The following is a 142334-nucleotide window of genomic DNA, read 5'->3' on the forward strand; positions in this document are numbered from 1 at the left end:
AAGTGTAGAGACCCGTCTGCTCCCCACTCTGCTTCCATCCCCCTGTCCCCGAGGCGGCACTTCTTTGCTGTCCTCTCCACCACGGCTTCTGCTGCTCCTCAGCTTCTTCAGCCACCGGCAGCCGCTTCCCTCCTTGTCTCCTGGTTATCCTGAGGTCAGACCTGCTGCTGCTGTCACCTCTGGGGATGTCAATGGCCAGAGGAGGGAGAGAGGAGGAGGAACCGCATTGATTGAAAGACTAGAGAGAGCAAACGGGATTCCTAGATCCGGGCCACCAGGAAGCACTGCTGTAAAGAGCACTCGTGCAAAGTGGGAGGACCGAGAGAAGACTAGCTGAGAGCATCAGGTCAAAGGGAAGACAGCAAACTTTGGTTTGAAAGGCGCCTCAAAGGGGGCATGGTCGCTACACATCTTTACCTCAAATGGTTCAAAACCAAACAGTGGTTTTGAAGGTGATAAATGACATTTTGCCAAAGTCTAAAGACGTATTTGAGAGAGAGAAAGGTCAAGTGATGGAGAACATGGGGGTGATGACGATCCGTACCTGGATATGTTCCCCTATGCGTGTGTATTGCCCAGTCCACCTGCCAGCCTGTGGACCAGCACATGGACCTGCAACAGTCCATCTGTCAGCTGGACATCAGGGTTCTGGAGGCCCACACCCTGACACACAGTTCCCATAGTCTATTTATACTCTTCTTTTGAGCACCATTAGTATTTGGGGGGATCCACGGCCTCTTGAGTGACCTTTGCTTAAGGAACTACACCGTTCTAGCTTCAGAGGGGCCCAGTGATGAGCACCATGGAGCTCCGTCTTGTCTCCTTGCTAGACAGCCTGGAGATACTGATAGTGATGGTGGCGGCGAGGGGGGGGGGGTTCTAGGTGCTCAAGGCCCCTGGACTGGTGTGGCCTTCCCAGGACCCTGTCAGAGAAGACTCCCACGGTGCCAGTGTTCAGGAGCCCATTTTCCTTCTACCGTGGCAGTGAGAGATTGCGTGTGTCTGTCCCCGGAGCCCTTGAGCTCTATGTCTTTAGAGGACAACAGAGGATGGAACACAGAGCCTGTATTCTCAGGTGAGGGTGGGTAAGACGTGAATGACAGCCTCTTTCTTTGGAACAGAGCCTCCCCCTACCAGGGCCCTGGACTACCAAAGGGATGATGAACAGCTGACTGTGAGTCCAATGTCATGTAAGTGGCGAAGTGCTGTGCATGGATGTGTGTTAGGTCTGTCTCCATCACCTTCATCCCAAGAGAAGACCTAGGAGGAGAGGGACCCACCACGCTCCACAGGTAATGAGGACAAAGACGAAGGTGGGTGTGCTCTACCGCCCGCCCCTCCAGAGAGATCCATGCTGTACCCATTAAACAGAGGGGGCCTGGCCTTAGGAAGGACTAGCCAGTGGAGCATCTCAGAAGTGACTAGGATTCTAGTTACATAGGCTGCTATCTTTTGTGTCCTGAGGCCTATGGACAGCTGACTGGATCAGGGCAATGCACATCCCCAAGGCAAGCCAGTCTGTAGGATGCCGAGCAACCCATACAAGTGGGGCCAAGTGGATCCTCTTGCCCAAGAACAGACTGCTCGGTGGCATCGTGCTGTGGGAGTAGGAGAGGGGACAGTGGGACTGAGGGCCAGTGTGGTGGCCGTCGAGTCCTCAAACTGTTCTTACATAATCATAATCCACAAAGCAGGTGCTAGTCTGCGATTAGTTGCAGATGAGAAAACAGGTACAGAGGTTCAGCAATTTGCCCAAGGCCTCCCACCCAGGGGGGACAGAGAGAGGTTCCAGCTCAGCTGGTAATCACAGTTGTCACCGGTCTGCCTTATCAGGGTAGGATGAAGGTCATGGCTGCTTTCGTACCAGGTCTGTTTCCAAGTACCTGACCTAGGGCTCCTGGGGGGGCAACTCTAGACTGTTGTAGTACCTTTAAGGGAACCTGTCTTCTTTACATCTGAAAGCACTTGGTGACAGTTCCAGAGGATCCAGGACAGGGCACAGCAGGAATTCTCCGGGTACCTTCCTTGACCCCCAAGATCCCCAGCTCAGCACTCTGGGGCTGGCCTCAAGGCCACTCAGGGAAAGGAAGAGTCCGCAGGTGGGGTGGGCAAATGGGAGGCTTGTTTCCCAAGGCCAAGAAATATTTGCATGGTGATATTTGAATCCCCAGTCAGGGTGCTTATACAACAAAGCACTTTGGTACCCAAAAAGAGTTGGAGTGGGGACATCTGAAATTCCATTCATATTCGGGTCCACAGATTAACACTGTTAATTGAGACACCCACAAGTGTGTGTGTGTGTGTGTGTGTGTGTGTGTGTGTGTGTGTGTGTGTGTGTGTGTGTGTGTGTGTGTCTCGGGGTGGGGGTAAGCCTTAGAAAGTGGAAGGTGGGTTAGAGGGTCAGAGTGAAGGAGCACAGGGCAGCCTCAAGTCTTGTCCCCAGATTTAAGCCCTGACGTGGGTACAGCGGGTTTATATAGGAAGCTGGCTTTCTTGTTCTCTCATGAGGGCTTGGGAGCACAGGGTCTGTGGACAGGAATCGGGGTAGGGATGGCATGGGGGTGGGGGTCAGGAAATGCCCAGATTCAGTGAGTCTCCAATGTGTGACCCTCCAACATTTGACTAGTTCTAGGTCAGCATGGCAACACTTTCTCAGACAGAAGGCTCAGCCTCCGCCCTTCCCTCTAGGCCCCTCTCCTAAACTGGCAGACACCACCGCTGTGTCTAAGACAGTCTTAAAAGGCAGAACATTGAGGGCTCAGGCATGTAACAAGCAATATGACATCATCTGTCAGTCACTAAAGGCTGTGCGCTGCCCGAAGAAGGGGTGAGAGCTGAGGAATCTGGTCCCCAGAGCTGGGCACCATGGTGCGTGCCTGTAATCCTAACACTTGGGAGAGACAAGAGGATCCAGAATTCAAGGTCATCTTGGCTACATCCTGATTTCAGGCCTTGGAAAGAAGGTGGGGAGGGGCCTAGGGAGGTAGCTCAGTGGTAAGAGGCACATACATGTTTGCCATTCTTAAGGCCCTGGGTTCAATGTGCAATACCACCATTATTGAATGGGGGGTAAACCCCCAAACAGCTGGGCTCCCCAAAAAGCCCTTCCTCCTTAGGCTACCAATGTCATGTGACACGGGCAAGGGTAGTGATGGAGGCTGGCTGCAGTGGGAACCTGGGGCAGCAGAGGCCTCTAGGGTGGGGGGAGTCACATAATGACCGTCCTCAAAGTATGAGGGGTGGTGAAGGCTGCCGTTCTGGGGGTGCAAGTTCCCTGGGAACTTACATCATCCTTTGAAGATATTTGGTATATGTTTTATAATAGCTTATATTTGCATATAATTTTGTATATTTACAATTTTTGTACAATTACACAGTTACTGAGATGCATTGTTATGGGCTTCTCAGCAGACAGGTCTACTTGGATGTGGCCCAATCACCCCCAATCCTAGAGGTTCCCTAGTGGGTAGGCTTGTTTGAAGGACAGGCCACAGGCCAGGACCAGCCCTTGCTTAGCTCCCTTGGCCTCCTCCTAGCACTCCCAGGCATTGGCCCTGACCCCAGTCTCTCTGCTCACGGGACAAGGCTTTCTTTCCTCTTGGAGCTCCAGACCTTCTCGGAGGCTGGCCCTTTTTTCCTCCTCCTCACCCTCCTCTCCATCACCTTCCCTGTCCAACGCCAGCCGTCAGGGTGTCTCCTCTCCATTGTGTGCATACCAGATAAATGAACACACTGCTTCAGACAGTCCTGTTTCCCCGTCAAGGGTCTTTTATTCAATTTCCAAGGTCGCTGTCAGGTACTGGGCCCTGTCCCCCATGGCCTCCAAAGAGGGAACTCTTAGTCAGAATGCATTTGGTGTCTCTCCCACTGCCAAGACTGACCATCATCTCTTCAAGATATGTCAACAGTATCTGCTTAGTTTTCCTTCTCTTTCTAACAGAATTCCATAAAAATATAGATCTCTAGCATATCTATCTATCTATATTTATATATACACACACATAGAGACCCTTCAACCAAGAAACCAAGGACTGAATGTCCTCCCTCTGGCCTGGGGCTGTGGCTAAGGCAGTACAGCATGGAGCCAGGCTCCAATGCAATGGTCTTCTCCAGCCAAGGAAGCTGTGGCCGGCCGTGGTAAACCGGGCAGTTCTTGACCCCTCTCTATACATTTTAAAATGAGAGCAAGGTGAACCCGAGGGAGATACAGAGAGTGGGGCAGACAGAAAGGAACACTCTGCTAGGCCGTGGGGGGTGGTCTCCTAAGGGAACATTCCAGAAGCAGAGTGGCAGGTTGACAAGCCAGCCAGGGACATCTGCCCAGCGGCCTGGACCCTGGCAAGCAAAGCACGTGGGCAGAGCAGGGGGAGCAGGCCAGGTTCCTCCTCCACCCACCCAAGCATGGCTTCTGTGGGGATCTGGGCAGGGGAGCCTAAAGGGCCAAGCTGGGGCTTTGGGTCACTCAACAAAGCCTAAGGTGAAGAAGACTGGGCTGTGGGTGATGATGTGTATTGGGGGGGGGGGTCCTATAAATCGTCACTTTGATATCGCTCACTTGGGAGAGCCTTGAAGGAATGTGTACTCAAGGTAGTAGAAATGGCCAGGTCAGAACTCTGTTTTATATCCCAAGGCCCATCCTAGAGGCCACTGGTGTAAGGAAGGTCCATGGAGCCTACTGGCTGGGGCATGTTTCCAGGGAGACGGGAGAGGGTGAAAATGGAAGACTTAGGGGCCGTGTTTAGGAGGCCTGGCCTGTCATGAGCCCCAAAGGCACTTAATGGCACAGAGAAAGCTCTCAGAAAACCTCCCCATGGAGGCAACACTGGGCATCAACAGTGCTAATTCAGTCTGATAGGAACCTCCTGTGCCTGAGACCTCACGCTGTGGCTGTTCTCCGCAAGGCACAAGAACAGTTTCAAGTTTGCACTGCCCTGAGACTGGGAGGTTCTCCAGCCCACCACAGCTCTGTAAAGTCACTTAGATTCAAGCTGGTTTGTCTCCCAAGGCACCAAGAAAGGCCAGGAAAAGCCTGGCCCAGCCAGAGCGCAGCTGGCAGGTTCATCTCTACGGTACACCAACTCAAGAGTGGTTCATCCCACACCAGGAAATCAGGGCAGCTGAGGGTGGGGCTTGGGTCCAAACACACCTTTTATCTAAAGGGGCCCCCCTGCTCAGCAGCACCACAATGCCAGCCTCCAGGGAGCAAGGCATTTGCTTTGGATGCAAATCTCGTCCACCCAGCTTCAGAAGGGATCTCAGGCCTGTGGAAATGTTCACTAGTCATCTATTCCCTGAGGCCCCACACCTGAGTGCAGCCGGTCCTTTCCCCTGTTTGTGTCAGCTGCGTGCACTGGACAGCCCGCAGCTGCTGCAGAGGCTCAGAGCTCTCTGGGGATGATGGAGAAGGGGAGCACAGGGCTGCTGGCCTCCAGCTCCAGGGCAGTGAGAAAGCAGTCGACGGCAGCCTCGTTCTGGCCTTGGTCCTGCAGCACCTCACCCAGGCCCCGCCATGCTTCATGGCAGGTGCTCTGCCTCTCCACAGCATCCCGCAGCACCTTCTGGGCCAGGCTCTTGTGGCCCAATTGACTCAGCATCAGACCCTAGAAATGAAGCACAGTGCAGGGTTAACTAGACCTGGGCAGGGGGAGCCTAGCAACCAGGGTGAGCGCAGCAGAGGCTTGCTCCTGGCCACCAGCCAGAGAGGCCCTAGGTCTGGCTTGGCCACAGACAAATGATCATGCCCTTTATTCATGCAAAACCTATCTGTCCTCGACCAAGCCCTGCTTCAGCTCTGTAGGAACGAGGTTCCTTTTATCTTCAAAGGACAGGCCTTCGAGTCTAGCTAGACCTGATTTTGAGTGGCTCCATGGGGGGAGTTCTGGGCCCTCAGCTCACTCTTCAACAAACGGGGGGAAAGTTAATGAAAAATATCACAGCATGGCTGTTAAGGATGACGTGGCTGACATAAGCCGGCGGCTACAAAGCTGTCCAAGAAATCCAGCATGCTGCCTGCAGCATGGAGTGGTCCCTCACCCCAGGAGCACTGACAGCACAAGGCACATCTAGTCTGTGACAAAGAGGGGAAGCACCTCTGCTTTGCATCAGCATCCTGGGGACGACTGGGTCCTGAGAGCTGAGCACCCAGCAGAGTCCATGCTGGCAAGTGAGGGGCAGGGGGAGGAGAGGGTCAGGGTCAAAGTTAGCCGGGGCTCCGGGATGAAAGACCCTGGGTGTCCAGGTCAGGAGGAGGGAAGCATGGTCCTGCCATTTAGCTCCAGTGACTATTACCAGAGAACCAGAGGGCGTGCCAGCAGGAACAGTCACAAAGCAGGTGGGAAGTGGAGCTGGCAGCCTTGAACATGCTCCCCCTGCCCCTCAACACACACACTGGGGACAAGGGACATGGTGGGGGGGCAGGGAAGGCCTCGGGTTCCAGAAAGGCTGCTATGGACGACTCCCCTGATCCCTTTGTCAGGCTTTGAAGGCATCCCAAGATGCTGAGAAGTGGGCCCTTTTCTTGGGTAAGCCTCCAACTCTGACTTCCTGGGTAGGCAGGAGACCGGGGTGGGTGCGGGGGAACTGTCTTTGTGCTTGAAGCCCCCTCTCTGCAGCCCGCCCACTGATGGCCATGTACATTTTTAGCTGGATTATTTTCCTCCTCCCTAAGCTCCCTAGAGTTAGGCCTTTGGTTTCTATGGAGACGCACCAGGAAAGATGTACATGGCTGACTTCATAAAGTCCTAAGAGAGCTTGGAACATGACCAATTAGGCAAGAAAGATGGTACTCAGGAAGACCAGGAAAAGCTGTCTCCAGAGGTGCGGGTTGCAGGTCCCGGGGCCAGAAAGTAGGGAGGCAGAACTGACTTCCGGGATGGCACCCTCCCTGTGACCCTAAGCGGAGACACACCCAAGGAACTACTCAGCTCAGTAATCTCAAGGGAGGCTGTAGAAGGGTGGGTGGGGGCAGGGCATAACCTCAGAAGGGCTCTGGAGCTGACCAGACACGCACAGCATGCTGACTCAGGGTTGCCGGAACCAGGGGCAGTGTCTGTCTGGCCAACCGTGCCCCAGGCCATACTGTTCTGCCCACATGGCCCAGGGCAGGACCTTGAGTAGCTCACAATGGGACAGGGCCCATAAGGTAGAGGAAAGGAAGGTTCTAGCTGATAGCTGCCAGACACCAAAATGAAGTCCCTGAAAATGGGAGTTCTGAAGCCTGTGAATGCTGACCGCAGGGACTGACAGAGGTGCCCGGAGGTGGCCAGCAGGGCCTATCAGAGAGGGCGCTGAGCTTGCTTTCTGGCACTTTCTTCTACAGCAAGTTTTACTGGCAAAAAGAGTCCCACTGCAGAGGAATTGGAAATCCCATGGATCTCTAGTGAGCCTGGTGGTGCAAGCCTGTCATCCCAGCTACTTGGGAGGCTGGGGCAGGAGAATACCAAGTTCAGGGCCTGCCTGGGCAGCAGAGTTCTAGGCTGGCCTGGGGAACTTAGTGAGGTCATATCAAAATAGAAAACTGGGGGTGTAGCTGAGTGGTATACCACTTGCCCAGTATGTGGGAGGCCTTAAATTCAATCCCAGGATGACAAAGAAAGAAAGAAAGAAAGAAAGAAAGAAAGAAAAAAAGAAAGAAAGAAAGAAAGAAAGAAAGAAAGAAAGAGAGAAAAGAAAAGGAATGCGTGTTTGAGAAGGAGCCAGATGTGTCTGCAGGCTGAATACTTGTGTCTCAGTAGAGGACAAAGCCTGGGGCTCAGCAGCCAGAAGGCCTGGCTGGGTTGAATCCCAGCTCTGCCACTGACGTGTACTGTGACCCCCAGCAAACAGACATCAACCTTTTCCCTGTCTGTACACTGGAGATGGGACAGTCCTTCCTCACAGGGCCATTGAGATTCCGGAAGGATGGATTTGGAGAATCCAGACACACAGTAGGCAGCTAGCACGTGACAGTCTCTCTAGAAGGAGCACAGGGGTGTGGGTCAGGGAGAGGCCAGCACTGCCCATGTCTGGGAGCCGGCAGGATCCTCTGTTAGGGAGGGCTGTGCAGTGGATCTGGCTCATGGCCCCCTGCCCCAACATGCTGACCTTAGAGCCTGAAAGAAGACACCAGGCCAGGCCGGGGTCAGGCTAAGGCCTGGAGGCCCAGGGCCTGTAACAGGATCTGTGGCCACCTGCCCCTGACACCAGCAGCATTTGTGTTTGGTAGCAACTCAGCATTGTTTGCTGCCTGACAACTGGGTGGGACCCAGCCACAGGAAGATGCAAGGTCTCACCTGCTGTCCCCAGCCTGGCGCTACCCCAGCGGCCATCAGCACCCTCCCAGCACTTCCCGGGCTGCGAGAACAGGTCTCCAGGGAGATGGTGGCGTCTCAGTTCCATCTGCATGTTCCCATTAAGTCCCCTCTCCCTCCCTGCCTGTCCCTCATGGCTAAGAGAGATCTAGTCCTGTGAAGAGGCCCTTAGCTGCTGACCCTTCACTGGGGTGCCATGACTGGGCTGCCGAGTCACAGGGATTGGGTAGCCATGTACAAGTCATCTGTGACCATGGAATACTATAGCTGTAAGGCATCCTTGGGCTAGAAACAGCCACCACCGGGGGACAGGCCTGTGTTCAAAGCCTCCAGAAGTTCCTGTCTCCAGGCTCTCTTTCCCCAGTTCTCAGGGTGGGTACCTGCCCATATCCACGTTTCAGGGCTCTGCTCTCCCAGGAAGCCTTTCCTGAGGAGAGCAAGCCTCAAGAGACACCACCTCCCAATCACATTAGGTTACTGTGGGGCTCTCATGTGTCTTCCCTGGCTTGTACTCCAGGAGGAGAGGAAAGGTGCCATTTGCCTGCCAGCCTCTCTGCTCTAGGCAGGGCAGCAGCTCAACAGAAGCCAGGTGGGAGGAACCTGGACACAGAGCCAAGGACACCTGGCTCTGCCTTAAGGGCTTCCTGGGCTGGACTTCAGGCCTCCAGGAGCCCCCAAAGCTGGCAATCTGAGGGGCCTGCACCTTGCTGAGGTCTGCTCAAGTCAGTCTGGAGACCGAGGGCCATGGGGGCATTTCCGTGTTAGGAGCCAGGTTTGCGTGGAGCTACAGGTTAGAATTGAGGCTACAGTTTTGTGTAGAGAGGGTCTTGCTAGCCTTTTCCTGTGCTCTGCCACTCAACGCTATCTCTGTCTCACCCCACTGATCCAGTGCCCGTGATGTTTCCTAGAGTTGAGGCACGGCAGGAAGGCCAGGCAGGGTTGGGTGCGGCTTTGTCTTTTAAGGAGCCTACCCTGGGAAGCAGTCCTTAGTTCTAGGCCAGCTGTGGCCAAGCTGAGTGTTCCTCCCCACCCTTGCCCTAAAGTATTTATAGAAGCTATTTTGGGAATTTTCTTTCTGAGCTTCAGGCACATTCCTGGGATTCTGTAACAGCCTTTCCAGCTGGGAAGCTGGGAATCAGCTGGGAGGCTGCAGGAGACAGCAGGTCCCCGGAGGCCCTGTAAGCCAGTGCACAGGAAGTCTCTTCTTCGGGCACATGTGGGGAGGCTGCATGTTTCCAGGCCAGTGCTCCAGGTCTGCTCAGGTGTGTCACCTTCAACCTGTCCAGCCAGACTGGGGACATAACCTTCAAGCCCCACATCCCTTCCAGAACATGGTCGCTGGAGTCACTGGCCAGTTCTACTTCCCTGTTGGAAGCAAAGGAGGCAACTCTTTCCAGATCCACCCCAGTGGATATGCTAACCCCAGGTCTCTTGAAGAGGCCCTTGCTGAGAAGGTACCCAGATTCACTGGGAGCCCAGCCTAGGAGGAGTCGTCTAGGGTGGTTAGCGGCTGCTGACCTTGTGTTACCAAACTCATGCCCTTTCCTTTCTCTTGTGGGTCTCCCGGGTGCGGTGTAATGGTCTAGAGACCCAGCTGGCTTCTCTGACTGGCTGGGGCTATCTGTCCTCAAAGAGGCCTCTGGGCTAAGATGTCAAAAGCACTGCCCAGAGGCAGGTCACATCTTGTGATGCTGTGGCTTACAGAGGACCAGGAAGGCTGGCCTTGACTCATCCTCTTAAATCCTCAGGGGTCGAGTAGGAGGCTGAGCTTTGGTGGAGTGTGACCAACAGCCATTTGAGGAAAGGACAAGGGGGCTAGTTAGGGGTTGCATCCTGTGGCAACCTCCAGACCGTCTTCCCCATTCCTTTGTTGATAAAATGGATTCTGGAGCTAAATCAAGTCAACTGTGACCAACTGTCAGGATGATCTGAACCTGTGCCCAGCCAGGCAAGCCGGGCCAGGCAGGGTGGGGGTGGAGAGAAGATTCTAAACCCTGGCCTATCTGATGCTGGGATGGTAGTGCCCTGCACTACCACCTAGGGAACACCCAGAACTCTTCCCCACCCCCACTTCTGTTTGCCACCAGGAGCATGCCTCCAGGGAGAAGCAGAGAGGAACTCACAATGAAATCACCTCAGCTGGGGGGTGGATGGCCAAGATGGTCCTACCAAATGAACTTGCCTGCCAGAGGGCAGTGGATGAGTCAATCGATGGCTCCCCCACCCCCATTCTCCACAAACAACAGATTTCTGGCCTTCCCACTCACTGAGTCGCCTGCGCTTCTCAAGCCATGCACTGCAGCTCAGCTCCGGAGCCAGCAGCACACCTCTTTGGCCCCAGCGACCCATGGCGCATGCAGCAGAGGCAGATGGGTCTGCGGGCCCTGAGGTCTGGCTGCTCTGGGTGCCAATGCTCTGTCCGTCACTGGAGAACCCCCCGAAATGGCAGGGCAACAAGCTTTACTTCTCAGCTTCTCAGGACACTCTTCCTCTGGAACGCCAGCAAACAGATGGTGAACCAGCCTGGCAGGGTGACAGCCCAGAGCGCAGGGCCAGCAGAACCAGCAGAGAGCCTCACCAAAGCCAGTCAACTACAGCATCTCTTCAACTACCTCAGATCAGCCAACTGAAGAGGCTGCAAGACGAAGTCACAAATCCCCCCCTCTTCCCTCCGCTTGGATCCTCTGGGAGGCAGCCACTCCTGGCCTTAGCTAAGGTCAGTGTGGCCTTGCACTGTATTCATTCGGTCCCATCCACGACACACATGGGGCCTGTGTCCTGAACACCCGTGCCTTGGTCACCTTTCTCCGGGGGACTTGGTGCAACACGTCTCCGAGCTTGGCTTAACCAGGAGCAGTTGACACACGGCCCAGGAGCTCCACTTCATAGTGACAGAGGTACAGATGACCTCAGCCACTAGCCCATGGCCTTACACAATTAGTTAAGGTCATTCTGACAGCAGCCCTGTGCACTAGGCACAACCATGCCCATTGTACAGACAGGAACACCGAACCTCTGAAAAGGTGAAGGAACCTTGGCCAAGGTGAAACAGTGAGCCAGGCAAAGTGGACCTCAAAGTGGACCTGAGGTCAGGTGGACTTGAAAGCCATGTTCAACCTCGGGCCAGCTGTCCCCGAGCCAGCTCCTAAACTGCGGTCTTAAAACGTATTCCAGCTAACCAGTGCCAGAAGCAGTCCAAAGGGAGTTCTGACCTCTCTGTCTCTCTGCCTCCTCAGCTCCCAGCTGATCATCGATTTTCCCTGGAACTATAAAGCAATCTGTACCGAAGACCCTTACCCCACATTGATATGATATGGTCCAACAGAGGTCCACATAAAGGTATGGCTAGAGCTCAGGCTGCTTGCCACTGTGGCACCCATGCCAACTCCGCACAGCTTCCAGCTCATCTGAGCCCAAAAACATGCTTTGAAGTCACCAGGGCCCAGATCATTATTCCCCGTGACACAAGGAAGAAAAAAAAAATCGAGCCCAGCAAGCGACATAATGCCTAAGCTCTCTCATAAGCTGTGGGTGGCAAGGCTGGCCATTTCTGGTTTGTTACCACTAGAATCTAGTACCACTCCTCCAGGACTGGGGTGGCTGGGTGGGGATGCCACACAGGCCTTTATAACCAGAGTCTACCTCTCTGGCCTCAGAAACCAGTCCTCAGTGCCGTAGATGGGAGGCGTCAAGAGTTGTGGGAGATGTGCAAAGATGTCTCTGGGGTCACGGCCACTTCTGATCCCCTAGTGTGGCTGCTGTGCGCTGTAAGGGTGGATCAGTGAGGGAGAATAGTTAAAGTCACTCTGCTGTCAAGGAGGAGAGAGCTGGCAACAGGACATGTGGACGGAGAGATGGCTGCAGAAACTGCATCCCTGGGCATTGGATCTGAGCCAAAGCCGGTACAGAAGAGTTTCCCACCGTGACTGTGGTGCCCAAGGTGGAGAGGTTCTGGGAGACCCTGCAGCTAATCCCCACTAAGTGAGCAGGAAGCTGTGTCTCTGGGGTCCATCCCCGGGAAAGCAAGGCAGGTGCTACCCACAGAGACCTTGTGTGCCCATGAACACCCCCTCAGGGCTGAGGGCCTCGAGCTGTCCTGGGAGCAGAGAAGCACCTTGAACTCCTTGGGCAAGCCAAGGGTGGAGGGAGTGGGCCCACCGGAGGCTAGATCTCGAGTCTAGGACTGCAGAATGTACTATGCCTACATAGACCACCTTGGCAAAAAGGCTATTTTGAGCTAACGGCAACTAAAAAGGAGCAGACATGGGAAAAACTCTGCCTTCTGCCCATTTGCCCACAAGCAAAGACATTTACAAAGTCTGCTTTCATCTCTATCAGAAGGAGAAAGGTTGGTTACAGAAGTCACCATCAGGTCCTTACGGGCTCAGAATGGCGCCATAGAACGCACACAGCCGAGCTCACTCACAGGCCTCTGTCCACCATTAACTTCCCATTTGTCTTCCCCAAACCTGCTATCCCCAGAGATTCGAGGCCCTACTCCTTTGTCAGGCCACCCCTCTAAAACCTCGAGAACGACCGATGACCCTGCCCGTTAAGGTGTCAACATAGGAGCACCCTCCTGGGAGGGCCCTCACTGACATGGCCAGTGCGTTGGCCACCGTCCATGCTCCTGTGTTCCATTTTTGTTGGAGGTGTCCAGTGCTGCTAAGTTCTATGACAGAGAATGTAGGGCGAGAGCCCGGGGTCCCTTCCTGCCCTCCCTGAAGATCAATCCTCCTCTGAGGACACTGGCAAAGGCCCTGAGTCTCTACTCATGCTCTGTGGGGCAGGCAATGTCAGGCTTCTCAACTAGATCTCTCCACCAACACACCCAAGTAACTCCAGCTGAGGGGGCTTCCGGTGGGGGAGGAAGGTGGAGACTACCTAGCAGACACTCCTACGACCTTCTCCTGTGGTCTGACTTCCATTCGGGAACCCCTGAATGCGGCATGGGTAACAGTGGATCACTGCTCTGGACTCTGCTGTGGGCACAGTAGAGTGTTTCTGGTTTTTTTTTTCTTTCTTCTCACACAGAACTGCCAAGGAGGGCAAGGCCTTCTTGCCTGGTCTGGTGCAGAATCCTAACTTGTGTGGAGGGTGAAGTTAGGACCAGGGCTCCAGAACATCTTAGCTTTGCAGGCTTCTGCCCTCAGTGAGCATTCCTCTCCTGGTGCTTGCCAGCCCCACCCTGTGACAGTAGGGGCAAACCTGGCCCCTACACAGTACCCTAGGAATATCCCCACCTCCTTCTTTTCAGACCCCAGGGATGGGGGACTTCCCCATGACTTCAGAGGAATTTTCCAGCCCAGGCTTGTATGTGGCTGAAATACCACAGGGAAAGGCAGTCCTACCTGCATCTTCTATGGGCTGAGTTTATGTAAAGGTTCGGTGGTGTTGGAATAGCTAGCCTGTCTTCCCTAGGAACCTGCCTCGGCAATGGCTTCATGGTGGGGAACCAGTACCTACCCCTCCATGTTCTTTTCTTTGGATAATTCTCTAAGGCTGTATCTATCCCAGAATACCCAAAACGATGCCTCTTTCATTCTCTACGGATACTTTCACAAGGAATTCTCGGTAGAAATAGCAAGCTGACTTAACCCACTAGAACTGTTTTCCATTGGGTTATATCACATTTAAAAAGAGCCCAGGCACCACTGATGCTCAGTGGAAAGCAGTGATATGATTGATTACTAATGTCTGCTGGTGGAGGGGGCTGGAGAAGAGTGGTCTGTATGCTGTCTTTCTTCCTTTCCTATTTAACTGTAGACTTCCATGGGCATGATCTCACTTGATTAGAAAACTAATAGTCTGGGGACAATTATTATCCATTTACAAAAGGGGGCATCGGGAACATGGAAGTTAAGTCTCTTCTTAAGTCACCCAAGTGAACCAAGGCCAGAGCCAGGATGAGCGCCCGCCCAGATGTCCTGAGTCCAGGCCAGCATAAGGAAGGCATTTGGATGAGGGGAACACTCGAGATCAACATGCTAAAAGCATTCACACGTCTTTAGGAAAATATGCTTAGTAAATCTTCTCCAGGCTCGCAGTTTGCTATTCTTTATGCATATGTGTGGGAGGGCTGGCAGGAACAAAGCCTGTGGAAAGGGGATGGGCTGCCCACGCAGGAGCCGACTGCCCCTCTGCTCGCTGGTAACTGAGAGTGGGCGACCTGGCTCCAACTTGCTCCAATTTCATTAAATCAGCAAGGCACCCCAGGAAGAGAAAAAAGGGACCATTTCAGTAACATCTGCAGGGAGCGAGGCTGGACAGCTATTCGGTTACCATGGAGACCCACGGTTGGCAACCGCTTCCATTTCAAGAAAATAGCTACAAACAATAATAAGCATAAATGAAAAATGGTATGCTGTTACTTCAAAACTGTACTTGTTACTGGATGTTGTTGGGATTTGGGGCTGAGACTGCAGGCTGGCATTCGTAAATCATGCCAGCCCAGCCCTCCTCAATAATCAGGTTTTCTGGACATGACCCCCTAGTGAGGCATTACCCAGCAAAGCTGATGTCTGAAATGCAGGAGGAAGGGGGATGTGCCTTGTAAGAAAACAAACGCTAGCTAGCTGGGCTGACCATGGGACTGGAGGGGGCTATGGGAGGACAGGGCTGTGTGATGTTGTGGCCTGCGATTTCTTTATCTGGGGCTCAAAATGCAAACAGCCGAAGGAGAAACATGGCAGCGGGAATGAGGGCTGAGCAGGGAAGCTTTGCTTGGCTGTGTTTTCAAGGACTACTGTGGTTAGAAAGGATATAAAGATGCTTTGGTCCAGCCTTTCCCCCAGTCTCTCCAGCGATTTCTGAGTATACACCCAAACTCTTTAAACCCAGATTGAAAACCAACACCTATGGCTTCTTGTCGGGGCTAAGTTCCCTTCTGGCAATGGAAACCCTCTGACCACATGGAACTATTGCCATCCTTATGATCTCCATGTGCCAGATATCAGGGATACTGCAATAGCCATCCTCAAGGAGAGGGGGCGTCCAATTGGAATCTAGACCTCCACAGGACCTCACTCACTGTGGGCTCTGAAATGGTCCTCTGAAATTCATGCCTCAGCAGGTGGGCTTACTTCATGTCACTCCATCTGTCCTGATCTCTGTTCTCTAGAAGCAGCTACAGAGAACAGGGGCAAAGGTCATCTGCAGAGTCTTACTCTACCAGAGTAAGAAACACAGTGATGTTCCCTGGACCACAGACCCTTCACTGGATGGATAAGCAAAATTACAGTTCAGAGGTGGTGTCTCACCTACCCATGATCACCCAAGGTAGAAGGTAGCTGGAACAGGATAAGCACTTCTCAGCTACAGAACCCCTCCACCCATGGGTGTAGATGTATCACTGTGCCCTTGGTGCCCAAGGCCTGAATCCATGTTCTAGAACTAACATCTGGTGGACTTTTACAACCCCGGGGCCTTTCTCGATGTCCACTCATGCCAGACCTGACATGGCTCACCCTTGAGAACCCTGAGTCCTCCAAGGACACAGAGCTCCCCTGGAATGAATGGAAGAGGCAGCCCAATGTCTGGGGAAGAGTCTGAGGACCCTCATACAAGGTATTTTGGGAAATGCCTAAAGTCTAGGGTAGCTCCCAGGATAGGGCTCTAACAAGTGGCCATGGAATCTTGGGGTATAGCTCACACATAGAATCTCACAGCAATATGGAAGCCATAAAACAATGCCAACCAACGCTTCTGGATTTTTTCTTCATCCATGTAGACTCTGGTGGGTGGGAAACAGCAGCAGCAAGGTGCTGAAGTGAAGGGTGAAGAGATGGGAAAGGAGGTGGTGGTGGGGGGCTCACCAGGCTGTGCATGATGCATACGCTGTCCGGGTTCACGGTGAGCGCTTCCTTGTACAGCTGCTCAGCCTCTTCTAAGTTGCCCTTCACCTCAGCCAGCCGGCCTCGCATGTAGAGCACTGAGTGAGAGGTGGGGAAGAGGCCAGCAGCCTCCTGGATGCAGAAACCTGCTTCCTTGAGGTGTCTCTGCTCCATGAACAGCTCAGCTGTGAAAACAGAGGGGCCCAGGGAGGTGTGAGGGGTGGTTAAGTCAAAGGCAGCGCGGCCCCAGCCCACATCCCTGAGCCAAGAAAGTCATAGCACAAGGCTACCTTGCTGGGAGGTATAAGGAAGACACTGAGTGGTTCTAAGGGCCTACTCTGTCAGTGACCATGCTGGGTACCAACTGCCTCAGCCAATGCCACACAGACCCTGGAGAAAGCACTTTCACCACCCCACTTTAGAAACCCAGAACGGCATAGAGAGAGAAAGTGACAGAGTCAGGGTTTGGGCCAGGCTGTCTGACTTGAGACCCACCGGGCAGCGGGGGATAGCGTGGCCCAGGGTTGAATGCCTGCTTGCGTGTCTTTGACACGCTTCAGTGTCTGTCCACTGCCTTTGTCCGTTGCTTCTGTGGGCGGATGACAGGATGGGGACAGAGCTGGTGACCCTCCTGGAGGCCTCTCAGTCCAAGCAGATTAGCCGAGGGACTTACTAGGCCCTGGCATGCTCAGGATGAGGTGGGAGTGTGCTTGGAGGCCTGGAGGGAACCAAGTCCTGTGAAGGATGGGGGCAGCGAGAGCTGGGACCTCTGATGAGGCACAAAGGGTCAAACCACGTGGCACAGTGACATGGCTACCACCCGTATTTAAGGAGGCCATCTGGGGGCAAGCCCCAACTTCCCTTAGAGGTAGTCTTGGAGGGAGGCATGCACTATAAACAGTTAAGCTGAGGTGGTGCAGCTCCTCTTAGAAGGCCAACTGCTGGACTGGCCTCCCCTCCCCCGACAGCCTGTTTTCTCTAACTCTGTCACACACACACACACACACACACACACACACACACACACACACACTCACACACACACACACCCCTTGCGGCCAGCAGGCAGCATCAGCTCCTCAAGCAGATCTAGGGGAAGAGGTGCAGTTTCTCCCATCTCCATGCAGCCCACAGAACTGCGCATTTCTGCCTCACACTGCACAGGCATTCGCCCACCACCGACGACGCTTTTAGCAACGCTGCTCGCTGGCCCACTCTGCCTTTCTTTCCAAGCAGCTCCCCGGGCTCGGGCTCGGGCTCGGCTGCCCCTCCCGGAGCTGGTGCCCATACGGAAGTCACAGAAGGAGGGCAGCGCAGATGGGGAGCGCGGGAGGCCAGCAGAGTCTGGCTGGCAGCTCTGCCAAGAGCTTTTCCTAGCACGGGGCTGAATGCTGAGGAGGTCACACCAGTTCAGAGCACGTCTGGGGTGGGGAAGGTAACAGACGTTCCCAATGGAAACTCCCAGAGAGAGGTGGACAGACCTGACTCAGGCATCCCTTCTGCCCATCAGGAAGACAGTCTAAGAACTGTAGTATACAGCAGTAGGGGTTCCTAGGCAGGAAGGCCACCTAAAGTTCACTGTATAATCCAGTCAGCTTGCCTCATCCCAAAATATTACAGAGAGCGTTTGGAACACTTTTTTTTCTAATGTGGTAAGAAGCTGGGATAAGGGCTGGGGATTTAGCTCAGTGGTAGAGCGTTTGCCTAGCAAGTGCAAGGCACTGGGTTCGATCCGCAGCTCAAAAAGAAGCTGGGATAAGCAGAGGAACAAAACTCTCATGCTAGGTTACAGGGACAGGTAGACATCCAAGGTGCCTCTCCTTAGAGGCAGAGTGACATCAGGAGATGGGGGCTTTGAGCCAGGACCTCACAGGGCGGGACTGGCCATCGGTCAGGGATCTGGCTGTCTTCCTATGGGCTCCCCTTTTCTGCTCTCCTGCTGAGCTGTTCCTGGGGCCTTTGTACAGGCTGTATTCCTAACTGAGTGTAGACTACGCAAGTATATTGAACACTGACTACGTGTCCAGTCCACGCATAAGGAAAGACGTGGTAGTGGCAACCGAGCCACTAAAACACTTGAGAGGTCCAGGACAGTGATGACAGGAACCATTTCGGGTGTTACAGGTACAGAAGGGCCAGGTCAGTGCCACTGAGGTGTGGCCAGGGAGGTTTTTCTAGAGGAGTTCACATCTGAGCAGGCAGAGAGAAGGGAAAGGCCAACCTGCAGGCAGGCTCCACTGTGGCAGAGCCCCCAGGGGACAGTGGAGAGATGGGTGCCGGGTGAGGCCTGGTGCAGGGTGGGGGCTGGTACAGGGTGGATGCCTCCCCCCCACCCACACACACCAGCACCTGTGGGGTAGTTCTCTGTGGATAGGAGCTCTGAGGATCCAGGGTCACACTCTTAACACCCAGATCTCACTCAGCAGCCCCAGCCAGGCTGGGCCCACTTGGCTCCTTCATGGCTCATTAAGCTGTTTACAACTTGCTGCCCTGTGCCTCCAAGCCCCCAGGAGATTGTCCCTAGTCCCAGCCTTGTGTACTCCTCAGTGTGTTCATATCAACAGATTTCAATTAGTGCTGAGGGCCCTGGGGCATTCTGAGGCCCTGGACCCAGGTGAGAAGCCACACATCAAGGACCACTCCCTGAGAAGTAAGTGGGCTACCCTGCTCTCTGATGGGCCTCTTTATCACTTAGGCAGGGAGCCCGGTGACAGAGTCAGAGAGGCAGGTCTCCTGAGGGCTCTGGCCATGTTGTGAACAGCCCCTCACACACTGGTCCAGGCACACAGGTTCTGGGGGCTTCAATGTCCCATGTCTTCCTACGCTCCCTCCTCTGAGCAGGTGCCCTCAGCAACTGCTTGCTGTTTTACCAAACATGGTGCTCTTAGCCAGCCAGCTGGCCAGCCAGCCGAGACTGCAGCGGGAGCTTGGTGGCATGGTGCCCACCACTGCCTGGATCCTCTTCCTCCTGGCTGTCAGGCTCGCCATGCCCACACCCATGTGCTCCCCTGGCCAGCGCTGGGCTAGCACTCATTGCTCCTAGCTTAGCCTTATCTAGGGCAGCCAGTAAACCTTTGTTCTTCCCTGAGTGCCAGAGCACATCCCTCCCCTAGCTCCTTTTCTCTCCTCTCTTGTTTTCGCTGGTCTCATTACCCTCCCTGCCGCAGGCTCTGCCTCCTCTTCAGTCTGGTTCTGGTTCTCTTCCTCTTGGCTCCCGGGTTCCCTTGCTACCCTCCACGGGGTACAAATGGAAAACATCTGCTCCCTGGAGCTTTGCAAGCGGCCCTTTTATTGTTCTCCTCGGAGACATCCTGGTCTAACCCTGCACCCGGGGCTGGTTCCCGTAGCCCTGCCCCTCCTGCCAAAACCTGGGCTCTAGGCCCCAGGCTGGGGGCTAAGTCCGCTCTCTAAGGCCCATTTCCACACTCTTGTGCAACAAGGGGAGGGTCTTGTCCTCAGGCTGGCCCTACGCTGAGAAGCAGGGGGCCCTTCCAGGATCTCGGGGCCTTCCCAGGTGAGAACCTGCCAGGACCTCAGAAAAAGGAGGCAGTTGTGCAGGGCCTGGGACAGGAAAGAACTAGATAGGGCTCTAAAACAGTGCTTCTCAACCTGTGGGCCATGACCCTGGTCCACAGGGGTCGCATATCAGATATTCCATCACCATTCATAACAGTAACAAAATTACAGCTATGAAGTAACAATGAAATAATTTTATGGGGGGGTCACCCCGTCATGAGGAGCTGTATTAAAGGGTCGCAGCATCAGGAAGGTTGAGAACCGCTTCTCTAAAAGCAATCTCCCCTGCCCGGCCTTGACCTCCACTGTAAGGACATTTTTATCCATCTCAAAGGAGGTAAGCATGGCTCCCCCGTGAAGCAGGCCCTCAGGAGATATGGATGTTCAGAATAAAGGTAGAGAGACAAGGAATGTGGGTAGAGAAAGGTCAGAGGGTCACAGAGACTCCACAGAAGAGCATGGCCCTCCAGCACTGAGTCCCAGAGAGCAAGGCTGAAGTGCGGGCAGTCAGGGCCCAGGACCTCACTAGTCATGACTGTGGGAAGTGGGTGTGTGTGTGTGTGTGTGTGTGTGTGTGTGTGTGTTAGAGCGAGTGAGGAGCAAGCAGGGTAGGAGCCAGGCAGAGAGCCAAGGAAGACAGAGGAATAATGAAGGGCAAAGGGGAATAAGGAGAGGGAAGGTTGAAGCCAGGTGGCTTGTGTGGCCCTTGTCTACAACATGCTGTTAGCCTGGTTCTGCCCTGAAAGGCAGGGACCCTCCTAAGAGCTCCGTGTGACTTTCTAGCAGGCTTCAATTCAGACATACACACACACACACACACACACACACACACACACACACACACACACACGCACACACACCCGGGGTGGCTTCCACTTGCAAGGTGAGGCCCCTAAAGCTCTCGGGTAACATGAGTGACTGGGACTGGAGACCAGGTCAGCTTCCTGCAAATGCAGGGCAGGGGAAGTCCCGTGTCTACACCCCTTCTCTCTGGTACACTGTAAGCGGAGACAGAGATGCTATCAGGAGTGAGAAGAAGGGCTGTATGTGTGTGTGTGTCATGGAAAGGACCTCTACACACTGAAGATTCCAGAACACACATGGGTCTGGGAGCAGCATTCCCGTTCTCACAGACCCACAGTCCAGGAAGCAAGACCCCACTGAGAGCCTCAGTGCAAATCCTCCTGGAAGCTGGGGGGCTTGAGGGAGTGGAAGGAGAGCGTAAGTGTGGGAGAGAAAGAGCGTAACTTTCCCAGCCAGAGCTGTTTCATGGGGGAACTTATCGACCAGACTCATTCAGAAGTGATGAAGGATCGTTTTCTTCTCTGCACATTCACAGCATCTATTAGCATTAGTATGTGCAGGGGCGGGGCTGGGTTGAGGGGGGATGCTGGTCAGGTAGGGCAGTCTGGGGATGAGTCGTGGCCTTGGTGACCTGGTCCTGGCAGCTTTTCCTCCAACAGGTACTCAGTAAGTGCTGGTGAACATGGCGGCCCAGGGACTGGATGCAAATGAGTCCCAACATGCTCATGATGAGGGACCTAGGATACATTCTCTCACTCCCTTCTCAGCCATGGGAGCTGTACATCGTCTATTTCCTGCTTCCGGAAGGACAGATCTCATGTAGTGAGGCACAGGGACATGTAGAATAATGCCAGAGTCCTTTGGAGTTGGGGACAGTCAAAGAACAGAGCCCCAGCCAATGAGTCATGAGATGGAGGATGCATGTAAATTCTATGGTATGTCCTTACGGGAAGAGAGAGGGTACTTTCCCCTCCACGTTTATCTTCGGCCTCAGAGTGTGTGTCGCAAGGCGCCACTGTGAACTACATGGATGTGAGCAATGCCCTAGAGATGGCGGTGTCCCCCGAGGCTACCGCCACTACCCCAGTATAAGGCAATGCGTCTGAGAAACCCAAGTGCAAATCCAAGACACATCAGGAAAACAAAAGGCCTGGGGAGCTACCAGCAGGGGCTCACAGGATGCAGCCTGGAAGGGTGAGCTCCAGCCTGGGCTCTGTTAGGCCTGCTTCTCCAAAGCTCCCTCACGCCTTTACACACCTTCAACATTCCCTTTACTCAGCAGCCTGCAGCCCCCGCCCCCTGCTCCCCAAGCATCCTAAGGAGTCCTGAGATGTGAGTGGGGCAAGATTTGCATTATTATTACCATGCCATCGTGTCTAGGCTTCCTGTGAATCCTGGGCCACTTTTTCCGCTCCAGATTCAGAGTCCACGACAGGATGCGTACTAATGTGCCCACATGTGGAAAGATGCCACGGGAAGTAGCCTTGGGTTCTCATTAGTGAGCATTCTAACTCCTGCCCACCTATCCAGGGAACTGGTTATCTACTTTCTATTGCTTTCTATTCCGACCCCCTCCTTGGGGATGACAGCCCACTCCAGTGAGAACAGTGGGAAGGATGAGACTAACCAGGGCCCCAGTCTTTGGCAGTTTCAGACCAAAGGCAGGGTAGCCTGGTGTAGGTGCAGATCTCCTCTCCTCTTCCTTGACTCTGCCGGAGACATTAAATTCTACTGTTCACTCTTATTCTTGACTTTTCTTTCCCCTGTAATCCACCACAGCACGGTCAGGTTAAGTTGCCGAACACTTTCCAGCGAGTCACTCCTTGGCATTTCTGAGCCAAGCACACAGTCTGGGGGTGCCCCACAGCCTCACAGCCCACCGTGAACCCGAAAGGCGGCTCCAGAAGCCATGTGCTGGCTGCGGAGCGCCCACTATGTGTCGTACTAACTGCTTTTGCTTGTGAGTCATTTCAGACCAGGGCTAGCCGGCTATCAGCCGGCATGCACGGGACTCTAATCTGGGTGACTCCAGCCAGGGCTTCCGGAAACCTAACCTGCTAGCGCTCATTTGCCTGTCGGAACAGTGCTGGCTGGGGATCAAAAGGTATGTCACCTGGACAGCCAGCCGCCTCCATGTCATTAGCCCTCTGGACTATTTATCTGACCTCAAACCTCTGATATTATCGCCACCAGGAACCTCTCAGGTTAGGGAGGCAGGCATTCTCCCCACTGGGCAAAGAAGAAAACCCACAACCAGCCAGCCAAGACAAGCAGAAACCTCAGGGAAAGGGAAGTAGGTGGTCTTGTTCTTCTGGAGCATTCCTCTTCGGGGGCACCAAGACAAGATCCCAGTACCTGAGTTCTGAGTGCAAACATTCTCTGAGGCTAGGATGGGGTAACTTGAAGAGGGGAGGAAGGGAGGAGAGATTGGAAATAGAACTATAGAACTCAAGAGTATAAGCCTATGTAAGCTTCTTCAGAAATCTCCCCACCTTCATCCTCAAGGACAAGGTCTGGGCAGCTAGTGGCTTCGGCCATACAGATGAGCATGGATCAGGGGACACTCACCGGCCTGAAGCCAGATCTGTTCCAGTGTGGTCCACAGCTGCATGGGGCCCTGCTTTAGGACTGAGGTTGTTATGGTCAGCTCCGACATGGCCTCCTCCAGTCTCGAGGCTGCGATAGATGATGCCCGCCGAGAACCTGAAGGGCAAGAGAGTATAGGACTGAGCAAAGTCAGGGCACACATGCCCCTGGCCTAGAGCAGTCAATGCCCAGCAGACAGGGCAGACAGGGCATCCCGGGCAGCTGCCAAGAAACCAGCTCACGGACCTTGGGGAGGGTCTTCTGTCCATCCTGCTCCACAGAGGGGCAGGTGTGCTTTTTAAGGGGTAATTTGGCCAAAATTCCACTGAGGATTTATCCCCAGGGCAAATAATCATAAACATCAGCAAAGATGCTCATTTGGCTGCTGCCTTTAATACGGGAAACAGAAAATTACCCAAATGTTCAACCATAGCAGCTGATTAAAAATAAGTGAAAGTGTAGTCACACAAGGCTCTGAAGACATGCTCGTGCGGCACTGACCCGTAAAGGTCATCACGCTATTCAGGTGAATGGAGAACAGCTCGTCACAGTGCAGGCACCTTAACCAACTAAATATGAGTGTGTGTGGAAGGGATTCCCTTTCCTCAGGTGGTGAATGGAGGGCTGATTTTTTTCTTTCTTTTGTGATTTTGACTTTCTGTTTTCACAGTACACACGGTTTCACAGATGTTGAGACCCCACACATTTGAAGCTGGGAAGTAAAAGATACTTGGACAACAGCTCACAGGTAACCTATGCCCTCAGAGAACCTCTCTTGCTGTGGTTATGGGCCATGCGGGCCCTGCTCGGGGTATATAAGCTGTTGACATTTGACATTCCCATGCAGGTGAACCATGGGTGCTTTCTCTTTCTCAGAGACAATAACAGATAAACTCAGGAGGCCTCAGGACAAACCACAGACGGCCAGTTTATGAGACAAGACCATGGGAAGCCCTGACAACTGGATGCAATTCTTCTCTCTTTAATTACAAGAGGTCCCCCCCTTCCCTCCCCCACTCCCCCGGCCCCACACCATGCCCTTCCTTGGAGAAGGCAGTTTCCCAAGCACTCTCACAGTGTGTCTCTGGAATCAAGTGCTGGGCTTGGCTAGTGAAAGACCCTCCATCTCTCTAACAACAAAGCATGGCTTAACTCACGTCACCAAAGTGGGTGGGTGGGGGGAGAGGGAATAAGGGCAGTTTACCAAGTCCAACCTCTCACACTCACACCCTGCGACGAATTTCTCTTGTGTCCTTGAGGAAGGTTTCTGCTTGAAGCAGGTCCTCGGTTTAAAGATGGACACTTATAATTCCTGATCTCATTTGAATTTTATGAGCCCTGGGTTTCAGGATGAGTTTTCCAGTCAAGAGTCCAGTTTGAGGGGCTGGAGAGATGGCTCAATGGTGAAGGGCACTGACTGCTCTTCTCAAAGACCTGGGTTCAATTCCCAGAACCACATGGTGATTCACAGTTGTCTCTAGCTCCAGTTCCAGGGGGTCCAACACCCACACACAGACATACATGCAGGCAAAACACCAATGCACATAAAATAAAAATCATTTTAAGAGTCAACCTTGAGCTTTGAGCTGAAATGAACTCAACCCATTCCTTTCTGTCTGACCCCAGGGTCAGACACTGGGCAGACTGGCCAATGGCTTTGCTCTGAGGGGTAGCAGCAGTCTCTGCCCAGGCCAGCTTTCTGTCCCTTCACTGTGCTGAGGAGGTATGGACCTTCTTCTGTTGCCCACAAAGGGGTGGCCACCACCCTCTGTGGGCCAATTGCCAGCCCCACCCAGAGCCAAGATCAATCTGGATCTTACCAGAATCTGCGTCATGGGCATCCGGCAGAGTCAGGTGAATGCCATTCTGTTTCTTCACCGTGAGGCCTTCAAAGCTGCCATCCCTCTCCAGGCCTCTGGAAGGCAAAGGAGGGCAGGACTCCATGATGCAGAGGACCGGCACCCCCAGGGCCAGCAGGGAGCATGAGGGAACCCCACTTCAGCAGACTCTAATGCTTAGAGTCCAAGCTCAAGAAAGAGAGCAAATCCAGAATGGCTGGAAAGGATAGAGACAAACAGAAGGACAGACAGACAGACAGAGCAGCATGGGTCCTATACACTTGGGCAGACATAGGAACACCACAGTGCTCATGGCCCTCTTTGAAGGTGAGGCCTCTACCTCCAGGCACAGGCACTGTTGGCTGGCTCTGGTCTGACGGCCTGGGTGAAGGACCAGGGGCCCCACTCTGCAATGGAACCCCCAGACTGCCAGGCAGCCCCAAAGGAGCTCTGATTAGGGAGGATGGGTGGCAGACAAGCAAATGTGGGGGTCTCATTTTGTTTTCCATCCATCTCTCTGAGTCGCTGCATCTCCCACCCCACTGCGGGGAGGGGCTTTCATTTTCTCAGAGTGGGAGGTGGGAGGAGCCAGGGAGGAGCCTGCTCAAAAAGGCAGTAGCTGTTGCACTCTGGGACAGCACCTTCCCATGGCCGAGGAAGCAAATGGCACTTGGCACGGGTTGGGGAAATCAGGAGAGCCAGTACAGAAAAGGTGCCAGGAGGTGTCTTCCCGTGGGAGGTACACGAAGATGCTGGCGCCATAGATGATGATGCCACAGTCCAGGGCATCTTTGTTTTCCTTTGTAGATGCTCAGCCATCTTAAGTGGGCTTCAAAGAAAACTATCTCTCCAAACACAGCAGATCAGGGGTGGTTCCTTTCCTTCCCCTGGTGGTGGTTTGAATAAGAATGGCCCCCATGGGCTCATCTAATTGAATGCTGGTCACCAGGGAGTGGCACTATTTGAAAGGATTAGAAGGATTAGGAGTCGTGGTCTTGTTGAAGGAAGTGTGTCACTTGAGGTTTCAAGCCCAGTAAATCAGTCTGTCTGTTTCTGTCTGTCTCTCTCTTTCTCTGCTTGCAGGTCAGGATGTAGCTCTCAGCTACTGCTCCAGCACCATGCCTGCCTGCCTGCATGCATACATGCATGCCCCTGGCTAAGATAATAATGGACTAAGCCTCTGAAACTATAAACAAGCCTCCAATTAAATGCTTTCTCTTAGAAGGTTGCCTTGGGGTTTGGGGCAGGGGGATTTAGCTCAGTGGTAGAGCGCAAGCACAAGGCCCTGGGTTCCGTCCTCAGCTTAAAAAAAAAAAAAAAAAAAAGACCATCAGAAGGTCAAGAGCCTTGGTCATGGTGTCCCTTCATATCAATAGAGCAGTGACCAAGACGTTTTTCTCCCTAATTCCAGAAGCACTGAGTGGGAAATCAGTGACGTCCTACTCCTTCTCACCTACCCAACTTTTCCCATGGTCCTTTGCTTTTGAAACCGAGCATGATGTACAGCTTTAAGACTACTGACTGACACCTGCAGAGGAGCCTAGGTTAGAGCTCACTTCCATGCAGGTGCCCATCAAACTTTCTCTTTTCCCATGAGAGAAAGCTGGCCAGGCACTGAAACAGCTCCTCTTGAGAGACCATGCTGCACAGTGTAAGGTTAACATTGCAACATGTTACTCTGAAGGACCCTGTACTGGGTGGGGGGTGGGCCAAACTAAGCAAGTCACCTGCTATGGGCAGGGCTGGGTGGCTGCTGTAGCTTCATGAAGCGGGGACTAGGGGTGATGAGAACATTGGGCTAGCAGTGTGGTTTGAGCAGAATACAGGGGTATTGAGTGGGAGTGGTGCAGGCTGGCTAGGTTCGTGGTAGGTGGGTCAGACCCTCCCGCTGTGGATTTTGGTCTTAGTTTATGATTGCCCAAAATTAGATTTTACAAGCAGTGGTTTCTGGTTTCTGGCTCTAGGTTTCAAAGAAAAAAAAAAAAACCCTTCCTGTCTCCTGAGGCAGCCAGGAGGGACTGGATCCAGATTTGTGGGCCCAAGCAGTGACCTGGCTGAGCTCTGCTGTATGTTGGGCTGAGAGAGTTGTGGCAGTTTCCTGAAGAGGTAGTCTGCGTTCTGAGCTCTACCAGCCTCTCAGGACAGAATGGAATATGTGTGTGGTGACTTGGGACATCAGGGTAAGCTCAGCTGTCCCTGCCCCTGTGAGAACACCTGGCAGCTCCACAGCCTGCTGCTCTGAGTCAAAGCTACTACTCTGTGGGGCCGTGTCTAGACTGGCCACATGTACAACCAACACGCCAGCCAGATAAGGAGCAGCTAGCTCCAGGGCAACTCCTGTGCAAACCCAGCCAGCCTGGGAACCTGCTCCAGCAAAAGGCATTTGAATGCAAATCCACCCAGATCAGAGAATGAATGGTCTTTGGGCTTACAGTGCCCATTGCTGGGGAGTGTTTCTACTCCTTGTGTGAAAAATCCATCACCCACAGCTTTCTGGAAGTTTCAACCCACTAATTCTGCCCTGCTCTGCAATCTCCCAGACCTGGTAGCCTGCAAAGGGAGGGCTGACTCTGTCTGAGGTTTTTATACTCCATCCTATTTCCTTGGGTCTTCTCTGGATTGAGGCCTTCTAGGTTCCAAGATATGCTCCATGGTCTGGGATTCAGGGTTCGCTTCCCAGTATAGTCACTTTCCAGGCAAGTGACTGGTAAATTAGACAAAGGCTCAAGTCTCAGACTGTGCTAATGCAGAAGACGTAAGTGGCTGATGTATCACAAAAAGGAAGAGGCCCAGGACCCGCCAACTCAGGAGCTCAAGCATGGCCTACTTTTCCACCACCCTGAGCTCTATCTTCTAACCAGGTCTTCGTGTGTGGTACAGAAGACTGTCAAGGGATTAAAACCGAGCCACGGGTCTAAAAATCCCTAAACACCGAGTTCCATATCTCCATCCAAACCAACCACCGCATTTTGTAGGGTCTGTGGCCTTTGGGACAACTGTTAGCCTGGCTGCTACCACCTGTCGACTCTGCCCTCTACCCTGGGACAAGCCAAGGGGCAATGGCAGCCACTTACCCCAGCTGAGAGAAATTGTAGAGGGTCTGCCACAGTCTCAGCATTTGCCTGCATGTCACGAGGGCTTCTTCCGGGCCTCTGAGCACCTGCTCCAGCTTCACCTTGGTGAACATCAGGCTACGGAGAAGGACAGCCACAGTCAGCAGACCCTGGCTTTCCTCCAAGGTTAGGGCTTGGGCGGGGGACCCCACATGCTCACCTCCCCAGCCCACAGAAGGCAGAGCCTCAGACACGCCCATCAGACTTTCTCTCCATGCCTCAGTTTCTTCCCTTCTTCATAGGCAAACAATGAGATACCTTTCAGCGGTTGCCGATGTCTGCCCTGTTCACCTTACCATCTGCCCTTGATCAGACAGCCTTTTATCTTAGGTGTATGGGTGTTTTGCCTTGCATGTATGTCTGGGCCATACTTCTACAGTCAGAAAGCAGCTCTGAATCACTACCCTGAACACATCAATCAGCAAAGGCCAAAGCTTTTAACCCAGATCATTAGCACCCTTGTTCACTAAGGACTATGAAGGGCTGGAAAGCCCTGCTGTGTCCAGCGCCAGGCTTTCCTCATTAAGGAGGTCCACCCGTGCTGGAAGAGGGGGCCCAGGCAGCATAAAAGTACCACAGTGTATTGGTGTTTTGAGATCAGCACACTAGCAATACAGCAGCTACCGGGGCAGCCTTTGCAGAATGGTTGAGCCACTGAGACCCATACAAGGTTGTGGCCTAGTTCCCAGAGTGGTCAGCAAGTAGTGAGGTCCCTTCATCCATGACCACAGACTTGGTCACTACTGTCTGTGCTGAAGCATGGCCCATGTGGCCACACATGCCAGCTCCAGGGAAGCTGAGCTGTGTTGGGAGCTCCACCTGAGGTGCCCAGGCTGCGGCCTGACCCAGGGCAAGCCAACCTTACTTTTCTCTGCACAGACCTGGACCTCCATGTCCTGGCTTTTCACCACTTTTTAGACTCTGACTTGGTATGGACTAATGACGATGGTGGAATTTACTCATGTGCATTTCAGAAGAGGGGTCTGGGCTCTGGGCTCATATTTGTTCCCACTTTCCCACAAAAATGCCTTTTGTGCTGCAGCAGATAGCATCTGCCCTCTCCCTACCACGGCCTCATCTCTCCATCTCACACAACCTGGGCTTACCTTATTTTTGGTAGGCTCTCATGTAGCCTAGGATTGCCTAGAACTTACTATATAGCAGAGAATGACCTTGATCCTCCACCTCTACCTACCAACTGCTGTGACTACAGGATTACAGATGGGTACTATAAAGCCCTTATGAACAAAAACTTCTGAAGGGAATCTGTCTGCAGAGGCTGATTGGCTGATTAGAATTTCAGGACTGTGGAGCCTGGATGAGAGCTGTGGTTTTTATGTCAATACCCTGTTCTGTGTGGTGTTAGGGATTCACCCTGGGCCTCTTGCATGTTACAAAAGCACCTTACCAATTTCTTGGGGTTTTTTTTGTTTGTTTGTTTATTTGGTTTGGCTCTTGAGATAGGCTCTTGCCATGGATTTCTGCCACACCTGGAACTCTGGATGTAAACTAGGCTGGTCTTAAATCCCACTTGCCTCTGGGATTATAGGCATGCACCACCATGCCCAGCTCAGCCTAGACTTTAAACCCCACTTTCCCCAACCCTTCTGCAACCTTTCTTGAACATGAGCTCATGACCCATCCCCTGCCTATGAGGTCCTGAGGGCAGAACGGGGCCCAGTCCTGAGTAGGGGAGCTGCAGGGGAGAATGAGCTGCCACCACCTATCCTTCTCAGATGCCCGCAGAGCCCAATATGCCACTGTCAGGAGGTGCCTCTGCTTCTGGAAGACGAAGTAGAAGAGACAATTTCTGCCTCAAGGCAACAATTAGAGTGTTATAAATGTCAAGCTGCCCAGAACCTCAAATGCTGGGTGTGCGGATCCGACTCCAGCGCAAGGGAAGGAACAGGGAAGGGGGTCTCACTGGAGCTGGTGTCTGATGACAAAGTGGGTGGGAGACAGCAGCAGTGTGGGGGACAGCAGCAGTGTGGGGGAGTGAGCAGGGAGGAGGGGTGTGGGAGAGAGACAGAACTTGGGCTGGGCAGGAAGACAACTTAGAGCAAGAGTGTTGGGGGTGGGCGTGGTCTAAACCAAACTTCCCTTAGGTAGCCAGAGCAGCAGAGTTCTAGACCAGTTACCAGGGCCGACCAGCCCCCAGCTTCCCAGGACTCCCCACAGACAGCCTTCTTGGCCAGATCCCTCTTCCCATGGCTGCCACTGAGTCACACCAAAGTCCCAGTGTCACAGCTAGAACGGGTCCCTGAAAGAGACCAGAGGTACCATGTGCTGGGGATGGAGAAAGCTGAGCTGGATGGACAGTCTCTATGGACACAGGCCGTGTCCTCCTGGTGCCTGACATTCCACTTGCATGAGTGACCTGGAGTGGAATTTCTCAACCCAACCACATCCTCTCCGGGTTGGGCAAGAGCTCCAACCATCACCCTTGGGTGTGAGCCTCAGGTCCGGAGGCTCCAGATAGCTCCCGAGGAGTCTTCCTGGGCGGGTAGTTGAACACTGTCAGAGGGATCTTTCAACAGAACTTGTCTTGCCTGATGTCCACACCATCAGCACACATGCCTCAGTGTGGCCTCAAGGCCTTCCACTTTGGGCTCTAGCTTACATTCCTCCTCTTCCCCTGTGACCTTGGCCTGAGGACACTGGGGTCAGCAACTCCTTGACACCTTTCCCTGCTTCGTTTCGCATTGTGGCCTCTGCTAGGGCTCACCCTTCCCCTTGTCACATCTGGCCAAATCCTGCACAGAGGTCATCCTCCAGCTTTTTCAGTATCTCCACGGGGCTGTGGCTCAGTCAGGGTTTCTACTGCTGCGAAGAGACACCATGACCATGGCAACTCTTACAAGGGAAAATGTTGAATTGAGGTAGCAGCTTACAACTCAGAGGTTTAGTCCATCATCATCATGGCGCAGCATGGTGGCTGGGAGTATGGCAGTGTACAGGCAGACAAGGTTTTGGAGAATTCTACATCTTGACCCAAGGGCAACAGGAAGTGAACTCAGACACTGGGTTGTATCTTGAGCATATATCAGACCTCAAAGTCCACCTCCACAGTGACACACTTCCTACAACAACACCACACCCACTCTGACAAGGCCACACCCCCTAATGGTGCTACTTCCTTTGGGGGCCATTTTTTTCAAACCACCATAGGCTGAATATACCCCTTTCCAGTGTAAGCCTTCACACTGTCTGGAAGTGCACACTGTTGCCCTGTCTGTAACTCAGCGATCCACAAACTCAGGTCTGTAAAAAACTTGGATCCAATTCTTCTAAGACATTTGTATCTAGCCCAGAAAATGCACAAATTTGTTCCCTGCTCAGCTATTAAGACAGAGCCCATGGCATACCATTGTGACTGGCTGGAGTTATGGTCATGGCCTCATCAGAACCCTGTGCTCCCAGGGGAGTTTCTGGGGGACAGGTAGAGCAGATTGAACAAGCTTGGCTCTCCTTCATCTTCAGGCCCATCATATGCCATATAGGCGAGTCTAAAATATCTTTGAATAAGTAGTAGTAAGACTTTAGGGAAAAAATTCCAAGGCTCAGGTCCTCTTTCAAGAAGCCCCTGGGTGGCTGTGTGTCTCTCTCTTGCTTAAAAGTTTTCATGATGAAGATGTAAGTTCATCTGAAGTATTTTTAGCTGGATCTTCCAGGAACAAGTGTTTGGCCAGTGCTGGTGCAGGTGGAAAAGGCACCGTTTATCTTTGTGTCTCTCCGTTTGTGTTCATCAGCTTGTTCACGTCCCTCAGTGGCAGTGTGCCTCGCTTCCCCAATTCCTGGGTGGGTTCTTAGCATACAGTGTGTGCTCAGCACGGGAGTCTGGTCACTTGAGTTCTTAGAGCTGCAGTATGGGAGAGACATACAACACCAGGCAGATAACACACTGGCCAATTCCACTCCAACCTGCTCACAAACAGGGTTTCACCTCACAGGACAGACTCTGAGGAGGAGCCATGTGCTCTAGGTGTGCCGTGTGGGTTCTAGATGTGCTGTGTGGGTTCTAGGTGTATTGTGTCGATTCTAGATGTTCTAGATGTGCTGTTTGGGTTCTAGGTGTATTGTGTGGATTCTAGGTGTGTTGTGTGGGCTCTAGGTGTGCCGTGTGGGTTCTAGGTGTATTGTGTGGGTTCTAGATGTGCTATGAAGGTTCTAGGTGTGCTGTGTAGGTGTCTGGCTCTTTCTGACTGGGTATGTTGGGGGAGTCTTCCTCTCTTGGGTCAAAGGTAAAAATGCATAACTGAAACATGTAAGACTGGGATACCAGAATCTACTGGACACCCCAACAAAAGCTATTCCAGGAGAGGGATGGTCATCTTTGATCACATTATTGTCTTTAAACTGCACCGTCAATACTGGCCTGGGAGACAGAAACTTGAACCAAAGTCCCACCTCTGTTGAGCGTGTCACAGGTTCCATACCTGAAAAACAGGAGGGAAATCCCCTACTTACACGCTCCCCATGAGGCGGAACCTTGATGAGCTAGCAGCAGCAGCTGAGAAGCCCCAGGGAGGCACACAGCTGCCCACAGCTCATCCTGCCTGATGTTCAGGGCAGGCTCCTGCTTTGAAGCTGAAACTGGATGAGACTCAGAAGACATTTCTAGGCCAGCTGCCTCTGAAGGCTCTGGAAAGTGCCGTAGCTTCCTGGCCTGCTCAGGAAGTTCTCTAGCCTCTGAGATGAGTAGGAAAGCATTCTCCTCAGTTGGGAAAACCCTCTTGCAAACGTCTGGTCCTAGCAGGGAGCTAGAGTGCAGACTTCTAGCTCTGCTCTCTTCAGCATGTCCCAGGCTCGAGCTCCCTCACACACATCTTAACTGTTCACCTTGTGTACTGTGATGAGGTAAGAGAGTCACCCTGGCCCTGGCTCACTTCCTGCCAAATGGGATCCGGGGATACTTCATCCTTTCCAGCTCATTTTGGGTTCTCTACGAGTGCCCCAGCCTCTCCAAATGAGCCTATGCAGCTGCAAGGCGGAGATTGCATGACTTAGGCTGCTCAGTGCCTGCGCACAGTTCCCCTTGAGAACGATTAGCAGTTGCCCTTAGTCCTGTCTTCCTGCCAGGCCTGGGTTTGCCTAGGCTGGGGCCAGCTCTTATCTTCCAGGGATTTTCCTTCATACCCAACTAACAAACCTGTGCCAAAGCACGGAAGAATGTAGTTGAGTCGGAAGGGATTCCTCAAGGCCTAGAAAGCTGTGGATGTCCCCAGGGCCTGAGCAATGTGAAGGATGCAAGGCTTCAGGGAAGCTTCCAGAACGTTCCATTCTCCCTGGCCCCACTGGTCCCCACTGTGCTCTTGAGATCTTGGGAGGCTTTTCTTGCTCTCCCTGGCTCCCTGAAGGGTGGCAGCAGGTGTGGCAAAGTGTAAGGAAGGGAACATTATCTCTCTAAAGGACAGTAATTAGTAATTCTAGCTGGGCCTGCTGCGCTGTTTTAATGAGTTCTATTTTTATAGAAAACATATAATTGAGTGAAGAAAAAGCAGGCTATTCTCTGAGTGAGGTGGCCATACCTCTGTAAAGTCTAACTCCTAAGGCCAGAGCCTGCACACAGCACGGAATCCACATGGAGGGTTCCCTGGCTTCCCCAACTCAGAAGCAGAAATCTTAGCTGACTCTGATGACTCCGGTATCCCTTTCCCTGCCATGGTGCCTGAGAAACTCCTGGATTCAGAGCCTTATCGGTGTCCTCGTGTGTAAAACAGAAATGGTTCCTATCACTCCTAGGGCTGCTGGGAGGGAACAGGGAGACGCAAGAATGGTGAGGCCCCGACGGGTTTCTAGCATGTCATAGTATCTAGCTATCGCTGGCCTAGGTTCGAATCCTTATTCTGCCCCTCACCAGATATTTCATCTTGCTTGATATATTACCTAACCTTGCCATTAACTTCTTCATGTGAGAGTTAGAAGGTCAAATCACGGTAGGTGTGGTGGTGCATGCCTCTAATCCAACCACTCAGGAGGTAGAGGCAGGAGGATCAGTAGTCCGAAGTCAGCCTAGGCTACGTGAGATCTCATTTTACTAAAGACACCACTAGTTAACAGTCCAGCCAGAATCATTAGGCAGGAGCCAGGCTGTGAGATGCTCCAATCCTCCATGTCTCCTTCCAGCCCTTGAGCCCCTGTCCTGCCAGGCTGAGGGTCTCCTGAGATGTCTGAGTGTTCGGCCTGCACCAATCCTCCACCCTCCACTGGGGCAGTAGACAGAGGAGAGGCCACAGTCTCTGCCACAGAGGGAATTTCAAACTCAACTAACACAAGGAGGAGAGGTCAGCAGCAAGTCTTCAGTGGGGTAGTTTGGCTCTGAAATTCAAAAACTCTAAGAACGGGGGTGTTTCTGGGGACCAGGGAATTTGGATGCCGGGGAGGTCAGGAGGGTAGCCAGGAGGGCTGAAAAGCAGGAATAAAAGGTCTGGAGGGAGCACAGGGGTCCCCATCTCATGACAGGAAGGCAGGAAGGGCACAGAGATTGGGGGGTGGACTCCCCACCCACAGCACCACCCAGCCCTCTTGTCCTCCAGCCTGTAATCACCTGGCTCTTACAAGGAGGCCCAGACCTTGTTTAGGATGCCAGGGTCATACTAGATCCCTAGATCCTCCAAATTCCACTACTCTGGGAAAGCCACAGGGGCAAAGGACTGATTACACACCCACATGCTCTTTGATGGTGTCATGCGTACAGGGACTCTGAACAGGAATGGCCTCCCTAGAAGGAGGAGGGGCCATCCCTAGTCCCAGTTTTATTACTTTTCCCCAGACTAATCTTTAACACTCAAGGGATCCTTTTTAGCAGTCCTTAATCCCAAAGCTAATGATTTTTCCCTGGTGTGGAGGATTACTGTGACCCCTGTTCCCTAATCCTTGAAGGCTCACAATGATCCCGCACCTCTTAATGAATTGAACTCGATCCGACTCTTTAAAAAGCAGCGGCCCCAAAGTCTCAGCTTCCTGGAGTAGCTCCCGTCCTTCCGAGTTCCCGCTCCACCAGTGAGGAGCCCCAGCCCGTGGACCTGGCACACGGTGCTCTGAACGGGCTATTCCTATCCGTGTGTAGTGCCGACTGCTGGCTGACTCCACCAGCCCAGTCTCCCAACCTCAACTTCCTTCTACCACAGGCCACCTCCAGACAAATTCCCAATAACCGCGCCGGACTTGAACCCAAAGCACACAACACGGGGCCTTGCCATTTCAGATAGACTGAGGAGCTCTTAGGGCAAGGGCAGGTTCTGACCTGGTATACACAGCTGTAGTCTTTTTTTATCTATCATCCCTGTCCAGTGTGTTGACTCTCAAAGACCCCACGACTTCCCATTAAAGAGGCAGGTCAGCCCCGCTCTTGCGGCAAGAGACCTCTCAAGTCACACAGGGCCAGACCAGAGGTGCTCACGGGACAGCCGAGGAGGGGAATGCTGAATGTCAAACCGGCTCAGCCAAGGAGGAGCTGACCTTTGAGAAGGATCCCACAGTGCCAGTGATTATGCCTGGCTTAGCACTTCTTCGGCCACATGGCCAGCGAGTCCTGGCTGCCGTCCCCACGCACGGTGGCAGCCAAGCATGTTTAATGAACCCAGCAAAGTGATAAACTATGTTTGTGTGAATACCTTTGATTCCAACCCCCTCCGTGAGAGCTGGTATTTTAAGCATCCTTTTGAGGTGCCACAAGTCCTTAATAAGAACAATCAAATAAACACACCGGGTTTAAGGCAGAAATGCTAACAGGAGTCCCCAGGACTCTTGATCCCTTCTGCTTGGTGGATTGCACCTCCAGAAATATGTCACACACAACCTGAAAAATAGGTGAAGGGGGCCAGGTGGCTGGGAGAAATGCCCTGGAGGCTCAACTTCAGCCTCGACTGGATCTAGCTACAGTCTGGCCCCAGTTAATACCTAGTTATTTCACCTCAAACATTTTCCAAAACAGCCCTGGTTTCCTGGGGCAGATGGCTGCATTTGTTTATCTGGGGCGAGCAGGAGCTTGTAGAGAGGGCTATACGGTTCCTACCCTGGCAAGTGCCTCTGGGGCGCCAACACACCTTCCTTCAGGACTTCCCAAGTCTCCTGGGACTAGGGGCTGGGCCAGCAGGGGTCTCAGGAATGCCTCTTCTGGCAGATAAGGGTGGGTAGCCCTATCCACTGTGGAGCAGGGGAGAGAACACATTTACTCCCCTGTTACTTTTGGTATGCCCTGGGCCCTCCAAGTCAGCCTGGCAGGCTGCCAGGGCTGGGCAGGGGACATGACTGACAGCTTCGTTATTGGAAAGCTCCCATCATCAGCCTAGGAACTTTGTTTGGTTTCTATGGTGACCTTCACTACAAGGGCCTGACTAAAGCTGAAGGAATGTGTTACCTAAAACCATCGCCTGACAGTGCACATGGCTTCAAGGAAGCATGCTCTTCAGCAGTCCATTCCTCTCGGCCGGTATCCCTGCCCCTCCTGATCAGACTTCCCAGCTGCCTCTTCCCTGAGAAGGAAGGACCAGCAAAGACAACTCTGGACCTGCTTCAAATTCTCACATTCCCCACAGGAAGCCTGTGGTCCTCCTGGCCAGCTGGCACATGTGTCTCAGGCTTAGTCGGAAGCCCATGGGATTTCAGGGAGCTGCCAGGGGTATCTGGTTCCCATCATACCAGGTTCACACTGTCCCCAAGGAGGTATCGTCTCTGCCTCATCACGTTTCTCCCTTTTTAAACCTGAGCCGCACTATCCAAAGGCCATCCTACAGCGTGGAACTCAAGGTCCCCTCCGTTTGGCTTCCTAATCTCTGAGTCAGAAGGGTTTTCAGAAGCTGGACCCCACGAAGACTGGGTTCTGCTTTGTGGGCCTAGATGGTGCCTGGAGCCTGTGTGGGAACAGCAATCCGTACAATGGACTCCACAAAAGCTGGATTCTACTCTGCACGCCTAGACAGTGCCTGTGTGGGATCGGTGATCTCTCTACGGTGGCCTCCACAAAAGCTGGGTTCTGCTCTGTGTGCCTACATGGTGCCTGGTGCCCGTGGGGAAACAGTGACCTCTCTATAAAGCTTTGCCTTGCTCCCCAGAGCTGCGTCACTGCTTAGCCCAGCCTCAGCTGTATCCCCCCCCCCCCCACTTCAGATCCTGGCTTCAGTTCCAGGTGTCAATGAGACTGCTTGTGGTAGGTATTCCCCCCACACTCTGACCTTAAAGACAGTTGTCCATCAGCCCATGACCTTCCTTAGTCTGTGTCTTACAGTACACTTCAGAAGCAGAAGAGGCAGGGCAGAGGTGGAGTTTTGTTTTTGTTTTTGTTTTTGTTTTTGTTTTGAGCTGAGGATCGAACCCAGAGCCTTGCGCTTGCTAGGCAAACGCTCTACCACTGAGCTAAATCCCCAACCCATGTTTTGGTTTTTTTAAGGAGGTACAAGTTGCTGTGGGTGGCATGGGTAAGTAACGGAAGTAATTCCAGGCCAGTGACCTAACTGGATCTCACACTGGGATAAACTCCTAAGATGGGGGTCCACTCCCAAGCAGTGGCAAAGCCAGTACCCCTACACGGACCTGCTGGCTTTCATCCCCTGGGGGACAGTTCCTGAGTCTGCGGCACTGACGACTTTGCAGAAAGGATAAGCCTCTAGAAGGCCTGGCCACCAGGACAATGGCTGCTAGCTGCTTGGTGGGAGACAGCCTATAACATGGGCCTGTAATATCCCCTAAGAATAGACTCTGTTAGGACAATGAGGTCAGGCCAAGGAGGTACGGTCTGTTGTTTTGCTGAGTGATATTTACTGGACTGGTTGCTTAATTAACTGCTAGCAACAGCTGGAGCCACACATGGCTTCTTCCCAGCTCAGAGAGCAGCTGGGGAAGCAGGACACACAGTCAATCGAAGAGCAACGACATTTTTCAGTGATCCCTGACCCGTAATGGACTCAATGACATTTCCTGCTAATCCATGGGTTTTTGTACTCCAGGGTTTCATCTGTGGGAAGTAGTATTGACTTATTTGCAAAGGGACATAGTCACTCAATAGAACTGGGGAGGTAGGCTTATATATTTTTTCTGTAAGAAATATTTATTTTCTCACACTCCTGTGGCCTGAATCCCATGAACACCTCTTCTGGTTAGTTTTGTGGCCTTCTAGGGCCAGATCAGATCATAGCAGAGCCCCCGAGTCTGGGAACTGATGGGCTCATGATAAAGAATGACTTCTCCACCTCATTTGACCCTTCCTACCTGAGCAGACTGAGTGGCAGGGGTGGGGGGATTCTCTTCGGGGTAGAATCATACTCATTCCCCGCTATTCTGCAGAACACTCTGTAGGACAAGGAACAAGAACGTGCAGAAACATCTCACACCCTAGAGTTCCCGCTGTCCCTCCACGCAGTATGAAGTCTCTGGAGGTGAGCAGTTCCTATGGCATAGGCTGCCCCCTTAAGGCTCTGCCTGCAGAAGCAGAGACTATTTTCCAGGTGGCTCCACACAAACGTGCACAGGGGTTGGAAGAAGCACCAGCGAGTGGGCACAGTTAGGCTGCATGATGGTAAACAGCACAGTCTACACCCCACTACCTCTCTGGGGTCTTGGCCCATCTAAGAACCTGCTGAAAGCTATCTCCTTGCCTGCAAGTAGGAAAAGTTCTCATTCATGTATACCCATAGGGCCCCTCTTGAAGGGGTGAGGGTAGATGTGGTGTGAGCTTGGATTCGTACCAAGCTCAAAGCCAAAACCCCTCTGTCCTACTGTAAGGACACTCAGGGGAGTAGGGCACACCTAGGTGAGGTGAAAGGAAGCTGTGGAGAAGGTAGCCTCGTAGAGCAGTGGGGCTCACTCACATCCCAAGGGAAGGAGGGGCTGCCCAACCATCCTCAGAGCAGGAAGATGGGAAGGAAGCCCCTGGGAGCAGGAAGATGGGAAGGAAGCCCCTGGGAGCAGGAAGATGGGAAGGAAGCCCCTGGGAGCAGGAAGATGGGAAGGAAGCCCCTGGGAGCAGGAAGATGGGAAGGAAGCCCCTGAGAGCAGGAAGATGGGAAGGAAGCCCCTGGGAGCAGGAAGATGGGAAGGAAGCCCCTGGGAGGAAGCATCTTCCTGGGGTACTCCAGGGAAGCAAAGGAATAGATCTCAGAATACCCCAGTACACCTCACACTGCTGGGGGTTCAATCAGACTTTCAGAGAGGGCATTAGCATTCCAGAGCAGGTCAGGGAGGTGCATGGGGCTAGGAGGACTGAGCTGTGAGGCCATGAAGAGATGCCGAGGAACGGCGTGGGAGACCCAGGAGTGGAAGGGAGTAGCCCAGCTCCTGTTTCACATTTGGTTTCCATGGAAGAGCTCATTTGGAAGGGAGTTGGGGCTAAAACAACAGTTGGCACCACGGTCCTCGTGGCACCTTGTCTCTTCGGTGTTCTCAGCTCTGGCAGTGGGCAGCAAGTTCCTTCTCTTCTCACCCTAGGGTTCTAAGCTTTTTCTTCTTTGAGCATTTCTTTGCCCACGTAGCCCAACTGATAGAGTAAACACACATGCACGCACAGGCACACACAGAGACGTGCAAGCATGTAGAGGACACACACGATGGCACACGTGCCAGCAGCAGCGAGTCAGGACCCGCCAGGCAGGTAAGGACGGCACTTGGAAAAATCAAGGTATCAGTGCGAAGAGGAGAGGCCTCTTCTTTTCTGGATTTTTACTGTGTATAAAAATCATAAGGCTGGGAAATGTCTGAGAGGGTGAAGGCACTTGCCGCCAAGCCTGCAGACCCGAGTTCTAGCCCCAGGACTCACATGATACAAGGTGAGAACTGACTACTTCAAGTTATCCACATGGGTACCATTGCATGTGTGTACCACCCCATATAAATGTGATTTTTTAAAATTAAAAATAAATAAAATAAAAACATTACCACTTGTTACTGCTGCATTATTCTTGGGATTCCTACTGTCCGCACCTGATTTATCTGTGTTTTATAATTCCTGAATGGTGTGCCTTATAAAATGAATAATCGTTTCTCCAAGGCTAGAGCAAGGCTCAGAATCAGGGCTAGTCCTTAGTACATGGTGGATTACCAAAGTGGACACACACTTTACTTATACCTGGCTATGTATGAACAGCTGGGGACCACTGGGGGCAGGACAGTGGGCTATGTATGGGAGGACCAGATAGGATCCACCATGCTGGGGTGGTTTAGACTTCAGACAGCAGACAGTCGGGACACGGAGAAGCAGGGGTCATCAAATCAGGACCTCCCCCTAGATCATCCCTTCACAGAACCGCGATGCGGCTTTTGCCTTGGCGAGGCCTGATGTCCTGGTCTGATGGCGATGGGTCCTTCGTGGTGGGTAGGGGAGGAGGCCTACTCCTGCTCTGCTTGCTGCTGCTGCTGCCCTGTCCCAGTGCAATGTGAGCCCTGCTCTCAGAACCCTGCAGGGCATGAGACTGGTGTCCTAAACATGAAGGGCCGGGGCCACCCTGGAGGAAGAGAATGATTTCCCCAACTTCCAGTAAAGGATGCAGTTAGGCTGCCTCCTTTGTCCTCCCAGTTAGTTATAGGATTTCATCCTTGGCGAGCTGTGTCAGGGCCATGATTAAGTCTCCTTCCTTACCAAGTGGTACCCTCTGGGTGGAAGCATTGCACATACACAATCCAGCAGTTTTCCCCTCTGGGCCCACAGCCTGTATGGGGGGGACCCAGGAGCACTATGGGCTCATTAATCCCCACCAAGCATCCTCTGTGCATACTGCCCCATGCCCTTGTCATCCCAATACCACCTTGTCCCTCTACCCAGGAAGTGTCTAAGCAATGGGCACTTATTCCCCATGTACTGGCTGAAACGTGCCAAACTGAGGTGTGCCCAGGCAACTATGCAATAACCAAGCCAGCCCTCCCTGCAGCAGCGAACCCAGGAGACTCACTTGAAGTTCTCAGGGTACTCGGTGATGGCCATGTTGATGACGTCCAGTGCGTGCTGGTAATGCTTCTGGGCAGAGAAGAGCAGTACTAGCAAGTGGAGGGCGTTGGCATCATCCCTGCACACCGTCAGGGCCTCCTGAAGATGCTCCATGGCGCTGGAGATCTGCCAAGAGAGCCTGTCAGTCTAGGGACCCACGACTCAGATTCCAGCCGTGGCCCAGCTCCACTCGAGTGAACCTGGGGCAGTGGCAACAAGGGTGTTAATAAGACATTTCCCATCCGGCAGCCTGGCAAAGGGTTTGGGGAGGCAAAGGTAAGCACTTTGCAGGGGAGGAGTTGGGAGCCTGGATAGGCTGCCTGGCACATGTGAGAACCCCTTCCCAGAGCCTTGCCAACGGGTCCGAGTCCCACCCAGGGGGGAAGGCAGGGGAAAAGGGGAGCTCTAGGGAGGTGGTGTGGTGTGACCAAAGGCAGCGGGCAGGGGCAGCAGAGCAGAAAGGCAGAAAGGAGGGTGTGTCCTCCAATGTGGGCAGTGTGGAGCCTAGCTGGAGGTGAGGCTTACGTTTTGGACTTTGTGTTTTTTCAACTTAATAATTAAGTGTGGTTCTCTAGTCAACTTAGATAAAGAGGATGAGGCCGAGGTCCGAGAAGCTACCACACATGGGTGGTGCCAGGGTAAAGCAAAGCCTTTCCTTCAGATGCGGCAGACCTGCTGCCCCCCAGAGCCCCAGCGTTTAAGGCTGGGGTTTGCCTCCCTTCCTGGTGCTGAATGTAGGGGTGAGGTTGGGGGCGGGGCAGGCTCCCACTGCTCTGAGAATCCTGCAGACAGGCAAGGAAGACGACCCACCCCTGGCCCTGTTGTCTTGCCAAACCCTTGCTCCTCGCTGGGCCTGGGAAAAATCAGATGGTCTCCTCTGTTGAAGAAGTTGTATGGGGTACAACACGGCTCAGGATGGATTAATAGGTCACCCTGGATGCTGTCCGATTCCACCTGAGTGCCTCCACCCACCCCCTGCTCAGCCACATGGGTCAGTAAGCTCAACGCACTCTCCTCACATGGCCTGGCCTGCGAACACTTGGCGGAGTCTGGGGAGTTTCCACAAGTATTACAGAGTGAAAGCAAGTGTGGTTGTCACCAGTGTTAACACGCTCCTTCAAAGGAGGCTGGGTCGTCCTGTGACTGCAGCAATTCCTTCACTGTCCAGTGTGACCTGGCAGGTGGTCCTGCATCCCCCTTCACTACCTCCTCCTTCTCCAGCAAAGGCATGCAAGACAGCCTCTTCTTCCCAGCCCCCTGCGCCCTGCTATTTGAACCAAAAGAGCATGCTCTTTGGGGACTATTGGGGTGTTAGAGAAAGCAACACCTTACTTGTGAATTTAAAAGATCTGGGTCTCTTGTGCCTGAGAGCCCCTGCCTCACAGAATTCCATGTCCTACACATTAGGCCTATGGTTTACCTGAGATGGATTAAACTGGTAGGGTATGTACCGCTGGACATGCTTATTTACCTCCTAACCCTTTGTCTGCTCAAGCATCCCTATCCTGAGAGGTTAGTCTTTCAGTGCTGGTTAGCACAGGCTAAACCCACACAGTGTGCTAACGCCACACTGGGTGAGTGAGGGGTTCAATGTAGACTGGAGGTTCTCAACTTTCCTAATGCTGTGACCCTTTAACACAGTTCCTCATGTTGTGCTGACCCCCAACCATAAAATCATTTTTGTTGCTACTTCATATGAATTGTGACGCAGAATATCTAACAGGCAAGATAGCTAACATGTGACCCCTATGGGGGTCGTGACCCACAGGTTAAGCAGCAAATGATGTAGGCTAACTCTCCTTAAGCTGCAGGTTCAGAGTGCAGTATGGTAATGTCCAGCCCATCATCTCTGTCCTCAGACTTCATTCCAACTCGGTTCAGTTGCCCAGAACGCATGAGGCGTCTTCTCCCTGCTGCCTCAGCAAATGGCACCCTCATGGCAAGGCCCTGCTTCTGAGGAAATGCCTATCCATCCCCCTGCCTTCCTCTCAGCCACCTGCCTCTCATGTGTGTGGAGACTTGACTGCACAACCAGAGAGGACCAGGAGAGACACAGCACTGGACAGGGGGGAAGAGGGCTAGGATGGCTTGTTTGGACAATACACTAGCTACAAGCCCAGCGCACAGGCCCTTCTGTTACTCTCTTCATGCACACGCCACAGTGGGGTAAACACTTTACAGGACTTTACATCCTTCCTATTCACACCCTCACAGAGCCGAAAATGCAGCCCAGCTCTCCCACTGCTCTGCTGGTACCTAGGGCCGGGTGGCACACCTCTCTGGTCTGCATTTCCTCTATAGTGGTCAGGGTCCTGTGGTTGCTCCAAGGCTCAGGTATGAGGCACATCCCGCAGAGCCCCAGCTCAGTGGTGTTCCTGAAGCCTCTCTTGCCCACTTAAGCTTCCCGAGACCCCACAACAAAAACTGTAGGATTCTTCCTCCTAGTTCAAGGGCATGTGACTCTATCCACATCAGGACTCTTTAGTCCAAAAAAAATTTTTTTAATGCAATGCCAGAGACTATACCCAGGGCCTTTCATACGCTACGGACATGCTCTACCACTGACCAGTGCATATAGCCTTTAGGAGTCTTGCTCCTTAGCAGACCTAAGACACACTTACTTCTCCTGTTCCCTGTGGTGTTTGCATTCCCAATGTGCCAGGCTCGGCACATGATCTCTTGCTGGCCACTAAGTGCCAAGCCCAGAATTGTGCGTAGGTCAAGGAGAGTGTGAAGAAGCAGCTAATAAGATCAGTGTGGCTGCCACCTTAGCGTATGCGACTCTCTAAGGCTGGTCTTGCCCCGTGACTCACCAAAACAGACCCTGTTATCCTGGGAGGGGTTTCCAAACCCCCAATATCACAGCTCAGTTCAGCCAGCCATGCTCTAGGCAGAAAGTCACAGATACCCAAATAGGTGAGGATACTGGCTTAAGAGTCCACGCAAGGTCCTCAGCCTTCTGGGACTCCTAGATGTGGTGTCCACAAGAAAACAGACCCCACTGGCCTAACAAACATCGTTTTTGGAAGATGAGCGCCATTCATCAAAGACGGGTGAATGGTTGAAGAGATTAAAAAATGCATCTCCGAAGGTTTATCATTAACGTAATTGGCAAGAAAAGCTCCAGGTTCCTTTACAGGGGGCTAAAAATAGAGTGGTCTCAGGTAGCTTTCCGTCTGTTCGCAGAAGCTGAGTGATGTTCCTAGCGGAGAGACATTCAGTGAGCAGGGCCTGGGAGTCAGGATTGTGGATAAATAGTGGAGGTGGCGGAGGGATGAATGAGTCACAGGGGAGGAGGTGGTGTGAGAGGAAGGGAGAGGGGGAGCAGGAAGCAGGAGCAGTGACGTGGCGGGACTCGGAGGTGGAGATGGCGGTGGCAGGGGCGATGGAGATGGAGATGGTGATGGAGGATTCAGACTGACAAGTCAGGCCGGCAAGCACTGCCAAGAGTCCAGGTGGAAGGCAGGAGGAAAGGTTTCCAGGGGTGGGCTCCGGGGGAGGGTGAGAAGTGAGGAAGATGAGCCCCCTGCTCCTGAGTCAGAGGAAACAGCTGGTGAGCTGCTCCAAGGTCAGGGGTAAGCATCAGACCAGCCTCCTGGCAGGGATCCAGGTACCCAGGGCCCTGTCTCCAAATGGGCCAGGCGCCTCTCAGCTGGGGCAGGGTGAACTTGGGGTCAAGGCGTGAAATGAGGTCATGTTGTCCCTGCAGGGGATGTTGAAGAGGGCTACCCTCACTTGTCCCAGAACGAATGGGGATTTCTTTTTTCTCTTTTGCTCAGTTTCTTGAGGCAGCATCTTGCAGTGTATCCCAAGCTGACCTGGAGCTCACTCTGTAGCCCAGGCTAGCCTCAAACTCAAGAATTCTGCCTTCTAAGTATCAGGACCGCAGGTGTGCACCACCGTGCCAGGCTGTAGACAGAGCCTATGAGGCTTCCCCAGAGCTGTCCTGGGGCCTCAGGCCACCTATAGTCCCCAGTCCGGGTGTATCAGAATTGAGTCAAGGTCACTAGAGACACCCAGAGTACTAGCCTGAGGGCTTCAGGGTACATGAGACCAAAGGAGACTCTGAGAGGCATGATTTAGGGAAGTGCTTGTGACACTTGGGATCCCCTGACACTGATCCCACAGATCACTACAGGGGAAAGGTGGTTCTACCTAGAGAGCTGCTGGTGGTCATGGTGGTGACGGTTTTGGTAGGGCAAAGGTGGCTACCTCGGGGGCAAAGGGAACCCGAGGTCAGCAGCCTGCAGTGGTGTCTTTGGGGTCAGGAGAAAGCTTTGGGGGGGGGTGTCATACAGAAACCCATCCAGAAATAGCCCCACCTACCAATCACACTTTGCCCATGTCGAGGGTAGCTGTGGTCACTTACCCATTTCTCAGGAGACTGCCATATTCTAAGGAAAGTCAGGGCACTGAATAACCCTTTCTGTGTGCCCATCATACGTGGGCTGAGGTGTAACCACACTGACCGAGTCCTCACTAGACCCTCTCCCACAAAGATGCTCACATCAAAGACAAGGGTACCGAGGGACAGACAGTCACACAGAGGAGGTGAGAAGCCCCACAGATCTGAGGATTAGGAACACACCTGTCGGAACGAGGGCAAGCTGCAGGGCAACATAGAAGATAATCTGGGGGTCATCGGGCGCCAGTGCCTGGGCTCTGCAGGAGAGAGAGAACCCAAAGTCAACTGCTGTCTGTGGAGCAGAGTGCCAATCTTGTGCTGGGTGCGGTGGGCAATATGGTAGGAGATCATGCCAGCGCGCCCCCCCCCCCAGATGGCAGGGAATGGCTCGGGCAGAGGTCCCCAGGCAGCTCGGGTAGAAGACAGTGTCTCATGCAGGGCTGGCACAAGCTGAGGTAGGCCATCTCCAAGGGGACAGGCCCAAAGGAACAGTAGGGATCGGGGAAGATGTGTCACACATCTGGGAACGGCAGCCTGGCTGTTTCTCTGTGGACATTGGTTAGTCTGACGGCTTTCCTACTAAGGGACTCTCATACTGCCCCGAGGAGGACGCAGGGCCTCTGAACTGCCAATCTGAGCAAGAAGTCCCAGGAACGCAACACTGGTGGGGAGAGGTGGGGGAGTCCAAGGGCTGGAATATCTTGTTTTTTGGTTGGGGAACAAGCTGACCCAGAGGGAGGCCGGTATGTCATATGCTCCCATCATACTGGTGCAAGGAGTGTCCTAGCCAGGTCCTCCCCAGTAACATCCCTCTGCCACTTCAGTGTGGGGGAGGGGACATGGTGGGCCAGACCCGGGGCAGAAGGCTCAGGTGGGCTGGGTTTGAGCAAGGCAGGACCTGATGAAGGAGCTTCAGTGCCTTCCTCCCTCCCTGACTCCGGGAAATCTCTGTGAAGCTGGGGGTGGGAAGTTCCTGCAGCTCTGGGGTGGCCAGGCTAGAGGACACTGACAGCACTCCCGAGGCCCTGCTACCTGCAGGACACCTTGGAGCAGTGGTTCTCAACCTTCCTGATGCGGAGACCCTTTACTACAGTTCCTCATGTTGTGCTGACCACCCCCCACCCCCAGGCCCACTCCCACCCTAAAAAGATTTCATTGCTACTTCATAATTGTAATTTTGCTACTGTTATGAATCATAATATAAATACCTGATAGGTAGGGTATCTGGTATGTGACTCCCAGAGGGGTCATGACCTACATGTTGAGAACCACTGATGTACAGACTGCTTTTCCTGCTTTCCGTCCAGTATCACAGTACCAGTGAGGAGCCTGAGAGCCCCAGGAGCAAGGGCTGGGCCTGGCAGCCGTAGTAACCCAGCTCCGAGCTGAACACAGGGCTCCCCAGTACCCAGCGCTGAGGGCAAGGTCACCTGACATAATAACCCACTCCTGCCTGCTGGGTGACGGGCTGGCATGTGGTTTCCTTATCCATAAAAGGGAAGACGGAGACACCCATCTCAGAGGGTGGGACCCTCCATTTTACCGCTCTGCACGTGAGGAAGCAAAAGATTAGGCGGCATCTCCTTACCGCTCAAGTGTCTGCAGAGCCTTGCGGTGCAACTCATCTTGCTTGGACTTCAGGGTGGCTGCAGGAGACACAGTGGATTAGGGGGTCACTAAGGAAGTGTAAACATCTCCCTAGTCCACCCCCAGGGCACAGGAACTCAGCAGGAAGGAGCCTAGCAGGGCCCTGTTTGCAAACCCCAAGGTCCAGTAACAGAGTTCAAGACACAGAAGATTGCTGTGACTAAGGGTCGGGTGAGCACCCTCCTAGCCCAAGCCAAGATGACAATGCCAGAAGATCCCATGCCTTTGGGTGTGAGGAGCAGAGGGCAGCCAATACCAGATGATCCTGTTAATGGCTTCAAGGTCTCTGGAGCCTACACACAGGGGCTGGAACTAGGGGACACGGGCTAAGTCTGGGTGGGGGTCATCGCTCCCTCTCTTCCAGACTTGAAGGACACCAAAGTAGGTGTCTGCCCATCCAATGGGCTGAACTAGAAGGGCTGAGAACAAAACCCCAGGCCTGGGGCAGGAAGAATGAGAGCCATATGAAACTCCCCTAGGTGTTTGGTACTGTGTAATGTTTGAGAAGGGACTTCAAAGACCCCGAGGATTGCTGCAGGGCTGAGGGCAAAGGCCCGTGAGGAGTGGATGGTTGATAGCACTGCAGATGGGAGGTACCAGGAGCACCACAGAGGGCAGTGTGGGCTGGGCGGGACCACATGCTGACAGACCTGGGTTCATTGGTGGGTAGGTGTCTGAGCAACTCTTGGAACGGAGGGAGGTGTGTGTGTGTGTGTGTGTGTGTGTGTGTGTGTGTGTGTGTGTGTATGCATGCTCCTGCCAGTAGAGAGTAGCAAGGAGGGAGCACTAGTGGAATGAGACCCCCTTGGAGGCAGCTGGGAATCCTGAGGCCTCATCCACAGGCCTGTTCTCCTGGGGCCTGGCACTCACCATCAGTGGCCTGCAGGCTGTAGGTGAGACCCAGGGCCAGGTAGGCTTTAGGCAGGAACTCTCCTGCTTCCTCTCCAAGGCTGATCACCACCATGGCGAAGTGTTCCGCCTCTTCCAGCTGCAGAGAGGAAAGAAGGCAGTGGTCACTGGAGCGGGCTTTGCTGTCCTGAGCAGGAGAGGGAACAGAGTCACCAACCAGAGACGGTGTCAGCCCCAAGTATAAACAGGCCAATTCCTTACGCTGGAACTGTGGGTAACGTGACTTCTCCAGGCCATACAACTACTGAGCAACTCCCCTCCAAGGAGCCAGTACTCAAGGTCACAGGGGCCAGCTCTACCAGAGAGACAGACAGACAGACAGACACTCCCTGCCTGGGGGAGCCAGCTCCCAAAGCCTGCTGTGCTGAGAGTATGAACTGAAAACAGGCCAGAATGTGTGGCTCCTCCTCACGTGGTCTCTGTAGGGAGGACCCGCTCAGCAGACAGAGGGGAGCCAGGGCTGGCTGGGCCTTGAGAACGTGTGCCTTGTTGAACATGGCCAGCCCTGCAGGGTAGGCAGGCTGCCACACAGGCTAGTCTGGAGCTCGCTCCCTCCCTTCCTGAGCAGGAAGCCAGTGAGCCTGAACACTGAAGGGAAAAAGGCCTTAGGCTGTTTTTGTCCTGAGAGCAGAGGGACTGGTCCAGTTGGAAAAGGCCCAGCTGGCACAGGCAATGTGAGCACACATCACACACAACACGGGACCCACGGGGAAGGCACAGGGGTGGGGACTGATGGACACTTTGTGGCACCCCCTAGCAGTGAGGATGGCTGGGGTGCAGGGCCGGGGCTAAGGCTGTGTCCATTCTCACGTGTCGTCACCAACTCTTTCCCACCCGCCCCTTACCTACTCTGTGGAAAGCACAGCAGGATGTCCATGTATCATCCCCCAGTACATATCAGCCCCCAGGGCTGCTTCCTTCAACATCTCCCTCCCACTCACACCCCATTTCCACACCACCAGACATGGGCATCCCATCCAGCTAGAGAACCACACAGGTGGTCCAATGGAGGCCAGAGTCACACTCGTGCTGGCTTCCAGCAGTGCCCAGCCCTGCTCATATCCTGACGTAAGCTGGTTCCCTCGGTTGGAGTAGGGTAGCTCTGACTGCTGGCCACAGCTGGGGAGGGTGCCCAGGTGAAGCATCTCCCTGGCGGGTGGTAGAATTGTCCCAGACAGAGGTCATGGAGAACTGAATGGGCTGAGTCCCCAGTTTGGACACAGCCATGATGAGCCATGTGCAAAAAAAGAAAACAAACAATATCCCCACCCCACCCCCAAACCTGAAGGTGCAGAGCACCCATCTTGCAAAGAACGAGACTCCTGAATGTACCATGTTCCCTACAGGGCCAACACTATTTTCAGATCTGTTGCCACCCACAAAGCAGCCTTTCTGCATGTGGATTTACTGCAGTAATTATATGGGAAAAATAGTATTAATGCCGAGTAAGTTCATGTACAATACAATAATTACACACGGTATTAATAGACATGGGGGCCTTAGCTAGCAAACGGGGAGAATGCTGTCCTGGCCAAAGAAAAAACAAAATAAAAACAAAACATTTCACCAGGCACACTGTCTCTCTTCGTCTAAAGCAGGTGTGGCAGGCAATCTGAAAGCCTCAGAATTCGGCCCTGAAGGGCTAGGAGCCTAACCAGGCTCCCAAACAGCCCCTGACTCCCAGGTCAGTTCTCTTCACAGAGGCAGGGGAAGCTCGGGGACGGGGACAGTGCTGAGCACTCTGCTTGGACTCCACTCCTTTGAGGATAACTTGCGGGCCTCAGTTCCTTCTTCTGTAAAATGGGGACAACAGTGTCACCCTCAGCGGGCTGCTGGGAGGACTGGTGTGATGTGAATGCCTGGTGTGCTTGACTAATAACTGTCCAAGATGAACAGCAGTGAGGACATGCAATATATACAGATGCCACAATTACTACGCATACATGTGTGTGTATGCATACCAACCACATATCATTGCACTGAAAATTTGCAAGCGGCATCAAAGGACCTTTGGAATCCAAAAAGAGGATGCTAGGACAGCCTGCCTTTTGTCTCCAGGCCTGGCTGTTCATCCCAGAAAAGCCTCCATTACACAGGACAAGCAGGCACCCGGCAGACATGCCCAGTCTGCTGTGCAGGTACATATGTTCTTCAACCCCATGAGGCTGAGGACACATTTGCCACTATACACTCACAATACACAAAGACCACCCACTATACACTCACGATACACAAAGACCACCCACTACACACTCACGATACACAGAGACCACCTACTACACACTCGACCCGATACACAACAGACCACCCATACACCACGTCACTCGGATCACCAAAGACCACCACTAGACACACTCACGATACACAAAGACCACCCACTACACACTCACGATACACAAAGACCACCCACTACACACTCACTATACACAAAGACCACCCACTACACACTCACGATACACAAAGACCACCCACTACACACTCACGATACACAAAGACCACCCACTACACACTCACGATACACAAAGACCACCCACTACACACTCACCCTTTGCATGGAGGATAACAATCAGAATATTTTCCACCCTTCTCTTATCATCTTTTTTTCTTCTTCTAAGTGTTCTATTCCACAATCCACTGAGTCTTTGACACATGGTCTGAAAACACCGTTTCAATCCCTCAGCCGCCCAACACTGTTTCCACCAAGTAACCCTTGCCAGTCTCCTCCTGCTGGGGACCTCAGGTCCAGACTCCAGACACTTCCTCCTGTGGTCTCCTGGAGGCTGCTGTCTCTGCCACCAGCTCAGATTGTGGCATGAGTTCCTCTTTCTCATCAAAACACATCTAGATGAGGGGTTCCCAGTATGGTCTCCTCCCCACCCCACTATGACACTGTCTCTAACACCCACATTCGGAGCAGCCAGGTGACCTTGCCAAGGCCCCCTAGGGAAGGTCCTCCCTGCCTCTGTGTTTCTGAACAGTCTGAGGCCTGACAGCCATGCCATAGCACCATGGCAGGAGATTAGGAGGTGCAGGAAGCTTGTGTGACATTCCCCACCCCACGGTCAGCCACTCAGCAAATGTAGAGCTGTGACCCCAGCCCAGGCAGGTCTGAGGGCTTCATAGCTGCCCTCCGTGCTTTCTCAGTTTTTCCCTCCCTGATACTTGGAAAGAACGATGTACCGCATTGGGTACCCCTTTGGTGGTTTGGTCTTGCTCTTTGTAAGTAAAGAAACACTCTGTGCCTTCCCAAGTTCCTTGGTCTCCGAGGCTTTCCTAATTTGGTCCCTGCATGGCAGACTTGGCTGAGCTGGCACACTTGCTGGGGCTCAGGGCTGCCTTCCACCTCCGGGCAGCCTCATTCACCTGCACTGAGCAAAGAGGGTCCTATCTCACATTCTCCGCCTGCTTTCACTCTTCCCAGGGACTGTGGAGAATTCCATTCTGAGAATGCAGGGCTCTGTTTAAAGACCTCCAGTTTCTCCTGAGCCCCTTCCCGCAGGGCCGGGAGCTGCTTGGTGGAAACCTTGGTTTTATGTTTTCTTCGGGGAATAGTAGGCACTTTCTAACTTCTTCAAGATGGTGTCACAAGAGTGGGTGTTCTTCCCTGCTCCGTGAACAATCCATCTTCCCGGGCTTTAAAAACGAAAGCAAAGGCGTGTCCTTTCTGAGGGATTACTATTTTGAAGGTGCTAGGAAGAATAATGGCAACCATTTGTCATATGCCTGCAAGGTGCCATGCTGACATACACCATCATCTCCTCAGGCTCACAGCCACCCTATTAGTGGGCATGCCAGGCCCCAGATTATAGACAAGGAAACTGAGGCACAGAGAGAGCAAATCACTCCCTCCAAGTCACACAAGCTAGTGAGTGAGGTAGACCGAAGGACTTGAACCCTATCTGTTCTCCACAGCCTACGCTCTTTCCTATCCCCATGCTGCTCCCTCGGGGATATGAAGCCTGTGAGAGATATTACAGGGCTTTGAACAGGGAGCTTACCTATGTCTCATTTCACCTCTTCTGCTGTCTGTGTGGCCCTCTACACCTCCTGAAGGGGTTCTAACTTTTTAAATTAAATCAGTTTTAAATAACTGGGTTTGGAGAGATCCAAGGAAATACCTACATCTTCTTTTCTATCTCCTCCCCAAATTCGCCTTGTGGCCAGAGTGCAAGGCAAAAGACGAGGAGGACTGCCAGGCGCTGGTGGCGCACGCCTTTAATCCCAGCACTCGGGAGGCAGAGCCAGGCGGCTCTCTGTGAGTTCGAGGCCAGCCTGGGCTACAGAGCTGAGAGCCAGGAAAGGCGCAAAGCTACACAGAGAAACCCTGTCTCGAAAAACCAAAAAGAAAAAGAAAAAGACGAGGAGGAGACACTTAACCGGACACAAAGCCCATACTAAGCCAAGTTCATAGTGAAGGGCAGAGTTCCTGGAGGGAAGGGGCACAGGCACTGACCAGCATCAGCCACTGGCCTCAGGAAAAGACACAGCTCGGTCCTGGAGAAGCAGAGGATCAGACCACAGTTCAGTCCACGCCCAAGGTAAGTACAAACCAGACTTTAAGAGGTCCAAGAGTGGGGCTGGTAAGACGCCTCAGAGGGTAAGAGCACTGGCTGCTCTTCTAGTGGGTCTCCATTGGATTCCTAGAGCCTACACGATGGCTCACAACCCTCTGTAACTCCAGTCCCAGAAGATCTCACACCCTCTTCTGGCCTTTGTGGGCATTACACACGCATGGTGCACAGACATACAACCAGGGAAAACACTGTCACTTGAAATCAAAACAAAGGAAAACTAATTTTAGGGGAAAAAAAAGAGGGGTGGGGGCCCAGGGGAGGCATCCAAGTCTCCAGCAGCTCACCCTCATCCCTACTCACCTGCAGAGCCTTGCTCCACCTGTGTCTGACACCTCACCAAACTCTGACCCCCTGGTAACAGACTGCCTTTCTCCCTTTTTCTAATGACAGGTCGGTGTGTTTAAGTTTCCTTCTGGGCTTTTCTATTTATGTTGTCATTGATTCCTTTGCCCCTAACTCATCTGATTTCAATTTGGACTGATTTGATCCTAATTTTATTACCATGTAATCTGAATGCACATAATCACTGTAATTATGCTGCAGAGGGAAACAGCTCCTCCACGGTGGGAAGACCTAAATTTAGGGCTTCCTGGCAAGGGCGCCATTGGCTGGGTGGACTCATAGCTCCTTGGAGCTGGCAGCTCGGGGGAGCACATATGCCCTCCCCAGCCCTGCTCCCAGAGACATGGGTATTTCGGGCTGCAACGAGGGGATGAGCCCAAGGTTTCCTCTCAGAAGTCCTGGAATAGGAGGAAGTCTGAGCTGGGGGTTGGGGAACAGCCCTTTGCACCTTCAGCCCTCTTGGCTGCAAGGGTTTGGCCCGGGACTCTGCAGCCTACAGTCTGCAGCCTGCAGCTGCATGCCACCTACAAAAAGCGTGGGTGCTTACTTTGGATCTAGAATGCAGAGGAAGGGATGGGGGCTACTTAGCCTCTTGGAGAGGGTATGTGGGGTATAAGATGACAAGTGAGAGGGATGAGGAACTTGTCTGTGCCACTCAGAGCACAGACAAAGGGCTCTCCCTGACATCGGGAAGCTGATTGGGGCCCAAGACAGTGAAGATGATCTGGATAGAGTTACCAGTTAGAGATAATATTAGCGTAGTACTCCCTAGGGTCCAGTGCCCTGGGTCTGAGCTCATCAAAAACCTGGGGCTCAGGGCTCCAGGCTCTGTTTCCTCACTGATCTTTTGGGGGCACCTTCATGACCCTCCAGCAAAGACCACCAGTTGAGAAGTACCCTGGGAGCTACAGTCTCCTAAAAACCGTCTCAGTAGACAGTGGGGAACAGACAGTAGGACCAGGAAAGAGACCTATGGAAGCAATATAAACAAAGAAGGGATGACAAGGAAGCCATCTTTGTTTTGTCTCAGGCTAGGGTTGAGATTAGCCCCCCCCCCCCCCATTAACGATGAACTTATCTGCAGCCTCTTTTCCAATAGGCTGGTTTAGGTAACTCTGAGGACTTGCTAACTACCCTTAGGACTTTGCATCTGTCTGACTCTTTGGGGATCACATTTCAAAGGGCTATCCTGACAAGATCAAAGTTAGGGGGTCCTTAGAGACTCTCCTCCCATCCCTACACACCAGTGGGACCCTTTCTTCTACTCACACACTCCCACCTCATTCCCATTCACTGGACCCCACCCCAACCCCCCCATCCCCCCTCAGCTCACTCACCCAGTGCAGGGACCCGATGCAGACCTTGGCAGCCATCAGGGGCACCGTGGGATCCGAAGGCTGCAACTTCATACACTCACGCAGCAGGGACACGGCGTAGGCCGACTGCAGAAGCAAAGGCAGGAAACACAATCACTGGCCACGCCAACTCCCCATACTCTGGGGTGCCCTACACCCTGGGGGGTGGCTCTGTACCCCTTTCCTTCTAGGAACCAGGGAGAGAGCCCGGTGGCGGGAGCCGCCCGGGTGATAGGCACTGCAGGCGAGCCCCTCTCTGAGTTTGTTTGGAGAATGGAGACCATGATGAACCTCACCCTCTGGAGATGTGAGAACAGTTAACATGATAACCAACAGAACCTTTCTAAAAGAATTCAGATCAGAACCACAGAGATCTGAGAAACAGACAGGGCCCCTCTAAGCCTGTACTTGGAGAAGATTGCTGTAACAGGGCTGGACGCCTGTACCAAGACTGGGAAGAAGGTGAGGAGGTGGGAGAGCCAGAGAGACCCTCCAGACAGGAAGCGGAGGCCCCACAGGGCTCCAGGACTCAACCAGGATTTACTGAGGATAGGCGGAGAAGGGCCAGAAGGGAAGGGCATCCAGGCCCAAAGAGGTGCGTCACCTATACTAAGAGCAATGACAGATGGTACTCCAGATCTTACCATGTGCCAGGCATTTTTTTTTTCTAAGTCAGGGGCTACCGAAAGAAAGAACATGCGGGCTGAATCTAGCCTACTGCCTGTTTTTGTAAATAGGGTCCAGCTGGAACTCAGTCATTCCTGTTCGTTTATATACTATCTGTGGCTACTGCATGATACCACATTGGTGGGATGGCTGAGAGAGACTGGCTATTAATAGTCAGTCGAACCTGACTACTGCCCGACCCTTTACAGAAAGTTTGCTAACTCCTCTGTGAGAGTGTTGGACTGTCATAACATTCCTACCAGACAGACAGCTTTATAGCTGAGAGAAGAGAGAGGCTGGTTCAGAGCCACATAGCCCGTAAACGACAAGGCAAGGGCTTGAACACAGACTGGGCCTAACTCTTAAACACTACCCTGTGTGGCCTCTGTGGCGATGACTTTGTCCAGAGGAAGCTGGTTTCCTGGAGAGATGGAGGGGTGTTTGTGTGTGAGTGTGTGTGTGTGTGTGTGTGTGTGTGTGTGTGTGTGTGTGTGTGTGTGTGTGTGTGCGCGCGTGTGTAGTCTGGAAACTTCTGCTTTCTGAACCCAGCACTTTCTGAGGGAAACTCAACAGTTACTTTCCTGACATGGAAGCTCCTACCTGTGACCCTCAGTACATGTGTGTGATCAGGACCATTACCAGTCCTGGGTCCCACTGTCCCTGAACCCCTCACTTTAACTTGGCCTTCTCTTCTTCCCTAGCAACTCTGGGGGTACCACTAAGGAAAAGAGAGTTCTGGCAGGCCCATCTGCCTGTAGTAGGATATGATTGCAATGTGTGGCCCCCCCCGCCCCCAGCTCACCTCTCTGTTCCATCTATGGAAGAACTTTCTTCTACCCAGTCTTACAGATTTCCTTGGGCTCTGACTGGGCTATGACGTGCATACATTTTGAGTGTGTTCTCCAAGAATCCATGTGCTGGAGCTTGAACCTCAGAGTGGTTAGCCCCAAGTAGTAGAACATGAAGAAACAGGGTCTAGTGAGACCTGGTCAGGTCATTGTGTGTGCCCTAAAAGGACTGAACATCTTTCTCATAATTAGTTCTTGCAAGGGATTGGTATAAAGTGAACACAGCTTGCTCTTTCCCATCTAGCTTCCTGTCTGGCTCTACATTTTCTCCACTTGCACATACTCCTGTGAGGTCATCCACCTTAAGGTCCTCACCAGAACCCAGCCGGTGTTGGCACCCTGTCCTGGAGCTCCAAAACTACGAGGCAAATAAGCTTCTTTTCATTATAAATTCCTCTGCCTCGGTTGTTTTATTATAAGTAACAGAAAATAGAGCAATGAGGCTAATTGTAGGTATCTTCATCCAGGGCCCGTACTGGGCTCCCAGTACCGGGCTGGGGTGGTGGAGCCAGATGAGACCTCTAGGGGGGTCACAGAAAGCAGGGCGGCTGGGGAGACAAGCGCCCAAATCCCCATCATTCTAACAACACAAGAGGGAGGACAGGACAAGCACAAGACAGGGCCAGAAAGTGACAGGCCTACCGGGAATACCCAGTCCAGGAAGCAGCAAGAGGGCTGCCGGCCCCACCTCCTCACAGCCCCTCTCCTGGGAATGCCACACCAAATCCCTCACCTCTGTCCCTCGACCCGCACACCCCAGCAAGCCTCAGGCTTCTCCTCAGCTTTCCTTAGGCTGCTGACCTTTGCATTCTGGAAACACCAGATTCTCTAGTCCTGACCCTCCCCAATCCACCCACCCCTTCCCACCCCACCCCCACGCAGACCAAAAAACACTGCTATTTAAGGAGCCGTCTGAGGACCCAGCAGTAGGAGCAGCCGGGTTCTTTTTTTTCCCCCTGTCATGCTGGTTACCTAGCAACGCAGCCAATGCAACTGCCGCATGGAGACCAAGCGAGGGAACGACCTAAATCATGCCACAGAACTCATCCGTTATCCCTGTGGGACGAAACACCAGGCATATTTATATCTACCCGGCTGCACCTTCTGGAAGGTGCAGAACCTGGATTCCCACCTTGGGCTCAGCAAAGGCAAGCTCTGGCCACTCCTTTGAGGTCTGCCCAGGGCAGTCAGGCCAATGGTTTTGGCAGGCAGGATTCCCAGGGGGCGGTTGGAGAATGCCTTCTTCACAGAACAATCTCACAGTGCAAGATGGGTGGAGCCTCACATATAAGGAATTCACTGACCACTCCAACTCCCTACGCCCACCTTGCAGGATCACGAAGGAGCCAGAGCAGGGAATGGCTTCCCAGAGGCGGGATGCTAAGCTGTCTGGGCCTCTTAGGATCCAGCTTCTCCGTAAGGGGGTGGAAGACCCCTCAAGTCACAGACAATTGCGGTGTCTTTTCCTGAGGCTGGATTCTCCAGGAACTCCCTCAAAATTAAAGCTAACTTCCATGGATAGTTTGTGGGGTTTGTTTTATTTTGTTTTTTAAAGGCGATAGCTTTAAAAAAAAAAAAATCCACAGAACAGTGCTCTGCTCTAGGCTTGTCTATTCTAAGGCTAAAGGTGTTTCCTGTTTGGGGGAGGCAGGAAGAAGCTACTCAATGCTGCTGTATGCAGAGGATCTGCATAAGCTCCAGCCACCTCCCCAGCCTACTGTAACAGGCTGGTACCTTCAAGTCCTACGCACCTACTCCGGGTTCATCTTTCTGACCCTCCCCTTGGTTCACACTGCCCCACCCTCCACCCCCATCTACTCTCTACTTATGTGATCCTGCCTGGTGCCTGGGAGGTGCCTCTAATCCTGCAAGGCCAGCCCCTGTCTGTATTCTGAATTCTCCTTGAGACCTGGCAACACCCTGCGGGGCAGAGCCAGTAGGTCGTGCTGTGACTTCAAGATGCTCTGGGAGGTGGCTGCACAGACAGATGCCCAGCAAAGGATGCTCAAGGAGGCTCCCCGCTGACTCTGGCTGTGCTCCGCAGCCTCTCCCTGCAGTCTAACAAGACTGCAGCACCTGGTCCCTCCAACCCCCTCCCTGCCAGGCCCTGGTCTGTCTTACTGCAGAGACCCAGGGCTGCCTGGCACTCCTCCATCCGTGGAGGCGGCACTGGCACACTGGGAGGGCCCTCCTCAGAGACGGCTGCAGGGCTAGAAATGGAATGTGGCACAGATGGGCCAGGGGGCGAGGGATTCCCTCAGCCCCATGAAAGGGCCGTGGGTATTCACAGCTCTTGGCACCATCTGCGAGCTCATGCCACCTTATTCCCTGCTTTCATAGCATCCTTAGCCCCAGCTCCCTCAGCCCCCGGCTCCGGAAAGGTTTTCCTTTCATGTCGCTGCTTAAAATAGAGGCTTACATAAGTTTGGTTCTGATCGGAGAAAAAAATTCAGGGATGCCGGAGCAGGGGCCGGGCAGATGGAGGGCGAAGGCCTGCCCTGGTGCCTGCCGCGTGCTCTGGGCAGCGCTGGCCTCTTCCGCTGACCTCACCCAGGTACCTCTATCTACATCCGTCACATAGTCTTTTCCCTCCAGATTCCCATGCGGATGGTTGCTGTGCCGCTCCACCTTACAGCTTTCATCCTAGGCGAGTTCCCAACTCACAGGCAGGCCTACTGGACACAGGGCAGGAGCAGTGTTCCTCTCTCTTAGAGCCACACCATCGGGGTGGACCATAGGGAGAGAGAAGCATCCAAGCTCATACCTGCATGTGGGCACACTTGCCATCACTAGCATGCATTACATAGGGTCTTCCCCACCCATGCTCATAGACAGTCATACCAATACTGGGTCAGTTCCCAGACAACACAAATCTCTCCAGCATCTAACTCCGAGAAACCCCAGGGAGGGACCAGAGGTCCCTCAGAATCCAAAGAATCCATAGTTTAACCCTCACCCCCACAGCCCTGGGCCTTACCTTCCCACAAGCTACCATGGAGAGGGCCACTTGGTACCAGAGGTGAAATTCTCCAAATGCACACTTCATGGCTCGCTCTAGGCACTGGGGAGGAAGAAGTGGTCGGTCAGCACTGGCCCACTACCCAAGTCACTGCCTTCAGAGAGCTGCAGGGCAGCTTTGTTCCTGTTGGAAACACAGGGGGAATCCAGTCCCTGCCATGGTATGCTGTATAATGCTTCACATCTCTACAGCCTTGGTTCCCGCCTCCATAATACATAAGTGATTTCATAGGGTCATTCTAACATGCAAATGACATCCTGATTTTTTTGTTGTTGGTGGTGGTGTCGTTGAGACAGGGTTTTTCTGTGTAGCTTTGCACCTTTCCTGGAACTCACTTGGTAGCCCAGGCTGGCCTTGAACTCACAGAGATCCGCCTGGCTCTGCCCGGCTGACATCCTGATTTGTGACCATGTTTTTAAAGTACACCATCCAGTAAAAATAACAACTAGTGTTTATTATCATGAGACATGGTGGGGCTCTCAGCTTTTCACATGTATCAACCTACCTATTCTTCCTAACCACCCTGAGGGGAGATCTCTAATAATCCCCACCCCATAGACAATGAATCTGTGACTGAGGCTAGGGTGACTTGCCAAGGTCACAAAGCTAGGAAAAGGCAGCCCAGACGGAGACGAAAGCGGCAAGGGAGGAAAGACAGATGGTCACCCCATGTGATTCCTTTTATGAATGACCTACCTCCCAGGAAGTGAAGTAGGTTGGGTGGCTGACCCTACCTCAGAAAGCATAACGTACTGGCCGCGCCTGCCCAGTGTGATGCTCAGGAGGTCATAGATAGCTGATGCATTCTGCAGGCTCACTTTCCGGTCCTTCTCCTGCTCTGGTGACCGACTCAGTACCACGTCCCGAGTTGCCTGAGGGTGGGAGGTGGTTTGGAAAAGATGGTGGGGATACCAGGTGAGGACCTAGCATCACAGGTCCCATATTGCAAAGCCATTCACTGTCACATTTCACTGCTCTACCACAGCCAGGCAACCGACCACTCAGAAACGACCTCCCTTAAACCCACAAAGCTCTCTCCAAAGACGGAAAACCCTTGGTCCAGATGTGTGTGTGGGGGGGCATCCTCCTAAGGCTCAAGGTCCTCATATTCATTTTGGAACTCTGCAAGACTTCAAGCCTACAGAGACGTTGCAAGGACAGTGCATGGCTACAAGCTTTTCATCGAACTTTATCACCTGGTGACATTCAGCACTCCCGCTTTGCTTCAAACATTTTAGCATTAATGCCCTCTCTCGTTAATGCTCACTCTTCCTTCTTCCAAGATCTCAGAGTAACTGATCAGTCACAATAGCTGCAGAGCAGGGACATCCTGGGGCCTGAAAGAACTCTCATACACTCTCATGGCTGCGCTTGGCAAAGCTGAGCGCTGGCCCCACACTCTTGCCGATAACCCCCAGCGTCCCCTCTCCGACCGAAGAGGTCCTTGTCTAACATCACCCTCCCTGCTCTGCCCCCCATGGGCTGTCAACTAAGGACTGGCCTGCTAGATAGAACAAAAAGGTGCTGTTGGCCCTGAAACCTCAATGTCCCACCAGATCCAAGGCCCCCTCCTGCCCACCAGCCCTCCTCACTGCCCCCTGCACAGAGCCACCCTTCTTCCTGAAGGCAAGGGACTGGAGCTGCCATGGGCCAGTGGCTGAGGAGACAGAAACGCCCTTCCTTGAAGGCCCTGGGTTGAAATGTGTTCCCTTAGAGGCCTCTAGAAGCTAACAGGCCTCCTAGCCCCAAAGAACTAATACCCTGAGGGGCATCTGAGGCAGGAAGATAGACTGGTGGCCATGGATCTGGGCAGGTGCCTCTTCAGCCATGATTGTGATTAGTGTTCCTCCTCCTCCTCCTCCTCACAAATCACAGATGGCCGAGGAGGGGATGCCTGGGAAATGATGCCAGGAAAGGCAGGAAATCCTCAGAAAGATCAATGCCAGAGCCAACCTGATACGCCACCGAGCCAGGAACTGCAAACAGTTAAGGAAGGGAAAAACACCAAGAAATCCCTCTGCCTCCCGGAGAGACCCGCCCACACAGCCCCTGGGAACACAACCTGCCTTCCATCCCATGCCTCTCCACTCCTCCACCTCCAGCAGCTCTTAGCTCCAGGCACCCAGTGGGGACCGTGGATGAGTGGGCTCCTCCAGGAAGCAGGAAGGGAAAGACGGCATGAAGAACAGAAATTCGGGAGGGGGTTATGGGACGTATCTGTGCATGCATACTGGAATCTAGTCTTTTGGTAGGAGGAAGAATTCAGGATTGGAAGGTGTTCCCTAGGGGTGACTTCTCCTGAGGTAGAGGGATCCTTGCTGGGCACATCCAAGGACTGAGGAATCCACCCTGCACAGAAGCCATGTTGGAGTGTGGGGTAGTGAGGTGCATGCTGTCTCTAATTCCCTCAGGGTGACAAACTCCTTTCTCTGGCGGCCCTCCTAATTGACTTCTCACCAGCCACAAACACTCCCTGCTGCCTCCTATCTTCAAGGCTCAGCTCAGTTTGGTCGCTTTGTGGTTCTCTGTGTCAGCCTGCTGGCAACTCCCAGCTCAGGTGGCTGCTTCCCTGCAGCCGACCCACTGCTCTGCATCACAGGCACACACCAGGGCCCTGGCAGCCCCGGCTGGCTCTTCACTCCCTGCGGCAGGGCATGCCATTTCTCAACTGAGCTCCCTGAACACAGAGCTTCATAAACCCACATTTATGGGGAGAGCAATACCCCAGGCAGACGACTCTGGGCTGGCACAGAGACTCCTTCTTTGTCTACCCTAGACCTTGTCCTCTAAGAGGACAGGCCTCTGGGTGTGTCTGGAGGGAAGGAGGGGTGGATTTTCAGAACTGGCTGTTATTAGAACAGATAGAACATAAGACAGAGCAAGTCCTCCAGATGACCTGGCCCCTTAACGGACAGACAGCAGTGAGGGCATGCTCTTGTGGGTCCTTAGTGCTTTTTGTACAAGAGAGGACCACACTTCCCACAGGACAGCCAGAAGCAGAAGTCTGCCCAGCTGTTACCATGGCTTTGGGGGCAGGGCTCAAAAAAAAAAAAAGCTGGGTTAGTGTTGGTTGCTGGGCAGTGCCTATGTATGTAACCATGGTAACCGGTTTGGGTAGGGAAACTGGAGAAGAGAAAAGGGAAGTCCTAGGGCTGGCTAGTAAGCCACAAAGGAGCATGAATTCACAAGCCAGAGCAAACCTCAGAGGCACGGGGCACCACCACTAGGCTTACAGTCTGTCCCCAGGGGCGCCCCAGCCTTCCCCATCCCTCTACCCTGGGCTCACTGCCCTTAGGCCACACAGCCCACAGGCTTCACAAGTAGCCCATCCACTTTGTCCCAACCACATTCTTTCCCTTTCCTATGTATAGACACAGCCTTGGATTCCTTTCATTGGGAAAACCAGATCCAAGGAAGATTTCCAGACCCAGCACAGTAATGTGAATGTACTTGCTAGAGTAAATCCAGCTACTTAGCTGCCTTCTGTGTCCTCCACTGTCCTCCACTGTCTCCCACTGTCCCCCACTGTCTCCCACTGTCCTCCACTGTCCCCTATTGTCCCCCACTGTCCCCCACTGTCCTCCACTGTCTCCCACTGTCCCCCACTGTCTCCCACTGTCCTCCACTGTCCCCCACTGTTCCCCACTGTCCCCTATTGTCCCCCACTGTCCTCCACTGTCCCCTCTGTCCCCCACTGTCTCCTCTGTCCCCCACTTTCTCCCACTGTCCCTCACTGTTCCCTGTGCCGTTCTTGGGATAAAGGTGGATATTCTCCCTGGGTTTTTTTCCCTGCCCACCCTGCCTACTACTCACTGCTGTGACTCCCACACCAGCCTTTGGCTCCTGCCATGGGATGCTCTACCCTTCGTTCAGTGGAGCATTTGGTCCCCAGTAGGACCCCAGAGGTGTCCCTATTCCCCACCTTTCTCCTTATGGTCATTCTCCCAGGGTAACCAGGCACACGCCAATCATCTAACAGTTCCACACCTCACCAGGACCCACTGATCTTTGGACAAATGTCCCTGAGACAAAAACAGGCATCCTCTTTTCCTCAGGCAGGCCCAACTCTTGTTGGGGCATCCTCCCTAGGTGCAGGCCTTGCATTACCTTCTCTGGAAGGGAATTCTCACATCCATCAACTTATCTGGCCCATGAACCCCAACGTCAGTGAAACAAGTATAACCTTCTGGGGAGGGCTCTGAGCCCCTGGAGATGGACATCCAGAACCAGTCCAGGCCCTGCGGCTTTCCTGCATACCAGGTCAATTTTCCCGACAGTTCTCAATCCTGCTGGATATAGCTCAGCTCTGAAGAGCCCCATCCTCCACGTAATCCTGGACCTAGATAGACCTGGACCATCTAAGGGGGGTGGGGGTGGAACACTTTCTAAGGGGCATCTGACCATTCCCACGCTTTCTTGCCTATGCTCATTCTATTTTACAGAAGATTGAGGGAGGCTGAGGGGGACCAGTAAATGGACCGACACACAGAGGGCAGAGACCCCACTGAATCCAGACACCCTGGTTTCACCCTGGCTGCTTCCCTGATTCCAGGTTTCGCTGGGAACATCCGGTAGTCTCGAACTGGCTTTGCGAATGGAGGAACCAAAGCAAAATGCACACAGGGTCTCCCCCGTGAAGTCTCGGCTGCTGTCTCTTTGCAAAGAACAGGTTCCTAGAGCAAGATGCCCAAAGCCCTGAGATTTTAGAATCAGCTTCTCCATCAAGCAAGAGAGCTTCAGGTCCTGCTGACACCCCAATAGTCACCCCAGAAAGAAGGACCTAGGGAGCATCCGTGCCCACTGATGCTCCCCTCCCTGGACAACACCATGGTGTGCGGCTCCTGCTGGTGTCCCCCACTGGCAGACACGATCACCACCAGCTCTTGAGCTGCCGGTCCAGAGAGCCAAGAGCTTCCGTGCTCTGTGACAGGCTTCATCTACCCAGAGACGCAGTTCCTGTGGCAGATGTCACAGTCTTCCTGTCACGGGTACTGAACCGCGGGCTCTGAGCTGGCAGCCTTCTGTAGAGCGAGACCTTGTGTCGGAGCAGAGTGGGCGGCAAAGCTAGGAGCCGTGTGTCTCATCGCTGAGTCCCGAGTGGAAGCATGCCTAGGAAGCCCTTTCCTTTAAGACGACGGACTAATAACCTCAATCTCCCAACTCGATTAAAACCTACGTATTTTCAAAGGCAACTAAGTCAGAATCAAGCCTCCCCTGCCCCCAGGACAAAAAACATGCATTGAACAAACCAAAGAGACAGCTTTGTGTTCATTTTCTTATTTAATCCACCCAAACTCCTTCCACGGAGACCTTATTAACTCCATCTTACAGATGAGAAAACAGGTTCAGAGAGAGAAGACTCCAGCTCTGTTGTGAGTGACAAGTACAAGATCCACATAGCTAGGTGCCTGCTACTGAGTACATCATGGAACTAGTTTGTTAAGGTGCAGGAACCCCCAGCCCCTGACACTTGCTCCATATCAGGCCTCTGTACCTTTCCAGTTCTGAGAGGCCACACCAACAATGAATTCTTTCCCAGCTCAACAAAAAAAGGATCAAAGATTTAGCTGACTTCTGTACTCCCTGCACTACGTGGGAGTGCACTAGAGATCAGCACTTCGGACTGTTTCATTATTTTATAGCTGGTGCTGAGCATGGTCCAGCACAGCAAAGCTGCTCAATAAGATTAAGTGATAAACAGTGTTGAGTGTGGGAATCGATTATTGGAAAGATGGTGGGTGAGTAGATGGACAGATGGGTGGGCAAATAGATGCATTGCACGGATGAGTGTGGGTAGACTGGTAGATGTATAGATACAAGTGAGTGGAATTTGACATGCTCTTTTAGCCCAACAGTTAAAAAAGTAGGTCCAAAACACAAATCTGAACCAGTTATAAATCAAATCCCTTATGTTACTGGGAACACTGGTGGATTTCTGTTTATCTCTTGGGAGACATGCATGGTTCCATCATCTGACCACACAGGTTAGCACATAACAAAAGCCATATCCTGGACCAGACATGCACGTGGACCCCATGCAATTATTCTGAGTGCCCAACCATAAAAGTGGGCTACAGCATTCAGAAACCCACAGTTACCCTCTGCCGGATGGCTGCTCTGGACATCCTGGAGGTGAGGAGTGATGGTGACCATGACCGTGGCTGGCACTGCAGGAGTGGCTGCAAAGTCACAGCTGAGGCTGCCAGCGGCCGCTCTAGGGGTTTCTCTACAAGCCTGTCATCTGCAACTAAAACAAGCCAGCAGTAGAGATGGGAAAAAGCCCTCAGGCGCACAGAGGCCATGCTAAAAGTTCATGGAACCTTAGGATGAACTGAGGGGTCAAAGCAGGAGCTGACAGTTCAGTTCATCTTCTGGCTAATCACCAGTGCAGCTGGAGGAGTCAGCAAGAGACAGGGTTTCTCTGAGTAACAGCACTGGCTGTCCTGGAACTAGCTCTGTAGACCAGGCTGGCCTTGAACTCACAGAGATCTGACTGCCTCTGCCTCCCGAGTGCTGGGACTAAAGGCGTGCACCACTGCCTTGCAATATTGACTGATGTTGATTCCCAGGCCCCCCATGGTGGACAGAGAGAAATGACTTCCCTCTGACCTCTGTAATTATGCTATGACGTGTACATGCCCACATATACAAAAATAAAATAAGTTAATTAATAAAAAGAATGTGCTGGGCATGGTAGTGCATGCTTTTAATCCCAGCACACAGGAGGCAGAGACAGGTGGATTTCTGTGAGCTCAATGCCTGCCTTGGTCTCCATTGTGAGTTCCAAGCCAGCTGTGGTGGTTTGAATAAAATTGGTCCCATAGGCCCATGGGGGGTGAGGCACTATCAGGAGGTGTGGCCGTGTTGTGGGTGTGGCCTTGTTGGAGGAGGCGTGGCCTTATTGGAGGAGGCGTGGCCTTGTTGGAGGAGGCGTGTCACTAGGGGATGGGCTCTGAGGTCTCAGAGGCTCCAGCCTGGGCAGTGTGTCAGGGTTACTTCCTGCTGCCTGAGGAATCACCTCCCCAAATCCCTCATTTCCAAATGTCTGATGCAGTTGCTGTGGGAAACAAACCAGCCAATTCGAGCAGGTACCTCCTCCTAGCAACCATGTAAGCCAAACCATGCAGCCTCTTTACCTAGCATGCTACAAGGCATTTCTCAGGGCTGTACTTGACTAGCCAGCATGGAGCTCTGCGTCTCCTGGACAAGTCAGCAGGCTACGCTCAAGGCAAAAAGGAAGAGCTGCTTGGAGAAAGGTCTACATTCAGGAAAACTGCAGGATCCAGTGTGGGCCACAGACTAGCAACAGGCCATTCTCTGCTTTGAGACTTAGGGCAGCTACAGGTATCTGGGCCAGTGGTGTTGATAACCTTAAAGGAGAGCCACCTGAGCTCTGGCCCCTGCTCTGATCCAGAAGAAGCCACCAGGGTGGGGGTGGGGGTGGGGTGGGGGTGGGAAGTATGTGACAAGAGCAACTAAAGACAGAAGAGAAAGGGCTAGTGGGGTGTAGTGGCACATGGCTTTAATCCTAGCACTTCAGAGGCAGAGGCTGATGTCTTGTGAGTTCAAGACCAGCCTGGTCTACATAGTGAGTTCCAGGGCAGCCAGGGCTATATAGTGAGACCTTGTCCTGCACACACACACACACACACACACACACACACACACACACACACACGCAGAAATTCCAGGTTCCAGCTCATCATCTCAGGGAATGTATAGCCCCAGGAGCATGAGGGAACTGGTCCTATCACATACACAGCCAGGAACAGAGACTAGGGAACACATACATGCCTGTCAGCGCTCAGTTCCTCCATCTCACAGTCCTGAATCCCTGCCCAGGAAATGACGTCACCCCACAATGAGCGGGTCTTCCCACCTCCACTAATATAATCAAGACAATCCCCCACAAACAGTCCCACAGGCCAGTCTGATCTGGACATTGTCTCATTGAGATCCCCTCCCAGGTGACCCTAGATTGCATCAAGTTGGGCAAACCAACCGTCTCACTCTCTTCTGAGGAGACAGACAACAGCGACCCTGGCCCAGCCCTATTAACAGACTCTCCCAAGATGTCACGCATTTTATTTCCAAAATTACCTCATCAGTACATTTATGGATGACAGAATAAGGAACAGAGGCAGAGCCATGACTGACATCCAGGAGCCTGGGGTCTGGGTCTTGTAGAAACTAGATAGTGAGATCAGTGTGGCTCATATCATGAAAACAAAGCTGATTGTTATGTGACCTTGACTAAGAGACATACACACCTTGGGACCCTTCCCTTACTTTCTCTTCTGTAAAATGGGGACACACTAGCATTAATCTGACCTGAATGAAACTATCAGCATTCCTGTATTCTCCTCCTTCTTTTGGAGACAGGTTCTCAGGTAGCCCACACTAGTTCCAAATCTCCTTTTTTTTTTTTTTTCCAAACTGAGAATGACCTTGAACTTCTGATCCCCCCTGCCCCTCTTGAACCCACCTTCTGGGTGCTGAGATTATAGACAAAAAGCAGGTTTCACATCACGCTGGGGACAACCCAGGGCTTTGTACATACTAGACAAGTGCTCTACCCCCAGAGCGGCATCCCCAGCCCTGATATGTATTTTCGTGAGCCATAAATAATTGAAAATAGGGAATTTCATATGATTCAACATATGAAATGTTTACCCAGTGAGGTAGCCCCCTTGGCCCCTAGCAGGCACACAAGGGTGACATTTGCCCATGTCTTCAGAGACAGGTGGTATAGTCTCACAGGAGGTATAAGTGATGCCATGACCAGATGGAGGGGCTCCAAGAGTTCTACAGCAAGACTGTAAAACTCAAAACTGAGATTCAGTCTGTGCTCAGAGGAAGGAGCCATTGCCAGTTCCCCAAAGAACAAATCTGACTCTCCAAATCTGGCTCCACCCCAAGCAACACTTACCCACTGCACAAGCATGCACTCAGCGTGGCTTTAATGACAAATGCCTGCTCAGCTGGTACCCTGGTTCCAAATGCCCTTTACACGGTAATGTTCAGATCTAGAACTGCCTGGCCTGGCCTCATTCATGTCTGCTAACCAGGAGACCTGTGCAACCACAGGGAACCCACCCAAGTGCCCTGGACAAGCCCTAGCATGATCCACACAGACACCCAAAGAAACACTCTTTTGTGATCACTGAACGGCCCAGCTCAGGGCCTCTCGCTTTCTTAACCTCTACTTCTCAGATGCAACATCTAAGAGACCTGTTTCTCGGCTGCCAGTCCCAGCTCCGCAGCACCAATGGACTCCAGAGCTGAAGGACTTGGGCCCAGCTGTACGGACATAACCCCTTAGTCCTTGCTTCTACAATCCACATTCCTCCTTCCTTGAGCTTCCCTTGGTGCAAGAGGTCCATCCTTCATCTCACACCTCCAGGGCTACCTGGCCACGCCATGCTCTCCTCCGAGGAGCCTCCACAGTACTCTGAAGACACTGCCTACTACTGTGGTCACCATGGACACGTATGCATGCACACTCTCACATACTCATCTGCCCAGGGTACGGGAGATGGGTCCCCACTGCCTTATTTTTCCATAGTGTGCAAACACAGATAGCCTGGATACCAGAATCATTCACTACTTCACGACCACCACCCCTGACCAAAATGTGAGCGCCATGAGGTCAGGGGCCTGGCTCCATTGTGCTTGCTGCCACGTGTCTGGCTTCTAGAACAGGACCAGGCACAGATAATCAATAGCTGCTGCGAGATGATGAATTCTCCCCAAACTTACCTCTTGAGTTGTCACCATCTTAGGAAGAGGAAAATGGGACACAGAAGGATTGAATGCTTTGTCCCCGGCTCTCAGCTAATGAGTACAGCGCTGGAGCCCCAATCCAGGTCTTGTGCCTCCAAAATGCATACCCCTTCAGCTCCTTCTCTGTTCTCTTACATCAGTCACAGCACCTAGCTGCTCAACGCACACCACTGACTTGTTTGTGATAATCAATTTTTGTAATCCCAGAAGGGGATTTCACATGCACTCAGTCCCTACCCACCTGGGACATTGGGTCTCTCATTGTAACCCAGCATAGCTAGCGTGGCCAAACTCAAGGCTGATGAGTCAGACTTGCATGGTGTGTGTGTGTGTGTGTGTGTGTGTGTGTGTGTGTGTGTGTGTGTGTGTGTAAGGAGGGAGGTGGGGAGTAAGGGGGGGAACAAGCAGGACCAAGAAGCTCACACCTTCAGGGCATCCCTGGGAGGCAGAGCTTGACTAGGCCATGGATGCCCTGCATCTATCCCAGCACCCTCCACAACCCCAATCCCTGGGGTCAATGGTACCTGGGGCTTACCATGGACTCACTGATGAGCAGCAGTAGGAGTGCCTCCTCTATGTTGTCCTTTGGGCAGTAGAGGCTGGAAAACACAGCAGCATTCCTGGCTGCAGGCCCAGCCCACACCGACAGCACCGCTGGCCCCCAAGCAGTCCCTATGCCCCGAGTCAACATCAGCCTGGTAAGGTGAACCTTCTCCTGCATAATTCACAGGCACCGAATACCATGCACAGCTCTTAACTAGCCCCAGACTTCTGAACCTGAAAGGCTGCTGCCATCCTGCAGAAGAAATGGCCCATCCATCCCCAGGCTGAGGCGAGGCACGGGGAGAAAGCAAGAGGCCCTGCCTGGGACTACAGACTCCACCATCAACTGGCACATCAGAGAGAAGGGTGGGCTGGGAAGACAGGCAACCTCCAAATGTGTGGCTTCCGGGAGCCATGAAGAACTCTCCCCCAACCCCACCAGAGACCATCTTTCCTTAGTCTCTGAGATGTCTGCCTGGGCAGGGAGAAGAAGTCTGGGGAAGCAGGGTGCAGTGAAGAGCCAGCAGCAGGGAATGGAGCCTGTAGAGATAGTGAGAGCAGCGTGGTACCACAGGGCAGGCACTCACTTGTCTCCCTCATAGAGGTGAGGTTTCCGGAGGGTCTGGGTGATGAAGGAGTTCTCCTCCTTGCTCATGAACTCAGGCAGAGGCTGGGACAAAGGGCTCCAGTAGCATTCCTCACTCAGGGAATGCAGCAGAACCCCAGCCAGGTGCTTGGCCGCCACCTGACAGAGACAGAGAAACTCGGGCTGGGGTCAAACTTCTTCAGCCTGCCTATGTGACCCTGGTTCCCAACTAGCAGACCTGCCCACTGCATGCTGTGCTGGGCCCGGAGATTCCTCAGGCATCGAAGCTTATCACCCCTCCCCCGGATGACCTTGCATAGCTCTACCCCATTTCTTTTCTTCTCTCCTTCTGGCTCTACAAGTGAGGACACTGAAGTCCCTTCCAGGCAGGAGAAGGCAGGAGGCCACAGGTACAGGAGGCTCCCTACCAGACGTGTTCTAGACACTGACAGTCTGACCCAAAATTCTAGTGAGAGACACAGCCGTGGCTCTGATTTTGGAGGAGCAAAGGTCTAAGAACACAGACCTGAGTTGAGACATGAAAGGAGAGGCAATGACATTTATTAAGGTCATGAAGAAATGAGCAATGCCACACATCATTAGGATGGGATGGCAGTAGATTTCAACTCTGCTCTAATGCTAGGAGTCATCTTCAGTGCCCTGATGAAGAAGATGAGATGAACAGGCTTGCTGGGAAAGCATTCTGGGATCAATTAGCAATGTCTGCTGAGAGCAGAGGAGGGTGAGCACAGGTATGCATGCGACATCTCTAGGTCAGGGACCTCTTGCTAGGGCTTGTGTTGTCTCCCACCCAAATCGACCTCTGCATAAACCAGCCACGGCTCCAGTCAGTCCCATTACCACTTTGAAGTTCTGCGTTGCTTTGGTCTCCACAGTCCTCAGAATCTCCCGGAGCTCCCTCATGCCTTTCACGATGTTCCTGGAAGAGGATAGCAAAAGTGGGATCATGGCTCACCCAGCTCCACAGACCCCTCCTAACCCAGCACCTACCACGTGGCCTGTCTGCTTGGGTTTTCTTTGAACACCTTCAATCAGTGAGTGAAAAGCCAGAGCTGTGACTCCAGGACCCTCAAGGCTGCAGCTGGTAACCAGGAAACACACTGCTGCCCTACCCCCACCCCCCAGCTCCTCAGTCTCCAGGGGCTTTGCAGCCTGGGAACTACATAGGACAAGATTGTGCAGATCAAGTCCTTGGCCTTCAGGGAAGCTCTAGAAGCTACAAGCTCCCAGGGTTCTGAATGCAGAGCATTGCTTGTAAGCCCGAGAATGTAGACACCTGGAGGAAGGTCAGGCGGAACTTCCCCGGACCTGCCCAGTTCAGAGAAGAAATGGACAGAAAGCTCAGCCTCCTGATCCCTCTCTCCTGTGTCAGGGAAGCAAGCCTTACCTCTGTGGCCCACGGTCTCACCTGCAAAATATGGGCTTATGCTCAGCTCAGTGTCTCCACACTCCTTGTTGGCATGCTACATTCTCAGATTTTACTACTAGTCCATCACCATCATGATTATAGTATTATAATTATTAATACAATATTATAAATATTAATATAATAATTATAGTATTACTTTGGCTTACATCTTCTTTTTACTTAGTAGATATCTCACTTTTATTTAAAAACACTTGAAATCATGGCTTTTTTGTGCTAGCTGGTTTTTGTTTTTGTGTTGTTTTTTTTCCAAAATATAGTAAGTGCAGAAGTATTTTTAAGCACAGAAGTAATTTTTCAAGCTAGTGTGTGTACTACTTACTTCCACTGTGCTTATTGCTAAAGGTACTCGTCCTACACGCTAGGAAATGATGGGTCACACCAGAGCTATTCAAAGCTCAGTCAGTCCCTGGACCAGCAGCACCCATATCCCAGGAACTTCAGCTCCCAAGAACTTGTCTGAAGGGTCTGGAGAGACGGCTCAGTGGTTAAACACACTTTCTGTTCTAGCAGAGGACCTAGGTTCGGTTCCCAGCACCCACAGGTGGCTCACAACCATCCATAACTCCAGTTCCAGGGTTACCTGACCCTTCTTCAGACCTCCATAGGTTAACATTGAGTATACATACATGCAGGCGAAACACTTAAAATACACATAAAAATAAATGAGTCTAAAGAAATTTAAAAGAGAAAGAGAGAAATGCAAGTCCTATGCCATTCCACCCCACCCTACTCCACAAGAAAACTCAGGAACCATCCTGAAGAGGACACAGAAAGACCGTAAGAGCCAGAGGTCAGGGAGGACCAGGCCGAGGCAGCATTATCTAGATACGACTGGACTTGTGCGCTGTGGTTGCCAGCGGGCAGATCAAACCAGTCAACATTCTATCCTGGATGGGGGAGGAGCCCATGCGCCCCCCCCCCCCAGCTGAGGAGTTATTGACCGGATGGTTTCTGAGGGAGAGTCAGTTAGTTGTCTTTAAGGGTGTGGCTCTGGTTAGGCTCCACACCAGGAGTATATATTCAATGCCAATTGGACTCGGTGGATTATAAAAGAAAGAAAAGGACATGGAGTGTGGAGCAGGATAGGGAGGAGGTGGATCCAGGAGGAGTTAGAGGGAGGAGGAGGGGAGTAAGACCAAAAGTCACTGTATGCAGGTATGAAATTCTCAAACAATTAGTAAAAATGTTATATTTACAAAAAAAAAAAAAAAAAAGACATGTAAGTTCTGAGGCCCCATTCCAATCTGTAATGGGGAAGTCAGGTGGGAACCTGGCTTTGATCAAACCAGGAGGTACTCAAGTTTGAGACCCACTGGCTCAGATGGCCCCGGTGTCCTCCTAATCAGAGAAGCCGGGTTTCAGAAGAGGCAACCGGACATGGAAACACCACACTCCTGGGAATACGAGGTGGTCTCTGTATGTCTCCCTGGCAGTGGGAGGAGTCCTCATGTCTGCACAGAGCTCTTGGGAAAGTGATAAGGCACGCCCAAGCACACCATCGCATGCAGCAAGCACGCGGTAGAGGGGTCACCCCGAATTCTTCTCTTTTCTCCTAACTGGGATTCTAAAGGCTTTGTGACTGACATTGTAACTTGCATTAGACATTACATGGGGCTCAAGAGTAATAATAATCTCTAGCAGAAGGCAGAAGTGCTTGAGGGACAGGTCCTGGTCTCATAGTCATCCCCCCTCCCCCAGCAGGAAGAACAGATTCCCAGTAGATGGCCCAAGGCCATCATAAAGAGGGAAGAAAATGACAGATACAGGGCTCCCAAGAAAGAGGAGATAACCATCCTGACAGTTGAGTCGACAGGCTGAGGCAGGCTGGTCCCCTGGGCTGTCTAGAGCCTTGTGGCCCAGAGGAGACAGGCCACTCCTGGGGCCGTGGGTGATTTTCCACTCTACGGGCGACCTGCCAGCCTCTTCCCTAGCAGCCTGGCCCAAACCGCTACGAGGCTGGAGCCAAGAGAGTCTCATGCCTCTTCTTCCTCTGCTGCAGGAGGGACTGTCCTCTCTGTCACTCCAAAGACTCTTCACACCCCCAGAGCAGCAGAGAGGCCTCTCCTGGAGGCCGGGGAGGGGACCCCGATGTCCAGGCACTGACCACCCCAGTACACATTCAAAGATCTAGTACTGCATTCTAACACGATCCTGTATTCCAAAGCTTTCTGTTTGTTTGTTTTTAATAATTTTCAGATCTATAAGGGATCTGGGCATCTGAATAAGCTCCCAGGAATTCCTTTGCAGAGTAAATCATCACCCTCAGGCATGTTTTGAGTAAATCTCAATTTTTACTGACTGCCCTTAAAGAAACAATCCACACGAGAGGTTCCAGTGGCCATGACCACACAGAGAGAGTTGGGCTAACCTAGGTTGCCTGGCTCTGCCATGCGTGCTGAGAATGCCCCGTCTCAGCTTGCCCCTCTTAAGAAATGCCTAAATGGGGGTTCTCAAACGGCCCAGATGGCCACAGCCTGAGCAATCCTGGCCTAACCTGCAGCTGCCTGTGCCAGATGGAGCTGGGGCTTTCCTCAGCCATTTCTGGCTGCCCTGTGAGAAACCAGCTTGAAAGATCTCTTTGTTCTGATCTCTCCCGCTGACCTTTCTGAGCCAAGCTGCCCACTTTTAACAATATCCAAACAGAGTCTCAAATAAACCTTGGCCCACAAACGGGCTACACGGGGAGAAGCCAGGAAGCCATTTATTCCAACTACAGTCAAGTCCAATTGGCCAAGAGGCGGAGCGGAGGGGTGTGTAGAACAGCTCAGCTACAGTGGACTCCAGGTGGAAGGTGTAGGCCAGCAAGCCCCTCTGCCCCCTCAGCCCTCTGCGGTGCTCATTTTCCAAAGCCCTTGACCATGTTCAGGCTCCACAGTTTTTTACAAGACTACATCATGCCAGTCTAAACAGAACATGTGACTCAATGTCCTTAAGAGATGACCACTGGGACCAGTGGTGGCGCACACCTTTAATCCCAGTACTCGGGAGGCAGAGGCAGGTGGATCTCTGTGAGTTCGAGGCCACCCTGGTTTACAGAGTGAGTGCCAGGCAAGCTAAGTCTACACAGAGAAAACTGTCTCAAATTAATTAATTAATTATTGTTTTTTTAAAAAAGGAAAAGAAATTACCATTGCAACACATGCTGTAACTCAGTGGCAGAGCACTTGCTAAGCATGTAAGCAGCCCTGGAATCCATTCCAACACCATCAAATATAACTAATGTAATAAAATACTCCACCCTAACCCCTTCTAATGGGGAACCAAAGCCTGGAAGGTGCTTGTCTTTCTGGGCATTAACTTGTCCAAGGCCATCGGCAGACACAGCACTTTCAGCTCTGAGACCCTGGAGGAAGACAACATCTGTCTTCCCACCTATATACTCACTCTTTCCTCTCCTGGCCTTTTGAGCTCCAGAACTCCTGGGACTCAGTTCACTGTATCACTACAAAGAGCCTTCTACATGCTAAACACGTGGTCAGCTGCCCTTTTTGCAACTGGCAGCCAATAAGTCACTGTGGCGTAAACGAAGAGAGACTGAGCGAATGAACAGCTTCCCCCATGGCCTTGCGTATAAGGCATCCACCGTTAGTTAAACTAACCGTTCCTGATTCCCAGGGAATCGTCAAAAGGGTTCTGCACACAGTAGGTACTTAATGATGAGGGTGTTGATTTGAAATAAAATGATAAATTAGAACTTTTGGAGAAGGTACTGGTACATACAGCCCTAACTCTTAAGTCCCGATTTGAGGGCTGGCCCTATACACGAGAGATTTCCAGGCAAGTACCCGGAAGAGTATGACAAGGGGCAGACCCCAGCCACTGAGGACAAGGTCAGGTGAAGGTCAATGGTTACCCAAGCTGTTCATTTTCACCAAAGACCCAAGTCATCTGCTGCAAAGACAAACAATTTCCACCTTCCAAGTCAGGCTGGGCATGGAAGACAGAAGGTGTCAGGCACGGAGTTCACCCAGGCAGGGAGCTTTCTTTTCCAACGAGCTGGGGAGGGCTGTGGAAGTGGGCACGGACAACAAAGAAGAGATGGGAGAGGTCTCTGCCCCAGACACAGCACGGGCTTTGGTGTTGAGCCTTTCAGGTCCCTGAAACCTGATAACAACCCTGTCCCCCTCCGCCACCAGGCCCTGAAGATACATGTATGCACACGGCTGCTGAGAACAAGACATTACTGCCAATAATCTAAAGTGGCCCCTTGCTTTCAGATTAGCACCTGGCAGACAAGGTAGAGCAAATTGGGGGGAGGGGATTGATTGTTTGATTGATTCCAGGACTAAAGGAGCCACCTAGCCAGGGGCGGAGTAAGGTGACTGCCTCAGAAAACACGCCTTTCTCTCTTGGTTGGGGTGTGGTGTAAGGCACACATTGCTTTAGTCATTAAAACAATGCATTATAAAGAATAAGCATAAGCACACAGCCCCCCCTGGCTCAAACTCACCCTAACCCTGAGCAGATAATGGGTTCTGCCAGCTCTAGGCAGAAGGAAGGGGAAATACCAACTCAAAGAGAAATGGCCCTTTGCCCACGGTGCGTGAAGGAGTAGCGTTGGTTCCAGTTCCTGTTCTTGGCAGGCACCTGGGGCCCTCAGTCCTGTCGTGGTCAGAGCACTGACCGGGAGGGACACCAGCTTTCTTGGCTCACAGTCCTCTGCTGCCTCACCCCCGAAGCTGCTCCATGCAGACCCAAGCTCCTTCCTGAGCCTCCTTTACAGGCAGGATTCTGGGTCCAGCTGGCCATCAGTGCCCTCCTCCAGTGTTCAGAAAGGTGCCTCCTCCAGGAGGCCCAGCTGCACAGAACTGCCTGAGGCCGGACTACAACTGGAATCCATGCCTGCCCTCTAGTGGCTGAGGCTAGGAAGTGAAGGGCCCCAGCTTCCAGGCCCCCACCCTGTTCTCAGGGCCTTTTTAGATTAGGGCTTTCTAATTTAGCTCAGTTAGTTAGGAGCAATATCACCATAACACAAAGGTCAGGAGTCACTTGGAGGAATTAGCTGCCAAATAAACAGGGCAAGGCCCCTGGAAAAAGTGAATGTCACTCAGACACATGAGTAACTAACTGGGCACGGGTCTCAGACTTAGCCAGAATGAAAGAGGCCTAGGCTTCTGGAGGCTCGGAATAAGAAACTGTGGGGATCAAGTGAATGACACCCACTGTGTGCAGTGGACAAGATCAGTTTCGGGAATAATATCAAGTCTTTGGCTGGACAGGAGCAGACTCTGCTGAGGTGGGTGCTTTGTGTGAGCCAGCAGACACTGCTTGGTCTGGCCCCACCCCATTCCCAGCAGAGGCTCCTCCTCCAGCACAGCTGGGCTCCACTAAAGGAACCAACCTCCTCTGACACAGAGTAGCGCCATCACTAGCCCCACACACCGCACCCCTGCAGTCCACCCCATCCCAGGCAGCAGCCCACTCCCTGGCCTCTATGGAGCTGCCTAAACCTGTCCACGGGTCCAACCACAGCTGTTACACAATATTTGTTTACACTGTGAAGATGTGTCTTTGCTAAGGCACTTTCTGATTGGTTTAATGAAGAGCTGAGTGGCCAATAGCTAGGCAGGAAGAGGTTAGGCAGGACTTCCGGGGACAGAGAGGACTCTGGAAAGAAAAAAGGCGGAGTCACCAGCCAGACACAGGGAGGAAATAGTAGGTACAAGGTGGAAGAGAGGTAATACCACATGGCAGAACATAGATTAATATAAATGGGTTAATTGAGACAATCCTAAGCTAAAGGCCAAGCTTTCATAAATATTAAGTCTCTGTGTCATTATTTGGGAGCTGGCTGGTGGGACAGAGAAAGACTCGTTACACACAGCAGGTACTGGGGGCTCTTTGGGCTGGTCTCTGGGCTGTCATGGGACCTTAGTCCTGTTCCTCCACTGGTCTGGAACCCTCTTGCACACCGCCAAGGTTGTCTCTTACTTTTCAAAGACCCCACAAACTCAGATGAGCAGGGCTGTAATTCATCCAGCTGTAATGTAACCCCGCGACCACAGAACTTCTGCACTTTAAGCTAAGACAATGGGGGCTGCCTGTCCTCCCATCCCAGCACTCCAGTGACATATTTTGGTTGTCATTCTTGGTGGGGGGTGCTTCTGGTATCTAATGGGTAAAAGGCCAGAAATAGAGATATGAATGAAAACTTACCATGGCCCAGACAGTCCCCAAAACTAACGCAAACAACAAAACAAACAAACAGACAAAAGGGTGTTAAGGCAGAGAAATTTTGGGCTAAGGAGACTAATTCATTTGTTGAAGAACAAATTAGAACCGGTGATTCCCAAACGAGGACCGTGACCAAAGGTCAACGACATGTAATTCCGAAGGTCACTGGATCCCTCTGTGGGCAGGCTATGCTGGGTTGGGATTGTGGAATGAGCAAAGCCATAGGTGGAAGGGTCGAACGAACTCAGGGGATATGCCTGCTTCCAAGGCTTCGCCACCCACTGGCCTAGGACTTCCGACAAAATCCTTTCCTCCTCTTTTCCTTGGTGACACGGGGACTCTATCTGTTCCTCCTTCACAGGATCACACAGGAGGGCAACACCCTTCTGCCCGTCATGCACTGAACAAGCCTTAGCCACTAGTATGAGAAAAAGGGTTCTGAGAAGTAATCTGTGACCCAGGCAGGCCCAGAGTACTGCAAGGCCTGTTTTAAATGTCTGTAATTCGCCGGGTGGTGGTGGTGCACGCCTGTAATCCCAGCACTCAGGAGGCAAAGGCAGGTGGATCTCTGTGAGTTTGAGGACAGCCTGGTCTACAGAGCTAGTCTAGGACAGACTCCAAAGCCACAGAGAAACCCTGTCTCACCCCCCCCCCCAACAAAAAAACATTCTGTAATTCAGAGGCCATGGCTGACAGAGGGCTGAGGAACTGCCATATGTCCCGTGGACATCTACCCACACTCAGACGTTAAACGCTTGAGCTGTTTACTTGGCAAGAAGTGATGATTAATTTCCATTCCTCTTTATGTGCTGTGGCTAGGGTGGAGCCCGGGTCTTGGCTTCTGAGACTGAAATGTGTGCTTGGGGGTGGGAGGGGAGATGTGATGAGGAGAGGGAGCTGAGTCACGTGGAACAGAAAAACATCTGAACTGACTTGCCCTTTTCCAGGGGCCCTTGGCAAGTCAATGCTTCCACCCGCTGGGGACACCTCATACACACTCTCACTCACAATTTTCCTGCTTGAGTGTGCAGGATGCGGACGGGAGCAAACAGGCAGCTTGGGTGTGGTACAGAGGAGGGAGGGCCTGCCGCCAGAGCCACCCTCTGATCATGTGACCAAGTCACAGAGGGGCAAAAGGAACCAAGTTAGTGTACTGAAGATCCACTTAGGGGCCCTGATTACCAAATCAGGGCACAGCCCTTTACACAGTCCCCAGACGGCCAGAATGCCTTTCTGCACCCCAAGCCTTAGACAGGGGTAGGGCTGAAGGGCACTCATTCTTGTCCTAGAGTCTTGGTGGGTGTGGTTGAGCCAATGACTCCTGTCCCTCAGGACCGAAGTAGGGCCAGGTGACCTTCTTCAGAGGTGCATCTACCAGGCACATGATCCAGGCTGGCACCTACCAGATGCCTGATAACAGCTCTCTCTCCTTCCCTCCTGGCTGACCTTGATATATCACCTCTCTACACCTGCAGAAAATGTGGAGGGAGAGAGGAGGAGGGCATCATAGTGTGTGTGTGGCGGTGGCAGGGGGGTGGGGTGGCGGGGGGGGGGGGGGAGGGGCGGATAACAGCAGCACCTTCCCAGCCAGAGTAAGCCTATTCCTTCCCTCTCACTGGATGATAATCAGAGGACAAAGAGTTGAGGGGGTAGAGAGAAGGAAACCACAGCCCCGGATTCCCAGCCCCTCATGACTTTCTCTAGGACGCCCAGCCGCAGCATCAGCCCAGCTGACCAGCACTCTGGGAAACCACCGCTAAGCTGTGGGCACTCGGAGGGTGGGGTGAGGTCACAGCAAGAGGACTTCCGTCATGAGCAGTGCAGCTTGCTTTTAAGAGTGCCAGCTGTGGGCTGTGGATGCGGCTCAGTGGGTACAAACCCCATTCAGCACTCACGACGCCATGGGTTCGATCCCAGCAGCACATAAAACTGGCTGTGGCACACACCCGCTAAGGCCAGCAGCACTCAGGAGGCAGAGGCAGGAGGCTCTCTGTGAGCTCAAGGCCAGCCTGATCTACAGAGGGAGTTCCAGGACAACCAGGGCTACGTAGTGAGAGTCTGTCTTGAAACATGCCCCCTCCCCCCCAAAAAAAAGATGGTAAATAGAAGTTTGCTCTAAGGTCTGTGCAGAGAGATAATTCACGAATGAACGAATGAGTGTGGCTGATACAATGACAGCTTTGCTTACAGAAAAGGGCGACAGGCAATCTGCTCTGCAGGTTCCCACGGGGCTTCATAAGGGGCTGACAGCCTTAAACAAATGACCTCGACCTTCCCTCGAAGCTCCAAGGCAGGGACCTGAAGGTGCCATCATCTTGCGTGTGAGAATTTCTAACTAGCAACTGGAGAGGCTCCTGAGGGGAGGGATGTCAGATGGCATCCGGATACAGCAAGGCCAAGAGAATGCAGCCCCAAGCTATAACCTCTAGACAGTCAAAACAGGAACTGGATCGCTACACCACTGTCTCTGAAACAAATGATCTGCAACTGAAAAAGGACCCAAAAAAATCAAAACATGGTGGTGGGCGGGACAGCTGGGCTCCCCAGCGCCTCTGTGTGTACTCTGGGGCCCTCCATAGCCACAGGTGGTCTGGGCAGCCCCACCCAGAGCAGTGAGCTGCCTGGGCTTTCTGGACTTGCAGATCCACATGTCTGTGGTTAAATGGGGATACCAACACTGCCTGGCCTTGTACTCAAGGGACTAAAATAAGAAAAGGGAGTAAAATTAATACCTAGGCCTCTTTAATCATTAACGGAATGAAAAAAAAAATACTAAAAAACAGCTGACAATGTTCCTGGTTCTCATGGTCACAGCAGTTCTGACCCCAGCATTCTGGCAGGTGTTCATTTGTGGTTTAATACCCACAATGCTGCGAGGCAGGCATGATCCTCTCCACTATTTCACAAGCAAGGGAAACAGGTTTGGAGAGGGCCATGCTCCTGGCCACACAAGCTCTGGCAGAAGTTTGTGGATTGGCTCCCAAGGGTGGTGGTTTTTATGGAGGCCATTAAACAATCATGATTGGTCCAAACTGGTGATCAATTCAACCTTCAGCCTCTCACTGGCCGAGAAAACCTGTGGCCCCAGCCCTGGATAATCACTAGGGATATTTTGAGGTCTATTGTTTGTGTTTGCTAACACATATGTGCTGTGAAATAATCCTTCTGCACACTGTGAAGGTGTGTTGCTGTCATTATTAACAAAAAGCTGATTGGCCGATGGCTAGGCAGGATTTTGGGGGCAGAGAGAGCACTGGGAAGAAGGAAGGGTGGAGTCAGGGAGTCGCGAGAATCATGAGGCAGACATGGAAAAAATAACACAGGAAGTTCATGGACGAGGGGAATGATCCTCTGGGTTGCATATGGACTAACAGAAATGGGTTAATTTAAGTTGTAAGAGCTGGCTGGAGACAAGCCTAAGCTATCGGCCAAGCATTTATAATTAATAATAAGTGTAGTAGTAGTGTTCTGTCTATGGCTTTGTAACACTGCCCCTAGAGATGTAGCAGGTAACTGTCCTACCTACCTATGACCTTGAAGTACCTGCCCCTGGGGTGTGGCTCATGGCTACCCTTAAGACCTGAGACCACACAGACCACTCTCTTTTCTCACTCATGGGCTGGGACGGTGTGGACCATCTCAGTGGCAGAACAGTGTTGGACTGTTCCTCAGATTTCTAGGACCCTATGATAAATCTCCCATGCTTTAGTTAGTTTTGCCCCCTAATAAATTCCTTTACCCTTTAAGCAGACTCCGTGGATTTCTCACACTAAATAAGTCTCTGTGTGGTTACTTAGGGAGTGGCTAATGGGACAGAAAAGTCCATCTACACATACAGGTATAGATTTATTTTCCCCCTTCTAAAAACAACAAAATGGTAAAGTACATGCTGCTTGTAGCTGTGAGCCTCTTATGTTCCTGGCTGCCTTTCATTCTCATGAAGTTGTCTCCTGTTAGGGTGGAGGGAATATGGCTGGGTTCACTACTCCTCAAGTCAACCCAGGGCTAGGTGGACACAGACACCCAACGACCATGGCCTGCAGCTGAGAATAGCAGGCTTTAGCTAGGCCCTAGGAAGAGACTCACGGGAATCAGGGACAGTCAATCTTCAGGAAAGGGTTCTGGCCACATAAGCTTAGGAAACAATGGGTTGAAAGACATAGACTCTTGACACGAGACCAAACAGAGCAGGTGGTAGACCTCTGGGAGGAGGCAAAGGCTGTAAAGTTCTCTAGACCATATTTGATCTGAAACTCTTTGTTTGTAGGTATCACTTGGTGTATGGGTGCTCCAAGTGCCCTGGGCCTCTGGTACAGCAGGGGGTCAGTGTGTCTATCCAAGGGTATCCCTGTTCAACCAAACATCCCTGTACAGTCAGAGCCATATCACTTTCAGGATGTGGGATGCCTCTGAACTCTGTCTTTAGTGCTGGAATAAAAATAGTTGAGACCTTTCCCAGATTTTGGAGCTTGGCTCCATGAGGTAGAAGCAGCTGAGACAGATGTAGGCAAGCAGGTAGCCTGGGCCTTGGGAGGACCTAGAGCCCACTGCCGCCTGGCAGGGCACCAGGGCAGGAAGTAGAGCCCTAGAACCACCACCCTTGGGAGTGAGTCCACACTCTGCCGCCAGGGCCCATGTGACCATGGGCAAGTTTCCAAGCTCTCCAAACCTGTTTCTCTTTGCTTGAGAAACAGCAGGAAGAGCCATGCCTGCCTCAAAGCATTGTGGGTATCAACCATAAGGGAGCACCTATCAGGATGCTGGTGTCACAACAGAACATCCAAAGGTTCCGGGTCTAGGGAACTTTCAGGCTGCAGGACACACGGAGGGTGGCTCATCGAGGTGGCATGGAGCCTCCGAGGCCGGCTAGTGCACCTCCTCCTCACTGTGTGAGAGGTCATCTAGGAGATGAACCACTCCTATGTCTGTGGACTGGTCTAGCAAATCACCGAACCTGAAAACGGGTCATGGAAGCTGCGGTTTGCAGTCAAGTGGGTAACCTGGCACCTGATCTTTGCGAGTAGCATCTAGAGTGATGGATGGAGAGTCTTCCGGCTCTGAGCCTCTTGGTGAACGTCAAGACTGATCTAAATTGTAAGGGCATCCCCTCTTGAAGTCGTTGCAGGTGGAGGGAGCACCACATCACAGATGCAGTCTGTGTTGAGAACAGAAGTAGAGAAAACATAGTGTTCGGTTTTCAAAGGAAACAGATGCCATGTACACGAATTACCTCCTCAGATGCAGGTGAAATAAAAAGAAAGAAGTCCCATATCACACCAAAACTGAAGCCATGTAAGCCGGATCTGACCCTTGGCCACCTTGAGAAAGAGGTGATATCTTCCTAACCCCATCTACTGGCTGGCTGTGAGGACGAGTGAGGGGAGGTGAGACACATGGCATGCCCCTCTTCCACGGGGACAGGCTGCGCTCAGTGACATCATCCTCCAGCCCCAACCCAGTGTCCAGAGGGGACTGTAATGGTGCAAAGGAAGGAGCTGAGGGAGCCCCAAACCTCTGCTGCGGAGGCAGTCGGGAACCCCCAGCTCCACCTGGATGGCAGCCTGCAGGGCCACCTCTGAGTCATGCCTGCTTGCAGGGCACCCTCTGATGCTATCGTTTCCTCCCTTACAAGGGTCACCCACCGCACACCAGAAGCCACCACTCCCCAGCTTGGCATAGAACACCGCCACCACCTCACTGGTCATAGAAACAGATGACGAAGACGGACATTCTGGGGCCTCAAGGTAATGCACAGGAATGCAAACTTCCTGCTCCCCCTGACGATGGCTCCCCAAAATGATGAGAGAGTTTACTTTCACTGTCTTTCATGCCTCATGATCCATTGAAAACTGAAGCGGCCAAGAACCAGGCTAAGAAAAAGAAAATGGCTTTGCTTATAACTTCCAAGGGGGCACCACCAGGCCAGTGCTGGCTGCAGAGCCCCTTGCCCTTAGCATCAGCTCCTAGGCCTTGGGGTCCCACTGGTCCTCTGAAGAGCAGCACTCCTGGCACTACACCCATGCCTGTCTGGGCTCCTCCTGTGCACACCCAGCTTTACTGCTTCAATTGCATGTACAACTTGATCCTCTGAACACTCCATCTGACATGGGCATGACCCAAGCAAGCCCGTTCTATGCAGTTCTCTAGGAGAGTGTGCATACATGTACGCATGAGCATGTATGCACACACACACACACACGCACACACACACACACACACACACACGCACACACGCACATGCACATGCACACGCACACGCACACGCATGCACAGGCCCAGCCAGAACAGAGTGAGGCAGGTGTGGAAAGCCCAGGCCCAGAGAGGAACATCCAGGGCTTCCTGGGCCAACAGCCACCTACCCTTTCTTCAGGTTCTTCACATATGCACTCTGGAGGGCAGCTTCCAAGAAATAAGTGAGTTCATAGTCAACTGAGGGACTGCCTTTTAGGTGCCTTGATGTGCTGTTGTTTGAGGTCTGAGGAGGAAGAGGAAAGGTACAGTGGTCATCTAAGAGTTCAGAGGAGACCTGATAGGACATCAGGTGCTCTTTACATCCCAAAAGCACGTGGCTCAGAGCAGACATCTGGATGCTGCACTTCGGGGTGTGAGCTGCTAACATCATATACTATTAGGATGGCCCTCACAGCAAAGAAGATTCCAGACCCAAAAGTCAATAGCAACGAGGTAAAAACAAATCCCTTGATTAATGACTTGATGGCCCAAGGTGGACTGCTCTGGAAGGACCCATTATGAGAACAGGTGGCAGCTGATTCAGCCATTTACACAGCAAAGGATGTCTGGACTATCATGGCTCTCAGCTCCCATTCACCCCTTCCTTTGCGAACTAATTCTAACTCACTCTGCTAAAGAACCTTCCACCTGCCAGACAGACAGTGGTGGGGCCCAACTTTAATCCCAGCACTAGGGTGGCAGAGGCAGGTGGATCTCTGAGTTCTAGGCCAGCCTGGTCTACAGTGTGAGTTTCAGGACAGCCAAGATACACAGAGAAACCCTGTCTCAAAGGGGTGTGGGGAACGAAACCAAACCAAAACAAACCAAACCAAAACAAAACAAAAAAAAAAAAAAACGAGCAAAATAGAACCTTCCATCTCACCTCGACTAAATATCTACAAAGCATGATTTCTACTTGCGTGCCACAGAGATGTGCACAGGTGTTAGAGATTATGCCCCGACGTTCCTGCCCACACTACCCATTGGCTGCATGAACTTGGAAGGCTGTGTGACTTCTCTCTAATCTTGACCCTCTTTCTCTGTAAAGTGGGAATCGTAGAAGCACCTATTCTATCCCCCATAGAGAGGGTTAAGTGACAGAATGTATATAAACTCCTCAGAGCACTGCATGACGTGAAAGTGGGTCCTCCACGCAGGAAGGAGCTCACGGGGAGGAGCCGAGCTCCTCCACAAGGCACACTGTGGGGTTGATGCCCTGTGTACCGTTATACAGAGCCGCCATGGGAAGGTGGGCTGTGGCTCTGGGAACTTGCTCTAATCCTGCTGGCTGCCTCTGTCCACCTCTGAAAGCCTTGGAGAATGGGGACCAGAGCCCATCTTCCCTGGAAGCTCAAATCTCTCCCGAGGTGCCGGAAAGCAGGGAAGGATGAAGGATGGCAAGAATCAGCCTGACCCTGTGTTATGTCCAAGAGACCGGTGGTTTGATCTCGCTAAACTTCATTTACTACAGGGCCGTGCGTGACACCTCTGACCCAGGGTTGTTGTCAGGGGTGATCAAGTCAACAGATACAAACGGGTTGTCACGTCTGGCCCTGCACGTTCAGCTCCCCCTGGGGTTCCTGCTCCCTCGAGTGTGACACGGACCCACTTATTTATTAGAGGTCTCCTCCTGTGGTAGAGTTCCCAACAGACCCACTGCACCATAGTGAGTTCTCCAACCAAAGAAGTAGCAAGTCTGGAGAGGAGATACCGCCTTCTAATATCCAGGAGGACCAAGGAGGTTTGTGCTCCAGAGGGAGCAGCTATGTGCACAGTACCCCTTCCCCCAGCTCACCTTCTCCAGCTCCTGCAGGAACACCTGAGCCACCCAGGAGGCCCTCTCAAAACAGGTGACCACTTCCTCCTCCCGCTCAGTCAGGCGGATGTGGGAGGCGATGGAGTTGGGCAGACGTTCCAGGGAAAGGCCTGCAGGGAGAAACAGAGAGCCTCAGACCTGCCCTGCTTGGGCCCACACTCCAGGCCCTTCCCGCGGGCACAGGATCTGAGGGGTTGCATGGTATGGAGCAGCCAGTGGGAGGCTGAGGTCCATGGAGGGGAGGGGGTAAGCTGAAGCAACAGTGGTGTTAGCAGCAGCCTGGAGCAAGCAACGAGCCAAGAAAAGGCACTGGGGCCCCACATGTGCCAGCCCATCCTTGCAGTAAAGGTCAGCCCTGTGGAGCCAACTGTTCACCTCCGGGGTGACGAGCTATCTGCTTGCAGTGGATACCTGCTGCTCTGGCCTTGTCTTTCAACAGCAACAGGTGTACGGCATCTCATAAGCTTCTATAACCCCAGTCCCAGGGGAGTCAATGCCCTCTTCCTACCTCAGTGGGCACTAGGCACGCACATAGTACATAGACATACATGCAAGCAAAACATCCATACACATAAAATCATAAAAAATAAATCTACAAAAAAAACTTTTAATATCTAGCCAGACTTGATGACACATGCTTATGATGTTAGCACTGGGGAGGCTGAGGCAGGAGGATTATGAGTTTGACGGCTACCTGAGACAACTTACTAGGACCTCATATCAAGAAAAGAAAAAATAAATAAACCAACCAAACAAAATAATGTCCACACAGAGTAAATTTAAATGACACTACTCAAATGCATACATTAAAATGATAAATTTTATGCCACGTCATTTCCTTTACCACAGTTTAAAATATAGCTCCAAGGGCCAAACAAAAGTTACTAAACCAATCTGCAAAAGACAAAGGAGGAAAAGCATTGTTAGACATATTGTGGGTTGGGGAGAGAAAAAGTCCACATAGAATAATGATTGGAAAAGTGCAGATTCCAAAATACAGTGTTGAACCACCAGGACGCTACCTTCTCAGTTCCACCTACCAGAAATGTCCACGTACGAGCCAACATACGTTCTTTTTCCTCCTTACTTTGCTTTGTCTAAGTCAGTTCACTGAACTATTTCTGTGGCTTGCAGCTAACATGGACCTGACTAGAGAATGCTGCCCCTTGGGACGAGGGTTTCCCAATAGGCAGAACCACCGTGTCCCCCATCTTTGCGCCCCACATTACCTTGTGTGTAACAGACACTGATAACTTATTCATGGAAAGGATTAAGAACACAGTCCTCTAAGCCTCAGCTAGCTGGTCCTCCCGCCCCTTCTCCAGGCTGCATCTCTCCAGTGGGTGGCCATGGCAGCCTGCTCCACCTGTGGTCTCCCTTCACTCTAACCTGAAGTGCATACAGTTTCCAAAGGGACCTTTCCAAAGTCCCCAGGGGAGCTTCCTGCTACAGAGAAGGTCTAAACTGGGGTTGCTTCATCCCAGGCCTGCCAAGATCCATCCTGATCACCTTTCTGATTCTTCTTACCCCACCTGCTTCATCCATCCCAACCTCCTGCTCCCACCTGCCCGGGATGCCATGCTGACTTGCCCGAGTTGTTTTCCTACCCACCTGGATTTCACCGCCCCATCAAGTCCATGGAATTACTGATCATCTTCTGATCTACTGAATGCCACCTCCTCGAAGAGGTCCTTCCAGACAAACTATTCTCTCCTCTCGGTCCTAGTTTGTACTTCTCACGTCTCACTTAACTCATTTTTCAATGCTTTCCAAAATAGATTGGTAGGCTCTTTCTAGTACCGGCTTAATGGGATTCACTGTCCCCCACCTGGCACACAGTAGGTACCAGACAAGCACAGGCTGTCTGGGTGGAAAAAGAAGCCCAAGCATGACCGACAGAGTACAAAGTGCTCTGCAAATACAAGGAAAGAACTTAGCATTGTTTTTCTTGGCTACAATGTCAACACATACAGATTCAGTGACCTTGCTCTCTTGCCAGGCTGGGGTGTGAGCGTGTCCGAAGGCCAGGAACCTCAGCCTGGGGGAAGGTAGGTACAGAATGTGAAGGCCATTGCTCAACACAAAGACCCAGGTACCCAGGTCACGGAGTGTCAACATGGCGTCTGCCAAGTGGCTCACTGTGGAGAGCAGAAAGCTCTTCACTCTATAGCACCAGGGAGGAGGCACAGACAAAGGAGGCAGGAGGAAGGCTCCATGACCTCTTCCACAGCTGGCCCAGACCTCCCTCCCCAGGTGTGCTGCTTGTCATCATGCAAGAATGTGGGTCAAGAACAAAGTTGCTGGAGAAGACCAGCCCCAGAACACTAACACCAGGGGACAGGACACGGCCAACTCTGAGAGATACAGAGTGGATCTGCTCCAAGGCAGCTGTCCTGGGGTGCCCAGAGATGAGCTATAGTGGACTCCCTCTGCACACTTCTCGGTCAGGCTGCTGGCCCACTGTCTGGCTCCTACAAAGATGAATTGAGGACACTGGTATGGGGCCTCCACCTTCCTCCCTGTGCTACAACTGTCCCCATTGCATCCCCCACCCATCCTCCGCACCTCCCACCCCCACCCTGCCGCACCTCCCACCCCCACCCTGCTCCCAAGCAAAGCTGCCACCGTGCTTCTCCAACAATTCTAAGCCCACTGTTTCTAGTAAGCTCAAAGCAAAACTACCTCCTCCGTGAGACCCTCTGTGATGTTTAGTATTGATGGACAAGTTGATGATACTATCCATGACTCTGAGCATGTCTGTCAAAAGGGTTTTCTGGACTGGGTAAATTGAGGTAGAGAGACCTACCCCAAATTTTGGCAGGACCATTCTGTGGGGTGGGGTTACAGAACAGACTGGGAGGTGTCACGTGACCAGCAATGCCTTCCTGCCCTTGGCATCACGAATTTCTATTCAAACCTGAAGCTGGAGTAAACTCTTCCTTCCCGGAGGTGCTTTGGTCAAGGATCTGTCTCAGCCAGGAGGAAAGTAACTAATACCCTCTCCATCAAGGATCTGTCTCAGCAAGGAGGAAAGTAACTAATACCCTCTCCCGGATGTTTATTTTCCCTCCCTCTGACTCAGAATGTTAACTGCATTTCCCACTTTGTGTTTGATGTTGTTTGGGTGGCTCAGGGGTTGGAACCCAGCCTGGCACACTCTAGGCAGGAGTTCCACCAAGACCCTCCACCGCCAGCCCCAGTATCTCCTGTTCATATACCTTTACCCTGGGTTGTCACCACGCTCTTTCTGATGGATCTTTCCAGCCCGGTGACAGCGCAAAGCTAGTTGTTTAGAAAGTCCATGGAAATGAGCTCACAGAGATAGCAAAGTCAGGCTGAGTGTAGTGCCTGGCAGGGAGTGGTTCCACCCTCCATTTAAAAAACACATCTTGAAGAACTCCCTACCAAACTGAGGCTTTCCTGTCTCAAAGAAAGGTAATGGCCTCTAAGGAATAGGACTTACTTAAGACTGTCCTTTGGCATGCTCCTGCATCTGCAGAACACACACACACATGCAGCCATGAAATACACATGCATACAAACATAGACACACGTGAACATATACATACATACACAGATTAATTTCCTATAAATTATAATAGTCAAATGAAGCAAGCCATCAAAAAGTGCATACGATATGATTTCACTTACATGGCATTCACTATGTTAGTGGTCACCTGGGCGATGGAGGGGCGGGTCAGCTGGGAGGGGGTGCTAGGGTGGAGGGGATGTTCTACTTCTAGGGTGTTGGCTATGTAGGTATTCACACTAGTCCAAATCATCAAATTATACACTTAGGTCTTTATGAGCTCACAATTATGAAATTTTATATGAAAAATATTTAAAAGAAATAAAAGAAGTCAAGCAGATATGTTAGTGAGGTGATCCTCTGTAGGATACTTCCTTTCTTTTTTTTAAATTTATTTGTATTTTATGTGTATGGGCATTTTGCCAGCATGTATGTCTGTATACCATGTGTGTGCCTGGTATCCAGGGACACCAGAAGAGGATGTTGAATCCCCTGGGACTGAAGTTACAGATGGTTGAGAACCACCATGTGGCTCCTGGGAATTGAACCTGGGTCCTCTAGAAGAGCAGTCAGTGCTCTTAACCACTGAGCCATCTCCCTCCAGCCCCTGTAAGATAACTTTTCAACATGCTTAAGACCAATAAAGTTCCCAAAGCCAGAACTCCTTGGATCTAATTGCTAAGGAGGCCAACTTCCTGCCCACAATGTTTAGAAACCTACACCACCCCTGAGAGATCTCCCCTCCTCCTGGTGAGTCCTCCGCACAAGTGGCCAAAGAGTAACACGGCACCAGTTCCAAGTGGAGACACACAGCTCTTGAGCTCACCTCAAAGGTTCCTGGTGGTTGTGGACCAACCCTGTGGTCCGGGCAGGAAGCCAACAGAACCCTGGCACTGCTTCCAGTGCCTACTGGCAGATGGGTACTTTTTGTGAAACAACATCAACAAGCCAAGGAAAAGGCCCCTTTCAAAGGAACTCAGGAGCTCTAGATCTTTCAGGCCCAGCCATGGCCTTAGCACCAGGCTGGTGGTAAGCTCCTTCAGTCTGAGATGACTCATCACATCCCTGCAGCAGGTCTTCCAACAAGGCCCGGCCTTGGATCCTTGAAGCCTTAGGCCCTGGATACAGAAGTGCAGAGCAAAGGAGGCTTCCTTTGCTAAGAAACTCCCTTTCCATTCACCCGCTCTGCCAGCGAAAGAGCACCCACAGCATGTTCAGAAAATGTTTAATCTTGGGTTTACCAAGCATGGGCACCCTGAGTGGAGGGATAGAAGAAAAGGAACCCTATTTCTTCTTTAACTTAAAGGTCAGGTAGGGCAATGGTTGTCACAGATCACATCACATTCAAAAGTGGGCAACTTCCAGGTGGTGGTGGCGCACACCTGTAATCCCAGCACTCGGGAGGCAGAGGCAGATGGATCTCTGTGAGTTTGAGGCCAGCCTGGGCTACAGAGTGAGTTCCAGCTACACAGAGAGAAATAAACAAGATAAATAGTATGTGATTATAACTAAGTGAACTCAAATTCATAGAATAAAAAATTAAAGGATGATCACTGGGGGTAGGGGAGAAAAGAGGAAGTTGTTTAGCGAACACAGAGTTTCAGTTTCACAAGAAAAAGAGTTCTGGAGACTGATTACACAGCACTGTGTAACCAATGCGAAAATGCATGCTTTGTGTTTTAATTGCTTGTTTGTCTGAGACAGGGTCTCGTACCCCAAACTCGATCTTGCGATGCAGCTGAGGATGGCTTGAGCCCTTGATCCTCTTGCCTCTAAAACCCAAATGCCCACATTACAAATGTGCACCACCACGCTCAGCTCTTGAAATTTTTAGGATATGTATGAACCTATGTATCTCTAATACTGGGGAGTAAACTAAGCATGACTCAGGCACTGAATAGATAAACTACCGTGTGTGTGTGTGTGTGTGTGTGTGTGTGTGTGTGTGTGTGTGTGTGTGTGTGTGTGTGTGTGTTTTAACATAATTTTTATATTGTCTTTTGGTCTCAGGTAGCCCAGCTAGCCTCAGGGATGACCATAAACTTCTGGTCCTCCTGGCTCCATCTTCCAAGTGTGGGATTACAAGGATGTGCCACCACCATGCCTAGTCTTATATGGCTCTGGGGAACAAACTTGTATACACTAGGTAAGCATTCTACCAACAGAGCTGCATCCCCAGCTTTAATATCATTCTTTAAAAGATTTATTTATTTTTATGTTTTGTATATGAATGTTTTGCCTGCATGTAGTAGGTGCATGCCTGGTGCCTGTGGACACCAGAAGAGGGCATCAGGTCCCCTGGGACTAGAGTTACAGGTGGTTGTACACCACCATGTGAGTGCTTGGAACAGACTCAAGGTTCTCTGCAAGAGCAGCACGTGCTCTCAACCACTGAGCCATCATCTATCTCTCCAGCCTCTCACAAAATATTTTAAAAATAATTTTCAGACAGGGCTGGTGTCCTAGAGTTTTGGCCCTGGGTTGCACCACCATAAGGTGTTCCATAGCCTGTTCCCTCTTCAAAGCTCTGGGTTGCAACATTTACAAATCTCCTGTCTCAGCCTCTCCAGCAGCTGGGATTGCAGGCAAACACCACTGTACCTCGCAACCTTAACTTTTAACAGTAGATGTCGACGCATAGCTTATGTTCTTGTCCATATAAATCTGTAAAGAAAAGAGACGGGAAGGATATATCTCAAAATGTTTACAGAGACTGAAATCCTAGTGTATCCAAACAAACAAAAAAGAAAAAGAAAATGGGATTACCAACAAAGCCTAGCTCACAGGGAAGCCACATGAAGTAAACAAATGAAATATTATAAAGTGCTTTGCTATGATGCTCACAGTGTCCCCTAGTAAGCACACTTTTCTCCAGGCCCACAGGTGAGAGCTCTAACTCAGGCAGAACAGATTCATTCCAAGACCCCTTGGGTACAAGTACCAGAATCCAGACCAGATGCCGGTCCTCTGGCTTTAACACTCAGACTCTCAGGCGTCTTCCTTGCCCTCAGCATCCACCAAGGCTCTCCAAATCCCCGGTTCTTCTCTTACCTAGCACTTGAGCGTCTAATGGCTGAGTTACAGCTATGTACCCTGCTGGTAGGTAGGTTCGAGGATGCATGCTGACTTCTCAAATGCTCTCCCTAAACCCTATCTACACCCACACCCCCTACTACTTCCAAGGGAAGGCTTCAGTAACAGAGGAGAGGGGCTATGGGTTGAATGTGAAATGTCCCCCATGGGCTCATGTATTTGAACACTTTCGATAGCTGGTTGATGGGGGAATGTCTTTCTGTACGCTGTGAATATGTGTTGCTCTGATTGGTTAATAAATAAAGTTTTGGCCTATGGCAAGGCAGCTTAGAGGCAGGCGGGAAATTCAAAGAGACAGACAGGAAGAAAGTTGGGAAAGACACCAGTGATCCACCCAAGGAGCAGCATGTAATGGCACACAGGTAAAGCCACGGAACGTGTGGCCACATATAGATTAACAGAAATGGGCTGAGTTTAAGTGTAGGAGCTTGTCAGTGGTAGGACTGAGCTAGTGGCTGAGCATTTTTAATTAATATAAGCTTCTGAGCCGGACAGTGGTGGCGCATGCCTGTAATCCCAGCACTCGGGAGGCAGAGGCAGGTGGATCTCTGTGAGTTCGAGGCCAGCCTGGTCTACAAAGCTAGTCCAGGACAGCCTCCAAAGCTACAGAGAAGCCCTGTCTCAAAAAAAAAAAAAAAAAAAAAAAAAAACCACAAAAAATAAATAAAAATATATAAGCTTCTGAGTGATTATTTTATAAGTGGCTACGGGGTCCGAGGGGCTGGGTGGGACCAGAGAAAACAGCTACAGCTGTTGGTTGTGGAACCTTTACAAAAGGGGGTCTAGCTGCCAGACACAGACCACTAGGGCTGGGCCTTCAGGATTCTAACCTATATTTTAGTCCAGCTACAGTGTGAGCTAGCAAGCCCTGCTGCCATGAACCAAGCTGCTCTGCCATACTACCCTATAGTGACAGGCTGCATCCTCTCCATGCCAGGAGTCAAAGCACACCTCTCCTCCCTTAGGTCACTTCTGTGGGGCTGCCAGGACGCAATGCAGGAAAACCACATGCTTTCTGCCTCCCCAGCCCATGGCCTTCCTTCTGTGGGGCCATCTTGCCTTAACAGCCACAGATAGTAGAAGATGCACCTTTACCCTGTCTGTGTTCTGTCAGCCCACTGGGTATTTGGTGCATGCTTGGTGAACCGGCAATGAACACATCCAACCTTCTCCTGAGATGCCTCCTCTCTAGCTGGAAGTCAGTCTCTCACGCTGGGGCCTACAGCCTGGGGCCCAGGCTGCAGCACATGGGGTACATCCCTTTCCCATAAGCCAGACAGCCTACACCTTGGGAAAGAAGCCAAAGCCAACACCTAATTCCTGCCATACCAGGGCAAAATACAGCAAAACAAAAACCAGATATGCTACTATATCCTGGCCCAGGAGCAGCCGGTGCTTTTATTTTTAAAAAGTTTAATAAGCCATAAAAAAAATAAAGTCCTTGGTGAGAACAGAATATTTTAGGATTGTACTGGCAGAAAGCAAATAGAAACCACCATCGCCACACCTAAAACCCGGAGCGGGTAAAAGGCTCGGGCACCAGAGCCCTCAGAGATATTTCATGTTCCTCCTTCCTCCCTCAGTTAAATCGATGTGAACAAAGGTCATGTTCCTTCAGAGCTGGTCTGCCCAAAGCTGGACAGGAGAAATGAAGCCAGCTTGGCTGAAAACACAAGGGAAGCGCTGGTCCTGAAGGACCCCTATCCCACCCCAATCCCATCACATATGGAGCCACAGTGATTCCAAATTAGGAAGTGATAGCTAAGGTCTGGACGGCTCAAGGTGTATGTCTGGAGACACAGATCTCTGCGTCATCAGCACACTGAACATACCAGAGAAATGGAAGGGGCAGGCAGGAGCCGAGGAGAAGGAAGTGGTTTGCAACACTATAGTCCTCTGAGCTAAATGATGGTAGCCTTCTGGGGCCAAACTACTGCAGGCCCAAGATGTTGAGAACAGAACTTAAAGCATCTTGGAGCTGGTCAAAACCCCAGGGCTTAGACCCACAGAAAAGAGGGCAGCTTGTGACCCTGGGTCCACAGAGGACCCCTGGCCCCAACTCATACATCTCATCTCTCCTATACTCACCCACTGAGTTAAGAAGGTGAGGTTCTCCCCACTTCCCGGGGCTTTATTCTTCCGCTTAGCCAGCAATGGTTCACTCCAGGCTCGGGTCACCTTCCTAGCTCACTGGGAAAGGCACCACCTGATTACAGAGCCTCTCCCACAGTGGCTCAACTGTACTGGTACTCCTTGAACATATGGGATGAGCCCAAAGCTGTAGTCAGAGAGAGCTGGGCTCACATCCTGACTCTGCTGCTCGTGGTATGGCCTGAGAGGAATCACTGCAGCCTGGGCTCCAGAGCTCTGCCCTCTAGACCTTCTATCCACTTTGGTACCAGCACCCTGATCTCCCTCTGAGAAGTCATCCCTATCAAACAGGCCATAAGATCAGATAAGGGAATCCCACCCCTGGACCATGCCGGTGTTCTAGGTGTAGATCACCATAATGGCCTCAAGGTCAGGCATCACCAAACCAGACGGATGGGAACCTTCCTCAGGCACGTTTTCCCTCTAAGGTTGAGAGTGCTGGTCTGCAAAGACCCATAAACTTGGAGGCTTCTGTCATCACTGGGAGTCCCTAGATCCAGGTATGCCTGATACCATTCCACGCTCAGTTCCTCCTCTGTTTTATGAGTATTCTTCTAGCTCTCTGTCTCTATAAACCTAAGGTTGGTGATGTAGAAACCAGCCCCCCGAAACATCGTATCAGAGGGGACAATCCCCGAAATGCCAGCTTGGCTGAGCTAAAGTAATGGAGGAGCCATAAGGATGCTGCCATCTCTCAGCTGAAAAACTGAAATTCCAGATACACAGCCTCAGTACCACAGGTTGAAACGCAGCCCCTATAACCTGCAGGTGAGAGCTTGAGGCCAGGGAGCCTGGCAACATAGCTTCTCCATTCAACCGAGGGCTGAAGGCTGGGAGAAGCCCCAAAGCCGGCTGCTGAGGACAGACCCCTCAAGGCCTGAAACAGACCCAAGAACTCTGAGAAACAGTGGGTGGCTTGGGTTTCTCGTCCACGGATCCTGTGCCAATTGCCAAAGGCCAACAACCAAGAGTTCTAGGGAGCCACAAAACCAGAGTCGCAGAGTTGCAGACAAGGCCTCTCCACCTGTAGGGACCACAAGGACACCTGAAGCCGCCCACTCACTCATCCTAGAAGGGAAGCCGCTGAGCAGCAGCAACAGCCCATTCTTCACAAACCATCTCCTTAAATGTCCAGAAGGCTGAGAATCAGGGCAGATCCTCTCATGAAATAGGCCAGGGCGGGATGTGGCCAAGACATCATAGCCACACAGAATCCACGGCCACGCCTTCTCTGAGGGTTTCTATATCCTACTCTCTAGAGTTGGTAGAGTCCATTCATGTTAAGACCGCCTAAGCTAAGGACACAGAGTGGTACCAGGGAGCTCATGCCACCAGTTCTGGTAATACTTACCTCCTCACAGAATGCTGCTTCCCTTGGAGCCCCAGCACACCTGCCCACCGTTCCCACAAGGGAATGGACCCAGCTATTCATCCTTGGCATCTCTAACAGGTGCCTGCTTAATTGACTGCTGGCAAGTGATACTTTCTTAGTGGGATGTGGGCTAGAGACCTCAAGAAACACCACTAAAGGTCAGACCCCTGGAGGAAGGAGCCCATTGAGCTGACAGAAGAGGTTAAACACATGGCAAAAGGTTCCAAGTGAGCCTAGCGGAGGAGAGGCAATAGGCTGAATAACCTAGGAAACTCCTGTGCAGGGGCACTTAAACTGTCCAAATGCAACGTCAGGGGTCGTGCATAAAGTGTAGAAAGAAGGCTGTGACCAGCAAGGGCAATGGCTGCAGAGAAAGAAAGAGGACAGAATTCCAGAAATGGAAGGTCTTTTCATCAAAGCATCTTCCTATTTTAGTGGAGGAAATGTATGTTTGTATTGTTTTTGGCTTCTTTATAATACATTTATTCATCTGTGTGCACACAGCATGGGAATCAGAGGACAACTTTCAGAAGCAAGTTCTCTCCTTTCACCACGTGAGTCCCAGGGGCTGAACTCGGGTCCTCAGGTGTGCTGGTTTGAATGGGAATGGCCCCCTTAGGCTCCTACATCTGAAAGCCTAGTCACCAGGGGGAGGAACTCTTACAGGGTTAGCATTAGGAGGTGTGGCCTTGTTGGAGGAAGTGTGTCACTGGAGGTGGGCTTTGAGGTTTCAAAAGCCCACGCTGGTCTCCCTCAGCTACTTCTCCAGCACCACACCTGCCTGCTGCCATGCTTCCCACCATGATGACAACTGTAAGCAAGCCCCCAATTAAATGCTTTCTTTTATAAGAATTGACCTGGTCGCCAGATGGTGGTGGCACACGCCTTTAGTCCCAGCACTCGGGAGGCAAAGCCAGGTGGATCTCTGTGAGTTCAAAGCCAGCCTGGTCTACAGAGTGAGACCCAGGACAGGCACCAAAACTACACAGAGAAACCCTGTCTCGGGGGAGGGGGGGGGGATCGCCCTGGTCATGGTGTCTCTTCGCAGCAACAGAATAGTTGATGAAGACATCTTGCTTGACAAGAGCCCTCACTCACTGGGAATGCCAACAAACAAGAGGGCCACTCTGCCAGTCCTCTATTGTTTCTGAATGAACCTGACATGGACAATACTTCTTTTCACCCTTAGAGAAATTGAATGGTCATCCTATAGACATGCTGTTTGTTCTTTAAACAACAGAAACCCAAGACTACTACAACCAGCCCGCTCTCGAGGTCCCCAGTGAGGTTTAGGGTCATCATCTCTGCCTCCCTGGGAACAAGAGCCCCAGTCTGATAAGGAGGTGTACCTCAGGGCCTTCTAGATGCTCTGAGGGCCACACTGCCAAGTCCCTCTGCTCTGAAGGGGACGATGGTGAGCTGGGTGTGCTTGCACAGATCTGAGGACGGGATAGGGAGATCAGAAGCCTGTCCCGAACCCCAGAAGAAGAGGAGCAACTCACATTTGACCCCATCAAGTCCCCCAGGCCGGCGAGTTCAGGCTCCCCTCTAACACAAAAGCTCTGGGCTCTCCCTCTTAGCCAGGTGTGCACCGGATAGCACCACATGGAACCTCCCAACAAAAGGGTCGTGAAGCTGCTGGCTCCATGCTTAAAGGACTTGCTGTATAAACAAAGACTGAAGCTTGGACCTCCAGAACCCACAGAAATGCTGGGTGGGCATGACAGCCTGCCTGCAGTCCCTGTCTCAGAAGGCAGAGACAGGATCCTCAGGGCCAGCTCTGGTTTGAACTGAGAGACTGACCTTGTCTCCACGAATATGGCAGAAGAGCAATTGAGGATGAGTCCCAACATCAACTCCAGAGCCCCACATACATACGTGCACACACAGGCACGAGGACCCACATACACACACACACACACACAGACACACACACACACACACACACACACACACACACACACACACGTATCCATGCCTGAATGCATGTAACACACACAAATATGAGCACCCAAAAATGGTAAAGGGAAAAGAGAGCTACAGTCTGACAGGCGGAAGTTTCTGGAACTGGGTCAAGCTGGCTTGTTCAGAGACCACCCAGAATCAGAAAGAGCCCCAGCTGACAGGCTTCTGGGGCATGGAGGATGCTAGTCCCAATAGAAGCTAACTGGTGTCATGGGAAAATGGCTTCCCTTCCATCAACCTGTTCCTTTATAACACAAGGATTTGGTCTAACTCCTTTCTGCCTAGAATTCTGAGCGCTACATCAGAGGGTGTCTCTGAAGTCTGGCTGCCCAGGTTTCAATCCTGTGCTGTGAGCTCTCTGGCCAAAGCCACTGCTCCAACCTCAGCTCCTCATGTATAACACGGGAAGACGAGAGCACCGATTCAGGGGTGTGCAGATTCAGGTGAGGTCACCCCTGACTTGGAGTGAGGAGGTAATGGCTATTAGTACATGACGCAGTGAGCTTGGGGCTCCTGCCATCACTACCCCCGTGCTCTCAAATGAAGTCAGTCCAACAACCAGCCCTTCCCATCTCCTTTGGTGCCCTGTGGGTGAAGAGACCCACCAGACCCCACAGGTTCGGTTAAGTCACAGCATGCATACACTGATGGCCTTGTGCGTGGTCTCGAGCACACGGGGGGGGGGGGGGGGGGGGGGGGCTCAGGCAAACCCCAACATGCCAAGCAGCAGGTGTGGTCACTGCAACAGGACAGGGAAGACAAGCGGAGAGCAGTCTGGCAAGGGGCAGGGGTGGGCACATGCAGTCACTGAGGGATGGGGAGCCAGCACAGCCTACAGCTGAGCGGCCCGCGCGAGCAATGCCGGATCCTTACCTCCCTGGCAGGATCTCTGACCACCAAGACTGTGTTCCCCCAAGAAGCTGGAGGCATGCTGGAGAGAGTAGAGAGCAGGACACAGAGAGCAATATGTACTGAGCAAGGCTGATAGGAGAAAGGCCTGGAAAGAGCCCCAAGGGCAGATGTTCAGTTCAGGACATCCACAGCTGAAGTGGTTCCCAAGAGACCCCCAAAGACCTGAGCACCAAAAACTGTTCACTTCCCGCTAACCAGCCAGTGCCACAGGCACAGAGTGAGGTGAGCAAGCTGAGGATGAAGGCCCTTCCAGACTGGCCCTTACCACGTGGGTACTTGCTCTCCAGCCCACCTGCCCAGGAGACCAATGCGGTAGGCTTCCTAGGATGATGGGGACCCAATAGGGAAAGGACTCAAGGATCTGAGGCCCCTCCAGCCGGAGTCTAGGTTGGCCATAGATGTTACAGTTACTCCTATGAGGACCCAAAGCCCACAGAGGAATGTGTCTGTGTCGGGACAGGGAGCGAACACGCGCTTTCCCATGCCAGCATCACAGACTGAAGGTTCTGGTCCTCACTCCATCTGGGTAACTTTGGGCAAGGTACATTTCCTCTCTAGGCCTCAATTTCCCCATGTAGAAAGAGGGTACCACATACTCTACCAGTGCCGGGCTCCAAATCCCAACAGAAACACAGGTGGCTTTTCTAGATGTTTCTCTGAGGGTTGATTTTACTGGAATGGAGAGATGTTCAAGCATCCCAGAATTTCAGTAACAGTCTGGGAGGAGAGGATTTCACTGCCACTAAGACCCAGGGCAGAAGTGTACCCCGTGAGTGAGTGAGTGTGTGTGTGTGTGTGTGTGTGTGTGTGTGATCAACACAACCAGGAACCAGTCCCCTTCAGGAAATTCCTCTCACTGATCCTGTGCCCCTATGTTTCTTCTAGAGTGTTCTTTGCCCTGGGAGGGTTGAGAGCTTCTCCGGGACAGGAAGTCTTTATCCCTGGATCTTCTCTGCCCCTCTGTTCTTCCCCTCTCTGCTCACAACAGGGCCCCACACCCGGAGAGTGACAGATCCCAGCAGTGCGGATCACTAGATAGAGCAGCCCTGAGTACGGACGGGCATGCCCATTAAGGTTGCTCTTGACCTGGTTATACAACTCATCGGCCGTGAGAACACTAGGAGGCCTGGTATCGCAATCTCCTTCTACAAATAAGTCAACAGAAGCCAGGGAAGGTGAAGAGGCAGTTTGCCCAAGGGCCTCCGGTTTGGTAACTAGTTGTCAACAAGGCCCAAGTGAGAACCTGAGGCCTCAGAGTCCCCGGAGCACCAGGCTGCTGTTCCCTGACTAGCAGTGTGCAGCCGTGGCCTGGGGTTAACGTCTGGACACTACCTTGCAGACCCACCCTCATCCCTGTCCACTGCCCTGTGCTGCTGCCCGCTCTAGACACCTGAGACCAGAATGGAGCAGCTGGGCGGTGGGTGGGGGAGACCCAGACAGCTGTGCACAACTACCTTTGATGACGAACGTCTCTGCCAGCAGCCGCATCTGGTACAGGGGCTTGTTCTCCACAGACATGTCATCAATCCCGGCCCGTGCGTACATGCTAATGGCATCCCGGTATGAGCCCTCCACATAATGCAGCTTGCCCAGGATCAGCATGGCCTCACACATGTACTGTGGCTGAAAGGACAGATATGTTAGCAGGTTCCTGCTCCAAACCTCCCACCATGTCCACCCTACCCCCTCCCCTGCTGAGCCCAAGACCCTGCTCAGAACTCTCCTTCCTCCTCCAGGAAGGCTTCCATGATGCCTGTGCCCCACTGCCTCCACACCTGAGTCCACTGCCTCCACTGTGGTTCTTAATACAATGCTATGACATGTCCCCCAATTGCTTCGTGTGTGTGTGTGTGTGTGTGTGTGTGTGTGTGTGTGTGTGTGTATGTCTTAACTGCAGGCAGCCGCAGAACTGGTCCTGTCTTCTCTCTCTTGAGGCCCCCACAAGGCTCTGATCTAGGCTGGCTCCTCAGGAATTCAGCACTTATTCTGAACACTTGAGGACAGGAAGTGAGCCAAAGTTTATGCGTGCATTCGTGAGTGAGTGAGTGAGAGAGAGAGAGAGAGTTGGGTGAAATTAGAGAATTAGGTGAAAGTCTTTAGAAAGAGCCCATGAGGACCCTGAATGGCACGTCTACCCCAGCAGAACTTTTAGAAGGGGTACCAGCCACATTAGCAGCATGGGACAGAGGACAAGAGCTGAAGGTCTGCTGGGTCACTATTCACATCAGAAGTAGGGTTAAGTGCAGAGCATGGAAGGCCCCAGATGCCAAATCCAAACCCTGCTCTCCATAGTGCTGTTTATATGCAAATCTCCACCCTCTCAGAGGACTCTCCAGGCCTCCTTAGGGACTCAGCTGGTCTGCTTGGCCCTGGCCAAGCCACCCTAGCAGGGAAGGTGTTCACTGTTAATTCAGCCAGTCCTGCTGACTGAGAGGCTGAGCTGGTCTGGCTGGGCAGTAGTCCTGAACTCTAAACTCTAGCCTTAGATGTGAGTCTAGTCTATTCTGAAGAGTTCCACCTCTTAAGAGAGCTTGCTACAGTCTTGTGCACAACTGGCCTTTTAGACCAGGCTCTAGCCATTGCCCTTGGCACAAGGGTACTCGGGAGATGACGCTCTGGTCCCAACCCCTAACCTCTCCCGCTGGCAGGAGGGTGATTTCCCAGCCTGCAAGTGGGTAGGTAGGTCAAGGTATCTTGATCCCAGGGCAAGCCTCCACCACTCTCACCATCCTCCCTCAGAGAGGCCAATAAGAGACACGGGGTGAGGCTAAGCCAAGCCCCACGGAAGCCAAACTCCCCACTCCCACTAATCCCTCTGATTCTGGAGACTTCCCATTCCTTCATTACCTTCACTCACTCAAAACCTTTCCCACGCCTGTCCAGATCGTCATCTCTTCCCTCAGCCCCACCTCCTCCTGGAAGCCTCCCCAGCTCCCAGGAAGCTCTCTCCTGTTACGTTCCCACAATGCCTCACAATGCCATGAGGTGCCCTACACATGTATCCTGTTCTGTCTGACTTCTGTTAATGCTCAAAGGCTGATTTTTTTTTTTTTTTAAGCCATGTGCTCATTTCTCCAAAGAGGCCACCCACTTCCTCAGTCATGGTCACAGGTGGCACATCCCCAGAGGGATCCAACCCACAGTGCTTTTGAGCTGTGTGGTATCTTTGCCATTCCCTGGAGAGGTCTCCAGCTACAGGCTCACATCCTCCCTATTCAGTCCCACCTTCCTGGAGGGTGAAGGAAAGACAGCAACACACACCCCTTGTTTCCCATCCCAGGAAGCTAAGGACATCAATAAGGGCAAAGTCTAGAACACAGCTTGGAACTATCCCTGAGAGAAGAGTGAGCTAAACACAGGCCATGAGCAGTGATTACGATCGTGCACATGGGAGGAAGGGCGGCGAGACTCAGGAGGACATGTTCAGGGCATGGTGAGCGGGTGTGGCTGCCGGTAGACCCCTGCGGACTAATGCCAGCGTACGACACTGGCACCCACTAAGTTTGGGGGGACAGCAATACAGTGAAGGGTTCCTAAGACGAAATGTTTACTGTTTGAAAAGCTGTTCTCGGTGCCAGGAAGTATATCCATCCTGATCTTCGTTGTCAAGGTGTCTTTCTCTCTGATGGAGCAATGGTAACCACAGAGTTCTAATGCTATAATGTGATTTTTTTTCCCTAATGTCTTCACTTGACAACATTAAAAATCAACTACCCTGACTCTGAATTTTAAGTGCTCTTGGTCTGTCGACCCAAATCACACAACCTAGCCAAATAAAAGGACTCCTGTAAGACTTCCTCAGGTTAGGATAAAGATTCCTCTGCTAAATGGATCTTTGGTCACTTCTCCTGTCTCTGCCTCATGACCCTGTACTCTCGAAAAGACGCCCCATAAAAAGGAACAGACGAGGAAGTATTTCACTCTCAACCTGAAACCTGTACAAGCCATCCTTTAGTCAGTCCAAGTCTCCTGGTCAGCTTATTTCTTGTCTAGGATTTTTGGGGAGCATCAGAGCCTGAGATGTCACAGCAGACGGAGCCCTATTGGCTAAGTGACCGCCTCTCCCCGGTCAGAGAAGTGGGCTAACAGCATTCCATTGTAAAAGGTCCCTGGGAAGCCTTGAGCATTCCCAGTGGGTGGCAGGAGTTAGCACAGAAGTGGGCTAGCCAGGGCTAAGATAACAGAAGGCACCTCAGGGCTACCCTCCCCATCTCTTCTCCATCAGAGCAACTTGGATACAGAGGAATCCACCTGAGCACACCTGCCGCCCAGAGACCCCAGCCCCATGACCTTTGGAGCAAGATAACCCGGAGACTCACCGGCAGCTTCCCGTTGTTCAGGACACTGCTCAGCCGATCTTTGGCTTCGGTTAGCCTGCACTCATTCTTCTCCAGCAGAGGGATGGAGTCTTTTATTTTGTCATGGTTATCCTTCAAACACTGCTCCAGAACGGCCTCTGCTTGCAGAAGTTTCCCCAAGTCATCTGAAAAGCAGGGCAAGCATCCCCGAATCCTTGAACATGCATGGTAGATAGACATCCTGGGCCCCTAACCGCCCCTATCCAGCACATGAATGGCTCAGGTCCGAGAAATAAAAGATGCATTTCCCATAAACCTAAATAGTCTTTGAGAACGGCAGGGAGTGCTGAGCCAGTCTGGGTAACAGAGAAAGAACTCATCTAAAAAAGCAAAGGACCCAGCCACACCGTGGAAGAGGGAACCTGTATGGTGTGGTTTAATAGCACATTCACTCTCCTGTTTCTGAGGCTGAGTGCAATTGATTTGCTCCATCTCTAGTGACTTTAGTATGGCTTGGGATGACCTAGCAGCCGGAGCAAAGAGTGACTGTGGCATGTACGGTTTCTTGCGTAGCGAGACAGGTCATTGAACATGTCCAGCACGTTTATGTGCGAGTGCCCTCTCACATATAGGAGCTCCTTTGCGTACCTCATTACCCGGCAAGTAGCTTTAGACTGCGTGATTGTGCTTCCCCCTACCACAATGAAATTCCAATCTTGTCACCACTACATTCCTGCTACCTGTGACAGAGGGACAGGGACACACACACACACACACACACACACACACACACACACACTCCCCACAGGGGAGCCAGATGTGCAAAGCTCAAAGTCCAACAGCTCAGGTGGCTCTGCTCACTGCCTGCCCATCACCCCGATAAGGACTATTCAATGGAAGTGCCTAATAAATGCCTGTCTGATGAATCAGAGCCCTGGCTCTGGGAGAGGGAGCCAACAGACGCAGGGGTTATGTCAGTTCTACAGTGTCTCTAGGAACAGCCGCTCTGTCTCACCTTTTCAAGATGCTTTCAGGTGCCACACTACTCCATCCTGAAAAATCACCGCCTTTGCTCAATCTCCATCTCTAAAACACAGAGCACCCTGCCCTGAATCCCAGCCACACAGTCCCTTGAGGGTTTTGTCCCAAGGAGGCACCCTCAGACCCTTTGCTACCAACCTCAAGATTTTAAAAATTAACATTTTGAGGACTTGCCTATTAAAAGTACCCCTTTCAAACTATCATCCAGTGATAATGGAGCATACGCTGAAGAAACTTCTACACGGGGCTACTTGGCAACATCCCATAGACGCATTTGTACGTGTAAAACAACCTACTCATAATTCCTCACACAGCAGCATTTACACTAGCAAAAAAAAAAAAAAAACAGTAATAAGTATGACTGTATGTCCACCAGTGGGCAGCTAATTAAAATTCCATATGTCCATAAAAAGGGACACCCTTCAGCCACAAAAAATGACTGAGGATGCTTTGTATGTGGCACTGTGGGAGGAACGTCAACTTGAACAGAGCAGAGTGAGAAAGAGGCAGGCAGATCTCGATGAGCTTGAGGTCACCCTGGTCTGCATAGTGAACTCAAGACCAGCTGGAGTTACATGGTGAGACCCTGTTGTTGAAAGGAAGGAAGCAGGTAGGGTGAGCAGATCCTGGTAGTGACAGAGCAGTATCAGATCTCCGCAAGTTCCAGGGCTAGCCTAGTCTAAAGAGCGAGTTCCAGGCCAGCTTTATGAGACCCCGCTACACAAGAGGGAGAAGAAAAAAAGAAGAAAAAAGCAGTGTGCACAACAGTGCCGGCAGTCATAAGCCACTGTATGTTTGTCCATGCAAGTGACAGAACACATACATACACACACACACACACACACACACACACACACACACACACACACTCTTGAGCACTCTCGTCAGAAAACCTTGGGAACAGGCTGAAGACGCAGTGAGACTTTCCACTCCTTTTGACACCTTTGGTAGGTTTGAACTATGTGAATATACTACCTACTCAAAAATAAAATTGAAATCAACCCAGGGCTGAAAAAGGAGAGCTTCACTTCCAAATCTCAGCCCGGAAAGTGGCAGATGTCCAGCCAGGACGCACGTTGCTCAGGGCTCTGCCCTGCTTTGTAAAACCCACAGTGGGGTTCCAAGCCAGCTCCAGGGAATGTGTCCCTCTGGGGCTCCTACTGGGAGAGAGTCCCGCCCCTTAGCCCCAGGAGCCTCTCTACCTCCTGAAGCTTCACTGGCCACCTTCCCACAGTGTCAGCCACTTCCGCTGTTCACCTAGCCCTCCCAGAGCTCCTGGCCCCTCATCTACCTTTCAGGCCAAAAGAAACTTGCTCTGCTCCCAGAACGCATCCCTCTCCACAAATAGGAGCGTCCTCTGAGGCCACACACCCAGGGTGGCATGCAGCAGCACAGGTCTCGGCTTGTGACACCCCTCCACACGTGTGATAACTTGAGTGCACATGTGGAAACCAGACAAAGCACTGATGATGGACTGAATCCAATGACTTTTTTAAAAAATCAGAAAGATGGTGAAAAACTGTATTTTTTTTTCTTTCGTTTTCATAGGGCCTCATTTTGGGGGGTGGGAAGATCAGAGCAGTTGAGGCTTAACCAAAAACCCTCCCCTCTGCAAAGGGTTTGATTGATGAGCACTGCTCTAAAGTCCCAGGGAACGGGACTGTGACAGGGACACTAGTATTTGTCGCGGGCCTACTAAGTGCCAGGCATTTTTATCGTATGGTTTTATTTAACCTGCACAGCCCTAAAAGGTAGATAATGGTCCCACGCAGTTCACGAGGTCTAGTGATTCGTTAGGGTTGTAGCCAACTGCACAACACAGACCAACAAGAATGTCTCTCCTGCATCTCAGAGCAGAGATCTTGATAACTAAAATAAACAAACAAGCAAACAGATAAACAAACATTTACTTAACGTATGTGAGGGATGGCACGCAGAGGCCGGGGTGCCCACTGGCCGCGTCTGGCTTGTGGAGGTCAGCTGAGTTTCACTTTTCACCACATGGGTACAAGGAGACCTAGGCTGTCAGGCTTGACAGCCCGCACCTTTAGCCCCTGAGCTGCCTTGCTGGCCTCCGATAGTTTAAGCCTAAAGAAGAGTCTGCAGTCTTCGATGTGTGATCAAGCTGAAAGCTGGTAGTGAATCCCACACAGCAGGGGTAAGCGGCTCTCTACTACAGGCAGAGTCAGCCTTGGTTTTGTGTGTGCTGCTAGAGGTGGGTTATCCTGAAGGGGTGTCACCAGAGCCGCACCCCCAGCCCCTCTGGCTGTCTACTCTTATTTCCACCCTCCTCTACCTAATCTGTTGGCTTAGCTGACCCTCACTCAGCAGGTATCAGAATTCATTTTATTTCCTTTGCTCAATTCCTTCTCCTCACTTCCTCCCTTCTTCCTATCCTACAGTTCTTCACTGATAAAGCTATAAAGCTTGTCATTGTCATTGTCAAGTAAGAGTTTGGTGGATAAGCACACCCCTGTCCTCCAAAGGCCAAACCTGCTCCCTGTTCAGGCCTGGGTCAGAGGATCCAGCTTCTCCCGTCAGGGTTATGAAGAAGTCTTCTTGACAGACGCATGGCGACCCCACTCTATGCTTGAAGCCCTTGGCAGAGGTGAGCAGGCCTCCCTGGGCGGCCACATCATCTCCTCCCCTGACCTGTTCTGAATGCCTGTGGCAGCTGGCCTCCTCTCAGGCCTCTAGAGCTCTCCAGGGCAGGTCCCAGGGCTTCCCTTAAAGCTACTGCCTCCTTCCTGGCCTCACATTTGGAAAATACACGTGCCCATTGGCAGCTAGGAAGTGTAGGTCAAGTCAGCCTTCTCTCTCCTCCACTGGCAAAGGAGTTTCTGTGGCTTCCATCCCAAAGGCTTGCAGTGATGAGGCCTTCCCCGCTCAGCCTCGGAGGGGAAGGTGAGCAGGAACACCTGATCTGACATTGAAAGGGCAGCTGTGTTTAAAACAATCTTCCCACTTGAAAAAACAAATCACTCAGCTAAAACCCCAAACCAAAAGCTGGGGGGCTTTGAGAGACAACAATGGTATCCTGGTTACATTTTAATGGGTTCTTAGCTCATAAATGCATACTGATTTAGTAAAGCATGGGACAGCAATGTGCTGAGGAACACCAGTTCAGAGCTTCGAGAGGGCTCAGAAAGTAAAGGTGACCAAGCCTGAAAAGCTGTGTTTGGTTCCCAGGACCCACATGGTGGGAGAAGACTGCCTCCTGCAAACTGTCCTCTGACACACACCCACATGCATGCACACATGCACACACACACCAGCACACACACCAACACACCTGCGTGTGCATGCACCAAATTAAATTGTATGTTAATTTTTTGTTATTGTTATTGTTTTTGTTTTTTTCGAGACAGACTTTTCTGAGTAATAGCCCTGGCTGTCCTGGAACTCGCTTTGTAGCCCAGGCTGGCCTCCAACTCAAAGAGATCCGCCTGGCTCTGCTTCCCAAGTGCTAGGACTAAAGGCGTGCACCACCACCGCCCGGCTGTGTGTTAATATTTTAAGAGTGTTCATGAGTTCATATCCCCTGAAGCTGGTTGGTAATAGTGTTAACAAAATTAAAACACTGGATGGCTGCGAGACAGCTCAACTAAAACTTGTCACCACACCTGGGGACCTGAGCTAGTTCCCCAGAACCTGAAGGGTGGAAGGAGAGAACCGGCTTCCTGCAAGTTGGTAGTTGGTCTGACTTCCACACCTGCCCCTCAAATAAAACAAAATAAAAGTAATGAAAAAAGTTGTTTAAAAAAATAAAAATAAGCCGGGCGGTGGTGGCGCACGCCTTTAATCCCAGCACTCGGGAGGCAGAGCCAGGCGGATCTCTGTGAGTTCGAGGCCAGCCTGGGCTACCAAGTGAGTTCCAGGAAAGGCGCAAAGCTACACAGAGAAACCCTGTCTCGAAAAAAAAAAAAAGAAGTCAAAATACTGAGACAGTTTTGTTTTCACGGGACCAGACCTCTTTGCCACAGGCAGTGGGTGCTCCGTGGTTCCCTCTCACAGGCTTACCAAACACCGGATGTGACTTTGAAGAACACACACAGAGGTAGTAACTGCCTCCCCATGGTGGGAGCAGCCGCATCTGACAGGAAAAAGGCCTGAGGCTACTCTGCTTCAGCCAACCAGCCCAGGAGCCGGCTCCTCCCCTCCTCCCTCCTGGCATCTAGGTTCTGATGCCATGCTCAGTCTCTACAGGAAGCTCTCACACAGCAGGACCTCAGTGAAACAAATAGGACCTCTGGGTTCAGCCACCCCTCCCTTAGTCCCTTCCACCCTTTTCCACATCATGTCACCATCGGTCACCAACTCAGAGTCTGACAGGACAGGAGAGGAGGTGTTTGCTTGGTTGGTTTTTGTTTGTTTGTTTGTTTGTTTGTTTGTTTGTTTTGAGACAAGGTTTCCCTGTGTAGCCCTGGCTGTCCTGGAACTCACTCTGTAGACCAGGCTGGCCTCGAATTCACATCGATCCACCTGCCTTTGCCTCCTGAGTGCTGGAGTTAAAGGTGTGCACCACCACCATCCAGCTAGACAGGCGAGGTTTTAATAATCTTCTAGGCTGGAAAGCTTGCTCAGTGGTAGCAGGGAACCCAACCTTGGCTCCCAGTACCCACATCAGGCAGCTTGCAAACATCCATAACTCTAGCTGTAGGAAATCCAAAACCTTCTTCGGGCCTCCAACACATTTGCATACACATAGACACATAATTAAAATACAGAAAATTATGCTGGGCGGTGGTGGTGCACGCCTTTAATCCCAGCACTCATAAGGCAGAGCCAGGAGGATCTCTGTGAGTTCAAGTCCAGCCTGGGCTACAGAGCGAGTTCCAAGAAAGGCGCAAAACTACACAGAGAAACCCTGTCTTGAAAAAAACCTAAAAAAATTTTAAATAAATAAGTAAATACATAAATAAATAAATAAAATACACAAAATTAAAAATGTAGATCATTTTTTTCTTTGGGGGGGGGTGTCTCACTATGTAGCCCAGGCTGGCCTAAAACTCACATAGATCCCTCTGCTTCTGCCCTCTTCCCAGTGCTGAGATTAAAGATGTGTGCTGGGCTGGAGAGATGGCTCAGCAGTTGAGAGCACACTGACTGCTCTTCCAGAGGACCTGGGTTCAATTCCTAGTGCCCATATGGCAGCTCACAACTGTCTGTAACTCCAGTTCCAGAGAACCTGACACCCTCACAGACATACATGCAGACAAAACACCAATGCACATAAAATAAAGATAAATAATCTTTTTTTAAAAAAAAAAGAAAGAAGGAAGGAAGGAAGGAAGGAAGGAAGGAAGGAAGGAAGGAAAATAAATAAAGATGTGTGCCATCACATCCACAAAAAATAAATAAAAACCTATGCTTCCTAGGCTGCAGTTTGGGGGTTAGTGCCAACACTATTCTCCCCAAAGATAGGTCCCCATTCTCTTGAGTAACTAAGGAATCCAGAGAAAGAGAGTGGAAAGTGTTCTTGCTATTTTTTCCTTCCTCTTTTTGGTGTAAGCGTGTGTGTGCGTGTGTGTGTGTGTGTGTGTGTGTGTGTGTGTAGGTGTGTGTGTGTGTAGGTGTGTGCACGTGTGTGTGTGTGCGTGTGTGTATGTGTGTGTGTGTAGGTATGTGTGTGTATGTGTGTGTAGTGTGTGTGTAGGTGTGTGTGTGTAGGTGTGTGTGTGTGTGTGAGTGAGTGCGTGTGTGTGTGTGTGCACACGCACGTAGGTGTGTACACACATTGGGACAGAGTATCTAGATTTAATGAGGGAGACATTACTCACAGAGCCAAGGAGAGGCCACTGTTTTCCACTGGTCACTCTCCCCCTTCATATTGGTCAGTTCTCATGGAACAGACAGCTCAAGCTTCAGGCCCGGACTCGATCACTAATGCCAGCCTGCTGGCTAGGACTCGTGTGTGAATGAACACAAGCTCTAGCAATGTGCCCATTAGGTGACCTCTTCACTTTGGTGTCCCCACATCAAAGATGAGGAGAAAACTCCTCACTTCCTCACAGGGTTAAGAATTTAACGGATGCTGTGCCTATGTTTCCCAAAGGGGTTCTGTAGAAGGTGGTCTGGTTAGATTTGGAAAATGTGGTATACCTTTCCTTCACCTCCCATTGGGCGAGCACATTAAAAAAAAAGTCCTGCCTGGCGGTGGTGGTGCACGCCTTTAATCCCAGCACTCGGGAGGCAGAGCCAGGTGGATGGGTCTCTGTGAGTTCGAGGCCAGCCTGTTCTACAGAGCGAGATCCAGGACAAACACCAAAACTACACAGAGAAACCCTGTCTCGAAAAACAAAAAACAAACAAAAAAAAGTCCTAAAAGTTTGTGTTGCTCATGGTTACCATTGGTGTTGGGCATCAAACCCAAGGACTCCGCCACTCTGCTCCATCCTCTTAATTTTGAGCATTTTTTTTTTTTTAAAAGAAAGAATTTCACCAATACACAGCCCAGACTGGCCTCAAACTCGCAAGTGCCTTTGCCTCGCAGGTGGTTAGGACTACAGACTCGGACTTTAAAGTCCATCCTTGAATCCATTCCTCTCTTCCCCTTTTGCTCTAGCCTTTTCCTCCCTGGATACTGATTAGCCAAGTGCTGAGCCTCCCTGGAATCTCTAAAGCACAACTTAGGAAAAGCAGTTCCCGGGGGATGGAAGGGGGATGGAAGGAGGCCCTGCTTCCTTGATCGGTGGGGCCAACCTCACTCAGATTCCCACAACTTACAACCGTGGGCATTAATTCTCAGTCCCACTCTCACCAGCCCCACCACATGGGATTCCTACAGATTTTCTGCTGGGCCTGGAAGAGGGAAGAGCTGACACCACCATGCTCAGACCTCTTGGCCTCTTGGGGATCCCTGCATGCAGCACTCTCCTTGGGGCAAACACCTCGCCCTTCCCAAACATCAGGCAGGTCGGCTGCAAGGCCTGCCGCTTCCCCAAGCCCTGTGCCTTTCCCCTGAGCTCTACAATCTGATCCATAATTGCGCACCATCCTGCCTGCGATCAACTCTGGGCGCTCTGCACGGGTGGGCATTCTGTTCTATGCATCTCTGAGAAATAGCACAGATGAAAAGATGTACTCAGGATCCTGGGTTCAGATTTCACAACCTACAGGCTGGATGATGAAGTTATTTACCTATAAAGTTCAGCAAATAGGAATAGCTGTGAGGAGTGATGGCGTGATTAAAGTCCTGGGGACTTGTCCGACACGCAGTAAGCAAAGGCATAGGCTGTTACTGTTATTATAATCTTTCCATCTTCCCCACAGAGGCGTCCTGGGCTGGGTGGTTTTGGGAAACTCTTTATATCCAGACTTACTCTGCCCCTTTCGGAAAAGGTAGGTGTGTACACGCGGGGAGGAGGGGGGCTCTGAACCGCACTCAAGGCAGAAGCAAGGCACCCGAAACAGGATCTGGGGCTGGAGACTGGGCGGGGTTCTCTCTCCGCCCCATCAGGGTGCTTTCCCGCCCCAGCACGAGAGCCCAGCCCAGCTAAACCAGCCCTACTGCTAAAGCCACTGCCAGGGCTGGATGGGGCCAGTGTCCGCCACTGGAGAAGAAACTGGGGCTCGCCGGCCTCGTCTCCGACCTACCCAGGCGCTCAACAAGCCTCGGTCGAAGTCTGCTAGGGGACAGAGCTCGGTTCTCTACTTTTATTGAAGGGGAAATAAGAGAAGACACGGAGGAACAAACTCAGCATGAGGGAGTTTAGGCAGTTAGAGAGGCCAGAGCCCCGTCCAATGCACTCCTCTGATACCCACAGAAACCTCCATTTCACCGTAGGGTTACCTACATGACCTTAACTGGCAAAAGGCACGAGCTTTTTCTCTCTCTTCTCTCCAAACACTCAATCTGCATGTGATTTTTTTCCCCCTCGGGCAGTAAGACTTTCCAAACTGCGGGAGGGTAGCACCGAGCACTAGCTCGGGACGCTGGGTCGAGCAGCGCTTCCTGGGGGAGGCGGTGCTTTTTGCGCACTCGCTGCCGGCGAACCTGCCCTTCCTTCACTCACCGGTGTCCAGAGACATGAACCTGCCGCTCGGGCTGTTTCGCCGGTTGCTACTGCCGCCGCCGGAAATGCCCAACGTCTGCAGATGCCGGACCAGCTCGAACATGCGGTCCCAGTGGCCCTCAGCGCGGCAGCGCTCCATCTCGCTTTCCACCTTCAGGTGGGAGCCGTGCGCGCCCTTCGCAGCCATCTTCGTGCGGGAGCTGTCATGGGAGGTGTGGCGGAGGAGTGGAGACCCGGCCGGGGACGGCGTCCAGGCTGGGGCACACTCGCCAGCAGGGTCACCCGGAATGCAGAGGGCATCCGGGGCCCCAGTGCCAGCGGGGGTCCGGGTGGCTGCTGGTGGTCTGCAACAACAGCAGCGGCGGCGGCGGCGGCGGCGCCCAACGCACCGCCCGGAGCCTCCGGACTGGGGCTGCGACTGCGCGACCCCAAGGAGTCCAGAAGCAGCCTCCGCCGCTGCTGCAGCAGCTCCTGCCGCTGCCGCCGCTGCCGCTGCTGCAGCTGCTGCCACAGCCCCCGCCTCGAGCCCGGGCGTCGCCAGCTGCCGAGCCACCCCGGGCCGCGGCTCCACCCCCGAGTGGGCGTGGCTATCGCCCGCCGGGCCGGGCGCGCTGGCGGCCAGCGAGGCCACAGCAGCCAGGCGCGCGCCGGGCGATCGCGGCCCGCCCTCCGCCGGACCCCCGCCGCTGTCTGGGTGCTCACTTTAATGCTGCGGGGAGCCCGGGCGCCCGGGGGCGCCTTGCTCCCCGTTCCCTCCCCATCCCGTCGGGACTCTCGGCCCGGGATCCTCCGCCCGGACCGCCCGGCTTTGTGTGGTGGCCCCGTCACCGCCACTGCCTGCTGCACGTCACAAATCCGAGGAGCGACGGACGGGACAGCCCCAGCCCCAAGCTCCTGGGGATCCCGGCCTGATGCAACGCGCCGCGCCCGCGGGGCTGGGGACAAACCGGGCGGGCCAAGTCCCTAGGCGATTCGGACGCCCCCGACTTGGAGAAGGCTTGTCTGTTTTAACTGCCGGACTCCTCTTTCCACTGAACTCCCTACTCTGGGTGGCTGGGTTTACTCTGTTGCTCTGGGTTCTTAAAGACGATCCCAGCAGCTTACTTCTTTTTGGTGTCTAAAGGCTGATCAGAGCTGCAGCGAGCGCTCAGCCTGACTCTTAAGGCCAGCGGTGCCCAGAAGTTCAAAGGACTCGGGGCGGCGCTTGGAGGGAGGGGCCAGGACTCTCCAGGCCAGATGGCTAGCATCGTCACCTCGTCCTCTGTGAGACGGGGAATTGAGGGTGTCACTCAAACCACAGCCAACACTGAAAACCCCCAAGACCCGCACTTAAATCACTAATTAGTTATGTCGTCCAGTCCGAAGATTTCCGAGGTGAAGGCCAACTTTTCAGTAGACTCGCCGTCCAGCTCGAAACTGATCGCTTCCTACCTCTCCCAGAGGTCTTCCAGTCACTCCCTGCCCTTCACTGTTGGGAAATTCACTGCTTCAGATCAGGACAGATATAAGGGCTGGAAGGTTTTCGGGTTTATCAGAGCCCAGGCTCCTGACGTCCATCACATCCAGCTTCTCCGTTGATATCTTCCCTGGGAGCTAAATGCTTCCTTCCTGGAAGGCAAGATTGCCTGCCCTTGTGTGCTGCCCTGAGCAACTGGGGTTCGCAGAACTAGGTTTCACCGAGGAGGGAGGAGGCACAGAGAGTGAAAGACTGACCGGCCTGAAAACACATTGTCAACTTGTGCTGGCCACATTGTTCCTGGGAGTCACCCCGCAGCAGGGTTGACAGACACAGGAAACCCCCTCTTTCCTTCCCACTCCTTTGTCAACCCCCAGGGCAAGTACTAGGGGACTGGTGCACAGAGCACCGTTGCTTGTCAGACTCCGTCGTGGGTTTGTGCGCAGGTATGGGAGAGGACATGGAGTTCACGCTTCAGACTTATCGCAAGTGTTCCTCCATGTGCCTGGCCCTTTCTCCGCTATTCTCCGGCAGAGCCAAGACCCCGATCCTCTAATGATTGTCATTTTTCAAGAGAGTGAAAACCTATAGGAAAAAGAAGGAGCAGCTGTGACTGTATTAGTAACATCTGCCGAGAAAAAAAGGCAAATAGCAAAGTGGTGTTGGTTGGATGGAATGGTGCACACTTGCTATATCATAGCTTTTGGAAGCCAGAGGCAGAGGGAATACAGAGAATTCAAAATCAACCTGGACTGCAATAATGTGTTCTAGGCCAGGCGGATCTCTGAGTTCAAAGCCAGCAGGGTCTACAGAGTGAGTTTCAGGATAGTCAAGAGCTGTTACACAGAGAAAACCTGTCTTGAAAATCAAAAGAAAAAAAGGAAGGGAGAGAGACAGAGACAGAGAATGAAGTTTACAGAAGGAAGTGGGGCAGGGGTGGGTGTTTTGTTTGAGACAGGTCTCACTGTGTTGCCCTGTCTGGCCTGGAACTCTCTGTGTAGACCAAGCTGGTCTTACACTCATAGAGATTTGCATCTTGAGTGCTGAGAACAAAGCTGTGTACCAGCACAATGGGCAAATGTGTGTATTTTTTTAGTGAGCAACAGAAACTCTATGGCATGAGGCCTAAAGCAGACCTGAAAGCCAATCTGACTGCAAACTTAATTGCTGTCTCTAGCCCAGGGAAAGGGTTTGCATCTGAACTTCAAGAAAGGCTGTTAACAGGGTACTGATGGTATTTATGAAAATAAGGGCTTGCTGAGATTTTTTGTACACTTAGACCTTGAAAGGTTTGTGATACTTAGGTAGGCCCAGAAACACACAGTATCCAGAGCTAATCCTAACTCGCAGAAAGCCTATTCATGCTTGGATCCACGGGAGAAAGGCTTCTAGAGACTTGGTTAAGTCAAATTAACAATACAGAAATTTCTGAAAAGTTGGGATCAAAAAGTTGCCTGCCATGGTCAGTAGGATCCAAGAACCCTCATAATTGTCTTTTTTTTTTTTTCCTGGTTTGTCTAGGAACATTTGCAGTGCCTGTTTTTCTAGAATAAAGGGTTTACCTCTATGGAATAAATCTTGCCTTTCCTTGTTGTTGTTGGGGGTTTTTACTTTTTTGGGGGACCTGCCACCCGGCTCCCAAATAGATTCACACACGTAGCCTTAGCTTGGCTTCTTTCTTGTCAGCTTTCCTTAACTTATCTCATCTACCCTTTGCCTCTGGGCTTTTCCCATTCTCTTCTGTAAATCTCACTCTTACTCGACGGTTTGCTGTGTCGCTGAGTGTCTGGCTCCTGGAGTCCCTCTCCTTCTTTGGCTCCTAGGTCCTCTTCAATCAAGGTTTATCCTTCTGTATATCCTCTCTGCCTGCCAGCTCCGCTTATCCTTTCTCCTGCCTTGCTACTGGCCGGTTTTTCATTAGACCATCAAGTGTTTTTACACAGGCACAGTAATATAACCTCACAGAGCTAAACAAATTCAACATAAACAAAAGTAACACACCTTAAAATAATATTCTACAACATTTCCTTAGAAATTAAGGGTTGTTAAGGAAGGGAATGGCTCAGTTGCCTTTAGCCTACCAGCTATGGGTGAATTAAGACTTATGTTGGTCTTTTCTGTGTCAAATACACAGATTGCAAGCCCAGTGCCACCTAGAGATCTTTGGCAATAGTTAACTCTGCAGCTCACACACAATTAGGCCTATATGATAATGAGTATTCAGAGACGGGTAATGCCTGGGGGGTGCTCACCAACCTAAGACAGAGCGCCTGTGTGGCCTGGGCAGGTGTCTCCATGATGGGTAAGGTGACCTGCTGACATCCCAGGCAACCTAAGTCAGAAGCTCATTTTTTAGTAAAAGGGGGGGGGGAGGGGGAACCTGTAGGGCCCTGGCCCTGGTTTTGGGTAACTGTTGCATTGCTTGCTGACCTTGACCTTGATATTCTCCCTATGCTAATTCCCTGTGAGAGTCCACCCTCCTGCATGCTTAAGGGAAGTTCCTTGTCTGTGTATCCTGCATATTGGGTGTTAACAGCTTAGATGCAAGATTGTAAAACATCGAAATTGAACTTCTGCCCTCCGGGGTTCTCCCATTGTGCTGTAAGTCTGTATTTAAGACCTCCTCCCTCCTTCAATAAATGGCATTCGGCATTCAAAAAAAAAAAAAAGGAAAGAAAGAAATTGAAGACAGCGATGTTCTAAAAAAGGGAGTGGTGATGGTGTCATGGGCCTATGAGAATACTGGACTAAAGTCTATCAAAATGTGCAAACAGGAAAATTGTATACTATAGGAATTATCTGTCAGTAAAGATCTTATATAAAAAAATTAACAACCTGTGTGTGACACTCTTAGGTCCCCTCTGAGCTAAAGAAGGAAGTGGAGGATAGATAAATCAGTCTTACAGCTCACCTCCTCTGTAGGATGCAAGAAAGGGTCATCCACATACTGAATAAGAATAGAGTCCCAGAGAACATTATGGCCCTTGGGTTCTTGGTTGAGCACATAGGAGAAAGGTTCTATCTCAGTGAACTCCAAGGCACAGAAACCCATATACAATGCTGGTTTCTTCTGGAGGAGAAAAATAGTAGTGTAGTTGTTGTTTGTTTTGTTTTATCTAAAAAGACACCACAAAAAGCAGTGCACATAATCATTGCAAAGCTCTGGGGCCTCACAAGCAGCATCTGAGTTGGGTGCTGTGGGGAAATGGAGAGTGATGATTTTATTGGTGGTACTGTACCTGTGTCAATCATGAATTTGTTTTTTGTGTGGTTTTTGTTTTTTGTTTTGTTTTTTTTAATTTCACTTTATTTTTTTGGAGCTGAGGACTGAACTCAGGGCCTTGTGCTTGCTAGGCAAGCGCTCTATCACTGAGCTAAATCCCCAACCCCAGAATCTGTAAGGGTATCTTTTAATCTTTTGTTTGTTTGTTTTGTTTTGTTTTGTTTTTGTTTTTCCAGACAGTGTTTCTCTGTGTAGCTTTGGAGCCTCTCCTGAAACTCACTCTGTAGACCAGGCTGGCCTCAAACTCACAGAGATCTGCCTGCCTCTGCCTCCCGAGTGCTGGGATTAAAGGCGAGCACCACCACCGCCTGGCTATCTTTTAATCTTTAGAGACATGTTTCCTTCTGGGGTTTAAGAATAAAATGGGAACTTGAACAGCCTCACTTCTGACTTGCTCCTCCCCAACAACCCCCCCCCCCCCACACACACACACTTTTGGTTTCCGAGGCCTAAGGCTCTTTCAAAATATCCTGCCTGGTTTGGGAGGTCTGGCTGTAGGGCTTTTTCCCACTCTAGTTTCTGCTTGCATAGCTAATCCTTACATCTTCTCTTTATGGTTTGAAGCTAGTCACAAAAACTGAACTGCTAGGGCGCACCTGCTATCTTGACCTGCTGAATACTCTCTCGACAGGGTTCAAGAGTCTCCCCGAAACCTCCTTTGGGCTCCTCTCTTAACCAAATAGGAGGGTGGCTTTCTGAAGGCCTTGACCAACACCCACGGCTTTCTTAAACTTTTAAAATAAGATTCAATATTTTTCAATAAAATTCAATTTCTTTTAAGGCACTATAGGAGACTTCCTATCTTTGTTTTGTTTTTTTTTGTGTTGTTGTTTTTTTAAAATTGAACTTTCTGCACCTGAAGTACCAACTAGCAAATAAATGAATCATTTGGTACATCTCTTGAAGATAGAGTCTCAAAACAATTCTAAATTCACCAATTAGTGGCTTTTTACTGAGAACGAAGCTGAAATGTAACTGTACCATAGAGGGTTTTTTTTCCCTCTCTCTTCTGGTGGAAGTTTATCTTTAAGAGGAAAGTGGATTTTGTGGTAGCTGGCTATCCAAGAGAACGGAAGGGCCCCAAGGAGAAATAGCCAGGGTGATGGAGGAACATTGGGTGGAAAGAGATGAATAGATGGTTTGAGCTGCAACATGGGGTGTCCTAACACGAGTTTATGCTGCTTATGTTTTTATTTTGCTTTGGTCAAGGAATCCACTCATGAATCATTTTGGAATCTGATTTTTTCTGGATGCTTCCGTATGCTAATAGAAAAAAGAAGATGATGAGGATGACTTCCGGGTGTTTCCATTTCTGTTCCCCTCTGTTCTAAAGCACCTCCCACATGAATTTTGTCCATATCAGAAGTTCACTGTAGTAATCACTGCATTTCTAAAAAACCAACCCTAAACTATTGTATCGTAGAAGGCTGTGATTTAGAAAGTTAAGTGCACACACACGTGCATGTAAGATGTCTGGTCCAGGAAAAGTACAGAGCGAGGAAGGCTTGCTTACACAGGGACAAATGCATGAGAGCCTGTGAATGGTGAGCTGCTTGGCTCACCGTGCACGGTATGGCTCCGGGGCTCGTGGGCTCCCAGCCAGACATTTCCACAGCCAGGTAGTTCTCAGCAGAAGGAGTGTTTGGAAAGATTCTCCAGGGCACACGTGCAAAATAAAACACGTCTGAAGAAAGTTCTCTTAAAGTTTTGAACAAAGACAAAACTTGCCCCACGGCAAGTTAGTATTAACGAATTGGGTCCACACTTGACCTCTCTTCTAGATTCTTTCCTCTGTAGATAAACAATAAAAATGGTGGGAATAGCTGGCCAGTGGTGGCACATGCTTTTTATCCTAGCACTCAGGAGGCAGAGATAGGTGAATCTCTGTGAGTTCAAGGCCAGCCTGGTCTACAGAGCGAGAACCAGGACAGGCACCAAAGCTACACAGAGAAACCCTGTATCAAACAAACAAACAAACAAACAAAAAAGATGGCAGCAGACAAGCAGTAGTGCTGTTTAATAAGGCAGACATCCTAAGGAGAAATGATTTTGATTTTGATATCAGTCCAGGCAATCAACAAGATCCTAAAATATGTGATGTTTTGTGTTCTAAGAAAGCTGGCCTGGAGGTCAGAGGGCCAAGCTAGACACTAGTTAACCATAGTGGCCAGGCTGTGGTGGCACACATCTTTAATCTCAGCACTTGGGAGGAGGAAGCAGGAAGATCAGGAGTTCAAGGCTACCCTGGACTACAGGAGATTGAGCCAGTCTGAAAGAGAAACAGAGTCCTTCCGTGGTAGTGCACACCTTTAATCCCAGCACTCGGGAGGTGGAGACAGGAATATAAATTGGGTGAGGAGACAGGATCTCAGCCCCCCCCCCCATTCAGTCTGAGGATCTGTAGAGACAGGATGCCCCCCATTCGGTCTGAAGATTCCTAGAGGTAAGAAGTTTCTAGTGGCAGCTGCTCTACTTTCAGGCTCTGATTTTTCAGCTCTGATCTTTCAGGCAAGCTTTATTTGTCAGAACACAAACAAAATATCACACAACACTAAGACAGTCTTATTGTTAGGAGACAAAACAGACTCACTGGGGAACTTAAAAAAAAACAAAAACTAAACTAAAGGAGCATGGGCCCAGTGCAAGACTCCTATCCTGCACGTTTCAATCAGAAATACTCCTGCCAGGAGGTCCCAGGACCTCAGAGAGACACACTGCTGAGTCAGGAGTTTTAGGCTGTGCTATCATTTGAATCTGAAAGGTCTTTGCAGGTTTGTGTTTTGAAGGGAACGACCCTGACAAGTGGCGGTGTTTGTGGGAGATGGGGCATGGCAAATGAAACTAAGCCACTGGTGGGGTATGGTTTGAGATATTACCCTGGCTACTAGCTGCCCTCTGCCTCCTGTCCTGCCAGCCTGTGGACAGCGTTTGTACTACTGCAGAAAGACCTCTTCAGCTGTTCCAGCTACAACAGACTCTGAAGCCATGGGTCGGAAAATTAAGTCATCTTTCTTCCTCTGAAGTTGTTCCTGTATTTGCTCCCTGCGTTAGAAACATGACTTAATGCAGTCAAAGTGAAGGTCTCAGTTGGTTCTCAGGAGACCTCCATGACTGAATGATGACTTCCTGAAAATACCAAGACAGATCTGTGGTAACTCAAGTCTTGGGGGACTGGTTTTTCGGGAAAGAATAATACGACCCGAGAAAGTCATAAGAGCTTCTAGAGTGGAGAGAACAAAGCCAGGATGTTGATCCAGTATGGATTTTACTTTAAGACAGTTCCCCAAAGAGGAGACTTAATTAAGACCAAGTAAGAATCTTGGTACCCTTAGAGGTTAAGAGCAATGGCTGCTCTTCCAGAGGAACGGGGTTCAATTCCCATCTCCCACATGGCAGCTCACAACTGTCTGTTGCTGGGGATGTTGTGAATGTGTTGCTCTGATTGATTGATAAATAAAACACTGATTGGCCAGTAGCCAGGCAGGAAGTAAGTATAGGCAGGATAAAGAGAGAGGAGAATTCTGGGAAGTGGAAGGCTGAGTCAGGAGATGCTGCCACCACTGTGATATGAAGCAACATGTAAGATACCAGTAAGCCACGAACCACGTGGCAAGGTATAGATTTATAGAAATGGGTTAATTTAAGATATAAGAACAGCTAACAAGGAGCCTGAGCCATTAGGCCAAACAGTTTAAATAATATAATAAGCGTCTGTGTGTTTGAGTCTCAGTGGCTGCCGGCCTGGGCGGGACTGGAGATAACTCCAGCTACAGTCTGTAACTGCAATTCCAGGGGATCGACACTCTCACACAGACACACATGCGGGCAAAACACCACATGCGGGCAAAACACCAATGCACATAAAAATAAATTATGAAAAAAAAAAAAAGAAACTCCACCAGGTCTGGGTCAATGGCCAACTGTCAGGAAAATAGCATGCAATCATTAGACCAAGGGCTGAAGTCCTGCATGGGTGAACTTCAAAGTGTGGAACAGACACTCAGTAATTGTTACATTAATTTTGAATATAAGGTGCCATAGGAGCATTGGAGCCTGGGAGACAGAGCTCTGGAGTTTCTTTTACCCCCACCCATCCACTTTGTGGCTGAGACACCAGCACCTCCCTCCATGCTGGGGCCTCTGTCCCACCACCCAATCCCTTCTGTTTCTTGGCATCTCAGTGACATGTTGTTCTCTTTGGTTGCTTCTCTTACAAGACTGATGCCAGAGCAGCCTTCTCAGAGCAGGGTCCTGTTGTGCCTTCCCATGTTCTGTGTGTGTGTGTGTGTGTGTGTGTGTGTGTGTGTGTGTGTGTGTGTGTGTGTGAGAGAGAGAGAGAGAGAGAGAGAGGAGGGAGAGAGGGAGACAGAGAGACAGAGACAGAGACAGGACAGAGAGATTGCCTAAGGGAGAGAAATCACTCAGCCAGAGTGCTCAGAGCCTCTTCCGCTCCCCCTGATTAGTCATGCCATTCCTCAAGCCAGCACGGAGTGTCTTGCTTTTCTGGTGACAGCACTTGTGTCTCATAAAACACAGCTTTGCTCTGTCTATTTTCCCTTCTTTGCAAAATATTTTTTGAACTAAGCATGGTGACGTAGGTCTGTAATCGCAGCAGTTGGTAGACTATATTAGGAAGGTCATCAGCTCAAAGTCACTGAATTCAAAACCATGCTGAGCTATATAATGAGACCCTGTCTCAAAAAAAAATAATAAATAAATAAAAATCAAAGGCTGGAGACGTGCGTTGATGGCAGGCAGTTTGCATTTACAGGGCTCTCGGTTCCATTCCCAGTGCTGAGAGAATAATGGTTTTGGCTGTGAGGAAACATTGCAGTTAAAGGAAAGCACATGAAAGATAATTTTTGTTTTGTTTGTTTGTTTGTTTGTTTGTTGTTTTTTTGAGACAGGGTTTCTCTGTGGAACAGCCCAGGCTGTCCTGGAACTCACACTGTAGACCAGGCTGGCTTCAAACTCACAAAGATTCACCTGCCTCTGCCTCTGCCTCTGCCTCCCAAGCGCTGGGATCAAAGGTGTGCACCACCACACCTGGCTTAAACAATAATTCTTGTAAAACAAACTTATTAACCTCCCATGAGGGTCAAGAAACAATTTTTTACCAACATCCTAAGATCCTCCAATATGTCCCTTCCCAAACAACCTTCTGCCTCTTGAAGGCAACTGTTGGATTTATGGTAATTATGCTGTTGCTTTTTAATATTTTTATCAAATTGAAGAAAATCTTTTTATTGCCAGTTGTAAAAAAATAGATTGAAATTCAATTTTATAAACACTTTGCATTTTTAGAGGACCATGTCACTTTCCTTCTTTAAATCTATTAATGTGGTGAAGTATTTCAGACGTTAAAGTGTCCTTGCATTTCTAGCATAAAACAAACCTAGTTGTATTCATTTTCTATGGCTAATGTAATAAATTCACAAAACATACATTTATTATTTTACAATTCAAAACCCCAAAGTGAATATTATGGACTCAATCAGCAGAAATGCATTCCTTTCAACATTATGTTAATTTGTGTTAGTGTCTGTCTTAGGGTTTCTATTGCTGTGAAGAAACATCATGGCAAATTTTATGAAGGAAAACATTGAATTGAGGTTGGTGGCTCACAATTTCAGAGCTTTATTCTATTATCATCATGGCAGGGAGCGTGGCGGCATGCAGGCAGACATGGTGCTGGAGAAGGAGCTGCTGCATGTTGATATGCAGGCAACAGGAAGTAGACTGTCACACTGGGTGATATCTTGATCATGTATGAGACCTCAAAGCCTCGCCTCCACAGTGACACATTTCCTCCCACAAAGCCACACCTCCTAATGGTGCCACTCTCTTTGGGGGCCATTTTCTTTTAAACTACCACGGTGTGTATGTGAGTGTGGACATATATGCACATGAATCAGGTATCTGAGGAAGCCAGAGTGTGGAATCCCCCTGGAACAGGGGTTACAGGCGTTTGTGAACTGCTCGTTCTGGGTGCTGAGAACTGAACTTGAATCCTCTGGAGTAGTACCCACTCTTAAAGGCTGAGGCCCCTTCCAGCCCCCTCTGAAAATCCCATACCTTTAAACAATGTATCTTGATCAGATCCAGCCCTCACTCCCTCCCCACTTCTCTCGCTCTTTTTTTTAAATTTTTGAAATTATAATGCAATTACATCTTTTCTCCCTCCTAACCCTCCCAACTATCCCTTCTTACTCTCTTTCAAATTCATGGCTTCTTTTAAAAAACTATTGTTACATACATATATAGATGTAAATATCTATATTCCTAAATATAACCTGCTTGGTCTCAATAATGTTACTCATCTGTGGAAGAAAAAAGAAATAAAAGGAAAGGCCATGACTGCTCCCAGGTGTGGTGGAGGAGAAAGTTTATTGTAGATAAGAGGAAGAGCATAACCAGAGGCAGGGACATCTGGGAGAGTCCAGGTGGACAAGACCCTGATCCACATTAGGAGACAGGAAGGGGAAGGGAGAGGGAGAGAGGGGAACCAGGTGCAGCAGCCAGGTGGCCAAAGGTACAAATGGAGCGGGTAACCAAAATGTCTGAACTATATAGGGAAGGGCCTCTGGGGGAAGGGCAGTCCAGCCCCTGGGCTGGAGAGTTCAGGGTAGGGGGCCAGGTATGCCAGCCATACTCGATAACAGGTAGGGACTGAGGGATGCTGGGAGAACCTGGCGGCCAGGTCCACTTTGATATGTTAAACAGGCATCTCAGCCCTTTGTCCAGGGTTTGAAATTTAACAGCATGTATATTGGGCTGACTATTTGGTATTGGATTGCCAATTGGTGTGCTTGTCCTTGGAGAATCCTCCAATGTCAGCATTTCTTAGCAGCCTGCAGTTTTTTCTGGAGTTGTTCTTGTTCAGCTCCTGTTTAGGCTGTCATACTGGTGAGACTTTATGGATGTGGCTTCTCACTTCACTAGGAGACATGGTCTCACAGCAAACTCCTGGATCCTCTGGTTCTCACAGTCTTTCTGCCCCCTCTTCCACAATGTTCACAGTGACTTGTAGAGATATTTACAGGGCCCCACAATTCTGCATTTTGATTGGCTGTGGTTTTTCTGTAATGGTCTCTGTTGCAAAGAGAAGTTTCATACGGGGTGAAGATTGCACTTCCCTGTGGGTATAAGGACCAATGTTTAGAATGTAGTTAGGGATTGTGCTGGTTTAGTAAAGAAAGTAGTGATTATAGGTTCTCTTCCAAGATCCAGGACTTCACTAGCCCTGAGAAGTTGGCTAGGTTTCCAGTACCAGGCATGGTTTTCCTCTTGTTGAACAGGTCTTAAATCCTATAGAGAGTGGTTGGTTACTGCTAAGGTACATATACCACTACTACACTCTTAGGGTTATTATGCCATGCTGGTCATTATGGTTCATAAGTGCCAGAGCTGGGCAGGACTGTTGGCTTCTTCCCTCCTTTGGAAGCTTGCATGGTGCCTTCTGGTACAATGAAAGCTAGTCCTCAGGGAGGAGGCATTCGGGTCAGTTCCACCTTAAGGGCCTCTGGGTCATGTGTCTGAAGTATATAGTGTCTTTAGCAATATGGACTTACCTTCTACCTCTGAAGGGCAACCAAGGTTAATAGCAATAGGCTGTATATTTTAGAAGGCTCTTGAACAACCCTGAAAACAACTCAAAGGAGAGTTTCTCATGCCTGGCACTGGGGGTTTTGTTAGGTGATCTTTGGCTCTTGGAGGGAGCATTGTCAGCCCAGATGAGAAATTTTTATTTAAACTACACACACACACACACACACACACACACACACACACACACACACACACCTTTTTCATTTAAACTACATATATATACACACACATATTTGCAGTATATCTGTAGTTTAAATGAAAATCATATATAATATATATACCTGAATTATATTCAGTCTAGGGTTTTTAGATAGCTAATCGTCTGATTCCTTATGATTTTTTCAGGCATCCTCACTGTTATTTTCCCCTCCTTCTTCTGTAGTTCCTTCTCCCCTCCCCCAAAGAACTACCCTCCACTTTTCCATTTCCCCAATCAGATCTTTATTTCTCTTTTTATTTTTGTATCTCATTCAGTACAGTTACTGCTCTGTTGGACGTTGACTGATCTTGTTAGCCAGATCTTGTGCAGGTCACCTAGCTACAGTGAGGTCATGTGTGCAATGGCCATGTCATGTCCAGAAGAGAACATTTCAGAAGCCCCTCTCCATCCTCTGGCTCTTCTTACGTTCTTTCCACCCCCTCTTCTAAGATGTCCCTGAGCAGATATCTATTGGTGAAATTATTAAGGCCACTCCACGTAGTTAAAAGGGAGGTTTATTTTGTGGGGTAACTTACAAATGAAGGGATAGGTTGTAGGGTCTGGCAAAGGTATGGCACATTCTGGCAGTGTTCTCGGGAGAACTCTGCTGGTCTACCTCCAGCGTCCAGGGTCCCAGAACCAAGAGAGACCTCTCCTCTCCATCCTGGGTCTTCCGCTTCCTCCCTCAGCCCCGCCTTGTGGGCGTGACCATTACCGAAGCCTCAATGGGGGTTGGAACTTCCAGGCCAATGCTGGGATGGCTACCCACTACAGATGTCCCTGAGTGGATGTCCCTAAGCAGGTGTGTGGCGTCTGTCAGAGTCCATCTCCGACCTGTTCCCACTTATCAAAGGTTTCTTGGGTGGAGGAGAGAGAACTGAGGAAACGATAGATAGAAAGATGGAAAGAGACAGTAAGAAAGACAGAGAAACAGGATAGCTTCAGGAGGGTCCTGGGTCAATATGCAGCCACCCAGAGGTTTATTCAAAAGGACTTTTTATAATATGCCAAGAGGAGAGGCAAAAGACCTCCCCCCTTGCAAGATCAAAGTACACCATACAGTCAAGTGTAAATAGGCCCTTCCAAACACCTGGTAAGCACGCCCCTGACCAAATCATCTCATTATGAGGTCCTACTGGGTAAAGCAAGCTCAGCTTCTCTGACCCTGAGTCAGGTCTCACTAGATAGCCTCTGTGGGCCACCACACAGATGTCTCTGAGCAGTTGTCTCTGAGGGGATATCCTGTTTAGGACTAAACACTCTATAGTCACCAATTCTCGTTATGTTGACCAGTTATAAACCTCTGCATGAACTGCTTGGTCCTCAAGATTCTTGTCTCACTTGAGCTGCCCTCCGAGGGCACAGCTCATGCCCAGGCCCTCCTCTCTCTCACTGGAGCTGCCCTCCGAGGGCACAGCTCATGCCCAGGCCCTCCTCTCTCTCACTGGAGCTGCCCTCCGAGGGCACAGCTCATGCCCAGGCCCTCCTCTCTCTCACTGGAGCTGCCCTCCGAGGGCACAGCTCATGCCCAGGCCCTCCTCTCTCTCACTAGAGCTGCCCTCCGAGGGCACAGCTCATGCCCAGGCCCTCCTCTCTCTCACTGGAGCTGCCCTCCGAGGGCACAGCTCATGCCCAGGCCCTCCTCTCGCCTCTCTCCTTCATGCCCTCTCTCTTTTCTCAGGACCAGACTGGCATACGTTTCCTGTCGCAGGAGGACGCTACAAAATTCTTGAAGCCCCTCTCCCTAAAATACAGAGGTCAGAACCAGCTAGCTTTAAAGACTTTTCCGAAGAAGTCTTCCCCAGGAACATGCCCCATGACCTTCTCCTATTGGACTCTTCATTTCCTCTCTCAGAAGAGAGATCCCCTGAGGACCAGGAGAGAGACGACCAGACTCGGAAACTGAAAATCTACATCTTTGACATCTGCTTCGTCAAAAGCATGCTTCTAGCTATCCCCTCTTGACCTTCCTGTCCCATCACACCTTCAAGCTTAGGAGTCCATACATGTGTGAATTTTTATAAATACTATTTTGCTGGTTATAAAGTTATTATTGTATGCTCTTTATATAAATTGTGCTCTGAGCCTCCAATGGCTGAGATTGATAAATTCAGTTCACTCTTTATATGCATCGTGCATAGCCTTCGTATTGCAGAACTGGGCGGGGCAGTCCTTCTGAGGTTCCCCACAACTCCTCTTCATGGGTGGAAGGTGATTCCTATTCCGTCCCTGTCTGTGAAGAGAAAGGGCTGTAGCAGCCATTGTTTACTTATCAGAAAAGCAGATTTCTCAAGTTCCATGTGTCATACCTAGGACTGCATCCCATGGTTCTTTAGCTGGAGAGAAAGGGGTTTGAAAATGCAATTTAAACATAAATATTTAATATGTTTAGCTTCTCTTGTCGAGGTGGTTAGGAGAGAAAGGGGTTTGAAAATGCAAACTATGCCTAGTAAAGTACTGGCACGCACCTGCTGCTGCTTTTTGCTTCTCTAAAATTCATGTACATCCGTTTTGGATGCATGCATCCTCAAAGGAGTTAACCCTAACATCTCGCCAGCCCCTCCATACATCGGGAGTCCAGTGCCCTCCATATTAAACACAGGCCCCTTGTTTTAGTCCATCTTATGTTGCCAGAATAGAATTCTCAATCTAGGTATTTTATAAAGGCATATCCTGGCTCGTGGCTCCAGATGTTGCGAAGTTCAAGAGTATGACACCACTGGTGGCCTTCTGCTGCTTTACTGTGAGACAGAAGTAGAAGGCCAGTGATGAGTTGGCTCATGCAAAGGAAACAAAACCTGGGTGCAAGTTTTTTTCTTTTTTATAACCACCAGCTCTCTCGAGTTAATTAATCCAGTCCTATTAAAATCAACCCACCCTCCAAAGACATTCACCTTTCTTAATGATGTAACACTTTTTAAAGGCCCTTCCTCCTAACATCGCCATAGTGGTAATTAAATTTCAGCATGAGCTCTATAGGGATAAAACATATTCAGACCACAGGACTCCTACTTCAGGTCTAGCTATGGCTTCCTGTAATTTAAGCTAGAGAGCAAATACCTAGCTAACATAAAAAAGACAGGAAGTACCAAGGGGTGTGGAAAATGTGGAGTAACAGAACTCACATGTGCTGACATAACCACCTGGGAACACTTTGGTTGAACAAAGAGGAACATCTGTATTCCCTACACGTCAGCAGTTCTCCTCTTAGGCAAAAATCTAAGAGAAATGTGAGCACACATGCAACAAAAGACAAACATGCTCTACAACGGTCAGAGTAGAAGTTGTAACAGCATAAAACTGGGAACTTCCCTGGGTGTCCATCAGTAGTACAACAGTGTATAAGATTTGCAGACCCCATGGAATAGAATTCAGAAATGAGGCTGTATGATTCTACACTACACCAACAAGGGTGGATCTCAAAATTGTGCTGAGTATCTGAATATATAGCGTATCCCTTTAATCCCAGCACTTGGGAGGCAGAGGCTGGTGGGTCTCTGTTAGAGGCCACTTGGCCGACATGGTGAGTTCCAGGCCAGTCAGGGCTATATAGCAAGACTGTATTTTAAAAAACAATTATGCTGAGCAAAGGAGCCACAGACAAAAGAGTATGTAGTGTGTGTTTCTATTTATGTAAGAGACCAAAACTAGTGAAAAGCATCCTGTATTGTTGGAGTCAGGATAGCGTGTACCTTTGGAAAGGTTGGTATTTGGTTTTGTTTTTTTCTGAGACAGGGTTTCTCTGTGTAGCCCTGGCTGTCCTGGAACCTGCTCTGTAGACTAGGCTGACCTCGAACTCACAGAGATCTGCCTATCTCTCTGCCTTCTAGGTTCTGGGCTAAAGGCATGTGCCACCATACTTGGCATGTTGGTAATGTTCTAATTCTTGTTCTGGGTGCTAGTTATGTGGATGTAGTCTCTGAAAGCTCACTGAGTTGAACATTTCTCTATAATTTTTTTAATGTGTATGGGTGTTTTGAATGCATGTATGTTTGTACATCACGTGTGTGCCAGTAGAGACTGGAGGACAGCATCAGATCTCCCTGGAACTGCAGTTACAGATGGTTGTGAGCCCCTATGTGGGTGCTGGAAACTGAACATGGTTCTTCTGCAAGAACACATGCTCTTAACCACTGCAAGAACACATGCTCTTAACCACTGAGCCACCTCTTTAGCCCATTAGTACATTTTCTTTTTTTCTTTCTTCTTCTTCTTCTTTTTTTTTTTTTTAGCACGTGCTTTTCTTCAGCTGTATATACACACAATGTAAATAAGCCTGCAGGGAAACACATTCAATCTGCAGTGTGAACAGATGGCAAGAGCTTCCATTCAAGAAAAACAGAGACTAGAAAACACGGCATAGTCAGTCATCAATTCCCATCTACTGCTGCCGAATAGAAACAGCAGGGTTTCTTCTGTGGCAATGTAGTAGGTTCTTAGTGGAAAAATGCAGAAGCCCTACCCTTAATCTGTCTTCTAATTCTATAGAACGCACTTTGGTTGAATCCCACTCCCTGCTGGAGAGAATTCTGGGGTCTGGGGATTGCCATAGGGTTGAGCATCCGCATCAGCATGTTGTTGACCAGCCTTGATATTTGAAGGCCACATGATTCAGTAATTCATTAGATTCTAGTCAATGTGAAATAGCTCACCTAGGGAGTCCTTAAGTTGCTTTGTATTAAATATTTCAATTTATTTTTTTCCAAATGTGAGAAGATACATGTTTAAAGCAGCACTGTCTGTAATTGCCTCAGACTGGACTTTCCCCCATGTCCACCAATCATACATTTATACAGTTTTAAACACTAAGAGTTATAAATTGAAGTATTATTTCCATCCCATTCTCACCCACCCTGGCATCCTCTCCACAGACAAAACATCATTTTCAGGCAATTCCAAATCTCACTTGAGTAAGGAGATGTCACCTACTTGCTGGCCTCTTGGGGCCTTAGTCTTGTCTCCTCATCAAGTTTTTGTTTTGCTCTTTTCTTTCCCCACTAGTGCTGGTTTGGACTTAAGCACACAAAGGAAGTGGGTCATTTAAATCCCACAGCAGGGCTCCAGCCGTGGGGCTCTTGGCCAGTTCAGTTAACAGGCTGCAGACCAAGATCCTCTTTAATCTGCACTTTCCAATCCAACTGTTTCTAACCTGGATTTGCCATTCTGTTGAAGGACTTTGTAGAAAGCTACTAACAAAGGTCAACGTTCACAGATATTCTAGATAGTTCTTAGAATACAACTATGTTCGGCATGTGGACTTTGCTCAAGGTCCAGTAATCGACAGCCACTTGGCAGTTTCACTATTGAACAACTTTCCAGTTTGGAACGGAGACCCTTTCGCCACCAGCTCCTTTCATCTAGTCTAGTTGGTCACAAGTTACACAACAGCCACCTCAAAATCACAGGGGTGGCTTCTCACCCATGGCCCACGCTTGGGTAAGAAAGGATGGAGACAGACACCTCAGCTGGGAAGCCATCTCAGGGGCTCCCATAGTGGAGGATGGGTCCCTGGAATAGAATCGCAGGAGGGAGGAAGAGGTGTAGATGTGTTTTAAAGTCTTCTGTTTTGATAGCACAAAGAGCCTTGCTGGAAGAGTGTAGATAACAGTGACAGAGTCATGAAGACCTCCAAGAATTTTAACTCCATTAGCCGAACGAGTATCAGTGATGTAGCTACAATAGGCAAGACCGAGGAACACACAGGTGTGTGTGTGTGTGGGGGGGGTCGAGATTTTGGAAGGATCACACGTTCATATGGAAATGAAAAGGAAGCAATTACTTACAAGAACTAAAAAGGATAAGGAGCCAGCAGACCTGAGCTTGGACCACCAGCACCCATGAGACAGCCTGGCATGGTCAAAATGTCTGTTGTCTCGGTGCTGGAGAAGGGAGGTGCAGAGACAACAGGATTCCTGGAGTTCACCAGCTGCTCATCCAGCCATGCCAAACTGATGAACTCCAGGTTCATCGAGAGACCCTGTCTCAAACTATGAGAAGAGGGACAGAGGAAGGTATTCAATATAAATTTATGGCATCCATACATAAACACACACACATAAAAATACATCACATACACACATACAAAACCCTTTTTGGGGAGTTCATTTGCATGCAACTAGGTTTTCAAGCACAAGACTAGATGAAATCACATTGTGTCGATAAAGAAGGGCACTCAGGACCTTGGCATATTTTTATTTGAACGTTGAGGACATGAAGCCAGAACATCCAAGAAAGAGCAATCAGCTAGACAGGAGAACAAAGTGCAGGATCAGAAAACAAAGGGAAATGCTTCAGGTGGTGGTGGTTGGTTGTTTTTGGTTAGTGGTGGTTGTTGCTGTTGTTGTTGTTGTTGTTGTTGGTGGTGGTGGTGGTGGTGGTGGGGTGTGTGTGTGTGTGTGTGTGTGTGTGTGTGTGTGTGTGAGATAAACAGTGTTGAGAAAGTAAGCAAGCCGGAAGAGACCACTGGCTTTGCATGGGGATTGCCATTTCAATAGCACTGAGGGAAAAGACCAAAAGACAAGCTTTCATGCTGATAAGAATGATCAGGTAGAAAGAGATGACAAAAGAGAGCATCCGTAGAAAAAGTGAAGTGCCTGGCTTGGTGGCAAATGCCTATAAAAAAAACAAAAACAACAACAACAACTCTGGGAGTGGAGAGAGTAGGATTAAGAGTTCCAGGCCACCCTCACCTACATAGTAAGACAGAGGTCAGCCTGAGCTATATGAAGTCCTGCCTTATAAAAAAAGGAAAAGAAAAAAAAAAAAAAAGGAAGAATTGGCTAGATAGACTGAAGACACAGTCCAGTTACTGGTCACTGAGCTTCTTAAAAGGACTACAAGCTACCTGTATTTGTAGCTTCCAGGACAGACCCGCAGAGGTAGATTCCCAGCTCTGGTGGATCTATCATACTAATGGATGGATACTCGGCAGGTGCATGGTACCCGGAATGAACTGGATCAAATTAATTGAAACTTCAAAGTGAGATGGAATGTTGTGCTAATAATCTCTTTAGGGACTCTGGGGCTTTTTTTTTTTTTTCTCCCTATGGGATAATGTTGACATTTTAATCTTGGATGAAAGAGGGAGGGCGAGGCAAAGACAATACTGTTGGCCCATTTTCAAGGCCTTAAGGAAGCGGGGGCGGGGTACCTCTTATATAATCTCTTTACACAGTTACTCTCTCCCCTTTTTGATGTAGGCGCCTCTGGGGTGGGGGAACGATTATGTTTCTGTATGGATACAAACGGGAGAAGAATTTTAAAATGTACAGTTCTAAGCTCCTACATCCATCTGGTCTTTACACATTCATCGAACGACAATTTCGTGTAAGAGAAAAGGGCAGGATCGTTTTTGAAAACATAGTCTTCTCTCAAGTAATAAAAAGAGACGATTTCAGGAGCTTCATAAGCTGGGTCGTCCATAAAGTCTTGGAGGAGCAAGTTATTGACGCTGAAGAATAGGGCAAAGAGAAAATGGAAGTAGGCTGATCTGAGAAACGAAGGGCCCCGGGCGAGCACCGGCATCTTTCCAGCTGTTTCATTAGGGCAGGAGTTTGGGGTTTTACTCTCTAGACACCCAGTTTGTAGTGGGAGGAACCAAGAGATCCTCCAAAGGATAGAGAAGGCGTGGCTGGCCAGCTTTGGACTCCGCCCCATCCGGATCCTGCAACCCACAGCCTACGTCGAGCCACGTCCCGGGGCTTCCGGGGTTGCCTAGCAACTAGCGCGCCGCTGGGGCTCCTGGGGGCCGGAGCAGCAGGGTGTCGCCCTGGGGAGGCGGGTCCGGCCCGGCCCGGCCGCCGAAGACACGTGGACTCGCCGGAGCGGGCCGCGCAGGGGGCGTGGCCGACGGTCCCCGGTGGGCGGGCGGGAGGCGGTGCGCGTGCGCGGCGGCGCGGGCGTGCGGGTCCGGCGGCGGGCCGAGAGTAAGCGCTCGACGGGGACGGAAGCTGGCAAGGCTCATACCGGAGTGCTTCGCGACCGCGTCGGGGCTTGTCAGGGTGAGCGAAGCCGCGGGCGGGAAGCCTGACCCGCCGGGCAGAGGTCGGCGGGCGATGCCGGGGCCTGGGGCTCGGGATGGAAAGGCCGGAGTGGCGGGGAGGAGGGCGCGACCACCCGGGTGCAGCGGGACCTGTGGCCCACGGCGGCAGGCTGTCTTCGGAGGGGGTTCGGGGCCGGGGAGCGGGGCGGGTGTCTCGGCTGCAGGCTGTGGGGCCAGCTGTGTGCGCTAGACTTTGCCCCCGGCTGGCCTGGAAGCACCCGGCCGGCGGGCGTTACTCCAGCTGCCCCTGGCTCCCCCATCGTCCTGGGGCAGACCCGCAGGTCCTGCTGTTCCGGCGGGGTTGGCCAGCCTGAACCTGGGCGGTTGGAAAGACAAGGGGTGCTCGTTTTTCTTGTTTTCCCTCTCCGGAGCGGGGCACCTCCGTCCACACAGATGCCCACACCAGCGGCCTGGGCGTGATTCACACCTGCACGCCTCAGATACATGGAACCCATTCAGAACTCTCATTTTTCCGGACACCTTTCTGCCCTAGGTGATTGATCGATCCCCTCCTCTCTGCTCCTTTGGTTATTTCTGAGCCTCTTCAGTTCATCCAGTACAGGGGAACTAGAGTCGTGGTCAGTGCTCCGCCACCCCTGCCCATCCCCTCCGCTTCTGCGGATTCTCACCACCCTTTCAAGCTCTTGTACAGGTCCTGTAAAGGCTGCTGTGACTCGCTGTCTTTGTACTTTGCTCAAGACCCGTCCCTCCACAATTGATTATTCTGCTCCTACATTGGACCCAAGTCTTTTCTGAGTTTAGGTGTTCACTTATAGGAGGGGCACAGTGTTTTGGTTGAAATGTTTCTTTTCGGTATTGCAAGTGTGCGTGGGGGGGTTATGTGACACCCCTTGGGTGCCTCTTGTAGTGACCCCTGTTTTGCATAAGGCTGTGTGTGATCCGTGATAGAGGAGTCAGCCTGTGTCAACAACCCTCTTCTCACAGCCTGCCCTTCACAGTTCTGCTCTGTTACTACTCTGTTTGTTAAATGTGTAAGAGCTTTTCTGTGGCTTCCCCCGATAAACAGATCAGACTATTAAACGCCAGCCTGGTCCAGAGAAGTTTTCAACCTCAGCCCATGGAGAGGTGTCTTTAACCTGGAACCTTACTGGTTACTTTTACTTCGAGACCATGGACATGGCAAACTAAGGAAGCACTGACCAGTTTTCTCTGGCATTGACTCTGGGTACGGGATATCTGGATGTTGTCAAATGTGGCTGCTTTACGTATATTTTCTTTCTTTCTTTCTGTTTTTCTTTTTTGGTTTTTAGAGACAGGGTTTCTCTGTGTCTTTGGCTGTCCTTTAACTCACTCTGTAGACCAAGCTGGCCTCGAACTCACAGAGATCCGCCTGCCTCTGCCTCCCGAGTGCTGGGATTAAAGGTGTGGGCCACCATACCCAGCTGAATGTAAATTCTAAACGGAAGGGCCCCAGAGCTTAGGAAAAAAAGCTGCCAACAGCTGCTAGGAGGAAAGCTCACTCACTGATAGGAATAAAGACACACTTCCAGGAGAAGGGTAGGCCAGGCCCTTCCCAGGGGTGGCAATGCTCCAAAGGAAAGTTCAAGCTTAGGCCGGAGCCTCTGAGATAAAGACTGTCAGATTGTTGTGCCACATCTGATTCTGACCATGCTCTCCCCAGGCCAGCTCAGCATTGTTCAGTACGCAGATGAGAGAAGGCAAGGTCTTGGTCTGTGGAAAGGGAAAAAAGGGAAGCAGGAAGGAGGAAATAGATAAGGAAGTAGGCGGTGTTAGCTGCAAGAGTCTTTGGGTCACGTTTGAACCAGGCCTGGAAGGAATGACCAGATGCAGTTGGTGGGAACAGAGGCCGCAGGAGCAGTGAGGGGAAGTCAAGGTTCTGAGGGAGGTCAGCATTGCCCCTCCAGACTCAAGCTGCTCCTTGTGACGAATGCTGAGGCAGTGCTGGGGCATTTTCCAAAGCCCCCTCTGGATAGGAGGGTGATCTAGTAGTAGTGTCACCCCACTGATTGCCTGGGTTAATGGGGCTTGCAATATCCTTTTCCTCCTTCAATGCTATATGTGTGTCTTTCCCAAAGCTGCACATTCCGTTGAAGACAATCTTCCCCAAAAGATGAGGAACAGTCTTCGGTCAAGAGTATATAAGTAGTTGTGCTAACCTATAAATGATCCATTTATAGGAGAACATAGGATAGTCAACTTTCCAAGGCTGCAGATACAGCAAAATAAGGCTCTGTACTGTAGGGTTTGTTGTTGTTGTTGTTTATTTAACTCTTTGAGGGCCTTCCACCCAGCTCCCAAATAAATATGTGAACTTATTCTTACTTATGAATGCCTGGCCTTAGCTTGGCTTGTTTCTAGCCAGCTTTTCTAACTTAAATTATCTTGTTTCTCTTTAACTACATTTTACCTCTGTGATTTTTCCTTTTTTTTTTTTAATAAAATACTTAAATTTTTTTCAATAAAAAATTGGTTGTAGTATTATCAGTAACAGATAAAAGGGGACATTACATATGATAAAAAAAAGTTTTCCAAGGAAACTGTCTGTAAATGTAAATGTTATGTCTAACTATAGATCTTCAAGCCATAGGAAGACAGATCTTAAGGGAGACACGGGTAGCCGCAAATACAATTGAAAGTATCTGTTATGAAGTTTACCTTTCTTTATTCTGTATATCTTTCTTTCCTCCTTACTCCGTGGCTGGCTGGGTGCCTGGTCTCTGAGGTCCTCTTCTCTTTTTCTCACTCCTCGCCCTTTACCCCAGACTTCTCTTATTTATTCTCTGCCCTCCAGCCCCACCCATCCCTCTCTCCTGCCTCGCTATTGGCCATTGAGCTCCTTATTAGACCACCAGGTGTTTTAGACAGGCACAGTAACACAGCTTCACAGAGTTCAACAAATGCAACATAAAAGAATGCAACGCATCTTTGCATCATTAAACAAATGTTCTACAGCATAAAGGAATGTAATACATCTTAAACTAATATTCCACAACACTACACATGGGTATCTGCCTGTTTTTTTGGAAAGGAGAATCAGTTAGTCCATCTCTCACCTGGATTTTTCTTTAGCTTGGCCAGTGCAATTTCCTGAAGGCCAGTGAGTTTGGGAACTAACTCTTGGGGCTTCTCTTCCAAGCTGTGTGTCCATCCATGGCCTTGAACTAAGTAATGGGAGTGTGGATGATACAACTTGTTCTTTGGGCAGAATGGAACATTCCGTTTTCTTTTGACCAGGAGCAGTTTAATTTGACAAGTCCTTACCTCTTGTCACAGTGCTTGTGGGCTCTTCCTTTGGGTTGGGAACCTGCGGCAGTGTGCTCAGTGGTTCTTGGCTTTTATGCTGTGTCCCTTGAAGAAAGGATAACTTGGGCTCCCAGTTCCTGTGTTTATTAATCACATGGTTACTCTTTGGTATTACATGAGTGGAAAACATCCCCATAGAGGCACATCCCAACTGTGTGTGTGGCAGCTGCCTATAATCTCAGTGCTTGGGAGGCAGAGCTAGGGGATAGGAAGCTTGCTAGGTAAACTGGCTGAGTCAGCAAGCCTGGGCTTCAGTGAGAGACCCTGCCTGAGTATATGAAGTAGAGAACGATTATGAAAGGCAGCTGAACTCAACCTGGCCTCCACACACACTGGCTGTGCGGTCCAGGCTGGCCTCCAATTCACAGAGATTCATCTGCCACTGCTTTCCAAGTGCTGGGGCTGAAGGGGTGTACCACCATGCCCAGTTATAGTAGACATTTTGAAATAGTAGAAAAGTAAAAAGAATCACAATTTAACAGTCTTTGTTAAAACAGTGTACTGTGCGTGCATAAATGCTTCACAACAATGAATTATGGGTAGACTTTTGGCACTTGGCTTTGTATTTAATCTATATGAGAAATCTTAGGCAGAATGACAGATGTCATTGTACAGTGGCCAGGCTGGATACTGCTTTTTTGCACCCTGAAAATTATCCCTCCTGGTGGTTGCTGCTCCCTTCACAGGGACAGGAGATGGGCAGATTAGGTTGGGAAAAATCTTTGAGACTGTCATAGGGTGGCACACTCTCAGGTCCTCCCAGAGAGCATTCAGGATGGGTGAAGGACCACAGGGCCACTGCTTCCCAGCCCCTGGTACAAGGAGGAGACAGCATGGCTTGAGAGCTGTGCTCTGAGCTCACAGAATGTTGAGGGGGACCTGAACATCATACTTTGTCTTTACTGCTGAAGGTTTGGGGTCCTGCTACTGTTAGTCATGGTGGAATTGGCTCTGCCTTTTGGGGTATTTGAGGTCCTGAGCTGTCTTTCCCTTCCGTTTTGAGGTGAGTCTCCAGTCTAAACCAGAAAGGACAGGACTTTGCATCAAGCTGCCCGCTAGTTAAGGAAGGCCTACCTACAGTATGACCTAAGATGGTCTTCAGGGAGCTTGCCAGGTGGCTCAATTGTCTTGTTGTGCTCAGTTCCAAGTGTCGTTCGGATGTAATCTGAATCTCTCTATAACTTTACTTTCCAATGCCCTCACCATGTTCAGTTATGAGCCCCTCACAGGACCCTGGCAAGTGGACGAGGTGGGATGATGGCCTCTTCCAAATCACTGCTTTGAGGTTGTTGTGACCAACCTGATGGCTTCCTTCCGCTTCCATGGTCCTGTCTTCCAGTCCTGCCCCACTCCATCCCTGTTCATCAAACCCGGCTGAGTCAGCCTGAAGCCAAGCCAGCCTGTGAGCTCATCTCTCGAGAACTGTCAGCTGTTCCCCTTGCTCTCAGGAAATGTCAGCCTCTTGGCTCCGCGTGTGCCGTCTGTTCACCTTCCACCTGCCACGGCTCTGGCGGCCTACCCTGAGACCGAACTCCCTTCCTGCAGCTCTTCCCACTTGCCTGCCACTGTCTGTCTGTCTGTCCAGGCCTAGCTGAAGTATCACCGTGTCAGCCAGCCTTCTCTGGTATTCCTTCACCCAAGGACAGTGCTTCAAAACTCCCGAAGGGTTTTTCTTTTTCGAGAAGCCCTTATTCTGCCTTTGTTGTACTCCAGTAGGAAGCGTCTCTCTGTGGGCTCTTGGCTTACAGGTGGGACTAGTCTTTGGATCCTTTCAAGCTCCATCCGGAAACACTGTGGCCTCTACTGTCCATGTGAGTGAAGGGAAGCAGGAGAGCCAGTGGCAGAGCTGCTGGACTTTTTCTGTGGTACTGGGAGTGGAACCCAGAACTGGTGCATGCTGGGCAGGGCTCTGCCACTGAGCTCCAGCCCCACAGCTGAGCCAGAGCTAGTTTGAAGTGCTCTTGCCTGCAGCCCGCCGCCGCCTTCTCCTCCTCCTCCTCCTCCTCCTCCTCCTCCTCCTCCTCCTCCTCCTCGCAGGTTTCCCAGGAGTATATACCTACCGTCACGACCTCTTGGAAGGCACCTGGGCTCTGGGGCTCTGCCTTCATCTTCTTCTGTTCCCCACCTCCCAGGTCCCGGTCACCATGACATCCCTGCGGCTGCTCAGAGCTCCCTTCCTGTGTGTCCTGCTCTGGGCCTGTAGTGCTCCAGGTGCCAGGGCCCATGAGCACGGGGCTGGCAGCCAGCATGGCAGCGTGGGTTTGGACAAGAACACAGTGCACGACCAAGAGTATGTATTCCACTGGGGCTGGGGCTGGGGCTGGGCCCCCCCTCACCTGCGGCTACAGCCCAAAGGGCACCCCACCTTCTTGCCCTTCGTGCCCATTCATAGGGCTCCTGGACATTTTTCAAGGGTGGTGTTTATCCCTTGGGACTCCTATCATCTCACAGGTGGAGGCTCTTGAAGCCTAAATGCAGTGAGTTGTCAGAATGTAGTCTTCCTCTTTTTCCCCTCCCCCACCCAACACAGACTCTATTATGGCTTCCTGATTCTGACAAGATTTTTTTAGTGACACATTCAAACACCAAATCTCTGTTGGCCAGTAAGTTTCACACATACTTTGTTACCCATTTTTTCTGAGATGGGGTCTCAGTATGTAGCCTTGGCTGGTCTAGAACTTGCTGTGTAGACCAGGCCTCTAACTCTCAGAGATCTGTCTGCCTCTGCCTCCTGAGTCTAATCTTTTTTTAAAATCACTTTTTGAATTGGTGGCTCAAAAACATTGTAAGCAAATTCTGACAGAAAAGAGAAGGTACCTCTGTCCCCCGAAGCAGGTGGCCCTGGCTGTATGCTGTGTCCTTGAATGTGGTCTGTTTCTGCACTGGGCACAGTTTCCCTTCTCAGCCTTCTTCAGGTTTTGGCATGTTCTGATTGTTGGCTTCCAGGCATATCATGGAACATCTAGAAGGTGTCATCGACAAACCAGAGAACGAGATGTCCCCTCAAGAGCTGCAGCTCCACTATTTCAAAATGCACGATTACGATGGCAATAATTTGCTTGACGGCTTAGAACTCTCCACGGCCATCACTCATGTCCATAAGGAGGTAGGTCGGGGAGTTCAGTGGGGTGTCTGGGAGACTGGTGCCCAGGCTTGGTGACTGGCTCTGTGCTCGCCCCAAGCTGTGCTTCCCTGCTTCTTCCTGCCTCTCCCCACCTCCCCGGAGAGGCCGAGCTGGAGGGTCCAGCCTGAGAAGGCAAGCACAGGAAGAGGCTATTTCATCTGAAGAATGGTCACTCCAGGGTCCCGGGACAGAAGCTTAGGAAGTAGCTGGGGTTGTGTCAGATTGTGTGATGTCTCTCTCAGGCTCCATAGGCACCCTGAGCAGGGGCAGACCCTGCTACTCCTTCCAGCTGAGGGGATTGTGATCGAGATCTTGTGCCTCCAGATTTGATGTCTTCCCTCTGCTCAGGGGGCTGGGGGTGGAGAGGAGGAAGAGGAGGGCCACCCCAAGCTCGGTGTGGGGTTTACCCAGAGAGGAGGAAGAGGAGGGCCACCCCAAGCTCGGTGTGGGGTTCTCCCAGAGAGGAGGAAGAGGAGGGCCACCCCAAACTTGGTGTGGGGTTCTCCCAGAGAGGAGGAAGAGGAGGGCCACCCCAAGCTCGGTGTGGGGTTTACCCAGAGAGGAGGGCCACCCCAAGCTCGGTGTGGGGTTCTCCCAGAGAGGAGGAAGAGGAGGGCCACCCCAAGCTCGGTGTGGGGTTGGCTCTGGGCAGGAGGGAGCATTGTTTGGGGAGGATCCTGTGTGGTAGGGATGGTGCGTGAGGGGGACTAGTGCCTGGGGAGGGGTTGGGGCCCAGCAGTCCTGGCGGCACATGAGGTCGTGGCAGCCAGAGATGTGGAAGACAGATGTGGGAGATGTGGCCAGGGAGAGCTGGCCGCGTGAGAATGCGGCTTCGCAGCCGGCGCAGCCCTCCCTGCCCCAGCTTTCAGAGCGGACGGTGATTGCTCTTCAGAGAGCGTGCTCTCTAACGGTTGGCGGCGTTTTCTCCCTCGTGTCCTGACCCTGAGCTGCCCAGCATGCCACTGTGTGCCTTTTCTTTGGACGGGTACATAGATCATGGGTTCTGACAGACAATTCTTTGTAATCCAGACCGGGCTTTCTACAGCGGCTAGAAATTACTTTCATGACTAAAAAAGTAAACAGTAATTTTTTAAGCAAAAAAGCAAGGACCTGTTTTGGTCCCATCTTTCTTGTAACTGGCATGTAGTTTCTCACGTGGATTTTTATAAATTGGCACTGTCTGACGTATGGTCTGAGTCTGGACTCCTAGAAGTGGCCACATGTTAATTACCTGGGAAGCGTCTAGATACGTCGCCCAGGATCTTTTAGGCATTTGCTAGTGCACCCCTGTAATTCTGCACCTCGCCATCTCACTCACTTTCTCGCAGGAGGGCAGTGAGCAGGTGCCAGTCATGAGCGAAGATGAGCTGATGAACATCATAGATGGCGTCCTGAGAGACGATGACAAGAACAATGATGGCTACATCGACTATGCTGAGTTTGCAAAGTCACTGCAGTAGATGCGTTCGGCTCGCTAGTTGTACCCCAATGTGACCCTTGAAAATGTGATGGGACGTGTCTGGTGATGCAAACAACTCATTTCCATCTACTGCTACCACACTTGGGTGAGATCTTGTGGCAGTTTGGTACACTGGGGCGGGAGGAAGCCGGAAGGAATACCGAGAGAAGAGAATGGGACAGGCCTCGGTCCCAAGTGCTTTTCAGCTTGGGCTGCTGCTGGATGAGAAAAACCGAAGGGTGTTTGGATGTGACTCCCAAGCCCTCAGGAATTTGACTGTCGGACGCCACTCTAATTTCTTGATGTTAATTCATGCTACCTGAAAAGTAAAGACTGCTCTGCCAAGTGGACAGACACACTGCTCAGTAACAATGGAGGGAAAACGTGAAAGCTGCATGTTTTCCCTAGTGGGTCCTGTCTCCAGGCAAGTGTGATCAGTATTCTGTTCCCCTGGCGCACAGCATGCTTTGGGCAAGTGGCTATATGCTAGCGTATATTAAAACCACAGCATAAAAAGAATGTCACCCATTGAGTTCAGCTGGATGCAGAGTCTTAAGATTCTGTATCCACTGGCAGTTTGGAGATGAGACACCACTGGCCTAAATAATTAGCCTTTTTCAGTTCTTCAGTATTTTATACAACTACTGCCACAGCCAGCCTGGAAGAGACCTTGAAGTTGAGAGTGTTCTCTAATCATATCCACTGTTTGAGCGTTCTTATTCTTGTATTTCATCCTTTCTTCTAAGGCTCCCTCCATGGTGTATGAACTATTAGCTTGACACTGCAGGGTTAAACTATTAGCTGGTCTAGCCTGAGTGAGACCCTAAAAGATCAGTCACTCAGAATGGTGATTAACCTCATCCAAGTTTTTGAAGGAATGTTTTAAAAATTACCTCTTTGAGCCTGAATATGAGAATTTGTTTCCTTTCAGGGAAGATCAGAAAAGGAAGCCTAAAGCCCTTTAGCATTGTGAATCTTAGTAGTAGCTGAAAGGGAAGCAGCCACATGATGTAATTTGCTTTGTGGGATGTGATAGACACACTATAAAAGAGAATCATCTAGAATGATGGCAGGATCGGAAAAAGAAACTCAATCAGATTTGCTTTAAGACGTATAGAGACTTATTTTCTTTATTAAAGTATTCTTGTAAGAAAACTTAAGTATTTGTAAGACGGTTTCCTGTGTCAAGTATTTGTGCAATCAGAGCTGACTTGTAAACTATTCTTGTAATATCTGATTATTTTGAAAGATTTATATAATGAACTCGGGCTATCTGACAATAAAATGGATGAAAAACCAGGAATAGCCGATTCTGTCCCCTTCCGGCTGAAGGAAGTCACTTTTGAATCTCCGCTCTCCAGGCCACATTCTGACTGTGTCTCTAGGGCAGGTGACAACGGCGTTTCCCTTGAGTCTGGTGACCTTTTTAGTTAGATCACATTATCAGAGCAGTCCCAGGTCCAAGTGTCAAGCAGTCTCTCTGGCATTCTGAAAAGGACACACTTCGTTCTGCCTGTTGACAAAAGTTCTGTTCCCACCTCCACTCCCCCCCCCCCCCCCCCATACACACACACCAAAGACCTTTGGACTGTGACTGGCTGTCAGGTACAGCCGCCCTCTGGACTAGAAGAATCTTGCTGTCTGGCAGCTGGGAAGGGAGTCATCAGGGATGGAGAAAAGGGCCTTCAAAGATAGAATTGGACCATCAAGCAGGCAAGGCAGGGGCCCTTCCTTGATGGCTGGCCGTTCATACTTACTTCACATTACCGCTATGGTCCCGTTTGCTTGCCTTTCTTGATGGGAGAGGGTACAGGACATTAGGGACACAGCCTGAATTGTCACTCTGCACACTCCCCTCACATCTCCTAGGCAAGGCTCTCAGCCTCTGAACACTCCAGGGACATCTGCACACTGCCTGATCTCCAGAATGGAGATGGCATGCCCAGGAGAGGCAGCCAAGTACAAGGATTGAGGATGAACTGAGTTTTGGATTCAGGCCAGCTGCCTCTTACCTGTGAAGTTCTAACCTTCAATTTCTCATCTGAAAAAATAACTAAGGGAATTAAGAAAATTAAAATCAGAGAACTGGGGCTGGGAAGACAGGTGAGTTGGTAAAATGTACCCTGCAAGTGTGATGACCCAGGCATGATCTTAAGCACCCACATGTGTGGTGTATGGTTGGTACCCTGGCACTGCACTGGGGAGGCAGAGACTCCAGCCTCAGAGGAATTGGCAAGCTCTGGATCCCAATGAGACCCTGTC

The 142334-nt window shown here is 51.1% G+C and overlaps 2 protein-coding genes across 3 annotated transcripts; one reads left to right on the forward strand and one right to left on the reverse strand.

Moving 5' to 3' along the window:
• Positions 1 to 3751: 3751 nt before the first annotated feature.
• Ttc7a (tetratricopeptide repeat domain 7A) lies at positions 3752 to 112109 on the reverse strand. The gene is made up of 20 exons (XM_036170431.1): positions 111618 to 112109; positions 102583 to 102746; positions 99718 to 99886; positions 85221 to 85351; positions 83554 to 83669; positions 70432 to 70510; positions 69572 to 69729; positions 68977 to 69040; positions 59393 to 59530; positions 58617 to 58700; positions 54108 to 54212; positions 47816 to 47933; positions 46887 to 46944; positions 45488 to 45555; positions 40859 to 41024; positions 27939 to 28055; positions 24847 to 24941; positions 23009 to 23143; positions 16103 to 16305; positions 3752 to 5600 (listed from the first exon to the last, which is right to left on the reverse strand). The coding sequence occupies exons 1-20, from the start codon at positions 111802 to 111804 to the stop codon at positions 5379 to 5381; spliced, it is 2577 nt and encodes an 858-aa protein (XP_036026324.1). The 5' UTR covers positions 111805 to 112109; the 3' UTR covers positions 3752 to 5378.
• Positions 112110 to 131902: 19793 nt separating this feature from the next.
• On the forward strand, positions 131903 to 141375 carry Mcfd2 (multiple coagulation factor deficiency 2, ER cargo receptor complex subunit). 2 transcript variants are annotated; one of them, XM_036170430.1, is made up of 4 exons: positions 131903 to 132163; positions 137622 to 137779; positions 138436 to 138595; positions 139942 to 141375. In XM_036170430.1, exons 2-4 carry the CDS (start codon positions 137634 to 137636, stop codon positions 140071 to 140073), a joined length of 438 nt encoding a protein of 145 aa, XP_036026323.1. In that variant the 5' UTR covers positions 131903 to 132163; positions 137622 to 137633; the 3' UTR covers positions 140074 to 141375. The 2 variants fall into 2 exon arrangements, with proteins under 2 accessions (XP_036026323.1, XP_036026322.1); XM_036170429.1 differs by having other exon boundaries at positions 132148 to 132206.
• Positions 141376 to 142334: the final 959 nt, after the last annotated feature.

This window comes from Onychomys torridus, chromosome 21 (genome assembly GCF_903995425.1).
Source record: "Onychomys torridus chromosome 21, mOncTor1.1, whole genome shotgun sequence".
Taxonomy (NCBI): Eukaryota; Metazoa; Chordata; class Mammalia; order Rodentia; family Cricetidae; genus Onychomys; species Onychomys torridus.

Excerpts from the sequence above, each read along its gene's own strand:
- Ttc7a (XM_036170431.1), bottom strand. The coding sequence starts at position 111,804 with ATGGCTGCGAAGGGCGCGCACGGCTCCCACCTGAAGGTGGAAAGCGAG. Across the intron at positions 99,887-102,582 it reads TGAACAACGGGAAGCTGCCG|CCACAGTACATGTGTGAGGC; the intron begins GTGAGTCTCCGG and ends CTGTCCTTTCAG. Across the intron at positions 69,730-70,431 it reads CAACGCAGAACTTCAAAGTG|GTGGCGGCCAAGCACCTGGC; the intron begins GTAATGGGACTG and ends TGTCTCTGTCAG.
- Mcfd2 (XM_036170430.1), top strand. The coding sequence starts at position 137,634 with ATGACATCCCTGCGGCTGCTCAGAGCTCCCTTCCTGTGTGTCCTGCTC. Across the intron at positions 137,780-138,435 it reads AACACAGTGCACGACCAAGA|GCATATCATGGAACATCTAG; the intron begins GTATGTATTCCA and ends GTTGGCTTCCAG. Across the intron at positions 138,596-139,941 it reads TCACTCATGTCCATAAGGAG|GAGGGCAGTGAGCAGGTGCC; the intron begins GTAGGTCGGGGA and ends ACTTTCTCGCAG.